The sequence below is a fragment of the Nicotiana tabacum genome, chromosome 17, assembly GCF_000715075.1.
Source record: "Nicotiana tabacum cultivar K326 chromosome 17, ASM71507v2, whole genome shotgun sequence".
NCBI lineage: Eukaryota > Viridiplantae > Streptophyta > Magnoliopsida > Solanales > Solanaceae > Nicotiana > Nicotiana tabacum.
Window position 1 is genome coordinate 129,296,861 of NC_134096.1, and position 144,179 is coordinate 129,441,039.

General features: G+C 38.5%; 1 protein-coding gene and 1 pseudogene across 3 annotated transcripts; both read right to left on the reverse strand.

Moving 5' to 3' along the window:
* Nucleotides 1-50,096: 50,096 nt before the first annotated feature.
* Nucleotides 50,097-52,092, reverse strand: LOC107784362 (cationic amino acid transporter 1-like; annotated as a pseudogene).
* A 12,941-nt stretch (nt 52,093-65,033) lies between these two features.
* LOC107824178 (187-kDa microtubule-associated protein AIR9) lies at nt 65,034-97,311 on the reverse strand. Of its 3 annotated transcripts, none has more exons than XM_016650921.2 (38): nt 96,941-97,311; nt 95,363-96,319; nt 92,416-92,487; nt 91,515-91,580; nt 91,289-91,360; nt 91,102-91,167; nt 90,882-90,944; nt 90,736-90,801; nt 89,875-89,974; nt 89,569-89,670; nt 87,952-88,184; nt 87,750-87,864; nt 86,293-86,413; nt 85,997-86,172; nt 85,398-85,533; nt 83,911-84,011; nt 83,789-83,836; nt 82,730-82,914; nt 82,498-82,615; nt 82,280-82,407; nt 81,284-81,452; nt 80,459-80,577; nt 80,081-80,249; nt 79,769-79,853; nt 79,606-79,679; nt 79,413-79,532; nt 78,888-79,083; nt 78,649-78,770; nt 77,201-77,408; nt 76,868-76,941; nt 74,682-74,820; nt 74,055-74,236; nt 72,767-72,922; nt 71,696-71,827; nt 70,727-70,785; nt 66,895-66,927; nt 66,671-66,802; nt 65,034-65,486 (listed from the first exon to the last, which is right to left on the reverse strand). In XM_016650921.2, the coding sequence occupies exons 2-38, from the start codon at nt 96,275-96,277 to the stop codon at nt 65,310-65,312; spliced, it is 5,229 nt and encodes a 1,742-aa protein (XP_016506407.2). In that variant the 5' UTR covers nt 96,278-96,319; nt 96,941-97,311; the 3' UTR covers nt 65,034-65,309. The 3 variants fall into 3 exon arrangements, with proteins under 3 accessions (XP_016506407.2, XP_016506408.2, XP_075091165.1); XM_016650922.2 differs by having other exon boundaries at nt 96,613-96,952; XM_075235064.1 differs by lacking the exon at nt 65,034-65,486 and having other exon boundaries at nt 66,706-66,802; nt 70,636-70,785.
* Nucleotides 97,312-144,179: the final 46,868 nt, after the last annotated feature.

The window sequence follows — 144,179 nt, forward strand, 5'->3', positions numbered from 1 at the left end:
ATCCATTTACACATAACAGGCAATCATAATTAAATACCTCCAAATCAATCAAATACGGTGGTTGTCATGCCTGCACGTACAACCACAAATCATATGTAGCCTTAACACACCGAAGGAGCCGATCATTTCCACAACCATGTTGATTCAAACCAGTACGAACTAACTCAACTTCTCCCAACTCACTCTTGACTTTCCTTTGAACTAATAGTTCTATTCAAGCACATAACGGACCCCAAACTACACTCATCCTGAGTGACCCAAATCACAAGCCACATCGTCTCAATACCCATCAGCCATCTCACACAATCCTCATGCACTTAATAGTATCTCCAACTGATACACCCATTCTGAAAGACCTCCTGCGAATCCGACGTTGTTTCTCCCATTTCTCTAATACTGCACCGTAGACGCGATGGTAACATAGAAATTCCCCAAGTGTTCTTCACACTCTGCTACAAACTCAATCCTCATCCACATAGCAAACCCAAAATCTTTAAACACCGCACTTTAATTCTTGAACCCCCTAGAACCATTGTTGAGAGTTACCTACTCTGACCTGGTCCCGAATATATAACCCAACTATAGTGCTCTGCTAGCACAGGAACACTTCCAAAGAAGTAACCAGATGAATTCTCTCCCTTGTACATCACATCCACCAAAAGCTAAACTGAGTCATCCCAACGCCTGCTCATGAATCGATAGGCGAGATGTAGCACACATTCCTCAAATCTTTTGCACAAATTACCCATGATGTTCCCTTCCCTTAGTCACACCTGATTCACTAGTGTACCGATGATCAAAAATTACACCAGCACACAACCATATGACCCAATCGTAGATGGTGGGCTCCCTCACTTAGCTTTACACTATAATCACATAGACCCTGACCCTTCAACGAATTATTCTTCCCAGTTACCATGATCCCACATCGTTACTCGGCCAATTTATTGCGAGCTCTTGTTGCGCCAATCATAACACATCCTGAATTATTAGCCACCATCACACGCTCAACCTTCCAACAGTCGTACCATCTTCTTCAAGAAATCCAAGCTCACCTCACCATACATTCATCCCATGTTTTGCAGAAAGTAGACTCTTCGTAGGAACCTCATCAAAAAATCACGCAAGCGCTAACCTGCTCACAGGAGATAGCCCACATGTGTACCCTCATCTCGACTTCCTCTAACTTCATTGCTATAAAACACGTATTGATTTTAAATCATTAATATTTTAGATCAAACACCGCTAAAGTGTAGCAAATAATAGGTGCAAAGTAGCCAAAAACTTGCACTTCTATCCTACCATCACGTACTAAACCACTTATCAGTTTTCCTCAATAACTGCGTTAATACCATCAAGAGATAACCATGAGATGGCGACCCTAGGGATATGGATCCATATCCACACGCAAGTTTGGAAAATTCAATGTGCTACCAGCCCGGCGTGGTCACAGGCTCAATATCATAAACTGCCCGGTATGATCATAGGAATAACAGTATAATCCGTCCGGAGTGATCACATGCATAACAATATAACTCGCCCAGCGCGTGGTCACAGGCGCCCAGTTTAATCATATCACACATGAGCAAATAAACAAGAATACATGTATGTGATGAATAAATAACAAATCTCATACTCATGTACTAGTATAAATGACATGCTAAACTGTAGGCATGTGCAAAGTGTGCTATCATAATTCAAATCGGAAATTTCATCAATGAATAACATTTATCAATTTCATTCAGGGATTGAACCTCTATGTAGCCTCAAATATGGCTCAAATAGTTCACAACAATATTACAAATAAGCGAGGCATCATAACTTAAAGCTTAACAATCAATTTTAGGCTTATCATAGCCTAAGCACAACCCGAGCATGGATAATCACCCCCGGTGTTGGCACATGGGCTCAAAACCCCACGCATGTGCGCACCCATAGCATGTAGCTATCACAAGTAATTCAGCACCTAGTGCCTCAACCAAGTTTAGATAGGATACTTACCTCAAGCAAGCCAAATTACTCCCTTAACAAGCCCTTCTCGCGCGTATAAACCTCTGGAAAGCTCGAATCTAACCAAAATAACGTAATACTATCAATAAAAGCTATAGGAATTGATTATAAATGATAAAGTTAAGATCTTTAACCAAAATCAAAAAGTCAACCCAAAACGTCAACCCTAGACTCACACCTCGGAACACGATAAAATTCACAAATTTCGAATACCCATTGAATAACGAATCCAACCATAACAAAATCATCCAATTCCGACCTCAAATCAATTTTAAAACCTCCATTTTTCATTTTTATGCAAAGTTTCAACAAAATCCCCCATTTTTTCACTTTAATCCACTAATTAATGTTAAAACAAAGATGAATTTATGATATAAAAATAAATTCAAGTCAAAAATACTTACCTCGCTCCAAGACGTGAAAATCCCCTCCAAAATCACCCAAAACCGAGCTATACAACTCAAGATATGAAATAATACTCTAACCCATGATTTGGGATTTTAAAACTTTCTGCCCAGGTGCTCAATGCCTACGCGAAGGCTAAATGCCTGGTGCCCAAGTCAGCCTTATTATAATACTCCGTAAATTTAGACTAGGTGTGGACATGTTAAATGAGTATTAATGTGACATCTTAGACATATGAAGTCCTATCGGAATGAGTATGGGTGGAAATAGTTGTTTTGGAACCAAGACGGAGAGTGAGGTGCATAAGATTCGATAAAATCGATTAAGTCTATGGAAGGTCCATCTTCTATCAGGATTTGGTGCAATTTGTTGAGAATTCGGGAAAACATAAGATATAAAAGTTTTAGTCCTTTGAAATACCTTTTCAATGATATATTTTGGAGCCCGAACGGATCTTTGTGCTAATGGTTATGAGCGTTTTACTGGACAGTACGCAGTATGCACGCCCAGCTGGTCCCGTGCACTGTGGCAGTGCCACTGCCTTTGATGCACGTTCAGGTGCGCGGTTGGGCCTTCAGCTGCGTGGGGGAGCACCCGGGAAGTCGTTTTATAAGCCCTACCTCGTCCCCCGTACCCCAAAATACGAAAACTAACTCTAGAAAGGAAAGCTCTCAAGAACCTAACTTCCTCCAAGGTCCCTCCTCATCCAAGGTAAGTTCTAAATATGATTCAAAGTTGATTTCAATTCTCTAACGCCCTTATTAACTTGGATAAACCCTTCAAATCATTAGATATTGGATCGAGACATCATTGTTGAAAAAAGAAACCCTAGAACTCAAATTCAAAAGGACTGAATGTCAAAAAGGTAATATCTTCACCCTCTAATTGACTATACCATTGGATTAATGATTATAGACTTTAAGTTCATGAGATATGAGTTGATGGGTTTGATAGAGAAGCATGAACGGTTATAGGCTTGGATTGTTGATTATTGATTATTGATTATGGATATCGTTTTTCTTATGGGTGATAAAGAATGGTATTGATTATAGCAATTTGAGATTTTAGAATTTATCTAGGAGCAAGAGAATGGGTTGTTGGGTGTAGAAACACCATTAATAAGGGCTATGAAGCTTTATGCCCACCAAGTATTTGATAAAATGTCTGAGTGACCAAAACATGAGTATTATTGCTAATATGGAATCTCTTTGACTTGTATTGCTATATAGATTAAAGTTGAAAGGGTTGGAGAACGTTGTAGTATGCTCAAGAGCAGGAAGTTAAGGTATGTGAGGCTAAATCTCTATATTTGGGAATGCTAATGATTCTCCCTACACTACATTTCTTTTACAACGTTACTAATTGCCTCAAAAAGATAGTTAAACTTAGTTCCTTGAATAGGTACATAACTTTTATTCTCTAACTTCATAACTCGTTCATAACTTTCATTCTAAACATTGTGAGCTCTGTGCGTAATCAATATAGACTTGGTTTTGACGCCCATGAGTCTCACTCTAGATTTATCAGCATGTCATAAATAATTGAAGTTTTATTTTTCATAATCAGTTGAAGAATACATATCTCAGTCTAGTCCTATTCTAGTATCATGTAACTCAATATGATTCAGTATTTCAGCATCACATATTGCTGTATGATTCTCAGTTCCTGAATTTAATTCCCTGAATGTTGAACACTTGTATTTAGGCCTAAGGCCGTAGTTTATATGATTTATGCATATTTGGGCCTGAGGTCGTAGTTTATGCTTTATGCATTTTTGGGCCTGAGGACGTAGTTATGTATGCGTATATGTCATGACCCAAAATCCAACTAGTCGTTATGGAACCTAACCCAACCCGCTAGGTAAGCCAATTAACAACTATCCAATTTAATGAGATTTCTTGAGACAAATAAATGATAAAATAACTAAACCTTTATACATTTCCCAAGAACTGGTTGTACAAATCATGAGCTCCTAAGATTTAGAGTTTATAAAGCTGGTATAAAATAAATACATCATTTGTTTGAAATATATATGAGCTGATTATAATTCTAAAGTTATCAATATCAAGAGGCAGCTATGACCGGAATGCATTCACATCTTCAAATCTAGCTCTCGCCATACACATCAACATCATCATCCAATAATTGCACACAAGGTGCAGAAGTGTAGTATGAGTACAGCAGACCCTATGTACTCAATAAGTAATAAACCTAACCTTAGGCTGAAAGTAATGACGAGCTGAGACAAAGGTCAGAGTCCAACACCAATAGCCAACAACAGCTCTTAATAATATAATAAAAGTGTTACAAGAAGTAACTCAGAGATATAATACTCAACTAGTTAATAGTTACAGAAAATAGTCATGCTTTTCAGGTATTATATTAAAACCCAAATCCTTCACCGAAATCACCAAAATATAAATCAGAAACCTTAGATTTTTTCCAAAAACTTTCAACAACATATAAGATGATAAAATTTCAGATAGCATGAGGAAAGTACATCTCTATGACTACATGTCAATGTACATGTGAAGTCATAAATGTCACAAAAACCGTGTAACCTGAGGAAATGCACCTATATGCATATATGTCAAGTATGCATGTCAGATGCAATGTGTCACAGTTATGAACTCATGTACTCACACTCTCAGAGTACTCAACCTGTCTGTATCACACTCCCACTCATCATGCTCAATCACTCAACACACTCAGTCACTCAGCATTGTACAGGGCAGATCCGGCCCAAAAATCAATAGCAACTACGCTCACTGTGGGAGTGCAGATTTTGGAGGGGCAGATCTAGCCCAAGCGCTATAATAATCCAATCGTGACATGAATCAATAAAGCCCGTTGTGGCGTGCAGCCTGATCCCATCAATATCACTCACAATCCGGCCCTCAGACCCTAACTTAGTCATCAATCTCTCCAGTCTCTCTGCTCAAAATGTCATGAAAATCAGCCCAAAATGATGATATGATGTATCAATAAATAGCAACAGAGACTGGGATATGATATCCAAATGAATGAGTATGACTGAGTATATAACTGCAATTTAATCAAATAACCCAACATCAGATATGACCTCAGTGGATACCAACAGAATAAGCATATAGCCTAAACATGATTTCTAACATGGATCACAGCTCAATTACTCTAGCACGTAGAGATTTCATGGATAAAAATAAGATTAGTTAACTACACAGTATCACAGAATTAACTAAGTCATAATTCACACGGTGCACGCCCACACGCCCGTCACCAAGCATGTGTTACCTCAATGCCAATACATAACATGTATATTCAGGGATTCATACCCTCAACACCAAGTTTAGAAGTGTTACTTACCTCGAACAAGCCGAATCCAATACCGAGCAAGCCAAACAATACTCTAGAAACACCATCCCGTGCGTATCGACCTCCGAATGGCTCAAAACTATCCAAAAGCAACTCAAATACATCAAACAATGCCTAAGAAAACAATACCAAATGATAAAGGTGGAGTCTTAAATCAAAGTCCCAAAGTCAACCAAAAAGTCAAACCCGGGCCCGCACTTTAGAACCCGACGAAACTCATAAAATCCGACAACTCATTCAATTACGAGTCCAACCATACTAGTTTCACTCAAATCCGACTCTGAATCGATGTTAAAAATTCAAAAATTCACTCAATGAAACTTTAGACAAAAAACCCCAATTTCTCTTTTGAATTCATCCACCAAATGCAAAAAATGAGAATAGATTCATGAAACATAATCAAAACCGAGTAGATAACACTTATCTCAATCCATATGATAAAAATTGCCTCAAATATTGCTTCAATCCGAGCTCTATAGCTCCAAATATGATAAAATGGTTGAAACCTCTGAAATAGAGTACTTTATATTCACTGTACGAATTAATGTATCGTGATCGCGGAAATACCATCACGATCGCGAAGAAGGAAAATGCACTGACCTAGAAATACTCTATGCGATCGCGTACAAACTTTTGCGATCATGAAGAAGAAAGGCCACTGCCACAAAACAATGCACTACATGTTTGCGAGACTCTCCACGCGTACACGATGACCACAAAAATCAAAGCTATGCGAACGCAACCTATATAACGTGTTCGTGTTGAAGGATTATCTAGCTCTCAGCTACCAAGTCTCTACACTATGCAAATGTAGCCTCCATTGTACGAACGCGTACAGTATCCACACCAATCTATGTGATCGCATCCATCAAATCGTGACCGCGATTAAGAAACTGCCCAGCTCAAATCTTTCCTCTACACGGTCACATCACCTGCTTCACGATCGCGTAGACCATTTGGTGCACCAGTCTTTAGCAGAAACCAGCAATGCAATATGAAGGAAAAATGGCTCGCAACCAATCTAAATCACGCCCGAGCCCCTCGGGACCCCGTCCGAATACTCCAACAAGTCCCATAACATAACATGGACTAACTCGAGGCCTCAAATGATGCATAACTATAAGGCCCCAAAAAATATTTCCTAAAAACCGGGGTTCCGTGATGCCGGGGTAGGAATAGAGTTTAATAATAGTAGAAATTCTTCGAACTTTTCTTAAAAATCGGGGTTCGGACTTTTTGGATTGAACAGTGCACTGGGGAGTTAAAGGAAAATATTTTGCAGAGTAGGCATTTCTGCAGCCCATTATGCGGCCGCATAATCACTCTGCGAGCTGCAGAATGGCCGCAGAGTGAAGCAGCTACTTAGGCCATTTTTTATGACAATTACGCGGCCAATTATGCGACCGCACAACCATTTCGCGGGCCGCACTTTTGTTGCACAATCAGCCTTAGAATTTTTGTGGAGGGAGGTTCTGCGGCGCATTATGCGACCGCAGAACAGGTTTGCGGGCTGCATAACGGCCGCAGAGTGAATTAGGCCAGCCCAGTTCCAAAGGCCATTTTTTGCGGTCATTTCGAGGACCGAAGAATTATTATGCGGTCACAAATGCGACCGCAGATCCTATCCCGGGTCTTTATTTTTGGGTTTTTACAACACGACCCTACTTCGATAAAACATATGCCATAGTCAAATTTGAGCAAAGTTTCTGATACTTTTAGAGTGAGAAAGAGTGCTTAGTGTGGGGGAGTAACCTTCAACCTATTATCCATCAATTATTGCTCAATCATTAAGGACTAACAAAGAAAGTCTTCATCATAAAGGTAAGAATCTATGTCCTAGCTCTCAATTTCAAAAATTTACAAAAAAGGGATAATTAGAAAGACAATTCTTGGGTGTGAGGGTTGTTATCTTGCATGCATGTGTTATCAAAGAGTGTGGGAAGGTTTTGAGCTAAAACTAGTAGAGAATGGGTTGGGGAATGATGGAATCTTTCACAAAAGGGCCTTAAAACATTAATGCACACCTAGTGTTTGATAATGTGCTCAAATGAGCTAGAATCATGACCATCTTCCTAATTTTGGTCCAACTTGTTATATTTCTAAAATAGATCAAAGCTGCTAAGAATTACGGAATGTTTTAAAGTTTAATGGAAGCTCAATTGAGGTATATTGGCTAAACCCCCTTCTTCTTAGAATCGAATCTCACGGTGTTCATGTAATTGGTGTAAGTCCCAAATTGATCATAATAGAATTGGCTATTACGAATGTACTTGTGTTGAAGTATATATGCCCATTATGTATAGTAAATGCTTCATCATATCACCTTATCATTGAGGATGTGTTCAAAATATGGGATATGTGTTAAAAATGTTAAGACTTCAAGTCAAGATCGAAATAAAGGTTGTTATGCCAAATTGTAAGAAAAGCCTCTATGTGCCTAAGATTCCCAAATTGCTCATATGTGAATTTAATGTCTTGAATGGGAAGCCTTATTATTATTGATAATGATAATGATGTTTGAATGTGGAAAGGGGAACTGGAATTATGAAATACGGCCAAGTGCCAAGAATGACTTTATAATTGTGGCCACTAGTGCCAATGAATTGAAAGGATATGAAATAAGTATGATGTGAGATGATTGACTGAAAAAGGTAATGTCTTGGGTGAGACGGCCTAGCCGATCGGACCGTGATCGGACGCCATGCCGCATACATGGTGGTGACTGTACTGGAAATTATAATGAAATTGTGGTTATGGTTTATGTCTCAAATGAGACGACCTAGCCGATCGGGTCGTGATCGGACTCCGTGTAAGAATACGGTGGTATTATGAATTATGGTATATCAACACTAAATATCACTTAACCTAATAACATGAAAATTGACTTGAAAACTTATGTGATCCTTAACTTGATATTTTAGTATTATTTGAAGCTCTTATTGAATTCTTGACTGTTCCCCTTTATATTATTATTCATTCTATTGAGATGGTGTTTAGTTTTACATACTAGTACTATTCGACAGTACTAATGTCCCTTTAGCCGGGGCGCTGCATCTTTAAATGGATGCAAGTGGTTCCATAGCAGGCAGTGTTGATCAGTGATAATGGTACATCCTCTTCCCAGCAGACTTGATGGGCCCCACTTTATCCCGGGGTCATGTATTGTAACTTTTGTTCATATTATTATCACGTTTTGAGGTATAGCTGGGGCCTTGTTGCCGGCACTATCATAACACTCTTTTGTATCTTTTAGAGGCTCTGTAGACACTATGTGGGTTGTACATGGGTGCTACAAAAGTCAAACAAGTTATGTTGTGTTTTAATCACTTGTTCCATTCAAACTATAAGAATATGTGTATTTTGCAACTTAAAAGTGAAGTAACTAATGAAATGATTTAGTATTGTGTACATGATCTCCCTACTATCTAATTAACAAAATTATGTCTTCTCTTGATCATGGGTGCATTGGGTAGAAAGCGTCTAACGGGCTTGCTTGACCCGGTTCACTCGATTGGGGCACCGGTCGCGCTATCCGAGTTTGGGGAATGAAAAACTTGGTATCAAAGCCTAAGGTTTTAAAGTGTCCTAGTCGGAGCCGTGTCTAGTAGAGTCCTCCTTATCTGTGTGTTGTCGGCCACATCTATAAGTTGGAGGCTACTTTGAAATTTAGGAATAATACCCTTCTTTGATATTCTGGATCATGCGATGAAACTAATTGTGAAACTGTTCCTCCTCTAATTTGTGCATTCCTTTAACTTTCGGTACATGGCGCCTAAGAAGAGAGCAAGAACTGGCCAAGGAGCCAATGTTGCCTCAGGACTAGCTGTTGACCCTTTATTTGATGATGAGGGTGAATACCCAAGGGGTGGGGATAATCCCCAGACTGCTACACTGTCTGATTCCACTACACCTGACCAGGTCACACTAGTTCCTGTACCTACTAAGGGTATAACGGTTGCTCTAACTGATATTCCGGTTCCACCTCCAGCTCCAGCTTCCGGTTCTGGTATTTTTGACGGGGATCTTAGGGGAGCTATCCAGATGCTGACACAGATAGTGGCTTCTCAAGTCCAGAGATCAAATATTGCACCCACTTCTTCTAGCCAACAAGGGGATTCTAGTGGTTCCAGGGTGAACAGGTTTCTTCAGTTGGATCATCCAGTGTTCACAGGTTCTAATCCTGAGGAGGACCCACAGAACTTCATTGATGAGATGCATAAGACTCTCTGGGTTATGCGCGTACTGAGACGGAGAGACTGGAGTTGGAAACCTACCGCCTGAAAGGGGTGGCCTATTCTTGATTTGAGCTGTGGGAGGACTCTCGGGAGGAGGGGAGCCCTCCAGCGAAGTGGAGTGAGTTTGCTGACGCTTTCATGGACCATTTCTTTCCGGCCGAGACTAGGGCAGCCCGTGCCATAGAGTTTGAGAACCTTTAGCAAGGTAGTAATAGTGTGTGGGAGTATCACATGGAGTTCAAACGTCTGTCTAATTATGCCATTCTCATATTGCCTACTATGGACGCTAGAGTACGCCGGTTTGTGCAGGGCCTTAGCCCCTTGGTTATCAATGAGGTCGCTACAACTGCCTTGAATTCAGATATGAACTATGGGAAGATGGTAACATTTTCTCAAGCTACATAGAACCGTAAGTTGAAGGACATAATGGAGCGAGAGGGTACCAGCAAGGCCCGGTCCGGGGGCAACTTTGGGGAGTCATTTGGTGGGGGAAGATTAGCTTTTAGGGGAGGTTCATAAGGGCCATCCTAGTCTTTTGCTCAGTCTTCAGTCAGTGCACTGCCAGCAGGGCCCAGTCAGCAGCATGGGAGTCATTTTAGGCCCAATCAGGTCAGCAGGGGACCCCACCAGCAGGGTCGATCAGGAGGGAGATTCCAGCAGCAGCGGAGGCCCCCATGCCCCAGGTGTGGGAAGATTCACTTGGGGATCTGCTACATGGACCTACCTATATGTTACGGGTGCGGATTGAGGGGTCATATTCAGAGGGAGTGTCGTTCATCCCACCAGGGTGCGGGCAGGGGCACAACACAACCATCCAGTTCTGTAGATGCTACATCTTCAGCACCTCCTCCAGCTCGAGGCACTCCAGCACCAGCAAGGCGTGGTGCAACTAGGGGTGGTACGCAGAGTTCAGGAGGACCCAGCTGTTTCTATGCTATGAGTGGTCGCCAGAGTGCAGAGGCTTCTCCAGATGTTGTCACAAGTATATTGAGTGTCCAATCTCATGATGTATATGCTCTTATTGATCCTGGTTATACCTTGTCCTATGTTAACCCTTATGTTGCTATGGAATTTGGAATAGAATCGGAACATCTTCCTGAGCCGTTCTCTATATCTACTCCGGTTGGCGAGTCTATTATGACTGCATGGGTTTATAGGGGTTGTGTTGTCATGGTGCGTGGTCGGGACACCGTGGCCGATCTCATTGAATTGAGGATGGTCGATTTTGATGTAATTATGGGAATAGATTGGCTTTATTCATGTTTTGCCAAGCTCGATTGCCGAACTTGGACTGTGAAGTTTTGAATTTCCAAATGAGCCAGTTGTTGAGTGGAAGGGGATAATGTAATGCCAAAGGTAGGTTTATTTCTTATCTTAAGGCCACGAAGATGATTAATAAGGGGCGTATCTATCATTTGGTCGGGGTTACGGACACCAATGCTGAAGTGCCTACACTCGAGTTTGTGCCAGTTGTGAATGAATTTCCTGAGGTCTTTCCTGATGAGCTCCCTGGGATTCCGCCAGACAGGGAGATCGATTTTGGGGTTGATGTGATGCCAGGCACGCAGCCTATATCTATTCTTCCCTAAAAGATGGCACCAGCAGAATTGAAGGAGCTAAAGGAAAAATTGAAGGATTTGTTAGAGAAGGGTTTCATACGACCAAGTGTGTCACCATGGGGCGCATCGGTTCTCTTTGTGAGGAAGAAAGATGGATCAGTGAGGATGTGTATTGACTACCGGTAGCTCAACAAAGTCACAATCAACAACAAATACCCATTACCAAGAATAGATAATTTGTTTGATCAGTTACAGGGTACTAGGTACTTCTCCAAAATTGATTTACGGTCTGAATACCACCAATTGAAGATCAGGGAGCAGGATATTCCGAAAATAGCTTTCAAGACTCGGTATGGGCACTTTGAATTTCTGATATTGTCTTTTGGGCTAACAAATGCCCCGACAGCTTTCATGGATCTTATGAATCGGGTTTTCAAGCCTTTTCTCAATTCTTATGTGATATTATTCATTGATGATATTCTTGTGTATTCACGAGGTCGAGAGGACCATGCCGATCATCTCATGGCAGTTTTGCAGACTCTTCATTAGCACAAATTGTACGTGAAATTTTTAAAATGTGAATTTTGGCTCGAGTATGTCACATTCTTGGATCATGTTGTATCCATAGTAGGAATTAAGGTTGAACCTCAAACGATTACAAGGATGAAGAATTGGCCTAGACCTACAACGCCAACTGAGATTCGCAATTTCTTGGGATTAGCATGGTATTACAGGAGGTTTGTGGAGGGGTTCTCTACTCTTGCCTCTCAGTTGACTAAATTGATTCAGAAAGCGGTTAAGTTCCAATGGTCCGATGCTTGTGAAAGGAGCTTCCAGGAGTTGAAATCAAGATTGACTACGGCGCCGGTGTTGACCCTGCCAGAGGGTACAGATGGGTTTGTAGTGTATTGCGATGCTTCAAGGATCGTGCTTGGGTGTGTGTTAATGCAACATGGCAAGGTTATAGCTTATGCTTCTAAGCAACTCAAGAATCATGAGAAGAACTATACAACACATGACTTGGAACTTGCGGTGGTGGTTTTTGCATTGAAAATTTGGCGTCATTATTTGTATGGGGTCCATGTGGATGTATTCACGGACCACAAGAGTCTTCAATATATTTTCAAACAAAAGAAGCTGAATCTGAGGCAGAGAAGATTGCTTGAGTTACTCAAGGATTACGACATCGATATTCTATATCACTCGGGGAAAGCCAATATTGTGGAGAATGCTCTTAGCCGAAAATCTATGGGTAGTTTGGCTCACTTGGAGGCATGTCGAAGGCCGTTAGCCAGGGAGGTCTACCAGTTAGCTAGCTTGGGAGTTCGTCTTGCGGACTCTAGTGAAGAAGGGTAATTGCGCAAAATAGGGCTGAATCATTGCTTGTCGTTGATGTCAAAGAGAAGCAATACGACGATCCATTGTTGGTACAACTGAATAAGGGGGTTCAAAAACATAAAACTATGGCTTTTACTATTGGCATGGATGATGGTACACTAAGGTACCAAGTGCGGCTATAAATTCCAAATGTAGATGGTCTCCGGGAAAGAAGCATGATTGAGGCTCACACTTCTAGGTATTCTTTGCACCCAGGTTCTATGAAGATGTATCATGCTCTCAAGGAAGTCTATTAGTGGAGTAACATGAAAAGGAATGTGGCAGACTTTGTGGCAAGATGTCAGAATTGTCAGCAAGTGAAGGCCAAACACCAACGGCTTGGTAGGTTACCACAGAACATAGAAATTTCAATGTGGAAGTGGGAAATGATTAATATGGATTTTGTGGTAGGATTACCACACACTCCACGCAAGTTTGACTCAATTTGGGTGATTGTGGATCGGCTCACGAAACCAGCACACTTCTTGCCAGTTAAATCTACCGACACAACGGAATAGTATGCTCAGTTGTATATCAAGGAAATAGTCAGGCTGCATGGCACTCCAGTTTTTATCATTTCTGATCGAGGGGCTCAGTTCACGGCAAATTTGTGGAAGAAATTTCAGCAAGATTTGGGTACTCAGGTGAATCTTAGTACAACCTTCCATCCACAGACCGACGGGTAGGCAGAGCTGACTATTCAGACACTTGAGGACATGTTGCGTGCTTGTGTTCTTGATTTCAAGGGTAGCTGGGATGATCATTTGCCACTCATAGAGTTTTCTTATAGCAACAGCTTTCATGCTAGTATTCAGATGGCACCATTTGAGGCATTATATGGTAGGAGATGTAGATCTCCCATTGGGTGGTTTGAGATTGGGGAAGCTGAGTTGATTGGACTAGACCTCGTGCATCAGTCTATGGAAAAGGTTAAAATCATTAAGGAGCGGTTATAAAGTGCTCAGAGTCATCAAAAATCCTATTCGGATGTTCGTCGCAGAGACATAGAATTCAAGGAAGATGATTGGGTATTCTTAAAGGTTCCCCCCATGAAGGGGATAATGCGGTTTGGAAGGAAAGGGAAATTGAGTCTGAGGTCTGTCGGGCCGTACAAAATCATTCAGAGGATTAGTCAGGTGGCGTACAAGCTTGAGCTACCACCCGAGATGTCATTAGTGCACCCGGTATTCCATGTGTCTATGTTGAAGAAGGTAGTTGGAGATCCGTCAGCTATTATGCCGGTTGAGACCATTGAGGTTAATGAAGAACTGTCATATGAAGAAATTCCAGTTGCCATTCTTGATAGGCAAGTCTGAAAGTTGAGGAATAAAGAAATTGCCTCCGTGAAGGTGTTGTGGCGAAACCAGCATGTTGAAGAGGCTACTTGGGAGGCTGAGGAAGATATGAAAAAGATGTATCCTTACTTGTTTGTATAAGCTATGTAACCTTTCAATAAAACGGTCACCTTCGGATTCTTGTATCACTTGTTCAGTTAATGTAAAGGTGATTCTTTCAATATATATTGTATGTGAGGCCACGGTTGGTGTTGATATGAGTTATGTTATGTCATTGGATTATATATATGTTTTGAGGATGTGTTTCTGGGGCTCTCTGACAGGTGGATAGGCCCAGTTACAGGGGAAACTCTGGCAAAACTTTTGGAAATTCAGAGAGTTAGTCAAATTTGGGGCTGCTGGTGTGTGGTATGAAAACTAAGTTGCATAGGATGCTAATAGTGAGCCTTGATCCTCATTAGAGGATGAATGATCTTAACTGGGGGAGGATGTAAGGCCCCGTAAACTATTTCCTAAAAATTAGTGTTCTGTGATGCCGGGGTAGGCGTAAAGGTTATTAATAGTAGAAATTCTTCGGACTTTTCCAAAAAACCGGGGTTCGGACTTTTTGGATTGAACAGTGCTCTGGGGAGTTGAAGGAAAATATTTTGCAGAGATAGGCATTTTTGCGGCCCATTATGCGGCCGCATAATCACTCTGCTGGCCGCAGAATGGCTGCAGAGTGAAGAAGCTACTTGGGCTATTTTTTATGACAATTTTGCGGCCAGTTATGTGACCGAACAACTATTTCGCGGACCGTACTTTTTTCGCACAATCAGCCTTAGAATTCTTGCGGAAAAAGGTTCTGCGGTGCATTATGCGACCGGAGAATAGGTCTGTGGGCCACATAATGGCCGCAGAGTGAAGCAGGCTAGCTCAGTTCCAAAGGCCATTTTCACAATCATTTCGCGGACCGCAGAATCATTATGCGGTCGCATATGCGACCGCAGATCTTGTCCCAGGGCTTTATTTTTTGGGTTTTTATAACCCGACCCTACTTCGATAAGACATATGCCATAGTCAAATTTGAGCAAAATTTTTGATACTTTTAGAGTGAGAAAGAGTGCTTAGTGTGGGAGAGTAACCTTCAACCTACTATCCATCAATTATTGCTCAATCATTGAGGACTAACAATGAAAGTCTCCATCCTAAAGGTAAGAATCTATGTCCTAGCTCTCAATTTCAAAAATTAACAAAAAAGGGATAATTAGAAAGACAATTCTTGGGTGTGGGGTTGTTATCTTGCATGCATTTTGTTATCAAAGAATGTGGGAAGGGTGTGAGCTAAAAATGGTAGAGAATAGGTTGGGGAATGATAGAATCTTTCACAAAAGGGCCTTAAAAACATTAATGCACACATAGTGTTTGATAATGTGCTCAAATGAGCTAGAATCATGACCGTCTTCCTAATTTTGGTCCAACTTGTTATATTTCTAAAATAGATCGTAGTTTCTAAAATTTCGGAACGTATTAAAGTTTAAAGGAAGCTCAATTGAGGTATGTTGGCTAAACCCCCTTCTTCTTAGAATCAAATACGACGGTGTTCATGTAATTGGTGTAAGTCCTAAATGGACTAACAATGAAAGTCTCCATCCTAAAGGTAAGAATCTATGTCCTAGCTCTCAATTTCGAAAATTTACAAAAAAGGGATAATTAGAAAGACAATTCTTGGGTGTGGGGTTGTTATCTTGCATGCATGTGTTATCAAAGAATGTGGGAAGGTTGTGAGCTGAAAATGGTAGAGACTGGGTTGGGGAATGATAGAATCTTTCACAAAAGGGCCTTAAAAACATTAATGCACACCTAGTGTTTGATAATGTGCTCAAATGAGCTAGAATCATGACCGTCTTCCTAATTTTGGTCCAACTTGTTATATTTCTAAAATAGATCGAAGTTGCTAAGAATTTCGGAACGTATTAAAGTTTTAAGGTAGCTCAATTGAGGTATGTTGGCTAAACCCCCTTCTTCTTAGAATCAAATCCGACGGTTTTCATGTAATTGGTGTAAGTCCCAAATGGATCATAATAGAATTGGCTATTCCGAATCTACTTGTGTTGAAGGATATATGCTCAATATGTATTGTAAATGCTTCATCGTATTACCTTATCATTGAGGATGTGTTCAAAATATGGAATATGTGTTAAAATATTACGAATTTAAGTCAAGATCAAAATAAAGGTTGTTATGCCAAATTGTATGAAAAACCTCTATGTGCCTAAGATTCCCAAATTGCTCATATGTGAATTTAATGTCTTGAATGGGAAGCCTTATTGTTGTTGATAATGATAATGATATTTGAATGTGGAAAGGGGAACTAGAATTATGAAATACGGCCAAGTGCCAAGAATGACTTTATAATTATGGCCACTAGTGCCAATGAATTTAAAGGATGTGAAAGAAGTATGATGTGAGATGATTGACTGAAAAAGGTAATGTCTCGGGTGAGACGGCCTAGCCGATCGGGCCCTGATCGGATGCCATGTCGCACACATGGTGGTGACTGTACTGGAACTTATAATGAAATTATGGTTATGGTTGATGTCTCAAATGAGACGACCTTACCGATCGGGTCGTGATCGGAATCCGTGTAAGAATATGGTGGTATTGTGAATTATGGTATATCAACTCTAAAGATCACCCAACCTAATAACATGGAAATTGACTTGAAAACTTATGTGATCCTTAACTTGATGTTTTAGTATTATTTGAAGCTCTTATTGAATTTTTTACTGTTCCCCCTTGTATTATTATTCATTCTATTGAGATGGTGTTTAGTTTTACATAGTAGTACTATTCAACAGTACTAATGTCCCTTTGGTCAGGGCGTTGCATCTTTAAATGGATGCAAGTGGTTCCATAGCAGGCAGTGTTGATCAGCGATAGTGGTACATCCTCTTCCCAGCAGACTTGGTGAGCCCCACTTCATCCCGGGGTCATGTATTGTATCTTTTGTTCATATTATTATGAGGTTTTGAGGTATAGTCGGGGCCTTATTGCCGGCACTATCATAACACTCTTTTGTATCTTTTAAATGCTCCGTAGACACTATGTGAGTTGTACACGGGTGCTAGAAAAGTCAAACAAGTAATGTTGTGTTTTGATCACTTGTTCCACTCAAACTATAAGAATATGTGTATTTTGAGACTTAAAAGTGAAGTAACTAATGAAATGATTTAGTATTATGTACATGATCTCCCTACTGTCTAATTAACGAAATTATGTCTTCTCTTGATCATGGGTGCGTTGGGTAGAAAGCGTCTAACATGCTTGCTTGATCGGGTTCACTCGGTTGGACGTCGGTCGCGCTATCCGAGTTTGGGGCGTGATAATAACAACATCAAAACCACGAATCGCACCTCAAATCGAACTTAATGAACTTTCAACTTTCAAAACTCGTGCCGAAACATATCAAATCAACCCAGAATGAACTCAAATATTGCACACAAGTCCCAAATTATATAACGAAGCTATTCCAGTTCCCGGAACCACAATATGAATCTGATATCCTCAAAATCAACTCTCGGTCAAACTTATGAACTTTCCAAACCTTCAAATTTTCAACTTTTGCCAATTAGCACCGTAACCTTCTAGAAACATCCAATATATGAAATTCAAAATCCGAAAATATTTCCCTAATCCTATGTATCAGGCCAAATCCCTCGACAATATATATATATTGGATCTATATTGCCGAGGGATTCGGCCTGATCCATAGGAATAGGGAACTTTTTTTTGGATTTCGAATTTCATATCTACAACTCCGAGGTAAGCCCACGAAAGGATATAATTTCCATTAATAATTAAACATTTTCACCAAAACTCTAAGTAATGAAGCTTGATTTAATATAATATTTAACCAAGTTTTAGTTACTAATCCAAGCAATTAAACTAGTGCAAGTAATAGCATAATAAAGGCCTATGTGTACCCGGACATAACATGAATTCTAGCTACGCACGGACTCTCGTCAATTGGTGTAAGTCCTAAATGGACTAACAATGAAAGTCTCCATCCTAAAGGTAAGAATCTATGTCCTAGCTCTCAATTTCGAAAATTTACAAAAAAGGGATAATTAGAAAGACAATTCTTGGGTGTGGGGTTGTTATCTTGCATGCATGTGTTATCAAAGAATGTGGGAAGGTTGTGAGCTGAAAATGGTAGAGACTGGGTTGGGGAATGATAGAATCTTTCACAAAAGGGCCTTAAAACATTAATGCACACCTAGTGTTTGATAATGTGCTCAAATGAGCTAGAATCATGACCGTCTTCCTAATTTTGGTCCAACTTGTTATATTTCTAAAATAGATCGAAGTTGCTAAGAATTTCGGAACGTATTAAAGTTTTAAGGTAGCTCAATTGAGGTCACACCTAGTGTTTGATAATGTGCTCAAATGAGCTAGAATCATGACCGTCTTCCTAATTTTGGTCCAACTTGTTATATTTCTAAAATAGATCGAAGTTGCTAAGAATTTCGGAACGTATTAAAGTTTTAAGGTAGCTCTTTTGAGGTATGTTGGCTAAACCCCCTTCTTCTTAGAATCAAATCCGACGGTTTTCATGTAATTGGTGTAAGTCCCAAATGGATCATAATAGAATTGGCTATTCTGAATCTACTTGTGTTGAAGGATATATGCTCAATATGTATTGTAAATGCTTCATCGTATTACCTTATCATTGAGGATGTGTTCAAAATATGGAATATGTGTTAAAATATTACGACTTCAAGTCAAGATCAAAATAAAGGTTGTTATGCCAAATTGTATGAAAAACCTCTATGTGCCTAAGATTCCCAAATTGCTCATATGTGAATTTAATGTCTTGAATGGGAAGCCTTATTGTTGTTGATAATGATAATGATATTTGAATGTGGAAAGGGGAACTAGAATTATGAAATACGGCCAAGTGCCAAGAATGACTTTATAATTATGGCCACTAGTGCCAATGAATTTAAAGGATGTGAAAGAAGTATGATGTGAGATGATTGACTGAAAAAGGTAATGTCTCGGGTGAGACGGCCTAGCCGATCGGGCCCTGATCGGATGCCATGTCGCACACATGGTGGTGACTGTACTGGAACTTATAATGAAATTATGGTTATGGTTGATGTCTCAAATGAGACGACCTTACCGATCGGGTCGTGATCGGACTCCGTGTAATAATACGGTGGTATTGTGAATTATGGTATATCAACTCTAAAGATCACCCAACCTAATAACATGGAAATTGACTTGAAAACTTATGTGATCCTTAACTTGATGTTTTAGTATTATTTGAAGCTCTTATTGAATTTTTTACTGTTCCCCCTTGTATTATTATTCATTCTATTGAGATGGTGTTTAGTTTTACATAGTAGTACTATTCAACAGTACTAATGTCCCTTTGGTCAGGGCGTTGCATCTTTAAATGGATGCAAGTGGTTCCATAGCAGGCAGTGTTGATCAGCGATAGTGGTACATCCTCTTCCCAGCAGACTTGGTGAGCCCCACTTCATCCCGGGGTCATGTATTGTATCTTTTGTTCATATTATTATGAGGTTTTGAGGTATAGTCGGGGCCTTATTGCCGGCACTATCATAACACTCTTTTGTATCTTTTAAATGCTCCGTAGACACTATGTGAGTTGTACACGGGTGCTAGAAAAGTCAAACAAGTAATGTTGTGTTTTGATCACTTGTTCCACTCAAACTATATGTGTATTTTGAGACTTAAAAGTTAAGTAACTAATGAAATGATTTAGTATTGTGTACATGATCTCCCTACTGTCTAATTAACGAAATTATGTCTTCTCTTGATCATGGGTGCGTTGGGTAGAAAGCGTCTAACATGCTTGCTTGACTGGGTTCACTCGGTTGGACGTCGGTCGCGCTATCCGAATTTGGGGCGTGATAATAACAACCTCAAAACCACGAATTGCAGCTCAAATCGAACTTAATGAACTTTCAACTTTCAAAACTCGTGCCGAAACATATCAAATCAACCCGGAATAAACTCAAATATTGCACACAAGTCCCAAATGATATAACGAAGCTATTCCAGTTCCCGGAACCACAATCTGAATCTAATATCCTCAAAATCAACTCTCGGTCAAACTTATGAACTTTCCAAACCTTCAAATTTTCAACTTTCGCCAATTAGCGCTGAAACCTTCTAGAAACATCCAATATATGAAATTCAAAATCCGAAAATATTTCCCTAATCCTATGGATCAGGCCGAATCCCTCGGCAATATATATATTGGATCTATATTGCCGAGGGATTCGGCCTGATCCATAGGAATAGGGAACTTTTTTTTGGATTTCGAATTTCATATCTACAACTCCGAGGTAAGCCCACGAAAGGATATAATTTCCATTAATAATTAAACATTTTCACCAAAACTCTAAGTAATGAAGCTTGATTTAATATAATATTTAACCAAGTTTTAGTTACTAATCCAAGCAATTAAACTAGTGCAAGTAATAGCATAATAAAGGCCTATGTGTACCCGGACATAACATGAATTCTAGCTACGCACGGACTCTCGTCACTTCGTGCGTATGTAGCACCCACAAATAGTAGCAATTAGCAATTTAAATACCTATGGGGTAAATTCCCTCTTACAAGGTTAGGCAAGAGACTTACCTCGTTCCCAAGTTCACATTCCGGTCCACAAATCACTCTAAAAGCTTCAAGACGGTGCCGAACAATCCAAAACTAGCCAGATATTGTATAAATTAATCAATATATACTAAAAAGTTCATAATTTAGCTATTAGAGTAATTACCCAACCCAAATTGGAAGATTCCTGAAATTTACCCCCAGGCACACGTGGTCGGATTCTGGAAATTTTCAAAGATAAATGTTTCCCATAACCTCATGAATCAAAAAATATAATTTCTACTCAATTCCGTAATCATTTTCGTGGTCTAATCCCATTTTTGTCAAGACCTAGGTTTTTCAACAATCTCCTAAAATTTTCACAATTTCTATGTTGAAATCTACTCATAACGTATGTATTAAACTCATATTGTGTAGAAGATACTTACCTCAAGGTGCTAGGTGAAAAACCATCCTCAAAGAGCTCTAAACTCATCCAACAAGTGAGAGAAATGAATAAGAAAGCCAAAATCCCGAAAAGGCTCTACACAAGTCTGCCTTCATCATGATCGCGGACAAGCCTTCGCGATAGCGAAGGCAAAACTGAAGAACCCAGGAAAAATCTTCTACGCGATCATGAGAAGTCACTCACGAACGCGATCCATTGGGCTGTCTTATCTTCGCGAATGCGTGCCTCCAACCACTAACGCGAAAGGTAACTGAGTTGCCCAGGCCCAGGTCTTCTTCTTCGTGAACGCGACCAGTTGACAGCGAACGCGAAGTTTACTGGGTCCATGCCTCCGCGAATGCGACCCCTGCTTCACGAACGTGAAGGGAAACATCACTCAGCCCCAAATCCTTTTTCGCGATCGCGAGAGTCCTTCCGCGTTCGTGAAGAAGAAAACCAGAACAATACACCAGTAGATTTTTTACTTAGCTCCGAGCGGTCTGAAATGCACCCGAGCCCCCCGGCACCCCATCCAAATGCACCAACAAGTCTATAACCATATTACGGACTTGCTCGAACTCTCAAAACACATAAAACAACATCAAAACTAAGAATCGCACCCCAAAACCAAATTGAATCAAATTATGAACTTCGAGTTTTTCAACATACTCCGAACGCGCCGAATCATACTTAGACTACTCAGAATGACACCTAATTTTGCGTACAAGTCATAAATCACCATACGGAACTATTCCCAGGCTCAAAATCCCAAACGGACCTCGATAACACCAAAGTCTACTCCAAACCAAATTTAAAGAACTTGAAAACCTTCAATGCACCTACTTTCAACATTAAGCACTGAAACGTTCCTGGGTATCCGAAACTAGATCCGAACACACGACCAAGTCCAAAATCATCATAAAAACCTATTGGAACTATCAAGTCCCAGTTTTGAGGTCGTTTACTCAAAATGTTGACTCAAGTCAAACTTGGCCATTATAGGCCACTATTAAGGAACTAAGTGTTCCAGTTTCAACTGAACCTCTCCAAACCCATGTCAACCATCCCCTCAAGTCATAAAACAGTAAAGACACATACGGAGAGTCTTAATTAGGGAAACGGTGACCTAGAAAGCAAAATAATTGGTCGGGTCATTACATTCTCCACCTCTTAAACAAATGTTCGTCCTTAAACGGGTCTAGAATCATACCTGGAGTGCTGAATAGGTGTGGATATTTGTTCCGCATGTCCTCCTCGGTCTCCCAAGTTGCCTCTTTGATTGGTTGACCCCTCCACTGGAACTTTATCGCAGTAATATTCTTAGACATCAACTAGCGAACATGCCTATCAACAATAGCTACTGGCTCCTCCTCGTAACCCAAGATCTCATCTAGCTGAACCGTGTTGTAATCTAACGCATGCGACATGTCAGCATGGTACATCCACAGAATAGACACATGGAAGACCGACTAAAATCCCGATAGACTGGGAGGCAAAGCAAGCTCATAAGCAATCTCCCCAACTCGTCTCAACGCCTCAAATGTGCCAATAAACCTTGAGATCAAACCATTCTGATGGTCCTTTAGTAACTCAAGCCACCTGCGTTACCTCAAATTGAGATCCCTATAATTGAACAAATGTTACAAGCTGCGATGATCGATGTAAACATCATAGGACACCCCATAAAGATAATGCCTCCAGATCTTAAGAGCATGAATTATCACGGCCAACTCCAAATCATGTACGGGGTAATTCTTCTCGTGGGGATTTAGCTGATATGAAGCATATGCAATAACGCGCCCCTCCTGCATCAATATACAGCCCAGGCCAACGTGTGAAACATCAAAATACATAGTATAGATCCCTGAACCGGAAGGCAACACCAAAATCGAGTGTTGTAGTCAATGCGGTCTTGAGCTTCTGGAAGCTCGCCTCGCAATCATCGGAACATCGTAATGGAGCACCCTTCTAGGTCAATCTAGTAAAAAGTGCTGCAATAGATGAGAAGCCCTCCACAAATCGGCGATAATAACTTGCTAACCCCAAGAAGCTCATAATCTCGGTCGTTGTGGTAGGACGAGTCCAACTCTGGACTGCCTCAATCTTCCTGGGATCCGCCTTAATACCCTCACTTGATACAACATGCTCCAAGAATGCCATAGAATCTAACCAGAACTCGGACTTGGAGAACTTAGCAAATAGCTATTATTCCCGCAAGGTCTAAAGTACAACTCTCAAATGATGCTCGTGCTCCTCCATACTATGCGGGTAGATTAATATGTCATCAGTGAAGACAATGACGAAGGAGTCAAGTTATGGCTTGAACACGCGGTTCATCAAATCCATAAACGCCGCCAGAGAATTAATCAAGCCGGAAGACATAACTAGAAACTCATAGTGGCCATATCTGGTCCGGAAAGCCTTCTTCAGAACATCCGAACCATGAATCTTCAGTTGATAATACACATATCTCAAATCAATCTTAGAGAACACCTTGGCACCCTGTAACTGGTCGAACAAATCATTAATATGTGGAAATGAGTGCATGTTCTTAATGGTAACTTTGTTCAACTGGCGGTAATCAATGCACATCTGTATACTCCCATCCTTCTTTTTTACAAATAACACTAGTGCACCCCAATAGCAACTGGCTCCTCCTCGTAACCCAAGCTCTCATCTAGCTGAACCGTGTTGTAATCTAACACATGCGACCTGTTGTCGTGGTACTATCAGAGCATAGACACATGGAAGACCGGATGAACTCCCGATAGACTTAGAGGCAAAGAAAGCTCATAAGCAACCTCCCCAACTCGTCTCAACACCTAAAATGGGCCAATAAACCTTGGGATCAGCTTTTCCTTCTTCCCGAATCTCACTATACCCTTCATTGGTGAGACTTTTAAGAGAACCTTCTTGCCCTCCATAAATGATAAATCACGTGCCTTCTGATCTGCATAACTTTTCTGTCTGGACTGTGTTGTGCAAAGTCGCTCCTGAATTAACTTTACCTTCTCCAAGCCATCATTCACTAAATCAGTGCCATATAACCTAACCTCACCAGGCTTAAACCATCTGATGGGTGAACGACATCGTCGACCATATAAAGACTCAAATGGGGCCATCTTAATGTTGGACTGATAACTGTTGTTATAAGCAAAGTCAGCCAAAGGCAAGAATCGATCCCACTACCCTCCGAAGTCAATCACACATTCTCTGAGCATATCCTCCAAAATCTGAATTGCCCACTCCGACTGCCGGTCGATCTATGGATGAAAGGCTGTGCTGAGCTCTACCCGGGTGCCTAACTCACTCTATACTACTCTCCAAAAATGCAAAGTGAACTGAGGACCTCTATCTAATGTGATGGAAACATGCACACCATGCAACCGGACAATATCCTGAATGTAAATCTGATCCAATCTCTCTAAAGAGTACGTAGTCATTACTGGAATAAAGTGTGTTGACTTTGTCAGCTTGTCGACAATGACCCAAAAGGGATCAAACTTCCTCAACGTCCGCAACAACCCAACTACAAAGTCCATAGTGATCAGCTCCCATTTCAACTCTGGTATAACCATCTGCTGGAGTAGGCTACCAGGCCTCTGGTGCTTATACTTAATTAGACACCTCGCTACATACTCAACTATGTCATTCTTCATCCGCCGCCACCAATAATGTTGCCTCTAGTAGTGATACATATTCGTAGCACCGGGATGAATAGAATACCAAGAACTGTGGGCCTCCTCTAGAATCTTCTCCCTCAATCCATCAACATTAGGAACACATAAGCAACCTTGGAGTAGCAGAACACCATCCTCGCCGATAGAAACCTCCTTGGCATCACCCTGTAGTACCGTTGTAATGATCCGACCGGTCATTTTGAGCTCTAGCATATCGTTTGGCGGTTTGAGGCAATGAGCAGCTTCACTTCAGGTATTATGACTTGTGCACGTGGTCAGAATTGAATTTCAGGAAGTTCGGAGTTGATTTGGAAAGAAAATTCTAATTTCGAAAGCCTTAAGTTAGAAGAATTGACTAAGATTGGATTTTAGAGTAAACAGCCTCGGAATCAGGATTTAAAGGTTCCAGCATGTTCGTATGATGACTTCGGACTTGGGCGTATATTCGGATCGAGTTTTGGATGACCCGGGAGCGTTTCAGCACCTATTGTGGAAGTTAGCATTTTGGAAGAATTTCATAAATTTGGGTTGAAGTGCATTTTAATGTTATCGATGTCCCTTTGGAATTCTGAGTCTAAGAATAACTCTGTGTGGTGATTCCGGTATTGGGAGCGCATCCGAAAGTGGATTTGGAGGTCTGTAGGTCATTTTGGAGTCATTTGGCGAAAGTTAGAAATTTGAAGGTTTTGAGAAGTTTAACCGGAAGAGGACTTTTTGATATAGGGGTCAGAATCCAATTTCGAAAGTTGGAGTAGGTCCGTAATGTCAAACGTGACTTGTGTGCAAAATTTGAGGTCAAACGAACGTGATTTGATAGGTTACGGCATCGAATGTAGAAGTTTAAAATTCTAAAGTTCATTAAGCTTAGAATGGGGTGCAATTCATGAATTTGACGTTGTTTGATATGATTTGAAGGCTCGACTAAGTTTGTAATGTGTTTTGGGATGTGTTGGTATAATTAGTTAAGGTCTCGAGGGTTCGGGGTGGATTTCGGGTGGTTAACGGATCGAATTTGGAATTTGAAGAAGGGCTGAAGCAGCTAAACATCTGGTGTAACTACACCTGCATGAAGAGGGCCGCAGGTGCGGGAAAATGGGTCGCAGAAGCGGAAGGGGACAGGATGCTGAGAATCGTAGGAGTGGAAGGATTTGCGCACCTGCGAAGGCGCAGGTGCGAAGAGAGCAACGCAGGAGTGGACGCGCAGATGTGCCTCATGGAACGCAGGTGCGAAAATGTTGGACCGGGCTGGAGCCGCACCTGCGATGGTATTTTCGCAGGTGCGGGACCGCAGATGCGGCCAAGGCACCGCAGGTGCGGAAGTCGGGGTTGGGCAGTGTGTTCTTTAAAAATGAGGGGTTGGCTCATTTTCACCTCATTTCCCCCATGAGAGCTGGTCTTGGAGAGAGTTTGGAGCTCATTCTTCGTCATCAATGTCAAGGTAAGTGATTTCCACTTGTTGTAAACTAAATACATGATCATATATGGATTTGAACATGGAAATTAGTAGAAATTGTGGGGGTTTTAGTAGAAAACCTAGAATTTGGTATTTTGGATTTTGACCACAAATTTGGGCATGGAATTGGGAATAAATCATATATTTGAGTTCATAAGGTTATGGGTAATGATTATCTTCAAAACTTTTCGAAATCCGGGAACGTGGGCCCGAGGGTACTTTTATCGACTTTTCAAGCGGAGTTGGGAATTGTTGTAAATAGGATTATAATGAGTAATTGAGTATAGTAATGGGTTTGCATAATTATTGACTAGTTTTGGAGCGTTGGGCATAAATTTGAGTTGATGGAATGGCTTGGGAGCCGGTTATGGAGTTTCGGAGCGAGGTAAGTCTCCTTTCTAACCTTGTAAGAGGGAATTAACCCCATAGGTGAATTAAATAAATGTTTGTACCTAATTGTGGGGGCTATGTATGTACGAGGTGACGAGAGTCCGTGCGTAACTACTATTATGCTTATGTTCGGGTAGTCTAGGACCCAAATCACGTTATACTTGCGATACTTGCATCCTACTTGTTAATTTAACTGTTTAAAACATATTGGAACTTGATAAAGGAATTTCAAAAAAGGGTTTAGACTTCACCTACTTGGGTTTTGGACGGATCACTTGACCGTTAATGAGAATTGATGTTTCTTTAAACATCAAACCTAAATAAATCCTTAATTTGGTTGTCTAAATGTGTTTATCTTTTGTGGAACGGGTCGAACGCCTCGGCAGATTAAATAGATGCATCTATGATTTGCGCCATTCGACCCTCTGGCAGTGCACAGTTTAAATATTTGTTGGATCGGGCCGTACGACCTCGGCATGAATTGCGCATGACTTAATTGATTGTTTTGGGAATTATTGATAATTGATATGGCCTCATTGGCCGTAGATTTAAATTGTTAAAAGATGAAGATAAATTTGGAAATCCCTATTAACAAGAGAATTATTTACCTGCCTCATGTTATTTTGTTTACCGTTGCCTCATCAAATCCATAATTCATCATATCATAGTAAGTATCTGAGTCGATCCCTCGTCACTACTTCTTCGAGGTTAGGATGGATACTTACTGGGTATGTGTTGATTTACGTACTCATGCTACACTTGCTGCACATTTTTGTGCAGGTACACATATGATTAGTGGCATTGTGGGCGCAGAGGCACGATTATGGCGGGGACATAGGTGAGCTGCATTCTATACGATGCTCCGCAGCCAGCAGAGTCTCCTTTAGAGTGCTTACATTTTTCCTGTCCAATTTGTATTCCAGACAGCTGTTGTATTTTATTTTACATTCTTAGTAAATGCTCATGCACTTGTAACACCGGGTTTTGGGATGATTACGGGTTGCATAGTATTGGAATTTTTTTTTTAGGATATTATTACGTATTTTGTAAACTTCATCTTCTGCTATTTAATTGAGGGGAATAACTATGATTTCAAAAATATTAAAATGAGAATTTACTAATTATTGGTGTTGGCTTTCCTGACAGTGGTGTGCGGCGCCATCACGACCTTGTAAGGATTTTGGGTCGTGACAACCGTCTCTCTAAGAACCAGAAGGTGTGTATCATCGTACTGACGAGCCTTGATACACTCAAATAATGAAGACTGAGCCACAACACATGCAAGAACTTGACTGGGCTCTGAAATATCCAACCTCACAAGTTTATTGGCCAAGTACTGAATGTCCAAAGCCAATGGCCTCTCCTCCGCTGAAATCAATGCCAAGCTACGCATGCTCTTGGCCTTTCTGCTCAAGGCATCCGCAACCACATTCGCCTTGCCCGGATGATAAAGGATGGTAATATCATTGTCCTTCAGTAACTCTAGCCACCTACGCTGCCTAAAATTGAGATCCCTCTGCTTGAACAAATGTTGCAAGCTACGATGATCGGTGTAAACCTCACAGGACACCCCATAAAGATAATGCCTCCAGATCTTGAGAGCATGAACTATCACAGCCAACTCCAAATCATGTACGGGGTAAATCTTCTCATGGGGCTTCAACTGATGTGAAGCATATGCAATAATTCCCCCCCTCCTGCATCAATGGAAGATCTCTTCGCAATCATCGGACCATAGGAATATAGCACACTTCTGGGTCAATCTAGTCAAAGGTGCTGCAATGGATGGGAAGCCCTCCACCAAATCGGCGATAATAACCTACTAACCCCAAGAAGCTCCTAATTCCAGTCGGTGTGGTACGACGAGGCCATCTCTGAACTACCTCGATCTTCTTGGGATCCACCTTAACACCCTCACCTGATACAACATGCTCCAAGAATGCCACAGAATCTAACCAAAACTCGCACTTGGAGAAATTAGCTAATAGCTTCTGTTTCCGCAGTCTGAAGTGCAACTCTCAAATGCTGCTTGTGCTCCTCCACACTATGCGAGTAGATCAATATGTCATTAGTGAAGACAATGATGAACGATTCAAGATATGGCCTAAACGCTCACTTCATCAAATCCATAAACGCCGCCAGAGCGTTGGTCAAGTCAAAAAACATAACTAGAAACTCATAGTGGCCATATTTTCTCCGGAAAGTTGTCTTCGGAACATCCGAAGCACGAATCTTTAGCTGAGATAACCAGATCTCAAATCGATCTTAGAGAACACCTTGGCACCTTGCAACTAGTCGAACAAATTATAAATACACGGCAATGGGTACTTGTTCTTAATGGTAACTTTGTTCAACTGGCGGTAATCAATGCACATCCGCATACTCCCATCCTTCTTTTTCACAAATAACACCGGTGCACCCCACGGTGACACACTCGGCCTAATGAACCCCTTTTCTAGCAACTCATCAAGTTATTCCTTCAACTCTTTCGGAGCCATGCGGTATGGTGGAATAGAGATAGGCTGGATACCTGATGCCAAATCAATACAGAAATCGATATCACGATTCGGTGGCATGCTTAGTAAATCATAAGGAAACACATCGGTGAACTCCTGTACCACAGGCACTGAATCAATCGTAGGAGTCTCTACAGCAATATCCCAAGCATAAGCTAGATAAGCCAAACAACACTTCTCAACCATGTGTCGAGCCTTCAGGAAAGAGATAACCCAATTAGATGCACTGATAGATGAGGCCCTCCACTCCAATCTAGGCAACTCTGATATCGCCAAGGTAACAGTCTTGGCATGGCAATCAAGGATGGCATGATACGGAGACAACCAGTTGTTGATACCCAATTTTGCTCTCATATATTTTTCAAACAATATATATACTTTTAAAATATTATTTTGCATTATTATATAATTTATAAGATTTACACAAGCACTCCTTATAATTTTCCATAATTTTAGAGCTGTTAAATTAATTGTCTCGCATTAATTTACATAACAAATTCAGTAATTACCCTTTTAAATTATTTGTCATGACTTAATCACTTCAAATTATTATTTGAATCCCTAATACATTTTTGAAATATTTTTACTTCATTTTTATATAATTACAATTGTATTTTTAGGCTATTCGCATAAATCTGCAATAATAACCTATATTTTGCATTCTTATTGCAATTGACATTTCATTTAGTGTCAAAATAATACTTTACATTTTTTATAGTCGTCTATTATAGTTTAAAGTATTAATTTGTATAAGTAGCATTTTTATATATTTATTTATCTATTTTATTAAATTATTTCGCTTTTAATTTCTATTTAAAAGAGCTGGCCCAATTGTTTTAACTAATTTTCGGACCAAAGAGCCCAATACCCTAACCCAATAACCCCTAGCCCAACACCAGCAACCCACCACCCATACCCATTTAATTAACCCACCACAATCCCTCTTTAAAATCCTCGTCGTTGATCTCTAAAATCAACAGCCCACAATCAACCTACCCTTTTAAATTACCCAACCCCAAACCCTAATACCATTTCCCTCTAACCAGCCGCCCTAAAACCCTCCCCCTTCTCTAAAGAACCCTAATCGCTGCCTTCCTAAAACTCTCTGAATCCATCTCAAACATGGATTCTTTCCACGATCTGCTTACCTTATTTGTATTATCTCGTTACCATTCACCCGTTCGTGGTGTTACTTAGTACTTGCCTGATTTTGGCAAGTATTACCTCTCTGAATCAAGTGTAAGCATCCTCAACCTACAAGATTCAGACGAAAATTCGTCTATATACACTCTCAACAGGATCATGTGGGTTCGATTCACCGAGATTCTTGGCTAATTGTTTGACTATTTGCTAACTAGGGTTGGTCCGATTTTATTTTTACCTATTTCTACTCGAAATAGGCTATGCATGTGACTTTCCTTGTTCCTACTTAAATTTGACTGATTTTATTTCCCTATTTGTGTTTAATTGATTGTTTTCCATATTTGTTCTTCCAATTTCTGTCACTATATAAACCCCTCCCAAGTCCCCTTTAAGACAGACTTTGAAATCGATCTTCTTCACTAAAAATTGGGGTTTTGCTACTCTCTTGCTCTGTATTCTATATTGGCTGGCTGAAAGCCAAGGCCATTGACACCTTGTTACTTAACATGTTCTTGGTGCGAGCATTGCCCTGAGTTCATCGAAGCTTTTGGGAACTTTGACGCATTGGCATTCTGGGTTTTCTGTGGAAGTTCACTCTTTACTGTTCTTCGCTTAACTGGTGAGTTACTAGACTTTGTAATTTTATTCATATATATCTATGATTTGCATATGTTTTTACTCCTGAAGTTCGTCAGTTTAATATATTTTTGTGGGTTGTTTTGTGTGCAATTCTGTTTGCTTTCATTAATGTTTTAGGTCTTTAACTTTTAGCTTCAAGCATGCCTAAACCTGGTTCTATTAAGTAGATATTTTCCAAATCTGACTAGTCCATATGTTAAGAATTACTACTGTTTGAGACCTTTACACTTGTTAGCATCTCTTGGTGTTTAATTTTGCCTTAGGCCATCAATCTTGTTATTCGAATATGCTTTGACTACATAATTTGTGCTCTCTTTTGTTAGCTAGTCTATTGTGTTCAAAACCTGAGTATGTACACTCACTATATGGCACAAATTTGTTTCCTATCCTATTCTGAATTGTTGTGATGATATCCTGCCTATATAGCATGTTTGATCCTGTTAATATGCCTTTTAGCATGTTCAACCCCCCTGATTCACCAGTAGTTGTAATCAGCTTTTCTCAAGTCTAAATGTTGTCCCATTGCCAAATCAGCATGACTGTTTCATAACAGCAGGACCTATACTTAGCATAATTTGGACCTCTTCCTTTATTATGAATTTTGTGTATGCTACTGTCACCAATCCTGCAAACTTGTTCTGCTAATGTATGACCACTTATGCACTAGGTGTTGAACTTGCTCTTCTGAATCCTTGCTAAGTCTGTTCTAAAGCCCCCTAAGGCCTGTTTGATAATTTGCTCTATATGCTCAACTTGACTATATTTGTATCCCTTCATCTTTGTCTCTCAACCTTGGTTTACTATCCTTCGCTTGTCATCTATGCTCTCTCTTGAGTTCTCATTCTTAGCCAACTGAAAGCCAAGGCTACCTAGGTTCTATTATTGATCACCCTAGTGTGAGCACTGCTCGAGGTCCAATTGAGACCCTTGTGAACTCTGACACACTAGGGCTTGGTCCTTAGTCATTCCCTAAATCTCAAACTACTCATATTCATCCTATTCCATCCTGTTATTTGTTATGTACCTGAATTGGCTGATTTAAATGGCGCAACACTTGGTGCTATGGTTGAATATATTGACTTTGGGCTTCTTTATGGATTCTGGGGTTGTGTGTTGGATATGGCCCATATTAGAGATCTGGGTACGTTGTGTGAGAGCTGTTGAAGGCCCAGACAATGTTGGGTATTTCATGTTGAGCCTACTGTGGGCTTATTGTCACTGTTGTGTAACATTTGTATTTTTACTCATTATTGGGCCTGTAATAACTTTTGTATAAATAATTGGGGTGTTAGTAAAAAGGGAAATGAGTAGAATTTAATATTTACATGCAAAATGGGTAGATAACATGCCTATAGGACTTGGTAATTTATTTGCTATATGTGTTGTTCGATTACGTATACATTGTAGAAATCACAACATTAGAAGAAGCGCACACACTGTCTGCTCGCAAACCCCAAATGTTATAATTATATTTATTGTTATGTGTTATTAGAGAACCTGCCTATAGGAATTAGTTTCCCATCGATGTTTCTGTCAATCCTCATCGCCTACTAGAAATCATGCCAATAGGATTGCAATTATTCTACTTGGTGCTGCTCACCTAGAAATTATGCCTATAGGATTAAGATATGACGATAAAATAAGCTTTAAAGTGTTGTGCGTTAGAGATCCTGCCTATAGGAAATAATTGCTCGTTAATTGATTAATACTAGACTACTCAAACACTGTTTCCTGAGTGTCACTGTTAGGAAAACCTAGATAATTCTAGGACTTTTCCCAACAGATTTTTTATACTCAACTGTGTAGTTCACCTAGGCATAACACATATAGGATTGGTACTAAAACTTTCAATAATCAGCTTGTAATACCTGAATAATTATGTCTATAAGCAATATCCTGCATCTGAAATTGCCCGCATACTTTGACTCAAAAATCGCCTAGAAATCATGTCTATAGGTTTAAGATTCTTGATTCTGCAGCTTCCTAATTGACATCTGTGTTTGCGTGCATTCACTGCTTAAGTGTGGAGGTCAATGTGAGCCCTCAATTGCTTTTATGTGAAGTTTTTATTTGTTTTGTTTGTCGCCTAGTTTTGCATTTTTGAGCAGCCTAGATAAGGTCTAGAACCATCCAAATAGAGGTCCAAAACCTCCTGGACCATAGGTATGGGACGGGTAGTGCACCGTAGGGCACGGCTTAGAATTAAATTAGAGCGCTCTTAGGTAAACAACTTTAACATAGTAATCGGGTAGCAGGAGATGATAGTCTGTGCCCGCTGGATAATATAAGTAACACCCTATCTCAAGGGAATTATGAAATATTATTTATGTTGCACGGGGTGATCCTTTAGGCTAAAAAACATAGGACCCCCCCCCCCCCTTCTTTTCTATTAGAATGAAAAAATAGTTGTACCTCTCTATTCAAGATCTCTTTGTAATAAAATTCTTAGATTCTGTACTCTCTTTTGCTTACTTGATCACGTAGACTAATCCATATATTTTAAATTCGGCTGGGACCCACAGTTGTGGACCTCGAGGAGTACCTAACACCTTCTCTTTGAGATAACTTGAGCCCTTACCCAATCTTTGGTGGCGTTGACCAGTTAAACCGGAGTCATTTGAAAATAGGTGCCCTAATACACCTTAAAATTGTTAGGTGGCGACTCTCCTCTTTTAATACCTCCTTTAAAAGAGTTGTCACACGTCGAGGCCCGCTTTCGCGAGAAAATGAGGCGCGACACCAGTCCATGCCCAGGATGACCTCAAAGTTGGTCATGTCGAGCAACATAAGATCCGCTCTGGTCTCATAACCATAGAAAGTCATAATACAGGACTAGTAGACTCTACCAACAACCACAGAATCACTCGCGGACGTGGACACATAAACAAGACCACTCAAGGACTCATGAGGGACATCCAGATAATAAGCAAATAGATATGAAACATATGAATATGTAGACCCTAGATAAAATAATATTGAAGCATCCCTACCGCAGACATAAATAATACCTGTGATCACGACATCTGAGGCTACTACATCTGGTCTGGTTGGAAAAGCATAGAACCTATCTAGAACGCCATCTTTCTGGCCTCCACCTCTAGGGTAACCCCTACCCATCTGCCCTCTGCCTCTGGCAGGTCGGATGGCCGATGTGGTAACTGGTGCGGTAATCATGGGTTGATGGCCCTACTAGCCCTATTGCACTGCCTTGCCCCGAAACCTTGGGCAAGATCTCCTCATGTGACCAAGTTCCCCGCACCCATAGTAATCTCTCAGTGCAGAAGATGACTGACCTTGAGTCTAGCCTTGGGGAACTGAATACCTGCTAGAAGGTCTTCAAATTGTCGGTGGACGATAGGAGCTCTCTGGAATGGCACTGAAATAGGGCCGCATTGGTGCACCCCAAGAAGGCGGTGGTGCTGAATAAGTGGGTCTACTGGACTGACCCCTCACGAACTGACCTCTGCCCCCAGACGAGGCGCCGTTGAATCCTCCAAAATATCGAGGCCTCTTCTCCCTCGTCGTATACAATCAGCCCTCGGTGCGGATACCCTCAATCTATCGAGCTATATCCACAACCTGCTTGTAAAGAATCCTCATCTCCACTTCTCGGGCCATAGCAACCTGAATATCATAATGCAAGACCGTAATAAATCTCCGCACTTTCTCTGCATCGTTGGGGAGTATCATAATCTCATGGTAGGACAACTCAGAGAATCTCGCCTCAAAATTGGTCACAGAAATCTGACCCTATTGGAGTCGCTCGAACTGACCCCGTAGCACTTCCCTTTGAAATAATGGTATGTATCTCTCTAGAAAGAGACGTGTGAACTGATACTAAGCAAAGGGAGGCGAACCCGCTGGCCTGCTAAGAAGATAGGAATGCCACCATCTACGGGCCTTGCCCTCCAACTGAAATGTGGTGAAGTCCACCTCGTTGGACTCCAATACCCTCATGTTGTGCAGTCTGTCCCTGCAACGGTCAATTAAATCCTAGAGGTCCTTATGTCGCTCACGGCCAAAGGTAGGAGGATGCAATGTGGTCCATCTATCCAACAGCTTATGAGGCTCGGTGGTCATAACTTGTATGGGCTCTAGTACAACCGCTGCAACTGGCTGGGCCCCGCCCACAGGTAATGCACCCGGGGTATGATATACGGCAGTAGCGTGCCCTGGAGCCTGAGTGGTAGGGGTCTGTACTCCCCCCTCCCACCTGAGATTTGGTTGGGTCTACTGGAAATAAACTATCCTGCGTCATAAAATCCATGAATCGGAGCATACGGCCCATGACCTCCTGAAATCCTTGTGTAGACGTGAAATTCGCTGGGGCCGGCTCAGTTGCAGGAACCTCACCCTACTCCTCAATGATAGGATCCTCCACTGGACCCGCTGGTGGTACGATGAGAGCCACTCTAGGATGCCATCGTCCTCTAGCAGGAGCTGGAGCTCTCCTCCGGTCTCTGTCTTGGCCACTAGCAACATGGGGAAAGCTCCTTCATCGCCGGGTACGTCGGTTGAACTCATTCTCACCATCTGTGAGAGAATAAGAAAAATATACTTAGCACAACATCAACTGCATGATAGGATATGAAGAAATAAAAGTTACCTAACACCCTATAGACTCTCGAAGATAAGTACTGATGTCTTCGCACTGATCCGCAAGACTCTATTAGGATCGCTCATGACTTGTGAAACCTACATGAACCTAGAGCTCTATACCAAGCTGTCACGACCCAATTTCCACTATAGGTCGTGATGACGCCCAACGTTGCCGCTACGCAAGCCAACAGTGAACTACTAGTAATCAAAACCCATTAATGTCTACTAAAATTCATAAAATCCGATGTCACAAGTGCACGAGCATCTAGTAGAATATACAAAACTCCCTAAGAACTACTAGCTAAAATAAGATAAACAGGAATGATAAACAAAAGTGAAAAGAGAAGGCCTCGGATGCTGCATAACGGAGCATGGGAAAGCAGCTCACCACTAAGCCTCCGGATACTGCGGGTACGTGCCCGGATGAACTCCATATGCACCTGCCTCATAACCTGCACAAAATATGCAGAAGCGTAGTGTGAGTACATAAACAATATGTACCCAGTAAGTATCTAGTCTAACCTCGAAGAAGTAGTAACGAGGGGTCGACTTTGACACTTACTAATGGGCAATATACATAATGTACAAGATTTATTTGATAGGCATGAAATACAACAACAATAATAGAATAAATGGCAATAATTAAATGACCATTTATCAAAATAACAATTAAAAGTCTCCAAATATCAAATATTAATCTCAACAAGTAAGGGCTTAACATGTATTATAAATCCTTAAGTCATGACAGGCATATCAAGTGAAATCGGACTCCGAGTGACAACACGCACGAGTTATGCCGAGGTCGTACGGCCTGATCCATGATATTCGTGTACATACACTATCGAGATCGTACGGTCTGATATATATTGCCTAGGCGTTCGACCCGATTCACAAGAATAGGGAAACGTTTTTGGATTTCGAATTTCATATTTACAACTCCGAGGTATACCCATGAAAGGATATAATTTCCATTAACAATTAAACATTATCGCCAACTCTCTAAGTAATGAAGCTCGATTTAACATAATATTTACTAATATAAGCAATTAAACAAACAAGTTGAATCCAACTAGTGTAAGTAATAGCATAATAAAGGCCTATGTCTACCCGGACATAACATGAATTCTAGCTACGCATGGAATCTCATCACTTCGTGCGTACGTAGCACCTACAAATAGTAGCAATTAGCAATTTAAACAGATATGGGTAAATTCTCTCTTACAAGGTTAAGCAAGAAACTTACCTCGTTCCCAAATTCACTTTTTGGTCCAGAAATCACTCTAAAAGTCTCAAGTCGGTGTCGATCAATTCGAAACTATCCAAATATTATATAAATTAATCAATATATACTCAAAAGTTCATAATTTAGCTATTAAATTAATTACCCAACCCAAATTGGAAGATTCCTGAAATTCGCCCACAGGCCCGGATTCTAGAAATTTTTGAAGATAAATGTTACCCATAACCTCATGAACCCAAATATATAATTTCTACTTAATTTCATAATTATTTTCGTGGTCTAATCCTATTTTTGTCAAGACCTAGGTTTTTCAACAATCTCCTAAAATGTCCACAACTTTGATGTTAAAACCTACCCATAACGTATGTATTAACTCATATTGTGTAACGATCCAGCCGGTCATTTTGAGCAATTGCATTCCGTTCAACTATTTTGAAGTGTTGAGCAGCATCGTATGATGTATTATGACTTGTGTGAATCCTTGGTTTTGGTTTTCAGGTGATCCAAAATTTGATTTGGAAGAATGAATTTCATGTTTGAAGCTTTAAGTTGGAAGAATTGACGAAGTTTGACTTTTATGTATTTGACCCAAGAATGGAGTTTTGATGGTCCTGTTAGGTCCGGATGGTGATTTTGGACTCAGTCGTATGCTCGGATTTATATTTGGATATTTCTAGAAGGTTTCGACACTAATTGGCGAAAGTTAAAAATTTGAAGGTTTGGAAAGTTCATAAGTTTGATTGGGAGTTGACTTTGATGAAATCGGGTTCAGATTGTGGTTCCGGGAATTGAAATGGTTTCTTTATGTTATTTTGGACTTGTGTGCAAAATTTGGGTTCATTCCGGGTTGATTTGGTATATTTCGGCACGGGTTTTGGAAGTTGGAAGTTCAAAAGTTCATCAAGTTTGAATTTAGGTGTGATTCATCGCTTCGATGTTGTTATGCGTGATTTGAGGCCTCGAGTAAGTTCATGTTATGTTATGGGACTTGTTAGTATACTCGGACGGGGTCCCGAATGGCTCGGGTGTGATGCGGACGTGTTTCGGATCATTTTCCATTCATGTAAGATGGCTGGTTTTGCTGGACCTGATGTGGTCGCACCTACAGGGTAATGGGCGCAGGTGCGATGGTTGCAGATGCGGTCACATGGACGCAGAAGCAAAGAATGGCTAGATGAGGGAAGACCGCAGAAGCAGAATGCTAGGCGCATCTGCGCGTTCGCAGGAGCGAAAATTTGACCACAAAAGCGATGGTAGCTTGTTTGGGAGATTTCGCAGAAGCGGGGTTAGCCTCGCACCTGTGATTGCATAGAAGCGGGACAAGGTTAGCAGGGCGAGATTTCAGCTAGCTATTGAAGTCTGCAAAAGTGGAGCTTTTGTCGTAGAAGCGACGATGTAGAAGGGACTCAATTGTTCGCAAAAGCGAAAATGGTTGGGCAGAACCTATCTTTCGAGGGTTGGTCATTTTATTCACATTTTTGGGGTTTGGAACTCGGTTTTGGGTGACTTTGGTGAGGAATTTCACCACATGAATTGGGCTAATCATTCTTAACTTGGTTGTGATTATATTTCGTGAATCTATCTTCATTCTTGGTAATTGGACTATGATTTTGAAAGAGAAATTGGAGGTTTTTGTCTATAATTTCATAAAGTGAATTTTTGAGTTTTGAGTATCGATTCGGAGTCGGATTTGAGTGAAACAAGTATTGGACTCGTAATTAAATGGATTGTCATATTTTATAAGTTTTGTTGGGTTCTGAGGTACTGGCCCGGGTTTGACTTTTTGGTTGACTTTGGGCTTTTGATTAAAGATTCGACCTTTATCATTTGGAATTTGTTTCCTTAGGCATTATTTGATATATTTGAGTTGCTTTTGGCTAGTTTTGAGTCATTCGGAGGTTGGTACGCATGGGATGGCATTTATTGAGTATTGTTTGGTTGCTTGGTGTTGGATTCGGCTTGTTCGAGGTAAGTAACACTTCAAAACTTGGTGTTGAGGGTATGAAACCCTGAATATACGTGTTATATGTTTGGTGTTGAGGTGACGCACATGCTAGGTGACGGGCGAGTGGGCGTGCACCGTGTGCATTGTGACTCGATTAATTTTGTGGTATTGTGTTGTTACCTAATCTTGTATTTATCCATGAAATTTCTACGTGATAGAGTAACAAAGCTGTGATCCATGTTAGAAACTATGTTTAGGCTATATGCTTATTCTATTGAGACCCGCTGAGGTCATTTCGGCTGTCGAGTTATTTGTTTAAATCGCAGTTACACACTCAGTCATAGTCATTCATTTGCATATCATATCTCAATCTTTGTTATCATTTGTTGACACATCATGTTATCATTGTTGGGCTAATTGCCATGAGATTTGTTAGTCCGAGAGACTGGAGAGATTAATGACTGAGTTGTGGCCTGAGAGTTGTGTTGTGAGTGAGATATGTGGATCGGGTTGCATGTCGCAACATGCCTTATGGCTATATGTGGATCGGGTTTCACTCCGCAACAGGCCTTATGGCTATATGTGGATCGGGTTGCACGCCACAACAGGCCTTATGGCTATATGTGGATCGGGTTGCATGTCGCAACAGGCCTTATGGCTATATGTGGATCGGGTTGCACACCGAAACACGCCTTATGGCTATATGTGGATCGAGCTGCATGCCGCAGTAGGTTTTATTGATTCATGATGAGATCGGGCTGCACGCCGCAGCAGGAACCGTACAGTGCTGAGAGACTAAGTGTGTTGAGTGATTGAGCGTGATGAGTGGGAGTGTGAGATAGTGATATTGAGTACTCTGAGAGTGTAAGAACATGAATTCATCACTATGATGCATTGTATTGACATGTATATTTGACATACAGGCAGAGAGATGCATTTCCTCATGCTACACGGTATTGTAACATTCATGACTTCACATGCACATTGACATGTAGGCATAGAGATGTACTTTTCTCATGTTATCTGAGAATTGAATATTTTATCTGTTGTTGAAAGTCTTTGGGAAAATCACAGTTTTCTGATATAATCATATTTTGCTGATTTCGGTGAAAGATTTGGGCTTTACTATTCTTCTTGAAAAGCATGCCTATTTTTCCGTAACTGTGATCGAGCAGAGCATCATATCTTTGAGTTGTTTCTTGTACTACTTTTATTATATTGTTATGAGTTGTCGTTGGCTATTGGTGTTGAACTCTGACCGTTGTCCAAGCTCGTCACTAATTTTAACTTAAGGTTAGGTTTGTTATTTATTGAGTACATGGGGTCAGTTGTACTCATACTACACTTCTGCACCTTTCGTGCAGTTTTGGATGTTGATGTTGCTGTGTATAGCGGGAGCTGGAATTTGAGGATGTACATGCGTTCCGATCGTAGTTGCCTCTTGTTCTTGGTAGCTTTAGAATTTTTAATCTGTTCATGTATGTTTCAAACAGACGATGTATTTATTTCATATCAGCTTTGTAAATTCTAAATCTTAGAAACTCGTGATTTGTACTACTAGTCCTTGGGAATTCTTTGTATAAAAGTTTTGTTATAATATCATTATTTCTTTCAGTAAATCTCATTTTAATTGGATTATTCTTAAATTGGCTTACCTAGCGGGTTGAGTTAGGTGCCATCACGACTAGTTGGATTTTGGGTCGTGACATATTGTGTAGAAGATACTTACCTCAAGGTGCTAGGTGAAAAACCCTCCTCAAAGAGCTCTAAAATCGCACGACAAGTGAAAGAAATGAATAAGATTGCCAAAATACCGACTTTTATAAAGTCTCTGCCCAAGTCTGCCTTCATCGCGATCTCAGACAAACCCTCGCGATCTCGAAGGCAAAACTAAAGAACCTAGGAAAAACATTTTATGTGATTGTGACAAGGCACTCGTGAACCGCAAACGCGAAAGGCAATTGAGTTGCCATGGCCCAAGCCTAGGTCTTCTTCTTCGCAAACGCGACCATTGGACAGCGAACGCGAAGGCCACTGGTCCCATGCCTCCACAAACACGACCCCTACTTTGCGAACATGAATGGCAACATCACCCAGCCCCAAATCCTTCTTTGTGATCGTGAGAGTCCTTCTGCATTCGCGAACAAGGAAACCAGAACAGTACACCAACAGATTTTTGACTTAGCTCCGAGCGGTCCGAAACGCACTCGACCCCCCCACCCTCCCCCGTCGAAATGCACCAACAAGTCTAAAACCATAATACGGACCTGCTCGAACTCTCGAAATACGGAAAATAAATCAAAACTAAGAAACGCACCCCAAAACCAAATTGAATCAAATTATGAACTTCGAGTTTTTCAACTTACTCCGAACGCGCTGAATCATACTTAGACTACTCGAAATGACACCAAATTTTGCGTACAAGTCATAAATCACATACAGAACTATTCCCAGGATGTGAATCCCAAACAGACCTCGAGAATACCAAAGTATACTCCAAACCAAATTTAAAGAACTTGAAAACCTTCAATGCGCCAACATTCAACATTAGGCACTGAAACGCTCCCGGGTCATCCGAAACCCGGTCCGAACACACGCCCAACTCCAAAATCATCATACAAAGCTATTGGAACCATCAAATCCCAGTTCTGAGGTCGTTTACTCAAAATGTTGACTCAAGTCAAACTTGGCTATTATAGGCCACTATTAAAGAACTAAGTGTTCCAGTTTCAACTCGAACCTTTCCAAACCCGAGTCAACCATCCCTGTAAGTCATAAAATAGTAAAGTCACATACAGGGAGTATTAATTAGGATAACGGGGATCTAGAAAGAAAAATGACCAATCGGTTCATTACAAGAAAGTTTGGGGTTAGATATTCCAATTTCGTTTAAGACGGATGAAATTTTCCTAAGTGAGATCCATGTACATAGTTAAAAAACGTTTGCAATCGTAAATGGGGTCGTATGGTGAGGAAAGTTAGGAACAACCTTATGCTTCACTTTAGTTATTCAAAGCAGAACTAGAAAACATGATGCTAGCATATGGTTAGTAAAAGAAAGTTTTGAGTAGATACAGTGAATTAGCAATTTCAGCAAAACTAGTAGATGTACGATTTGATTTACTTAGCTAGGTTAACACTAGTCAGTGGGTAACTATTTGAAACACAGAATGTGCGTTAGAACCCAAAGATTTTAAGTTAAACCTAAAGTATAGTGACAGTGAAAGAATAAAAAAATTAGCTAGGCAGTAAAAGAGCAAACTACAGAAGAATAACCTTTAAGAGTTATCGAAAAGGGGTTTTCCCAAGATTGACACTGTGAGCAGAGTTAAATCATTAAGATTGTGCATGATAGCTGTGTATACAATAGCTTTCCATTTATGTAAGTAATTCAGTTTTTCCTAGTAAGGAAGATTGCTCAGAAGTAAGTCGGGAGATGAATCGTCATTGACATAAAGTGCAAAGAATTGCAGAAGATAAGGAAATTTGTTTGGATCCCAACATAAGAGAAGGATCCGCAACTACAAGACCTTAATCTTTGGTCTAAGGAGAGATGTGAAAATCGCCATTAAGTCCAGTTGGAGATTTGAAACCCGCATAGTTAGCATGGGATATAAAATTTATAAAATCATGCCCAGTTATGTATCACGAGGGTAGTGCCATTGCATGAGACTCCAATCTTCAGAGTACTGGTCAAAGACTTAGCTCACAACAATACTATAAGTGTTTTCTCAGTAGTATCTTAAAAAGATAATCAAGTATGGTAAGTATAGCTCATGATTGAGGCAGACAAGAGAACTATGGTGAAAGAAGTTCACCACTTAGCCAAGCTAGGAGTTCGACTTTCGGACTCCGGAGATGGTGGAGTTGTTGTCTAGAACAGGACTTGTTCCTCCTTAGTAGCCGAAGTGAAGGAGAAACAATTTGATGATCCCTGCTTGTTGCAGTTGAAAGAGGGGATTCACAAGGATAAGACGATGGCTTTTGTACAAGGTGGGAGATGATGGTACTTTGAGGTACCAAGATGGACTGTGTGTTCCAGACATAGGTGGACTTAGAAAGGAGGATCAAGTTAGAAACCCATAATTCCAGGTATTTTATCCACCCAGGTTCTCCAAATATGTAACATGATCTCAAGGAGATTTATTGGTGGAACGGCATGAAAAAGAACGTCGCAAAATTTGTGGCCACGTGTCCGAATTATCAACAAGTGAAAGTCGAGCAGCAGAAAGCCCAGTGTTTTACCACAAAATACACATATTCTTGAGTGGAGATAGTAAATATAGAATTTATAACAAGATTATCTCACTCATTTTGACAACATGATTTGATTGGGTGATTGTAGACCAACTTACCAACTCGGCGCACTTTTTACCAGTAAAGACCATTGATTCAGCAGAAGATTATGAAAAGTTGTACATTCAGGAAATCATTCGATTGCATGTGACTCTGTTTTCCATCATTTCAGATCGTGTGCTCAGTTTACAACAAACTTGTAGAAGACCTTTAAGAAAGAATTAAGCACAAGAGTAAATAGCATCATAGTTTTTCATCCTCAGAAAAATGGCCAGGCAGCGCACACTATTCAGATACTTGAGGATATGTCCTTGATTTTAAAGGTAATTGGGATAATCATATACCTCTCACTGAGGTTGCTTATAATAACAATTACCATTCTAGTATTGAGATGGCACCGTACGAAGCCCTGTATGGGCAAAGGTATAGATCGTCAATTGGTTGGTTCAAAGTTAGCGAAGCAGATCTATTTGGACCAGATTTAGTTTGTCAGTCTTTGGAGAAAGTCAAGTTGATTCAAGAGCATTTGAAGACGGCTCAGGGTCGGCTCAGGGTCGCCAAAAGTCTTATTCGGACGTGCGACATAGAGACCTGGAGTTTCAAGTTGATGATTGGGCATTTCTAGAAGTTTTGCCTATAAAAGGTGTTATAACATTTGGGAAGAAAGGAAAGCTCTGTCCCATAAACATCGGGCCATATATAGGATCCTACAAGGATCATGAAAGTAGTTTATGAGTTAGAATTCCCACAAGAATTGGCAGTTGTACACCCAGTATCTCATGTGTCATGTTATAACCTTCAAGTTTCCAGTATTCAGATATTCAAGTCAGTTTAGTACTCAAATATTCATGTCAGTTCAGAACCCAGATACTCATGTCAGTTCAGCACTCAGATATCATGCCAATTCAATACTCAAATATTCATGTCAGTTCAGTATTCAGTCAGCTCGATATTCTGTCAGTTTAGTAGTCATCCAGTTCAGCACCTATTCAAATCAGTATCTCATCAGTTCAGTAATCATATATTCATTCAGTTTAGTATGCAAGTGTTCATAAAAGTTCTGTGTTCACATATTTCCACCAGACATGTTTAAGGTCCAGAGTTAGTTGTACTTGCGGTCAGGACAATCATTCGAGGAAGAATGATCCCAAAGGTGAGATAATGTAACACTCTGTAAACTCATACTAGGTGTAGACATGTTAAATGAGTATTAATGTGACATCTTAAACATATGAAGTCCTACTGGGATGAGTATGGGTGGAAATAGTTATTTTGGAATCAAGACGGAGAGTGAGGTACATAAGATTCGATAAAATCGACTAATTTTATGGAAGGTCTGTCTTCTATCAGAATTTGGTGAACATATATTGAGCATTTAGGAAAACATAAAAGTTGTAGACCATTGACATAACTTTTTAATGATATATTGAAGACCAGGTAATTCAACATGAGGCAGCCTCAAGAAACAGTACAATGCTGCAGTTTTCCAGCCCTCGCGTGGAAAAAATTATCAAGGATGCTCATCTGATGCCAAAAACTGAAAGTACTTCGACTGGAAAACTAAAGTGCAAGCTTAATTTGGATGCTCCAAATTTCATTCCTAGAAAGTCTCCTGGTGCTACATGCATTCACAATGCAGTAACCCCACCAACTGCTGGGCAAGAACATATTGGAACAAGCAAAGCAGGTGCTATCTGGATGAAAAATGCAGCAACAAAAAGGAATGGGCAGCAGCAGATTTTTGCAAACACTCCAGCTGATACTTTTGTGTCTGGTCAATATGCAACAACACCAACAGTTGCTGGACAGCAGAAGCAAATTGCAAGCACTCCACAAGCAGTAATATCAACTCCAAATACTAGACAGCAGCAGTAGCATTTACAACTATGTATTGCAGTAACGACTACACAAGCTGGACAGCAGCAATTGGTTACAACCACTCCAGCTATTTCTATGAATGACGAAGTAAATGTTAGGCGATTCCCAATGAGAGTTGCCAAACAAAAACAGGCAGCCCCAACTACATCTACAAGGTCCAAACATTCAATAAAAAAGTCATGAATTTTGAAGACATTCTGAAGAGGTTTGATGAAGATGATCAAGAACTACAAATTGAAGAAGTTACAAGTTTGGGCAACAAGGGACAAGAATCAAATTCCTACTACATCTTATTTTACCATTTTATTGGTATAGTCATTTGTAATATCATCACGAAGTATGTTATAAACTTTGTGATGATCATAGAATATTTAGTGCTCTCTAGCTCTTTCTTTTTACATGCTTGTTAGTAGGCAAGGATATTTATGCCTCAATAGGATTAGTAAGGTAAGGTTAGGCCCAGTATGTGGTTGCTCATGTCCTATGCCTTTGGAAAGACATCCAAATGGCTATGAGATTATATGCCCTCGTGAGACTTTGCCGGCAGATCCATGATCCTCTACATGAGGCTGCCATCATAAGGCAATGTGAGGCGCAGAGGAGTGATTATATAGCCAAGGCATACAGGCAACACTACTGGTGCTATTGTCCCCCTTAGTTGTAAAAAAAAAAAAAAGTTGCACCTTTTTTTTCTATTATTAATAAAATAACTATTGGGCACACCTAGTAGTATAATTTGCCAAAAAAAGAGTACACTACAACGTTACCCAGTAAGTGTCAAGCCAAACCTCGGTAGAGTAGTGACGAGGTCAGGTCAAGGCTCTACTGGAAAGAAATAAGAAAACATGTACAAGTGTATGGCAGTGTAGAAATTGTAGCAATGAAATAGAAACAACAATTAACATATTAAGGTTAGCTACACAAAACTAAAGCAAATAATGCAACACGGAGAAAAACAAGGAATGATATGCTAAGGAAAGCAAATAACCAAAGACAAGTGGAGCAATAGAGAAATACCAACAAGAGTCATCACCGAGGTACCACCTTGTAGTCTTAAATCACAAGAATAAATCACAATATTTCCATATATCACCATGGGAGCCTTGCATTTAGTTTTGAAAATTATTTTCCCGAAATAGCATCCCACGTTTATCCACACCTTATCACATTGCATGACTCCTAGTAGTTCCCCTACTAGCCACGCGCATCAAGCCCACCTTATCTCACCGCATGCGTTTCAACCCCAAAACTTTATACCACAGCATGTGTATCAATATCACAACGTATCACAAGTCGCACCTCTAAGTGCCCAATATCACAACTTGCCAAAGAAATAAACAATAACATTGTTTTCACAATAAAGAGCTCATGGCTCTACCCCAATATACACAATAGTCTCAACAATAACAACCGAAAGTAAATAACTCAACAGAATAGTATTTCACAACTTAACACTTTGCTTCAATGTGGATCACTGCCCTTATAACTCGATGCCAATTTCAACAACAAGATATTCCAAGAATGACAATTTCAAGTAAAGCGTTCAACAGTTAAATAATGAATATAGAATAAAGGAAACAAGAACTTCAACTAAACATGTAGAGCAATTAGCAAGTACGAGATAAGACAAGTAGAACATGTGAAAATAGACTAGTGATGACGAATATGACATGATATGATAGCTCAATTAAGGCATGAAAGGAATCTACATAGCTAAAATTAGTAACTTCAATATTTAGCCCGTATACACACTCGTCACCTTGCGTACACGGCTTTCACACATCACAGTTATCACAAACAACACCAATCCTATGGGAAAATTCCCCCACACAAAGTTAGACAAGACACTTACCTCAAAACACGCTAACTCAATCCACTAGTAGGCCTTTTCCTCGATTATCCAACTCCGAACGGCTCGAATCTAGCCAAAACAACTTCATACCACAAATATAAACTATAGGAACATAATTCGAATAATAAAGTTACGATCTTTGCAAAGAAATAAAAAGTCAACTCAAAAAGTCAACCCGGGTTTGCGTCACGGAACCCGACCAAAATTACAAAATTGAACACATATTCGATAATGAGTCCAACCATATAAAAATTACTCAAACTCGGCCCAAATTCGCCTTTCAAAACTCAAAACTTTAGTCTAGGAAGTTTTCATAATTTTTTTCCCAAATTTTCAACTCAAATCCCTAATTAGATAATGAAAATAGTAATAGATTCATGAAACATAGTCCAATCCGGGTTAGAACCACTCACCCCAACGATTTCTTCGAAAATCCCCCAAAATGTCGCCTCACACCGAGCTCTCTAGGTCCAAAATATAAAATATGAGATGAACCCTCGATTTTGAAACTTAAATTTTGCTGCACAGGTGCTCATCTTCGCGAACGCAGAATGTGCCCCGCGTTCGAAGCACAAAAATACTTAGCTGCCTAATTCCTCTTCGCGAACGCGAGATCCCCCATGCGAACGGAATGAACACTGAGCCTAGGCCTACGTGAACATGACCTTTCATATGCGAATGCGGTGAACAACTCCTTATACCTTCACGAATGTGTGGCCATATTCGCGAATGCGAAGAACAAACCTCACTTGCCTCACAGATACCCTACGCGAAAACGAGGCCTCTCGCGAACGCGAAGAAGGAAACCAGACATCAGAAAATTCAGCAGCTTCAGCAATTCTTCAAGGTTTCGAAATGCGCCGAATATGGTCTGAATTACATCCGAGGCCCCCAGTACCTCAACCAAACGTACCAACAGGTCCTAAAACATCATACGAAGACGCTCGAAATGTCAAATGACATCAAACAACACTAGAACCATGAATCGCATATCGATTCAAACCTAATGAACTTATGAACTTCCGAATTTCAAAACTAATGTTGATTCATACCAAAACAACTTCGATTGACTTCAAATTTCGCACATGAGTCATAAGTGACATAACGGACCTATTTCAACTTTCGGAACAGAAATCCGACATCAATAAAGTCAACTCCCGATTAAACTTCCCAACCTTCCAAACCTTCAAATTTCCAACTTTCGCCAATTCACGCCGAAATGACCTACGGACCTCCAAATCAACATCTGGATACGCTCCTAAGTCCAAAATTACCATACGGAGCTATTGGAACCGTCAAAACTCCATTTCTGAGTCGTCTACACAAAAGTCAAACTACGGTCAACTCTTTCAACTTAAACCTCTAACTTACGGATTATATATCTCATTCCACTCTGAAACTTGCCCGAAACCAAATCAAATACCCCCAGCAAAGCACATAATCATAGTACAACATATAGGAGGCAATAAATAGGGGATCGGGACTAAAATATTCAAAACAACAGGCCGGGTCGTTACACTCCCGGGGCCCCGTCCGAACATACCAACAGGTTATAAAACACGATACGAACTTAGTCGAAACCTCAAATCATATCAAACAACATTGAACTCACGAATCGCACCCTAATTCAAGCCTAATGAATTGTTAAACTTCCAACTTCTAAAATCGATGCGGAAACTATCAAACGAACTTCGATTGACCTTAAATTTTGCACACAAGTCATAAATGATACACCATACCTACTCCGACTTTCGGAACCAAAATCCGAGCCCAGTATCTATAAAGTCAACTCTTGGTCAAACTTCACAACCTCCAAACTTTCAACTTTTGCCAATTTAAACCAAAATGACCAATGGACCTCCAAATCAATATCTGGACATACTCATAAGTCCAAAATCACCATACGAAACTATCGGGACTATCAAAACTCTATTCCGAAGTCGTCTATACAAAAGTCCAACTCCGGTCAACTCTTTCAGGTTAAGCTTCCAACCTTGGGACTAAAAGTCCCAATTCAGTCTGAAACATCGTAGGAACCAAACCAAATACCCTGCCAAGTCACACTAGCACAAATGACTATAGGATGAGCAATAAACAGGGGAACAGGGCTACAATACACAAGACGACAGGTTGGGTCATCATAATAGCATAAAGAATTAAGAGTTTCTCCCTTTCCACCTCATTTTTGGGAGTAATTAAATCAGAATTATGGAGTTAAATATGTCTTGCTTTATACTAGGATACTATTAAGATTATATTTCAACATGTATTTCCTGTAACTCTGACGTAAAGATATATAGAGCAAAAGTGATGGGGGTTAAGAAAAAGGTCATTATCCCATCTATCTGGGGTGAAGTTATGTATGGCCAAGGTGGTCAACTGAACACTTTTCGCCGAAAAATTATACTACGTATAAGGTAAAATATTACTTGTTCTTAATTTAAAAAATAAACTTTGAATACCCTTGCATAGTCTACTCACAAAGGGTGTTCAAATTTTGAACAGTCTTATTGAGTTTTCTGGCTTCGCTACTACATCTATCTACTCAACTATGTGGAAGAGAGACTAGCACAAGTACAAAATAACAGACAACAAAAATTGACAAGACTCTATAATCATGGACAAGGAAACTCTGGTCCAAAGAATCCAATTATGTACTACCTCCGTTTCAGTTTATGTGAACCTATTTTCTTTTTGGTCTATTCCAAAAAGAATGATCCTTTCTAAATTTGGAAATAATTTTGCTTAAACTTACAATTCTACCCTTAATGAGAAGCTTTTATAACCACACAAATACTCTGGCCCCTTTTTGAATTGTCTAGGACCACAAATTCCAAAAGTCTTTATTTTTTCTTAAACTTCATACCCAGTCAAACAGATTCACATAAATTGGAACGGAGGGAAGGGAGTACTTAATTTGGTTCCAGACATATAGAAGCAATCCAGGAATAACTCCTACCACACATTATAGACTGCCCACAATAGTATTTCATCAATTAAACACTGATGTACATTTATTATTTCATGAAGGAAATCGCATCTCTTGAAATAGATCTAATAAAGAAGAAAAGAAGAGGAAATTAATGAGATCAAGATGTCTACTGGAAAAAAAACACTAATATATCCAAAGTGTATGTCTAGATATAAACCATTGAATCTCATTTAAATGCCTAGTTATTAGCTACTCCAGTTTCACTGGTCCTTGCTGCATTTGCTTCAACATCAGTTATATGAGAAGCACTACTACCAATTTCCTTGGCTGCATCATAGGTAGCATGCAATCCTACAAGCAAGTAGTAAACAAGCAAGATCGCGGTCCAAACTGAAAATCTCATAAATGATGCACCATCAATGGAGCTCATGATGAACACATTAATAGCTACACTAGCAGATGGAATCCATGGCATCAATGGTAATCCCCACACGTTAGGCTTTCGCGCTTCCTTTAGCATTAAATTTAGCCCCAATGTGGCGAAAAACCAAACTCCAACAGTAATTTGCACCCAAACCAAGCATTTTCGCTGATTGCCCAACAAACACCTGATCCAATCGAGGACAGTGTGATCACAACCAAGAACAGAATGAGTTTTTTCCTATCAGCGTCTGATGTTTCCCCTGACACGTAGTAACGTCTCACTAGAAGTGCTAGGGGAACTAGTGAGAACACAAACAATGTGGCGATTGAAACAAGGTTTGCCAATATGTCAAGACTTGTGAAGAAGGCCATAATGCAATTCGCGGAGGTCATTATAACTGTAGCAGTAACAGGTGTCCCGGTCTTTACACTAATTGCAGCAAGAAATGGAGGGGCCATATGGGTTCTTGCAATGTGTGTAAAATACCTAGCTTGACTAATTATGTTGGCCAGCAAAACTGTTGTCATCCCTTTCAAAGCCCCAAATGCAACTATGTACTTTGCCCAATTCATCCCTACTGCTTGGAAGGCAATGGTAAATGGGGCATCAACATCTACTTGATTAAAAGGTTGCATTACGCACAACGTCGCTGCTAGGAGGCAATATATTGCGATAATAACCACCATCGAACCTATTAGACCCAAAGGGATATCCCTACCTGCAGTGGCATAGCCAGAAATTTCAGTAAGGAGATTCAAAAACCTATAAAAGTATCACACTTAGAATATGAACTAATGTTAAGGGGATTACACAGTAATTTTCAGCGACAGGTATTCAATTGAACCCCTTCACAAAAAGTAACTACGCCCTTGCCTACCTGGATTCTTAATCTCTTCCCCAAGAGTTGCGACGCCATCAAATCCAACATAAGCAAAGAAGAGCATAGCTGTTGCTTTCAGGACGCCACGAGCACCATAAGGTGCAAAGCTTTAATAATTAGCCACATTCGCCTTAGATAGGCCAGCAACAAGTATAAAAACCATGACAATAATATGTACTATGGTCACAAATGAATTAAAATGCGAGGACCCTTTCATGCTCAAGGATGCACCTACACAAATGACCATTGAGACAACAATTGCTATGGGATCTAAGTGGTTGTAACCCTCAGCAAGACTCGAGACATTGATACGGAAATCATCAGGCTTGTGATTGCATAAAGTCGCGAAATAGGAAGTCCAAGATCGCGCAACACTAGCACCACTCACAATGTACTCAAACAGAATGTTCCCTGCAGCAATGAAAGCGATGAAATCGCCGAGCTCCACTCTCAGATATGCAAATGAGCCACCAGCTACAGGGAGTTCAACTGAGAATTCAGTATAGCACAACACTGAAAGCAGAGCAGACATGCCTGATATAACATAGGACAGTAAAACAGCTGGGCCAGCAATGTTTTTAGTAGCTTCACCAGTAAGTACAAAAACTCCAGCACCCATTACTGCACCAATACCAAACCAAATCAAATCAAACCTATTCAACAATTTCTTCATCTGATGTTGGCTACGATCACGCACTTCATAGAGCTCTAATTGGTCCGAAGATCGAGACAATATGCGGTCTTTAAGCCGTGTTTTTGTTTCACGTAATGCTTGTGCATAACTTCCCCTGCTCGTGAACGATTCCTCTGGCAAAAAATCATCTTTGCTGCATCCACAGCCTCTTTTCTTCAGTGTATTATGCCTTTGATCTACATTTTCATTAATGCTATTAACCATTTTGTCCTGCAAATTATGAATAAAAATAATCATGTGCTAGGCATAATATTTTAAGTACCAATATTTAATTTCCATTGAACTTTATTTTAAACTCAATTTAACTCTAAATTCTGTTAAAAGATATAGTTACATTTTCATAGAAACCTATTGAGTGATCATATGGATGTATAATTGATAGATAGTCATTCTCCATTTAAAATGTATGTAATATAAAAATTAATCATGCGCTTAATGGGTTATCAATGTTAACTATACTTAAGACCTATTTATCTATATATTTCAAAATTCACTGATTAATTAATACATTCAATCAAGTAGAATTTATGGGGAAGAGATCGCAATCAACAAAACCTGGTTTAATATTTGAAAAGATAGTGAAATGTGGTGTTCCTCTGATCTTCCGCCAGCTTCTGCTTGTCACTCAGATGCTTGCACTACATTCTTCTTCACCTTTTCATTCATGAAAATATTTAGTGTTTAAAGATTTTCTGTTAAAGAAATTATGGTGAGAGTCAGAAAAATAGAAAATACCAAAAGGATGAATCTTTCAAACTTGCATGCTTATCCAAATCAGAGTTAATTAGTTAAGGATTCACCGAATATAGTTTTATCATTACGTGGAAAATATATTGTCCATATGTTATTATCCAGTTGATGCACTAAGATTCACTAAAATAAAAAATTGTTGCTCTACGAAAAAAAGTATTTATGTTATAAATAGAATTTTATTTAAGGTAAATGCCTCTATTTGAGAGAGATTTTAGAGATTTTACTTGGTGGCTAAGTCACTATTTCCCTATAAATAGAGGGGTCGTATTCAATTGTAATTGATCCCAAAATTCAATAACAATTCCCTCTCTCTTTCTCTAGAATATTGTTCTTCTTCTTTTATTGTTTTATAACACGTTATCAGCACGAGACTCTAACCAATTGAGTAGAGGAATCTGCTTTGAACACCAGGTTTTGGGATACGTGCATGGTACTCAATTTGTACATAATATTTAGCATAGTGATTGTCAATTGTTCCATAAAATTCCTCAGGAATAAATTCTGGATTTAAGGTAAGTATTTTACCTTATTTTTCTCTTTTAAATTCTTGAATTTTATAATTTAATTTAAATACAAGCAAAGACAATAAATTTTGATTATAACTCTAATAGAGTTTGTAAGAAATTATAACTACCCAAAGTGGTAAAATTTCTATGTATTGCCATGATCAAAGTCATGTATGATCGTGAGCACAAGAAGTGGAAACCCGTCCCATTGAATTTGCTTCATTCTCATTCCCTTAAAAGAATGTGGTAGCAATATGTAATAAGTCTGAAAGAAGATAAAATTATTACCGTGAAGGTACCAATGGATGTGGACGTGGCAATAGACGAAATTATAATCGTCATCATTGCGGTAATGAGAACAATAAGGATTCTCAAACTAATCCTTCACTCTGTGAAAGTAATGTTTATCATCGATTTGACATGAGTTTGTAAACACATATAGATGATTATGGTCCATTCATAATAAGAATGTGACAACATGACATTTATGAATACATTTCATTCTTGGAAGAATATGAACGTGCTAGTGGTAGTAAATATACCACACTAACCTCTAGAAAGAGGTTTGAGATGAAATAAGAAAATAATTTCAATATTATGCCATGAATGGTCATTGATCATGTACCTATAGTGATTATACCAAAATATTAAGGCAACGTGATTATTATAGGGCAAAAGTAATAGAAGCAATGTATCTTGCCTATAATGATTTTGACCATGACCATAATGGTATAACTTTCTCCTTAAAAGTTTATTCACCATATAGATGTTGATGAATAAATGGTAGTACAAAATTAATTGAGAGCTCTGGAAGAGCCAATTATATTATTTTGTGTCGTGGTAAGTCTCAAAGAAACTTATTGAGTTTCTAAAGTATTCGCGAAAGCTGTTGGTTATATTGAGACTAAAAATAATGAAGATTTAATATCTTTATATTACTACAACTGTAGTGGGGTAATAGGTATATATGAATACTACCCGCTTTATTGCCTGATTTGTATTACACAAATAAAAATATGACGAAATTACATGACACAGTAAACTAGATGTTTATTGATATAAAACCCATGTCGCAGTAAATTGAAAGTTTAATTAACAATTGCGCATGTCATGATATAAACCTGAAGTTTACTAATACAGATAATTTTATCAAGCATGGACTATTGAGCAATCTTGATTTAGATGCACAAAATAAATGAGAATTAACATGGGTAAGTGTTGAAGAAGATTCTTTATGAATTCTCTTGTTTTACTTGTTCTCGCGATTATTATACCAACTAAAATTGGGATAGAATCCCTTGAATTTTGAAATTTATCAAAGGTGAATATGGGCCCATTCACCTGCCATGTATACCATATAAGATGCATCTATGAGATTGTTACATGTGCGATTACTATTAACCTGCAACCTGGTGTTTGTGAGGTAACTTGCTCAATAATTTAATTTAGAGCATAATTTCTAGATTTTCTATTCAAGACAGTTCATCTTGATAAGTTAGTTTATATCACAGCTGGTTTAGCAAAATGATTTATTGAGTGTCTCCACTTAATAGTTAAACTATTGCTTATGAGAACAAATTTATCTATATTAGTTTGATATACGTTATACACGAAAGTATATTACATTCTCCCCTCACAAGTGGTTCAGGGTCAGGAACCAAATAATTTCATCTTATTATTATTGATGTGCGGTGTATATTTTGATTAACACCATAATGCACAAAGATGAGTGTCCAAAGTTGAGGAAGCAAGTTAGTTTTTCTAACATGAGGGGGAGACAGGATAAACAGTTGAGAAAAAGTTACATGGAATGAATTATCATTTCTACATCTAGATCCTCGAATAAGATAATATGAACTTGAAGTTCATAAAAAGATAATTCATCTGCAATATATTGCAAAGCATGCAAGACGCAATTGCTAGCCCAAAGAAAGTAACTATATTCTCACTGAAATTCTCATATTAGAATAAGTCCTAGAAGGACAAAGTCTATGGTAGGTTTAAAGCGTATAGACAAATCGATTTCAAATAAATTTCTTGATAAAGAAGATGTGCAAATGATCAAAATGATCATATTAAGGAGGCAAGTGATCTAGAAGATCATATGACATAATATTTCATAAAATCTCAGGAGAGGTTTAGGTACTTGAAAATATGAATGAAGAGATCGTTATATTTTTATGAAAAATGCAGGTTGGAACCGATATAAAATATTCGTCGACTACAACTATGATAATGCTAAAATATATATATATATATATATATATATATATATATAGGATCTTAAGTTGGAGAAACAATTCAAGTAGAATTGATTTCATATGGAAGATATGTAGTTTTTGACACTCAATTCAAACACTTGAAAGTATAAAGTCAATGGTGTGTGCAATCACATTTATCTATCTTAGATGTCTAGCATGACATGAAAACTTGATATGCATCTAAAGTCTATTTATATGGCTTATATTACTTAACTTATATGACAATCTCTAAAGGATTTAAATTGCTTAAAGCATATAGAATTCTTGGTCATGAAGTACTACATCCTAAGTGCAATTTGTGCACATTTGTATCTCGCTATAACTATAAGTATGATAATATGATAGCGAGAATCTTAATGGAGATATTGAAAAAGTCATTCCACGACATTATATGAAGATATTATATATCTATCAAGAATGATGATTTCAAGGTGCAATATATTCATTCAAGTTAATATGGCTGATTTGTTTATCAAATCTCTACCAACGATATTTTGAAGATGGTGCACAAGATTGGAATGCGAAGGCTCAAGGATGTGAATTGATGCTCTCATCAGGGGGAGTTAATATGCGTTGTACTCTTTTTTCCTTATAAATTTTTGTCCCACTGGGTTTTCCTTGCAAGGTTTTTAACGAGGCAACCAAAAGGCGCATTTCTAAATACGTGTACTCTTTTTCCTTTTCTAGAATTTTTTTCCCACTGAATTTTATTTTAGTTAAGGTTTTAACCTCTGTTTTAAAAGGCAGAATTGGGACTCGCCCCGGGACGGACCACTCGTAAAACGCCCCTGGGCTTATGTGTGGGGCTTAGTTTCGTGAGACTTACGCCTCGTCCGTTGGGGCTTACGCCCCGAACACGCCCAACGCTCAGCGTACTGGACTCGCCTAATAAAACTTTATGCAATTGTGTGTAACTAACCTTGTAAATCCTCAAAGTTTCTTAATAAATCGTTGACTATTCACAATTACTTTTTTCTTAATTATTAATCATTAAGTTGAGAGTATTTTATGTCATAATTAAAATAAAAATTATTGCATGTTATCCACCAAGACTGCTATGATAGTAAATTTTAAATAAATCTTTCATTTAAAAGTATTTATTTATTAACTTTTGTTATGTCTTTATTATATAATAGTCCATAATATTTTTTATAATTATTTTCCTAAATATTATTTTTCATGTTTACGAGATACGATACTTATTAATTTAATAGCCCAACATTAGCTAGTAACTATTTACAAATAATTAGTTATCATGGTATAGTATGGTGAATTATGTTTCACTTTATTAACTTGTTGAAACTTAAAAATAAACGATGCTAGAAAATTATATTTAAATTGTGAATTATATTTTTATATAAAATCTTTTTCAAATAGCATATTAAATAAAAGGAGTATTTAAAAAAATATCAAATTATAATATCGAAATTCTTTCAAGATTCATTACTCCTTAAGAGATACATATAAGATTTCGCATCGAATACCTTACTTTTGATGTTTGAGTTGTAACGACGTTGTAGCTAATTTGCATATTATGATATATGTCATACTTTTCGTATTATTCATAGTTGAATTATAATTTATAAATATTTTAAATAGATTATTTATTATAATTTTGTGATTTTAATGTAATTTTTATAATTATTTTTTATTTTATACTATTTTAAAATTCTTGAAATTAGTAAAATTTAAAGATCTGTGGGACTTACGCCCCATGTCTCAGGGCTTACGCCTCGACTCATGCCCACGCCTTTTAAAATATTAGTTTTAACAAGGCACATTATCTGTTGAATAGACATTCAAGGGAGAGTGTTATAAATAGAGTTTTATTTAAGGTGAATGTCTATATTTTAAAGAGATTTTAAGGATTTTACTTGGTAGCTAAGTCACTCTTTTTCTATAAATAGAGGGGTCTTATTCCATTGTAATTGGTCCCAAAATTCAATAAGAATTCCATCTCCCTCTTTCTCTGCAGTATTGTTTTTCTTCTATTATTGTTTCATAACAATTTAGAAATTGTTGGCTTTAACTTTACTCTGTGTCATCACGGTGAAGGTATTTTTGGTTTCACTTTAACTGCCCTCGCATAATAGTGAATTCCTTATCCTTCTTTTATAGAAAAAGGGGCAAATGTGTCCATGTAGTGTCGAAAATTAAGCATCTTCACCCTATTTAGATTATCTCCGTCTAATATTATACTATCGTTAGGGAAAAGTCGCATTTAAGGATTATGTATATTACTTAGTATTTTGAATCACCTTTGTGTCAATCAAATTGAAAAAAAGGGAAAAGGGCCAAATATACCTCTCTATTTTCATATATTGTCTATATTTAACCTTTGTTATACTATCGAGCTAAATTTACCCCTAGCGTTATACTATCGGGCCAAATTTATCCCTACCGTTATACTATCGGGCCAAATTTATCCCTACAATCAGCAAACTTTTAAAAATACCCCTTGATCTGTTAAGTAATCTAAAATCTCCCAAATTTCTTTTATGTAAATCACTTGTTGTTGTTCTTGGTCCATTATTTTTTAAATAATTGGCATTTACCTGCTTTCTGAATTAGAAAAAAATAAGAGAAAAAAATATTAAATAATACAACCGAATAAATAAAGTATAGTAAATTGAAAAATCTAAATTAGGTAGCTTTTCTAAATTCCAAAAGTATTAACAACATCCCAATTTTAATGAATTTGTTGTACCAAATATATGGAGACTTTGCAAATATTAGTGATTGAAGTTGAAATTTCTCGGAGACTTTACTTGTCTAATTCAACTTTGCTTTAATTAAATACCTACACATTGTGCACTCTTAAGTTAGTCGATCGAACTCTATACTAACCATGCAATGACAAAATATATTTGAATATACATGTACATACATGATGATCAGCTGCATATAATACACAATAAATAGATCCACTAAATTCTACGGTGTGTATATGATTGAAAAATAAATAAAATTCTAAACCAAATTTATTTATTACAAGAAGAGAAATGAGTGCATTGGTAATAAAAAAATTATGAATAATTTGTATAGTCTAGTAACTTTAACATTCACATCAATAGTAAATTTTGAAAATAATGGAGCAAGAAGAACAACAAGTGATTTAAATAAAAAGAATTTGGAAGATTTTGGATTACTTAATAGATCAAGGGGTATTTTAAAAAGTTTGCTAATTGTAGGAGTAAATTTGGCCCGATAGTATAACGATAGGGGTAAATTTGACCCGATAGTATAACGGAGTTAAATGTAGACAATATATGAAAATAAAGAGGTATATTTGGTCCTTTTCCCTTGAAAAAAAGTCAAGATTGCATTTTATACTTGAATCTACCTTTGCTTGTAGTACAATTGATTCAAAATGTCGCTAATAAAATTTAATGCACTTACTTCTATATCCTTTAACCTTAATTGTATTTAACTTCGCAAGCGAAAAATGGTTGGAGAATGAGGAGGAAATAATTTTTATAGCAAAAAGAATAAACCTACAAATTAGGAAATGTGAAACCTCAATCAAAAGTTAGCTTAATAGGTTGAAGTGAACTAATATATTTTCTCTTTCAATTTAGAAAAGTAATGACGATAACGCAACTTTAGAAAAATATACTTGTAAGAATCCGGAATCGCATTGGCATTCATGTGACTAAAGAGGGAATAACGCATAGTGCCTATAAAGGTCAAAATAATTATCCGATGTTGCCCACTTGAAAATTAATTATAATTCTTACCTATACAGCACAAACTGACTATTCAGTTTCCTATTTTCCCTTTAATTTGCTTTACCCCACATGAGGGGCATGTGAAAAATGCAAATCTATTCCCTTTTTTGTTCTATTTTATAACTTGAATCACATTACTTTTGACTATCTTTCCATCTATGATATGTACTTTGACTGTAGAAACATATATTAATAATTATTTAAAAAATAAAAATGAAATAGGGTATTCACAGTAAAAAAAAAATAGACAAGAGGAATAAGTTGATCGGAGAAACTCCCGATTGTCGTGCATACCACAATTTCAAAAGGATTGTCCTAAAATTTTGTCCAATTATTGTCCACATTTTTAATAAATAAATAATAATATTTGTTAACATTAATAATATTTATTAATATTAATGGAATTCCATGGAGGTATTATTCATTGCATATGCTCCCATTGAGTTAATTAGATTATGTGACAACTGATATTATTTCAATTTAATAATTAAATTTTAAAAAAAAAACTCTTTGCGTACAATTGTATATCTTGTTGGTATAGCTATATACTATACTGATATCATATGTTAGTTGGAATATTTTTTGATTGTATTAGCTACATTTAATTGGTACACTATTTGATTTTACTCTAGTAATAGTAGAATAGAATAGTATCTTGAATTTTTTTAATTTTCCTTTATGCATGTGTATTATGTAATCATTTTGATTTTTTCTTTATGCGTTTGTTTTATATAATAGTATTATAGTACAATATCTTGAAATACATTTGTCACGACTCCAAACTCCCTCCGTAGGAGGTCGTGATGGCACCTAGTCTCTAAAACTAGGTAAGCCTGTCAATGCGGAATAATCATAAATATCTGAAATAAATAAACTACAATTCAAATAATTACAACTCCCAAAACCCGGTAGAAATAAGTCACAAGCTTCTAAAAATTTATTCTCAATGTTTCTATGTATCAAGGTCTAAAGAAAATAAAGAAGTAACATAAAATGATAGAAGGGGACTCCAGAGTTTGCGGACGCTGGCAGATATACCTCGAAATCTTTGTGTGCGGGTAAGTCACTGACATCTAGACTGGTAAGATGTACCTGAACCTGCATAAAAAGATGTGCAGAAGTTTAGTATGAGTACACCACAGCGGTACCCAGTAAGTGCCAAGCCTAACCTCGGTAGAGTAGTGACGAGGTCAGGTCAGGCCCTACTGGAGAATAGATAATGACATGAAAAAATGTTTAAACAATTTAATAAGATAAAATGATTATGGAAATGAATCAAATAGTATGTCACATTTAATGACACCAAATAATTGCAAATAATATCTCGTGGAATCAAAACATAATTTCTTCAACTTTATGAAAATCACAACAATTAATCGAAGGCAACTATGGCCATAAATTAATATCAACAAGGGCACTACCGAGGTACCTCCTCGTAGTCCCAAATCATAAATAAATTCACAATATCTCATTTCCTTATCTCACCGCGGGGACCTTCACTATTTATTTTAAAGAAAATATTTTTTTTCAAAATAGCATCCCGCGTTTTAGCTATCCTTATCACACTGCATGACTTCTAGTAGTTCCCCCTACTAGCCACGTGTATCAAGCCACCCTTATCTCATCGCATGCATTTCAATACCTAGACCTTATACCACCGCATGCGTATCAATATCACAATATATCATAATTTGCACTTCAAGTGCCCAAATATTTTAATTTGCCAAAATAAATCAACGATATTTTTCACAATAAAGAGCTCACGGCTCATGCCAACATAAATCATCAATAATATTTTTTCAGAATAAAGAGCCCGCGGCTCCATCACAATGAGTACAAAAATCTTACAAAATATTCAAGAATAAATAATTTAGCAAAATAATATTTCAAAATCTTTAATACGTTGCTTCAATACCAAATTTAAAATGTCAAATACTTCATATTAATAATATTTAATTTAAAAAAAATCAATTTCAAATAATGCACAGAATAAAAGAAACCAAGTTTCAACCAAACAGGTAAAACAATTAGCAGGAAAAGGTCAAGCAAATTTAAAGTATACAAATCAAATCAATGATGGAGAATATAACAAGATTTAATAAATTAATTAATATGCAACAGTGATCTTCACAATTTAAAAACATAACCCTTCACATTTAGTCTGTGTACACACTCGTCACCTCGTGTACACGACTTTCATCACGTTACAATTAATGCCAATCCTAGAAAAAAAATTTCCCACACAAGGTTAGACAAGTCACTTACCTCGACTTGCTCCAATTTAAGCAAGTAGTATACTTTTTCCTCGATTTTTCGATTCCGGTCGACTCGTATCTAGTCATAATTAATTCGATACAGTCAACAAAAATTATAGAATTAATTCTGTAAGAAAATACTATATTTTTCAATAAAAATCCGAAATTAACTCAAAAATGGCCTGTGGGGCCCACGTCTCGGAACTCGACAAAAGTTACAAAATCCGAAAGCCCATTCAACCACGAGTCTAACCATACTAAATTTATCAAAATCCGACCCCAACTCGACCCTCAAAGCTTCAAATCTTATTTTCAAATCCCTAAGTTCCAACCCCCGATTTACACCTCAAAAACATGTAATCTAGTCGAATTATTTGATGATAATTCAATATTATGGAGTAGAAATGATCACAAGGGACTTACCTCAAGTTTTCACGTGAAAACCTTGCTCAGAATCGTCCAACCTGAGCTTGAAATGCCCAAAAAATGGCAAAAGCTCGGAACTCCTCTGTTTTTGTATTGTCCAGGGATTTTCGCATCTGGGCAACTTGGCCGCTTCTGCGCCAACCGCATGTGCGGAAAATATCCCGCATCTGCGCCTTTGCCCGCATTGGCGCGCCTGTTTGTGCTCCTGCGCAGGCCGCTTCTGCGCGCGTCCCTCCGCATCTGCGCTCACGCAGGTGCGAAATTTCCCTCGCACCTGCGACCATTGCCCCATTGTCTATTTGCGCATCTGCGCTTGCCAGGCTTGCTTCTGCGAGCTCGCACCTGCGATAGAATTTCCGCGGGTACGAATGCAGCACAAGGCAGAAACTTCAACTATTTCTTCTAAGTCCGAATTTGATCTGTTAACCATCCGAAACTCACCCGAGGCCCCCCCGAGTCCCCCGGGACCTCAACCAAATGTACCAACAAGTCCTAAAATATCATACGAACTTAGTCGAGCCTTCAAATCACATCCAACAACACTAAAACAAGAATCACTCATAGATTCAAGCCTAATGAACTTTGAAATTTCTAATTTCTACAAATGACTCCGGAACCTATCAAATCACATCTGATTTACCTCGAATTTTGCGCACAAGTCATAAATGACATAACGGAGGTACTCAAATTTTCAGAATCGAATTTCGACCCCGATATCAAAAAGTCAACCCCTCGGTCAAACTTCCCAAAAATTCAAATTTCGGCATTTCATGCCTAATTCCACTACGGACTTTCAAATAAAATTCCGATCACGCTCCTAAGTCTAAAATTACCATACGGAGCTGTTGGAATCATCAAAATTCTATTCCGGGGTCGTTTTTACATAATTCGATATCCGGTCACTATTTAAACTTAAACTTTTAATTTTTCATCAAAATTCCATATCTCGGGGTAGGGACCTCGAAATTTGATTCCGGGCATACGCCCAAGTCCCAATTCACGATACGGACCTATCGAAACTGTCAAAACACTGATCCGAGTCTGTTTGCTCAAAATGTTGACCAAAATCAACTCAGTTGAGTTTTAAAACTCTAATTCATATTTTAATCCATTTTTCACATAAAAACTTTCCAGAAAATTTTACGGATTGCGCACGCAAGTCGAGAAATTATAAATGGTGCTTTTCGAGGTCTTACAACATAGAATTAATTATTAAATTTAAAGATGATATTTTGGGTCATCACAACATTTTTATATGAATATGCGGTACACTATTTTTTGATTTTTCTCTTTATGCATGTGTATTATGTAATAGTAGTATAGTCATATATAGTTGCTTGCGAAATTTATGGGGCTTTACACTGAAATACCTCAAAAATTTTCGAGGTGTTACACATATTGTAGTTGGAATATTTTTTGATTATTTTGGCTGCATTTTTAAGTGAAGTTTATATGATCATATTTTGCTGTGTTGGATTTTCTTGTACCTATGGACATAGATTTTGTGTATTATGTAATAGTTTTTATAGTTATATGCAGTTGTTGGAACGACCCCGTACAACTATATACCCTATTAGTATAGTTATATACTATATTGGTATCATATGCTAGTTGAATCATTTTTTGGTTGTATTAGCTGCATTTAATTGGTACACTATTTGATTTTCTTTTAATAATAGTAATATAGTACAATATCTTAAAATACTTTATTATATTAATGTAACGACCCGACTTGTCGTTTTAAGAATTAACGCCCCGTTCAGCGACTTAAGGTCTCGAACAACTTCGCCGGAAATTAACTAGTAAAGTTGTATACCATATTGGTATAGTTATATGTCATATTGGTATCATATGGTAGTTTGAACATTTTTTTGGTTGTTTTAGCTGTATTTTTAAGTGATTACTATTCTGAAATTATTTATATGAACATGATTTGCAGTGCTAGAATTTTTTTGTGCCGATGGACATAGATTATGTGTATTATTCAATAATTTTTATAGTTATAAGCAATTGTTGAAACGACCCCATACAACTATATACCATGTTAGTATATGAGCAAGTTGCTTTGCGAATATTTAGCTTGCAATGCGAGCATGTAATATTCTCATACTTTTATTGCAACATTTAATGTTTTGGTACAATAGTATAGTCGCAGATAGTTGTAGCAATATTCTAGAGTAATCATATACTCTGTTGGTATACATGTATACCATATTGGTATCATATGGTACTAGAAGTCTTTTTTGCTACTTATACTTTTATTGCATTTTTTAATATTTTATTATCATTTCTATTCTAACTATATATGGAGATTTGGTGGCCGTAGAATATGTTTTCATGCTTCATAACTAGTTGTGTTACTACTAATGATAGAGTGTGTACTGATATTTATAGGGAAGGAGATCAAGGTTTGCATGGCAATCACGTGTTGATTCTTAGAATCTGATTATGTAATTTATGGTGCTCAGCAGTAGTCAATGTGATATTCAAGAAATTAGATCAAGTGACAACTGATATTATTTCAGTTTAATAATTGAATTTAAAAAGTGAGAAAAAAGACAAGGTATATTATACTAGTTATATTTTTTTTTAAAAGTGAACAAATATTTAATATATCAGTTATTTTTTCTTATTGTATAAAAAGAGAATAATAAAAAATAGTGAAAACTTTAAATGAAATTAGATTATGAAGACAAAAAGAATATTAAAAAAATAAGTTAAATGAAATTAGAAAAGGATAAAAGAAAAAAATAAGAAGAAAACGAGAAAAAAGAAAAGGAGAAAAGAAAGAAAAAAGGAAAAAAAAGAAAAGCATAGAAATACAAAAGTATTGGAGAAAAATGAGAAAATTCTCCACAAAAACTACTGTGGATAAAAAATATAACTAGTTTGATGGGTAGAAAAATAAATAGGTATGCAAGGATAAATAATTTTATTTTTATGTGTAACTGTGTCATTCTCCTCAAAAAAGTATGACTGCTTTGTAAGCTAACTTTTAAGCTGTCCCAAAATTTTAGTCTATTGTTTTTCAAGGATCAGTTTGACTGGATTTTAATTCATTCATCATATCAAAAGGAATTATTAGCATTTAATATTTTTCTTATTGATGAGAGCTCATCTGAAAAAGTTTACCCACGAGAGCAGAAATAGAATTTTGGGACTGAGTTCAGCCCCCTATTGCACGTTGCATAACGAACTAAATTGCACACAACACACGTTTTGCTGCACTGCTGAAGTGGAAAGCGACATACAAATAAAGAACACTAAAATAAATAGTAAATATCATACATACACAAATCGAGGTTTTTTTTTGTATTTTCATGCACAAGGGGTATTTACTAGACAACACCAGACTATTCACTAACTACATAACAATGCAAAAGAAAAAAATGAAATAAGCACAGGCAGAGCTGAAGTAAAAACCTCACCAAAAACAAAATTAGAAATAATATTAAAAACCAACACCAAAATAATGGGGCTAGATAACACAAAAATGTACAAAAAACATAATACTGTGACGGACGCTAGGTCTCTATCTTGAGAAGGGAATTGAGTGATGTACTGTTAAATCTCTGTGCAAGACCTCGGATGACAAGGACTACAATGTCACGGAGGTGCCGCGTTTGTACCAACAGATCCACTTCATTATCACTGTCCACCACAATCCTCAGCCGGTGTTGATCATTTCGGAATAGTTCCACCTGTACATTGGCATGGAAACAAACTTAACCGTAGTATATGGACCTTTACTTTCTCTTTTTGGCATCGATGGTCTTAGTGCCCAGCTTTACCTAAACTATTTCACCAGGCACCTGCTACCTCCTACCAGCCCACCAGCACAAGTACCGGACAACTCTGTCCACTAAGGTTTAGGCAGATAAGAAATAACCTAGTATGTTTTGTCTCTACCAGAATTTGAACCCTAGTCTCTAAGGTCTGCACCCACTTCATTGACCACTAGGTCACACCCTTGAGTGTTATCTAAACCTTTACTTCTGAATCACTTATGGGTTATATTCTTTTTAATGAAAACAAGTTATCTTAGGTCTTTTGAATGCAGAAATGTAGGCAAGCCACTATTTTCATATTACCACACCATTCCGAGGGAAAGGAGAAAAAACATGAACCTCTTTCACAGTAATGTTTGAGTCCAGTTAGATAAATCCGGGCTATATACCCCTTAGTTCTCTGATGTTTTTTGTAGGAGAATTATGCAATGTCTGTTGCATAATAAGATTCTCATAAAATAGAATGGATAGCATCTGAAAGAGTAAATGTTCGATAGTGAAAAAAAGAAAAAACTTTTACAAGTGCATTTGTTCTCAATCCACTAGGCTTTCACAAGCTTACTGCCAGAGGAACACCTGGAGGCACCTCAAACATTCTAAATCTGCCCAAACCTTGCCAGCCGACTTACAGGCCAACTGACTTTGGCACTCTTGAATGGACCTTAAGGACCCTATAATAGGGTACCGCCTCATGCCCATGACCAAAGTAAGCACAAGTCTGAGTGAACAACAGTGAAGGTTTATTGTCACAAGAGAGTATCCTAGTGTGGTCCAGTTAGTTTGTAGTGTGCCTTGTACGTCCAACATTGTGTGGAAACATACATCAACACAAAATTGTTTTTCCAAACTTCCAAGTCTTCTCTACTAGCTTCATTGCCTTCTTCACATAATCATAGTGTGCTTATGATCAAGCCACATTTCGGGATAAGGTTGAACCTAGCGTCTATCAAGAGGACAGTCGGGCTGGGTGGCGTACTTGGTGCTAGAACGAGTATATGCCCATGATAAAGTGGAAGAATAAAAAGGATTGCAGAGGTATATGGCCAAAACCAATATTTAGTACAGAAGACGGGAGTCTCAGAGATAGATTTACGTACGTGGAATGGAGGGGCATATGTTCCCCGAACCTCAGTTGTGGGAAAAGAAGTCTTAGAACCAGGCTTCACCACCTTTACCCTCTTTCTGTTGACTTCCAGAATTCTTCTTTCAAGATTCCCCATTCCTGGAACCTGAAAAGTTGAAACCATAAGAAGTTAATCCCGTATCTTTCTTACAATATGTTTGGAAACTGAAACAGAATAATGAATTAAAAGGAACTAACTTTCTTCGTAGATTGATCCTTGTCACACAAGGCCTGCAATAATAACATCAAGTAATTTATGTTAACATGCTGAAAATAACAGCACAGTGAAATAATATTATGCTAGGGCTGGGAGAAGATGTAAACAGGATGATTAATATTCTTTTATTAATAAGGTAGTTTTATTAATGAAGCACACTACTGAGATAGTAGTGTGCAGATACAAAAACCAGAATAACTGGCCAGGGATCCTATTATATCTGCAAGAACCCAAAATACACAAACATGATGATTAATATATTGCTGCAGAAAATTAAATATTGCAGCAAGCATAAACAACTGATCATGAAATGTGACACCAAACTAATTTAAACTTCAAAACCGCAGCTTGATGCAAGTTATGCACCAAGCTTATTTGACTTCAAAAAGTACTAAACAAACAGACAGGCTGCATTTCTCTGGAGACGATAACAACCCGGCCGGTCGTTTTGAGAGTTTTAGCCCCGTTCCCCCATTTACTGCTCATTCCCTGCTTAATTGTTGTTATGTGACTTGCCGGGGTAGTTGGTTGGGGCTGGAGAGGTTTCGTAATGAGTTGAGACACTTATTTGACTTCAAAAAGTGCTAAACAAACAGACAGACTGCAGTTCTCTGGAGACAATAACAACCCGGCCGGTCGTTTTGAGAGTTTTAGCCTCGTTCCCCCACTTACTGCTCATTCCCTGCTTAATTGTTGTTATGTGACTTGTCGGGGTAGTTGGTTGGGGCTGGAGAGGTTTCGTAATGAGTTGAGACACTTAGTCTCCAGGGTTGAAAACTTAAGTTAAAAAGGTTGACCGGATGTGAATTATGTGTAAATGGCTCCGAAATAGAATTTTGATGGTTCTGTTAGCTCCATTGGGTGATTTTGGACTTTAGGAGTGTGTCTAAATACTGATTTGGAGATCCGTAGTTGAATTAGGCTTGAAATGGTGAAAGTTGGAAAATTAGAAGCTTGGGAAATTTAGAAGTTTGACCGAGAGTTGACTTTGTGGTTATCGGGCTCGGATTTTGGTTCCAGGAGTTGGAGTAGGTCTGTTGTGTCATTTGTGACGTGTGTGCAAAATTTGAGGTCAATCGGACTTGATAGGTTTCGGCGTCGAATGTAGAAGTTGGAAGTTCATAAGTGCATTAGGCTTGAATCGATGCGCGATTTGTGGTTTTAGCGTTGTTTGATGTGATTTGAAGGCTCGACTAAGTTCGTATCGTGTTTTAGGACTTGTTGGTATATTTGGTTGAGGTCCCAAGGGCCTCGGGTGGAGTTCGGATGGTTAACGGATCAAGTTGGTAAGTTGAGAGGCTGCTGAAGCTCACCAGTTCTGGTGCAATTGCACCTGCGGAGTGATCGCATGTGCGGCTTGGAGGGGAGTGTGCAGGTGCGAGGGAATTTTCGCACATGTGTGGCCGCAGATGCGGCGATTGGAGCGCAGAAACGAAATTTGGACAGGGGGCTTTGGAGAGCAGATGCGAAGGAGACTCGCACATGCGCGTGTGTGATCGCAGAAACAGAGGCAGTGGAGTCTTGCAAAACGGAGAAACAGAAGATTTTTCGCACCTGTGGGACCTCAGGTGCGACTAAATGAGCCGCATGTGCAAAAGCACTGGGCAGTGCATTAAAATCAAGGGTTCCATGATTTTCATCATTTTGGACATTTCAAGCTCAAGCTTAGGCGATTTATGAGAGGGATTTCGAAGGGATTCTTGAGGTAAGTCACTAGTGGTTATTTTTATTCAATAATTATGTTTCCCCATTGAATTTCCCACCTAGTTGGTGTGTTTTTCAGGTGTAATTTTGGAAGTTGAGGCTAGGGATTTGGAGAGTTTAATTTGGGGATTTGAGTGACGATTTGGTGTTGAATTTTGGTAAATTTGATATGGTTAGACTCGTGGTTGAATGGGCTTCCGAATTTTGTGACTTTTATTGGATTCCGAGACGTGGGCTCGGGGTCGGCTTTTGAGTTGACTGTTTGACTTTTGACTAAGAACTTAGTATTTTCTTATGGAATTGATTTCTTTAGCTCGTGTTGATTGTATCGAACTGTTTATGGCTAGATTCAAGGCATTTGGAGGCCGTTTCGCGAGGCAAGGGCTTGTCGGAGTAGGGATTTGCATAGTTTGAGGTAAGTAACACTTCTAAATTTGGTTCTGAGGGTATGAAACGCCGAAATTACGTGTTATGTGATTGTTGTTGAGATGACGCACATGGTAGGTGACGGGCGTGTGGGCGTGCACCGTAAGAATTATGACTTGGTCGATTCCGTGGAACTATATAATTGAATAATCTTGTTGTTACCCGTATTTCCACCATGTGTTTGAGTATTGAGCTGCCAGTCATGTTAGAAATCCTGCTTAGGCTACGTTTTGGTATTGTTGGGACCCACAAAGGTCGTGTTACATGTTGAACTATTTTCTTAACTTGCCATTTTATACTCAGTCACAGCTATTATTTTCATAATATGTCTCAGTCTCTATTGTCTTTTATTTGATACGTCATATCATCATTATTTGGGTTGATTATCATGATTCTGGTGAGCCCGAGAGACTGGAAAGATTAATGACTGAGTGAGACTGGGGGTCTATTATGAGTGATATTCAAGGGTTCGGGTCGCACGCCGCAGCAAGTTTTATTGATTCATGCTAGGATTTGGCTTATTATAGCGCTTGGGCTGAATCGGCCCCTTCGGAGTCTGCACATCCACAGTGGGCGCAATGCTAGCAAATATTTACATTTGGGTTGGATTTGCACTGGTTTATTTACAATTGGGCTGGATTTACCCTGTTCTGTGTTGAGTTTTATTGAAAACCTGAAAGCATGTCTAGATTCTTGTACCTTTACTTGTAGATTATAAATTTCTAAAATATCACTGTCATATTTGTTGTAAGTTTCCGTACTGTTAATATTGCATGTGGATTGTATTACTCAAACTCGTCACTACTTTCAGTCCAATAGTTAGTCTTGTTACATACTGAGTTGGTTGTACTCACGCTACACCCTGCACTTCGTGTGCAGATCCAGGTGTTTCCGAACACGGTGGGTGCTGATTATCTGAGCAGCTTAGTCATCCGGAGATTTCGAGGTAGCTGTCCGGCATCCGCAAACCTTGACTCTCCTTCCCTATCTTTTAGCTTTATGTATTTAGTTTCAGTTTTTTATAGACACTGTTTCAGACTTGTGTTGTATAGACGCTCATGTACTCAGTGACACTCTAGTTTTGGAAATGAGTTTGATCATCTAATTCAGTTTATGAGAGTTTTAGTTCATTTTTCATTTAAGTGTTGGAAATGTTTTGAGGTGTCGGCTTGCCTAGTACCATGTTAGGCGCCATCACGGTAGGCTAAGTTTTGGGTCGTGACAGAGACTCTCCACTTCAACGCCTTACTGAAAAGTTAGATATGCACAGCAAATTACAAAATTTTAATCAGAACATATCATTGCTTTGAAGCGCTTTGCATGCAAGCAAACGTTGGATGATAACATTCATCTTAAGAAACTTTGGAGCAGATATATATATATTTTACTATACCAATATATAAAATAAGCTTGACGCAATATTTAAATTCACCCTATCTTAAGGCTTAAGCTATTTCCAAGGAGACATTTATTTACTTTTATAGAATGTTTAACACCTATTCAAGACTTTAAGTATGGCGTAATAGCTAGTGGACCACAAGCAACTTTAATTCGACAAAATCCCAAACTTTCAAACATTCTTATAGACTTACATTAAAACAGTGTGTTGTAGGGAAGTTCACAAGGTGAAAATGGATCATCACACAGCAAGGTTTGGGAAATAATTTTAAGAGATAAAATCACCTCGAACTTCACGGATCCAATCTCAAGTTTCTGCTTTACTTCTTTAAGAACATCAGGCTCTGCAATGAGGAAAAGAAAAGGAGAAAAAAGTCAAGCATGAACAGTTGAATAAGAAGAAACAAAGCCACACTGCTCTGGAGGAAAAAAGATCTTAGTATCAAACTTTGCTAAGATAATAACCAACCACTAGCGAACTACCTTACATACGCATATTGAGTTAGCCCAAAATCATAAAGATAATAACGAAAAGAGCAAACAAATGAATGCATTTGCCATTGACATATTTTTCTTCCCTCCATTGTTCTATAGGTTGTGAATTTACCAAATGTCCACCCAGACACTGGAGTCAAACTCCATGAGAATGACCAAGGTTATGTTGGAGTACTGCCTAGAAACTTAAATTACAAATGATAGACTACTTAATATCAAGATGACTTTTATGGAGCAAAAGGTGAAAGGAAAAGTCAGTGTCCTAGTTTACATATGCTAAAACTACGAAGGGTCCAATGATTTACTTATCTAGAAAGATTGGAACACCAATACAAAATAGACATTTGGATGACTTTTTCCACTTCTTGGAGAACTAAGTGGATCCTTAAAGAGTCAAAGTTGCTTGCTTAACATTGTAATCCTACCTGTTTCACCAATAATTATTTTTACAGCTAAAGATCATGTTCAGTATACTAAATTGAATGGGCCGACAGAACAAAGAGAATCTCATGTACTTCAATAGAAAAAAGTATTTGATTAACAAGCCATGCACAGGTTCACACCCATCATCAACAACTTACACTAATTAGAATTATATTCAAGAACTAGAGATAGATGGAAAGATACAGGAAATGATAACTACACTCCTAAAAGGCAACAAAAAAGAACTCAACTAATAAAAAGATTCTTCATAAAATTAACAAAAGAAAAAGGAATTCATTATAAAATTACTGTATGGAGGTTGTCACGATGATTTACCAATTGAAATTGGATCTGTAGAAGCAGAAACAGGATGCCCCTCAACTCCATCTTCTCTTACTGGTGTATATATCACAACCAGCCTATAGCCGACATCATCAACATTAGCTTCATACATTCTTCCTGTCTCCCCTGCAACAAAACCATTTTCTATCAGAAAATCCGTATCAACTTCTCACGGTGCTATGCATAGATGAGATTTCCAAATGTGAAGGACCAAATATAAAAAAATTTAAACACGGTTTCCCCCTTTATTTGGTATTGGAACAACTTGTTCCTACACCAAAGGTTAATCGCTTAAAAGAGACAAGGAAATAGTCTTATAGACTGATAGTTTGACTTGTCTAATAGATATGAGCCATTATGCTTGTCTCCCTATTTCGATGCAAGTAAAACAGATGCAGTGAAACCTCATAAATTATCAGCAAAACACTAATTTGATTTACCCGGTTATCAACCCAATTCTTTATGCTTTTTTTGTTCTCTTTTTGAGCTTTTCTTGTTCTTATTGGGTGATTAATGGGGATTTATAGTTAAAAAACAAGTAGATGCAAAAGATGAATCACCAGAGAATACCTTAAAGAGTTATAAAAACCTCAAATTTACACAGCTCGTGCAACACGTATAATATTGGAAAGGTCTAGACCTTTAGTTCCCTTAACTCCTCACACAAAGTAAGATCAGAGGAACCTTGCTGTCAAAGATATTTGCACCTGAACAACTTGCTTCTTGCCTCTTCCTTTACGCTTAAGACAGTAATTTATGTTTGGACACAACCAGGTGGAAGATATGTTGTAAAACATTCTGAACCATGGAAAAACTACTTGTTCATACTATCTATCATGAGAGTATAGTTACCGCAAAATGAGAAAATGGAAGACAGTGCTACAAGAGGAGGTCACTTTTCAGAGGAAAAATTTATCAAATAGTACGCGAGGAGAAAAGATAGTAAAAACTAATTAGAACCGGACAGTTCAGCCAATCTAATCATTTTGGATATGTTAAGTTGAGCAACTCTTAATTCAATAAACAGATCTAAGAAACCAAAATCAATGGAACAATTTAGCATACCAGGAATCGAAATGAGGTCAGGACTTCCAACCATAGATCTAAGCCACTGAATTCTACTTTTGCCCTCCTTTCCGCCACTATAAACACCACGAAAAGCATACAGATTGGTGTGAAAACCTCTACCTTCAATTTCCAGCTTATCCATCCTAGGGATGCCTGAGATGAAGCAGATTCATAAATCAACTACTAAACAATTCAATTATATGAAACTCTTAAAATTACCCAATGACCACATGGTAGAGATGCCAGGGAACAAGAACGATTTCATGATACATTAAAGCTAAGATGTCAATAACAAGGAAGAACAGGGGGGTGATTCCTTCACATGAAGAGGTGCAAGACATACAAGGATGGGCCTCAAGAGAACTCTGAAACAGCCCGTCACAAAGGGAGGGCAAAAAAGGGCATCAAGCAAAGGACAATAGCAAATTTATATTGGCCAGGTTACAGGCTAAATTTTACTTATCTGGAAATATATGAGTAAAAGGAATGGAAGAAATTCAATGTGCTAAAACTACGTTTAAGTATCTGTCTGGAAATAATTAAATAGACCCCAGCAGAGGTCAGCAGTAATGATAGTATTTATAGTGACATACAAGAAATCTGCAGAAAGAATTTCAGGCTCTGCTATACGAAGTAGTAAATTTACACTAACAGAGTGAAACAAAGAAAAGATCGGTCATAAGCTGCTGATTTTCTAGGAGGATCTTCCCAAGCATACTGAATTAACTGTGAGAAGCACTCAGCTCTTGTAGCAAATGGAATGCTGGAAAGAAAGGTAACCAATCTGAAACCCAACATAATTCTTCGCTTCCACGAAAAGGGGTGAAGGGTAAACAATAGAGCAACTCATTGATTTCCGTACATCCTTTCGATAAAAGTATAAATCATTTGTTTTTTTGTTCGGAATGGAAAGTTAAAGAAAAAGATATACTTTGTCCTTTCTGTCTAAATCACTGGGGGCTAGAAAAGCTGACCTTCCACTTTTACCTGCCCAGTTTTCCTCTTCTCAAACTAACCAAAGACAATACATGGTGACACAGTGAGTGATTGCACTTCTTTGAGCATACACCTCATACAAACACGGATCACAACCAAATTTAAAAATAAAAGGAATTCCGAACATAGAGCATCAAAATACAATCTGCAACAAATTCATGTCAAGTGAGGTAGGTCAGTAGAGGACCATTCCACATGTGGCAATAATCAAGTACATTTTACCATCCAGCATTTACTGTCTTCAAGTATCAATAAGTGGAAACTAGATTAGAATTTAAAGCTAGAAGACCTGGTGAAACTGAAGGAGTTTCGGCATACACAGGATCACTTGACCTTCCAAAAACATCAGACACGACGCATTCACATCTTAGAGCGTGACCTATGTCCTCAAATCGTAACCTGTAGGAGCAAGAACGGTGTGATTGTAATGGCTCAAAGGACTCATTATTTCCTGTTTCAGTCGAAATAAACCTGCAGCAGCCAATAAAATATCAGAAGCTTCTCAATGTTCTCAATGCACTGCAACCTTTGGATTATGCTAGACAACTTAATAGCAGTTTGCATTCTTGGATGCAGTAAATTATACATAGAGTGTAGAAGTAAATCGTATCAAGATAACACCGACTATCTGAGCTTTCGTATATCTCAGTTTTGAAGCTAGATATTTAACCAGCTTACCCAACATTATTTCCTGAGATCCAGATATTGAACCGATATCCATCACAAAATAAGAGGAGCAGCTTTTGGTTCCTTTTTTTTCGAGTATAAGAAAAGTAGCAAGTGAGGTAACAGAAATCATCTCTATATTATAGCTGTTGTTCTAACTTCACATAAAATAACATCAGTAAAGAATAATCAGCCATTAACGAAAACGGTTGATTGCCAGCATATCCAGATGATGAAAACAGAGAAGTACCATGTATATTTGATGTCCTTCTTATACTTTAACCATACACGCTCTTGACTTTCACTCTTTGGAATGACTTCAATAGCAGTTAGTATGTCCCCTTCAACAGCTTTCCCAGTTAGAGCCAGTGTCTCAATTCTTGGAATATCTGTGGACGTAGTGTGTTACTGTCAGGAGATTATATGGGTATATGTTTCACAAGCATTGAAAGGACAGTATTCTAGATAGTGCACGGAAACATTCTAGATGAAGCATGCTCTACAGACAAGCAGAACCACTTAGGAACATTTGCTGAGCTGATCATTTGACTGATTAGAAATAGTTGGACTATTGGAGTTGTAGAAGATTGAGAAACTCTTCTTTTCTGTTAGATTGTCACATTGGTTGAGGGAATTAGTTGTTGTCTCCTTATATGGTCTTGGCAATTATCACCCCATGAGCTAACTTTTGGAGTTGAGTTAGACTTGAAGGTCCATCTTTCTTAACATGTTATCAGAGCCAGACCCATTCCTATTGGTTTGCTAGCCTCCACGACAAATATCAGAAGTGTATTGTGTTTGGCAACTCTAGATGTGTGAGCTGGCTCACATTGTAGACCACAATAAAGACCCATTTTTATTTAGTTTAGGCTTTTCCTTTGTTTTGATGTGTTTTGGACTTGGGCTTTAGCCCATTAAGCTTAGCATCACTATAAATAGAAAGGCATTGCCACATAACCCATTTTTATTTAGTTTAGGCTTTTCCTTGTTTTGATGTATTTTGGAATTGGGCCTTATCCCGTTGAGCTTAGCATCACCATAAATAGAGAGTCTATTAGTTTATGATGGATTGTTGATAAAGAACTCTCTTGAGATCCCTTTGTGAGATTGTCCTAATCCTCTTCAATTGAACCTCTCTTGAATTCTTCTAGCAAGTATTCATGTATGAGTTTAGTTTCTCTTTCCCGTTGGTTTTATTCTTGTGATTGATGCTAATTAGTATGTTACAAGTCTATACTTGTGGTTGACTAGTTGCTTCCTTTACTAGAATCTATCCTTTCTTTCTAAATTCTATCTCTAATTTCTCATCGCCTTCTAGTTTTTCATTTCCTTGTGTCCATTTTTTCTTTTTGATAAGTAATCAAAGAATTTTTGATAAGTAATCAAAGATTTCATTCCTTGTGTTAATTCCATCGTCAATTGTGGAAGTAGAAGAGACAGTAGCAGACCATGAACTTTAAAGTTATAGATGCTCCATTGTTTTTAACATAAAGTTGCTATCAACCACATAGTATAAATGCACGGACAAAAACTTTACAAGCAAACTACAATTAATGTTATTACAAAAGAAGATCATTCTATTCACAGTTGTCTTCGAAGAGGATTTTATATTTCCTAAAACAAAAATATGACTAGCTTGTGCAAGTAAATGTGTTTGTTGTTTTACTGCTCTAGCCATTAGACATCCTCACTTGGTAGCTAATGTCTTTGTGTTTGTAAAAAGGGAAAATAAAAAGAAAAAAAGGAAAGAAGGAAAAGCAAAAAATAAGGGAAAGAAGGAAAAGCAAAAAAGGACAGAAAAGAAGAATCAGCCATGAATGAAGAAAAGGACAAAAAGAAGATCTAACCATGAAATTTTTTTATTCAAACAGGAATTGAACCCTGAAACCCAGAGGTAGTTGCACCTCATATTTCTGTCTGTTAACAGTTGCAACATTTGTCTATTGAAGATCATGGGTGCTCGCATGAGCACCGGCCGGTGACCATGTCAGTTCACCACTGAGAAGAGATTTGATTAACCAACAATGTACAAGAGGGCTCCTTATAGAAGAGTTTTATGCTACGTACATTATGATAGGTAAGACTTCTATTGCCTAATAAGATAGTAAATATACTATAACTAAATAGATAACATCCTAACATATCCCATAGACTACTATAATATTTTTCTTACTCAAATTCAATGAATCTAGACATGTGTGAACCTCAACACATGCTCTTTATCACCAGTACGTCATTCTCTTATATTTCTCAATTACTTCTAATCTCCGGTGTAATGCCCCACAGTGGCACCAGAACATTTCAATCATGTGAAGGTGAAGAGTGGCAGGGCTATCTCAAACTAGTACAACAAAAAAAACTCATTCATAAGGACCTAGGAATGATGGCATACAATAGACTTCTTTGTCATTTCAGATTCTATGATCAGGAAAATACCTGGGAGAATCACATGAGTTGGCTCGGATAACCTGAGTTCTCCAATGACTGAATCTGAACGAACTGGTGTATATCTGCAAATTTTGGGTAACATGTTTTAGAAAGAAAAAAAGACTACGCATGCACATCCCTTCCTTAAAGTTTTTAGTTTCCATTTGTCATTTGTTTGTTTTGATTTTTATTTTTATTTAACAAGATTATTCAAGAAACAGAAGAAACATACAGGCAGCGAACAAGGAATTAATCCGCATCTATAAGCATCAACTACTATGCGCCTGTATCTCACAACATAACACTTCAAAAGCAAAGCCAAAATCTTAGAGAAGCTGTTACCCAAAAAGCAAACGACAATCGTAATCTTCATCTACAACTTCATAAGTTTTAGAACATGCTCCATTGATGAGAGTGATTGTTCCCTCATCAGTTTCTCTATACCAGCTAAACAAGCTTGATCCTTCATGACCACCAAAATACTCTCCCTCCCCAAGGTAAATACTGGATGAGAGCTCCTTCACGCGAACATTAGAAACTACTGGAAAAGCTGCCACATATTTCACAAGACATGTTCAGTACAACTTTAAAATAAGCAAAGACACCCTACGTTTCATTTTATATGGCATTCTTTCCTTTTTAGTTTGTTCAGAAAAGGAGGGCACCTTTATATATTGGAAACTATTTAACTTTGAACTTCTTATTTTACCCTTGTTGACATGCTCTTATAGCCCTAGAAATGTATTGGCAAATTTAGGACGACAAGTTCTACGAGTAATTTTGGTATGTGCCAAAAGTCATTATTTCTTAAAATTCGAGACCAGTAAACCATCGCCATATAAAATGAAGTGGAGGGAGTATCAAGCATCATATAACCAATAGCAAGAATAATCCTACTTGAAAGGGAACATGCTATTAATTCAGAACTCAGCACATCTTGTCAGGAGCTACAATATAACTTTCATATAAACCTAGAGTATGCAGTTAAAGAAACAACAAATCCTAAAACTTCAATAGGAAGCTCCAAAATAGAATATACTATCTCATGCTATAGAGTTAACAATATCATTGCAAGATCATATGGTATTAAATCTTATTACAAGAGGTTATTAGTGAGAGGAACACATTTTCCCTCATTAGTCAATACTCTATTTGGATTCCCAGAGCACCAAGAAAGGTGTGTTTCTCTGTGTGGTTGACGGCGAGGGGAGTGATTTTGACAGTGGTAAATCTGAGAAAGAGAAGGATCACCTATGTTAGTTGGTGCTTCATGTGCAAAAGCTCGGGCGAAGATATAGATCATCTCCTATTGCATTTGTCAAGTGGCTAATCGTTTGTGGAGGGCGATCCTTAATTTGTTTGGGGTGCAATGGGTGATATGCCAGGTACAGTGAAGGAGGCATTGCGTGTTGGGCTCACATGAGCAGGAAGAGAAGTCCAAGGGCATGGAGTGTCGCTCCCTTAGCAATCATGTGCGTTATATGGAAAGAGAGAAATAGGAGGGCATTTGAAGGGGGTGGAACAAGATTTGTAAAAATTGCAAAGTAGTCTTTTGTTCCTAGTTTCTTTATGGTGTGTACTCATGAGGTCCCTATTAGTATAGAGGATTGGATCTCTTATGTTGAGAACCATATTTTGGTATAGGTTCTCTTTTTTTGGTATACGGCTTGAATTTAGTCCCCAATTGTTAATTAAAAATTATTTACCTCATCAACAAAAAAATTATACGGTGTTATCAGTAATGGGGAAGGGAGAGAAATATCTACTCAGAAGTACAAATCAAGGTCTACCTGGAGAGACAGGAGACTCGCAAACTGATGCTAATGGGTTCCCAGATTTGCCATCGATGCGAATTGGCAGCCAATATAATGCCAAATATGCTCCCACATCTTCAAGCAATGGCTTATATGTTCTGGAAAATACATATTCAAAAAGGATTACTAGCACCATAAAGAAACTTTTGATGTTTTTTTCAGTTTCTTTCAACAAGTAGGCAAAGTTATTAATTATTACTCGGAAGAAGACTTACAAAGTCCTTGCACAAACATGTACATCCTTTATAACGCAAGGCAAGTCCAGCAGAGCAGATTCAAGAAGCTTATTCTTACTTCTATACCAAACATATTCACCATCACCTTCTTGTCCTCCAAAGTATCTCCACTTGGGAACTATTGTCTCACCCTCGCAGCATTCAGGAATTGACAGTTCAACACCAATTGGGTCTCCTATCCCAATGCAAGGTCAATATCAGGTAGAAGTACTTCATATGAATGAATTCAACAGCAGAAGAAAAAGTGCAAAGTCAAACAATGTAATTATGGAGGTTAACTGCACGGAGCAACACAACAAAACAATGCAGGGTTAAGCTGTTAAAAGTTCGTGAAGATAAAAAGCTGTTAAAAGTTAAAACGTTTGAGAAAATTTCATATCCTAGCTAATCTGCTAATGTCATTCCGGTATCATGAATTACCAAAGATATGTTATTTGGCAAAAAAAGATTGGCAAGGAAAGTGCCTTATCTAATAAAAAGATTATGTAGGAGCAAACGACATACCAGGAGCTACTTGGCAAGATAATATGCTCCTAGAGCTTCCTTTTAATGCATCTTTGCGGATCGGCGTAAAAATAAGCTCTATGCATTTATCGACATCCTCAAGAGTCAAATCCAGAAACTCTGCCAGTAAAACTGAGTTGCTCACCACGTTTTTTGCACTCTTAAAATAAAATATAACAATATATGTCCCTACCACCACAGCTAATTTTGTCTTTGACACCATCAGGGTTCACTCTAAGCCATTCATGTAGGCACTCTCCCTTCTCCCTGCACATGAACACTTTAAACTTCGGACCAAACTAAAATGATTTCAGAAACTGAAGCTCTAGATGGATGATTTTACGCTATAACCATACCCTCCACTATAAGATGCAAGGAAGCTCACACGTTCTCCTTCAACCAAAGATCCTTGAAATTCAAGAGAATGGCAAGTCGGTGGCCCTGCAGTGAAGTGTTTTAGAAATAACTCATCTCTAAGTATAATTTTGAACTTAAAAAATAAGGTAATCAGCATGGTTGCATGTCTATTTTAAATAACTAGCAAACTGAAAGTAATCTCGTTCCATAGAAAAAGTAATCTTTTCATCAACCAATTTAGAAGTCGAGAAATTAATAATAGTTCATGTCAACCTATTCATATGCAGAGATTCATTTGGTGATAGTAATACCTGGAACAATGGGTCCAACTTGTTCCGAGATAACAATAGGACCACGAGCCCAATCATTTCGAACAGGTTCACAGGACACATATATTGAAAATCCAATATCACCTATAGAGAGCTTGTATGAGGAAGTTCTAGCATCATTGACTTCTAGGTTTGTGCCACTTGAACTAGTCTGCACAGTAACATGCATACTTAGTTACCTTGTGTCACCATTATAAATCTACACTTCTTCCCCTTGGTATAGAAAAATTCAAAATTTCAATCCATCACGTTATAAGACAACAGAAGTACTTGGGCTACTTTTGGGCCTTAGAGGAAACATAGAGATCTCAACTTATTTGCTTGTAAAGAGATTTAAGCATTTAAGGCACATTCAAATACCCGGAACCAGCGGTAAACTGAATCTCCCTCTTCACCACCCCAATATTTCTTCTCAACGTTTAGTGCGGTGCCTTCAACTGCAGTCCCGGCTATTCGTAGAGAAAGCAATCTTGGGGTTCCTACACCATGCAAGAACACAATAAGAAAACATTAGATGGCAAACAAATAAATGAAGTCAAAGTCCATGAAAAAGCAGCATAAGATTTCTGCAACCATATAGCTCTTGTGAACCTTGAACAATGTCAGGGTAATTAAATGTGCGCCGTGCTAGTTGGCAGAGAAAAAATGGAATAAGGCTTTGAAAAGAGGACACAGACTTTGATAAGGATATTAGGGACAGAAGCTTTCTAGCTCTCTTCCTAAAGCCAGGTGATAACAGGGGAACATAAATTTCATCAGATACCAGTTAAGTAACAAATGATCAATAAACCCCAAGAGCACAATAGATGGTCATGTCCATAGCATGTTTCAAGAGAAACTCCGGTCCCTCTTTTCCAAGAAGGTTAAAAGTAACCTCCATCACAATCTGAGATTGTTTTACATAAAACCTATAATATTAGAATGCTTTTTGCAAGAAACACAGCAAATTGAATTTTCTGGCACCCAGTAAGTGAAGTGCATTAGTTCTAGACAATAAAAAAATGTAGGGATCAAAGCAAGGGTTATGCTTTACTCGTGGAGTTTTGTGAACAAGAAAATATATTAAAATCCTGGACCGCAGCAAGCTCTGATACCATCTGTAAGCACTAAGAATATTCTATACAGAAGTCCAAAAATCATAACAATTCTTGCAATTGATCCCAACATGTGGAAATGCAGCATTACCTGGGCGAACACGCTCCTGTCCCATACAAGTTCTTGGCTCACCCACTGTCCCATCGTCACGAACTGGGGTACATTTGAAAGATATGAATTTACCAATTGCATCTTTGGTAATACGATATTGAAGAAGACCCGAAAACTCGGGAATTATAGCACCTGAGTCATTTTCAACCTGCAGTAAGAGGAACCAGTCATTGATAGCTAAAAACAATAATAAAAGATCATATTAAGTTAGAATAAAGTATCATGCAATCTAAGAACTGCTAGCCAGCCAGTTAAATTGATATCCCTATAACCACCTTAAAACTTGAGAAACTATGATAAGCATGGATAAGCTCACAGTATTCACGGTAATTAAGACTTAATGATAACCCACACAAAGAAATTATGTATTAAGAGTTCTTCAAAAAGAAAGAAAACAAAAATTGTTTGTTCTTCATAACAGTCGCTTCGTTGAAACATTAAGAGGTATATATTCATTACAGCAACATAAAATATAGAGTATATGGTTTCCTATAATACGACTCAAATAGATTTTAATCTCAGTTTGTAAGGAACAACACCAGAATCCATTTTGTTTTTACTTTACATCTCAGCATTCTGCATCCTTCATATGGTAAGACAGTGTTAATGTTTCTTGATTTTTTTCCTTTTGTTCTGTCCTCGTGGAAGTTGAGAATTTTAGCACATTTAGAAAAAGCGAATCGCTAACTCTCATATAAACAATCATCCAAGTATTAGTTTCCCATTCGTTACTTGAATTTGATGAAATTCTGAAGTTTCTATATTCGAAGTTCATTTGAACTGAGAACAGGATACTCTGCTTCAGAGAATATTCTCACTTATTCTCCATTCAGCACCATGCATAACATACCAGTCCGACAGAGTAGATATAAACATGATCTGCTCTTTTTCTCTCTGCAATCAGGCTAGGACTCTGAAAAAGAATCTAGAGAATACAGCCTACAGTCAAGCTGAGGCAAGAAGATGGCGCTCTACCTCGTGAAGATACCAACTGTAAATACTTTTTCCCTCATGACCCCCAATATAACCATAAGATGCGGTCATTATTCCACCTTCGGCATAATCACCAGTCAGAGATAAAAAGTTAAGGCTGGGTGGAAGTGCTGCAAGAAAACATCCATGCTTATTGATTATTCGAAGTTAAGAACAAATGCGCAAACGTAACAGGTGAAATTTTAATGCATTATACTTACTCTCAGCAGATCTTTCGGAAATGACATAGACTGATTCACCAGCTTCACCATCTGGAGCCATTGGAGTAAATTTTGCAACAATATAGTAGCCAACAGCTCCTAAAGGTATGCGGAATGCCTGAAGGAAACAGACATTTACTGATTTGACACATCATTTTTAATGATTAAGTATTGATTTCATGCATCACGTGTAGGAGCTGAAATTCAAAAGCTTAACCTAAACATCTATTACCTTTGCAATTTTGGATGTACTTAATGCATCAAGACAGCTCTCACCCTCGAATGTTGATGAACTTGTTTTAAACCACTGAACTCTGCTGGCACCTTCAGTTCCTCCGGTAACAATACCAGCTACCGTTATTTTACTGCCCTCCTTTAGTTCACCAATTATCTTTACATTTGTCACTTTAGGAGGAGCTGGAACAGCAATTTAAATTTTTTTTAAAAAACAATAAGACCCACAAACCGACATTGTTTCACTCTGTAGAATACTGATAACTTATACTCACTCCATTTCAATTTATGTGAACCTATTTGACTGGGCACGGAGTATAAGAAAAGAGAGAAAACTTTTGAACTTGTGGTGTAAAATGAGGCACATATATTTTATGTGGCTATAAATGATTGCATAAAGGTAAATTGTTCCCAAATAAGGAAAGGGGTCATTCTTTTTGGCACGGACTAAAACGGAAATAGGTTCACATAAATTGAAACCGAGGGAGTAGCTAAAACCATATCAAATTTTGAAGAAGTTACATAAAGATGCAGGCCATAACATGTGAAATTTGGTCTATTAAGTAGGCTTGTATAATTTGGCTTCAGCAAACCTATGCAGCATGCAGTGCTGTTGGGAGGTGATGGGAGCTGGAAAGACCTGAACAAGAAGAATGGAGGGAGCACGGGCCAGCGGACGTGGAGAGTAGAAAGAGAGTCAGTTTTCGTGTGAGGTGGACCCACAACGGGCCACTTGTCAAAAAAATAAGAGCATCTTACACAACTTATGTCAGTTGTCAGAGGTATAATATAAAATTTGTCCATATTATGTTGTATATTCTGTTAGTTTTGGTATACTTCTTGTATAGAGGAGATTTTCCCATTATTAATAAAATTATTTACCTTTTATAAAAAAAAATGATCAATACACCTAAACATCACATCCAAGATTGACCAATAGGCCAGAGTATCCTATTCTCAAAGTGAAAGATTATGTTGTATATTCCTTCCCTGACGAAAGATCGACTTCATGAAACAAACTCAGGATGCTAACTTATGAAACATTAGAAAAGCAAACCTTGCTTGACTTTCTGTGAAACTATCGATAGAGATTTCCCCTCCTGTCCTGCAAAGCACAGTCAGATGTTACAACGGTCATGGACTGTAAAGAAGATGGAATTAAATTACAAATTATCTGACCTTCAAAATTCACGGGTATATAAACAAAAGCCAAGCACCAGCCAACATCCTCTTTTGTCAAAGTATATTCATTTGTACCAGATGATACCAGCACGAATTCCCTGTAGCCACACCCCAGCCAAAGAAAAGAATATAAGGCAAGTTAAAAAGACTTGTCAAACAAGATCAACCAGGTAAAGAAGCGGACATCAACCTACACGGAATAGCAATATTTTTGAAAGTGTATGATCACCTCATCTAAAAGCTTAAATTGCTAGATAGAACATACTTTTATTTCCTAATTGATGTCTCCAACACACTCCCTAATGTGCAGGCCTTGATTCTTCTTCATGGGTCAAACACACAAAAAAAAAAAAAAAAAAAAAAAAAAATCAATGGTGGCAGTGGGATTTGAACTTCCACTTGCTTTGCCACCATGTTAAGAAAATGGACAATAAGCCTAACTCACCCCAAATGCTAGCTCAATTGGTAATATGTCCAAGGCGAAATATGGAGACTATAGTACATACACAATCATGTGGGATTCTAACAAAAATAGTACATAATACAAAAGGTATATTACATCAAAAACAAGCCAAAAGGTTTTTATAGGCTGAGCCAAAATTAGTGAAGCGTTCATTGTAGCCGCATCCGAAACTATACAAACAGCCTTAGGGTAATGCCTACTTGATTTTAAAAGACTGAATGGTTGCAATTGCTTTTTCAAGCTGAGTCACCTAAGAAGTTGTGATCACTTCCATTAAGTAGTCACAATTGAGTAAGCTAGAGCAAACTAAAAGATTGGTCCATGCAATTTTAAACTTTTCATTTTACCTATTTCACCCTTAATGAGAAGCTTTTATAGCCAGACAAATGTCATGGCCCCACAAACCTTTTATCCCTTAAGCTTTTAAGACCACATGTTTCAAAAGTCTTCTTTTTTATCTTAAACTGTGTGATGAATCAAACTACCTCATATAAATTGAAATGAAGGGAGTAATAATCTTTTGAAATATTTTGAATATCTAACTCAAAACCATAAGGAAATGGTTGGAGTAACACAAGACCTCTATAAACCCCTTTGGAAGCTCCTGTTAAAACGTATGATGGACATATAACAACCACCCTGCACGGGCAACCTGATTGTGGTTTACTTAATGAGAACTTGTGTGGGAATCTGAACATCCAACCCAAAACTTTAAGATAATGGGTGCCCAAAACCTTCTTAACTCTTTTGAAACCCTTTTAAAACCAATGCGGGAGACCTATATAACTCAACATGGGAAACCCGTTAAAGTTGGAAAGCCTTGCACAATCATGTGTGACCTATATAAAATCAATAATAAAGAAAGCAAGATAGTTATCTGCACCTATTTAAATAGACAAGTGGCATTAACAATCCAAAATATTCCAAATAATAGTAAATATGCAAGAACTAAAAACTGCTAAAATTGATTTTTAACCAATTGATACGCTCGTCGATCTGAGAAGAGAACAAGACAACTTACCTTGTATCCTTATCTTCACGCAACCACTCGAACTTGCTGGGTCCTTCTCTTCCTCCGAAATAGTTCCCAACTCCTCTTATGATATTGCCTTCGACAACATCTCCAGAAATTTGTACATCACTCACTGATGGAGGAGCTGTCAGCAGAAAATTCTAACTTAGTGACCATCCTACCATCAGGCAGTTACCAATGAAACTATTTCAGCCACCAAAAAAAAAATGAAGGTATAATCAAGAAAGACTGCTTAGAATGATTGACCAAAGTGAGCTAGAGAAAATAGGTAATGTCAATCCCTGAAGCCGCTGCCTAAGTTTTTCATAACTTAGAAGCTGCGCTGCTATGAACATCTCCATATTAAGAGGAGGTTAGTTTGCCCATCAAGCTACCATCTTAACATGCATAAACCCCCTATGTAGAATGTCATTGAGAAGCTAAAACATAAATGACATAAAAGCAAAGAAAATTCTGTATTTTATGGCTGAACTTCAATTTTTCCTTAGGAATGGACATGTTCTTCCATATTAAATCATTGGCAGTCAGTCATATTGCAACCTTCTTGAAGTTTAATGGCTCGATAACAAATGAATCCAACTCCAAACCTGCTTTCACATAATCTGTTATAGCATATTGAGGTTCTCCTTTGGCACCTTCCTCTGTCATAGGGGTATACATAAACACCAAACACGAATCAACATCATCAAGGGTCAACTGATATTCCTCTTCTTCAGCACCAACAATGACCACTGGGCTGTTGTTCCATCTTTTCCTTAACCAACTGAAATAGGTTATGCCAGAAAGTTAATACTTCATATTAATGGTGGACAAGTTTTGTCAAAAATTACGATCTTTAAAATCTGACTAGTACTATAGCTGCAACTTAAGATAATCATCTCACCTGGAAATGCTTTTGCCTGGGGTTCCACCGCACCATGCAATTTCTGCGTGGCCTCGAATTATGTTTCCTTCTAATAAATCCCCACATACTTCAATCTTCAATACTTTCGGGTCTCCAGTTCCTTTACCAAAAGAAAATGGAAAAAAAAAAAAGAACGAAAGATGATATAACTGATAGCCCATAGAAAAGCAAGAGACAGTTAACTAACAACAAGACACGCAAATACTTCAGCAAAAACACCAGCCATTGAAGATAATAGAAACAATAGATAATGCCTCTAGCTAATTTAAAATTTCAGCTTTTTTTGTTGAACTTGTAGTTATACTTGTCAAAAAAAAAAATCAAAACTTTATCCCTTTGCATTGAGAGACTTGACTTGGTATTTTTTTTTTCTGAGAAAGGTAACATGTGTATTCATGCCTCTAGCTAATTTAAAATTTAAAATTTTTTGTTGAACTTGTAGTTATATACTTGTCAAAAAAAATCAGAACTTATCCCTTTGCATTGAGAGACTTGACTTGGTATTTTTTTTTTCTGAGAAAGGTAACATGTGTATTCATCAGCACCAAGGTGGTGCTAGCAACCATATTTACAGTTACAAAAAACCTTGTTCATCGTACAAGGATGAGACTTGACTTGGTTCTTAATGAGATGAATAAGCACATTTTCTTTTGACAAGTACTAGAAGTTAACAAGTGTTTTAAAATCTGTCAAATGGATGTTTCTATTGTTTTCTTCCTCTTTTTCCTGTTCTGAGGGGTCAACTACACAGACACATACAAAATGTAGCACCTTAGCAGCCCCCAGTCGTGTTAGTTGGACCAGAATAGATAAAAAGCATAATTGCCTAGCAGGATTCTCGATAATAGGTCTAGCAGAATTCACAATAATCCCTGTTTGATTATCGTTAACATTGCCCAAGCACTTAACAGTCTACCTAGATGAGATTGGACATAGCATAAATTAGCAAGCGAATACATTTGCAAATTTAAAAATTGAAATACAATTCCTCAAACATATATTTTCGATTATTCCCACTGTCTCAAAAAGAATAACGGAGCTCAGATCTGAGGAGGGTCAAATTATCTAATTTTCTAAGTGAATTTGACAATTGACATCAATTTCTTTTCTTTTTTATTAAATTACACTTTTGCATATTTATCTAGTGGAACTACACAAAAGTATAATAAAATCACAATTTTCTATAGTTTAAAATATAAAAAGGAAAATGTTGTACCCAAAGATAAATCTGTTTTCTTTCCCAAATAATTATAGTGTTATTCTTGTTGGGACAGAAATTTTTTATGTAAAACACAAACTAGTTTTCAATCTTTTGAGGCGTAAATTTCAAATATCTTAGAGAAAGAGGGAGTACATGTCATTTCAACATTAACTTTTTTTCTGATAAGTCACTTCATCATTATTTTGTTATTTCAATAAACAAAAAAATAACATACCAGGCGAAACTGGAGAAGATATTGCAAAAATAGTGGGATATTCCGTCTCTCCCAGCTTCGGGGTACACACCACTTTCAAGATTCTACCAATGTCTTCATGCTTTGGCCAATAGGACTGATCATAGGAAGCTATAATTATATATTTGATGTCTCATGGATATAAAAACACAGAACCTCAAATGGAGGAGCTGAAAAGTATTACCTCCCTCGTTGCACCATGTATTTCTGTGAAGTTTGATGGAGTTCTCTCTCCTATAAACCATTGGTATTTCAGGTTTATGTCAGAATCAGTATTCTCAGCTTCATCCTTAACAAAATTGAAGTGGCAGTAGCAAGCATCTTCCTCAAATGGCTGGTCTATAAAAGCTTCTTTGAGCAGGTAACCTTGAGGAAGTTGTTCCTTCCATTGCTCAAGCAGAAAGCGAAAAGTTGAATCTGTGGAAGAGAGAAGTCTTTGAGATGAAGAATTAAAACTGAATGAAAGAAAATCAGCTGGCATACAAATTCTGTTATATCTGAGAGAAGACATCAATTTAAGCTCCATTATAAGAAATTATAAGATGATAACCTAATAAGGTACACAGATGAAATGCAACTAAGAAAGTATGTTTGAAACCAAACAAACATCAATTATCTTCACCTTTTTATTTGTATTTAGATTTTACAAATAAGTGGGAAATCCCCGGTATATAAGAACTAGATGGCAAGAACTAAACAAAAAAGTTACATGCCAGGAATCCCACCCAATCATCAATGCAACAAGTGATTGCCATTATGCTCCAAGAGTATACAACATTAACATTGTGCTTGATATGTGCCAGCAAATTCCTTAAAGCACTTTTCTATTATGTTATATATAAAAAAGTATCTAGAAGGCAGCATGTGAGAAAACCTAATACTATAATTGTGTCAGTGAACTAATATCCATCAAGCTACGTGCAGCAGCACAAACATATATTTTCTTCAAGCTCCAAGCAGCTATCTGCATAGATAAAACAAGAAACCACAAAAAGCAACTTTTTTTCTGGAGAATGTAGATTGTTAGGAAATACCATTCTGATTTCTGGCACAGAGAAGAGGGCGCAGCAAGCATCGAAGAGCGGATATATAATAGCGGGAATGCCCCAAACATTAGGAGCATAAGAAATCTAAATTGTCCAAACAGCTCGATGGAGGCCAAGGCAGTCATATGAATCCTTTTACACAATAGTGTTATGGTAAAATCTTACAGCTAAATTCACCGATCAAAAACTCTTACAGCTAAATTCCCTGCATATGTTGGAATTTCTTACAGCACTTTGGTAAAATCCTCCAATGTCACAGGTGATCACTCTGAGTTATTGTTGAAGAGAGAAGCTGGATTCTCTCTCCTATAGCCTCTAACTTATGTTTATAGATGTCGAGACTGTTCTACACCTTTATCTTGCCTCTTACCAGCAGAAGTTTGATAAAATGATGTAAACAAAAGAAGTAGTAGAAACCAGAGAACCAATTCCATGCCCACTTGATTAAACATCTATGTGTGTCTTTGCATGAATTAAGTCATTGGACCCCACAGAAAGACTAGCTCCTAATGGCGACGGATGCTAATCCAATTTCAATAGACTAGTCAAAGTTTAGCTCAAGCATGGATACGTACCAAGGCTATGTTGGTACATAGAGTACAGCATATCACCCAGTTCAACAAACAAATCTTACACACCTGGTTTCAACTGACGCCACTTAAGGATATAAGGAGACTTCTTGTGCGTAAAATTATGCAAAGAGAGATTATCACTGAATCAGCCAATTTAATAATAGAAGATCCTTGAGAACTCACCAACAGCTTGTTCTGGACGACAAAATTCCCAACCGCCTCTGATGCACAAGGGAGTGTGAGAGGGATAACGTTTAGCTAGTGCTACCTCCTCACGAGAGAGATCTAAAAACAAATTTTGCATCAGAAACTTACAAGTTACATGAGAGGAATTTGTAGTATCAGAATGTAAAATAGTAAATAAATCCCCATATAATTTCCTTTAGAAGGAAATAACAAGCAGTACTATGAAATGAGAAATCATATTCAACAAAAATCAAAGGATGCAGATTACCATAAGAAAAGCAAGAATTAACCAAAGTACTGTACCTTTATCATTGAACTTTTTTAATGTAGGGCCCACAAGCAAAATGGAAGCTGCCTCTAGGTGACGCATCTTAAGGATAGGATTCTCCTCCACACGTAAATGCTGCAGCTCGTCATGGAAAAAAAGAATAACTCAGGCAACTCAAAAGACATCCTTAAGCATACTAAATTACCCGGCATTCAACATTAAAAAGTCAAAATATGGAAAAGTATGTGCATATTAATATAGAACAACTTCTAATTCAAATGTGCACTCAAATAGAGAGAGCTCTCAGTGTCTATCATTATAAGAGTTATCAGATATTACAGAATCAAGTCAAGAACCAGCAAAAGCATTTTTTTTAATTAAGAAATGACAAGAGAAGATTTCCTATTCAGCTATTCCATGTAAAAAAACAAGTAATATTACTGTTAGCTTTTTTCAGATTAATGTTACTGTCTGCTTAGTTTAACACTTCTAATGAGAACATCTTTTTGATAGTACTTCCAATGAGAACACCTAGATACGGTGCGCACTATAGCTATCAGGATCTCTCTTTAGTTTGTCGTCTGACCAGTCCAACACGAAAGAATTAAGCAAACAGTATGCATACTTGTAGTGTCATTGTATCCAGTGCCCATCAACACTACATAACTTGTTTTCAGAAATATTTTGAGGCATCTGAGAGACTCAGACCACTTAAGTAAACTAATTGAGGATGGAAAGGGATACACTAATTCATATGTCAATAGTTCACTGCACTATCTTTCCATGTTTTATGAACCGCTATCACTCCTTTTACCAAATAGCAATATGATGTTCATCATTTAAACACATAAGACATCTAACAATAATCGGAAGTTGACTAGATGTTTATTACTAACCTCAAGAGAAGGTAAATACGGGAATCCTTTCAGTGTAGAGATTTTATTCTTGCTCGCAGCTAAGACCTGCAAAATAAATATATGTGATGTAGGTTCTAATCATACAAGCAGCAAGAAGTAACAAAAGATAAAAATCAGAGATTAACCTGTAACCGAGGCTGACTGGCCATTGAAAGAGATTTTAACTTATTCTGAGCAACAGATAGGAACTGAAATTTAACAGCCAAAGGAAAAACCAATAAGCTACTGTTTCATTCTCTTTTCGATAGTTAAGAAAACAACATAAGCTAGAGTAGGTATTGAACATGCACAGTGAATACTGCTGTGATTCTGAACAAGCAGTGGTGCAGATGTTCAAAGACTTACTTCTAAATTGGGAAGCTCTGGAAGGCTTATGAGTGATGTAATTTGATTTCCAGCAAGATAGAGTTGCTAAAAGGTCAAAAGGTTAATCAAGAATGACAAATTATTTCAGAGCCTTTCCACTGAAAGAGTAACCGCCATCAGTCATGTAAATCTTTGAAATAGAAAATATATTAAGAAAAGTGCTGACCTGAAGAGCTTTGCAATTCTCAAGTGGTTCAAATCCAGGACCTTTGAAATCATTGAAGCTCAAATCTAGAACCTAAAGAGTAAAATATCAATTTATCAGATTTCTATGAGTGAAAATAACAAGAGAATTACATGATTACATCATCCTCCCTAGTAGTGTCGAAGCGCAAAATCTGAAGAAATATACTTTTTAACTGTACATAAATATACAAAAAAAAAAAACTGACCTTCACCCTAGTCAGTATTTCAATACCATCCAACACCGATAAGAGATTGTCCCTGAGGTAAACAAACTGCAAAATAAAATATATTGGTAAAATAATAACTTTGTTCGGTGTACTCGAAATAATAACTGAGTCTTCCTATATCAGAAAAGATACACACCAACCACTTCAAACTTCTTTAATTACCATACTAGAGTTACCATTAGGCATAAAAGAACAGCTTCAGACTTGAATATAAAGAAACCTATAAAGATTGCACCTTCTTGGGAAGAGCAAGAGTGCACGTTCATAGGAATATGTTCAAATTGGAAAGAAAGAAAAACCACACTATAAGTAGAATATTAGTGAGCAAAGTTTTAGTCTCTCTAGGTCACATGTTTATACAGAGAGCTTTCTGTTCATGCCAGTGATCTCCTTCTTGAAGACTATATATGTTTTTTTTGGAAGTGTAAATATCATGCTAACGAGTCAAAAGCCATACTTCAAAACTCAAAATATCATAGCAAACTAAATTTTCCAATCAAATTGATTAGAGGCAGCATTGCATTTTTATACCCACAAAATACTGTAAAATCTCAATTTTGTAGTTAAACCTTGTCAGAGATAGCATTGTTGGAGCCCAGATGGGATTTGTAGTCCAATCTGGTTACATCTGGCAAACGTGAATCACACTGTCAGGGGCAACTTCTTTACAGGGCATTGGCAAGACGAATGTAAAGAATACTTTTAGAGATTTTTTTTTTTTGATGAAGAATGCTTTCAGAGAATCTTATCTGCTGAACTAAATGGTAACATGTCCAACAGAGTCCTTTATGATTGTTCACTCCTCTCTCATCAGCAAGGAACATGTTGTAAACAGGGAAACCTCTGAAAAGTAAAATAAGATAGAATCACTGTTAGTTACCTCTAAATTTGGCAACAAGTTCAGCCCACCATTGTTGAGACTGCGTATTCTATGGCCCCTCAGATCCAAGCGCTTGAAGAAAAATGAAGGGATGAAGCTTCAATAGTTAGTAAGATCACCAAAGAACCTTTTTCTTCCTAATGAACAGAGGGAATATATCATATGAACTTACCAAGAGAGTTTCAACTGAAGCAAAATGGAGAAAAAAATATTTCATAGACAAACAAAATGGAGAACATTTAAGGAAATCACAGAACAAAACAGCTGTAAAAGCTTAGCATTGAATTATTGAAGTTGGTTAATCTGCAAAATATGCTCGTGTATTATTAAGACTAACCAACCTAAAATCTTGCCAGGATAGCTAGCTTGGCACAAAAAAAAAAATACCAACCAAAGACCCAAACTATCTCTTTGAACGTACTAAATGCTCCTACCAATATATTGTTTTCCAATAGAGTCTATATTCTTGCATGAATATAGTGTTTACTTAAGGTCTTAACCTATATACTGTGACAGTAATTTTGACTTTGTATTGGGAGGTATTTTGATAGGAAGAGAAATACAGCAAATAGATAACCTAAGCAGGCATTTTTCCATCCACAAGATGAAATACATCACATTTGAGACCATCTAACTACAATTAGAAAACCTAACTTAAAATATAGTCCATATTTTGAGATGATTAACAAAGCTGATCAAGCACTGCTTGTCATTAGAACAGAGCCCCACAATCATGATAGTCCACAGAAAACAATCAAAAAAAAAAACTTCTCTCCTCTAAAAAGATGGTATCAAATGAATCTAATGTATGTTGTAGAAGATTTTAGGTAAAGAAGTATAGTTCAAAGCAAAAGAAATTTACTGTATAACTCCTTTAAAGAAACAATTGAAATTAGGGGGTACTTCAAAAGCTTTTAAGTTAAAAGGTATAATTCAAAAGGCGCCCCCAGGGCCTAGCTCAAGTGGCAAAGGGTGGTGGATTTGTGTCTTAGGTCACAGGTTCAAGCCCCCACACCATGCAAAGCAAAGCCTGGTATTTAAGTGGAGAAGGGTAGAGGGGCGGGTCCATTATCCACGAGTTTCGAAGGCTGCGGTTGGTCCAAAGGATCGACCCCAGACGGATTTCTCGGTCATCAAAAAAAAAATTCAAAAAGCATAATTAGCCTGAAAAATCATGTTTTTTGTTCTGATAGGTAGAAGAACCAATCACTATGGAAAAGTGGAAATTTGTGAGACAGTATCTGCAATAGCTAAAATTATATGAAGGTTTAACATTAAAAAAGGGGAACCCACAATAAATGGCTACTAATGAAGTGGCTTTGGAGATATGGCACGGGAGAATCAAGCCTATGGAAGGAAGTGATCACTGCCAAGCATGGGAAAAGAGATAACTGGAGCACTAAAAGTTCTAATGCACCCTATGGTGTGGGTCCTTGGAAGTACATCAGTAAATTGGGGAATGAATTTTTCCAGTACATCCACTTCAAACCAGGCAATGGGGTTCACATAAGATTCTGGAAAGATAAATGGCTAAACAACACTTCACTCATGGTTTAGTATCCTAGCCTATATCAGATTGTTGTCCACCAGAATTCCTCTATAGCTCAAAACAGAAATGGTAGCAAAAGAATGCTACAGGCAGATTGGTTCCCAGAACCAGATGATAGATGCATGGCCCTGGAAGTTAATATGGAAGACCAAACTACCTATCAAAGTCATTTGCCACAACCGGATCGCCCTCAATGAGGCCTGCTTAACTCAAAACAACCTCAACAGAAGAGGTTTCCAGTTGATTAACAGGTGTTATCTATGTCTGGGAGATGCAGAAACTGTCAACCACCTGTTTTTGCACTGCCCTGTGGCTTTTGACCTTTGGAATATGTTCCTTTGCATTTTTGACTTGCATTGGGTCATGCCACAGAATATGAAAGAGGCTCAATTGAGCTGGAGTTTATGGAGAGTTGACAAGACCATCAAGAAAATCTGGTTGATGATCCCTGGTGCTATTTTCTGGTGTTTATGGAATGAGAGGAATAGAAGATGATTTGATGGAATCTCAACTCCAAATCACACTCTCAAAGCTATTTGCCTGCTCAATCTTTTTTGTTGGACTAAGTTAGCTTCGGTAATGAGCACTGACCAATTTTTGGACTTTGTTAGCTCCCTGGTCTTAGATTGACACTGTAAAGGGAGCTACAATTCTTATTTTTTTTCTTTCTCCATTTCGTTACTTTTGCAATTCGCATCTACTTGATGCCTTTTGGTAATGGAACACCTTATTTCATCAAAAAAAAAATTAGAAAAAGGGGAAACTAAATGGATTTTATGATATTCTTTTTTTTTAAGAGGTAAGTATTTGAGATGTCAAAAAATCAGCACAAAGAGAGTGTTGTATTTACATCCAGAAAAGACAAAGAGAGAAAACAAAACAGAAATTCCCTGACTGTCTATACAATGCTTCTATAAGTTATAACAGTGATTCTACATCACTAACCAACTCCAAATGCGACATCTATAATATAGACACGTGTTCTGTCTACTAACAGTGTTTTATGGTATTCTTTAAATATAGCATTCCATGCGAGGATTAGGTAAAGTGCCGCAGCACAAGGATCTAAAAACAGGAATACGACGTATGTCTCACGCTCACCATCAGCACTAAAACCAACAGTTTGATGCTTGAGAACCGAGTAGCTCCCATTTTAAGCCTTCTAAATAATATTGCTTTGTCCGTGTCATAACCCTTACTTTATTTCTTGAACCTATGAGCATTATTATTAAAGATCACCCTTAGAAGAAAAAGGGTACTAGTGGAGCAGCTGTTATGAAAAGGTAATTTATCCACCTTAGGAAGAGGTATAATGAAAAAATGTTTTCATTCATGTTTAATTTAGCGTTAACTAGAATTTATATTTGCAAAAAGAAGGATAGAGGGACATGTTATTACCACATCATCACCAGCTTTGGTCTCCACTTTAGGAAGCATAATAAGGCGTGAATCACGACTTTCAAGAGTCCCCCCTTTCTTCCTACTGGATGAACTAGTACTTCTGTCCAGCGATGTTGACAATGAACCAGCCTTGGATCCAGTAGAAACAGAAGGTGACCGTGCAGCTGAAGAAGACAATTTCGTAGTGAACTTCCTAGTTGAGACACTACTAACAGTGCTGTCCAACGACGAAGAGGCACTCCTCCTTGCAGAGGAAAGTGATGGTGATGATAATTTAGCTGAGGTTTTCTTAACAGATTCTTGGTTGCTTGCATCAGAACTAACCGATGCTCTTGGAGTCTTCGTAAGGGGCGAAATTGGAACTGATCTTCTAGTCTCTGATGTACTTGATCGAGTTGTAGTTCTAGCATTGGTGGAAGGCAATGTGCTCTTTCGAATTTCAGGAAGAGATCGCCTCATAGGATCTGTGGCCAAAGAGCTACTCTTTTTAGCTGTACCTGAACCAACACTAGTAGCACTAGGTCGTTTAGTTACTGTTGTTGGCTGTTTTTCAGGCAAACCACCAGTGCTATTCCTTCTTGGGCCTGGAGGTGTTCCTGAAATTCGTGAAGTGCTACTAAAGGTTGATTTTGTCAGAGTTGATTTAACACCTCTGGAACTAGAATCAGTACCATCTGTTATTCCAGTTTTCCTCTTCGCTGTCCCAACATTTGTTGCCCCATTTTGGGTTGTTGAACTCGGTCTCACTCTCCTAGAAGATGTTTTCACACTCTCTGCTAATGATTGCTTCAGTAACTCTGACCTTTGTGGCTGTTCAACAAAATCCTGTGGCAGAGATGGCTTCTCTATTATCTCTGAAGTTTGGCTCTCTTCCACCGAGTCTTCAGTGGATATGAAAACTTGGTCGCCCATTCGCAACAAGTTCTTCAAGAACAATTACCTGTCTAACTAAAACTGTCTCAAAACAAACAAACAAAGCAGGAATTAGCACAAAAGACATCTTCTTTGTGTGTGTGTGTGTGTGGGGGGGGGGGGGGGGGGGGGTTTGTAGTACTGATATAGAGAACTAACAGAGCATCACCGGCATTCAGTGTAAGCACGGTGACAATTATACAAAAAAATCTTCGTCCCAGATCTAACACAAAAGTGCAACTTCTTTAGCAGAAATTCAAGCATTTGTCACATTCCCTCAGAACCCTACTATAATCACCACCCCAAATGTAAACAAAGAAAGAGCAAGAATGCACCTTTTCTGGCTAAAATTCAAGCACTTCTTTTCCAATTTCCAGTAAAACCCCACCACGCAAAATGAACAAAGTAGCAAAAAAGCAGCTTCTTTGTAGCTAAAAATTCCAAACAACCCTAGTAACATCACATTCCAAAAAAGGAAGGCAAGAACGCATCTTCTTTTAACCAAAACTATAGCACCTTTTACACTAAACAAGAAAACCAAGAAAGCAGCTTCTTTAGAGCTAAAAATCAGGGATATTTTTCCTACATTGGAGCACCACTTCAGTAAAGATCAAGAAGCGAAAAAACAAAAAAGCAAGAAAGCAGTTGGGTTTTGGTACATACCTAGATAGAGTATAGATCTGGTGAAAGAGGTGGTTCAACAAACACCTAGACCATTTCCGCTTCTTTTTCTTTAGGGTTTTGGGGCAAGAAAAAAGAAGAAAAGCAGTGTAGTAGAGACTAGTAAAGTAGAGAATCCATATGGGAGTTTTCGAAGCGTGGGAAAGAAAAGTGGGAGAGAGAGTGAGTGAATGTAACTGAAGCTGATAATAAGGAAAGAGAGAGATATTTGGTGAAAGCCAATAGGAAAGGTGAGAGTGAGAAAAACACGGGACAATGACATTACATTATTGCTTTCATCCTGAACTGCGCAACCGTTGTCTGCACGCGGGTGACTATGTTGTGCCCGGGGAACATTTATATTCAAATTTTCATTATCCGTTTTCTAGAAGGAATAGGTTTATGTATATGTAACTAAAATATTGGAGTAAATTCTACGGAGTAATTAATCTTCTATACGGAGTCGGTTTGATTACCGAGATTACAAAGATTTTTGTATAAGATTCGATATAAATTTACATTATACTATATTTAGTTGGCATTTCATTTTCGATATAAATAATATAACTATAGTTGTATATTGCAATTTTGATAGTATTAATTTGTGGTGTTAAGCCTATTTTCAATTAGGTTTTCAATTAGGTTTTCAATGGTATACGGAAAAATATGACGTGACACGTGACCGCTTAAAGGAGGACACGTGGAACATCTAAGATGGGATAGCCACCGAACATAGTTATTCTGCTTGTCATCGAAAAAATAACGATCATAAAAAGAGTATTAAATGCTTTGCGCCCGATAACATTTAATACAGAATATAATGATGATTCGTTACAAGGAATTTGGCATTTATGTCTGACATTACATCTTCATCAATGGCCCTCGTAATTGACATTAAAGAAGGGCATAATCCTAAAACCTCATTTCCTAGACGTAGCTATAAGTAGTGAGCTATGCTATCATTGTAAGGACAGAAAAATTCTCGCTAACTTACACTACATTCTATACAGCATTTTAATATAATTTTATTCTCTCGCTTTTGATCTCATTATTGTTATGCCCGAAAACCTTGTTCCCAGATTCATCAGCTCTTTCATTCCATCTACATTTTAAGGCTAAGCATTTTATATTTCATCGGTTATTTCATTATCTTTTGGATCAAATTAATTCACTTGTCTAGAAAGTAGAAACCACGAACAAATTCAATTATACGGTTTTACGGATAAACAGTTTGGCGTCCAACGTGGGGCTAGACAGTCATGCGATTAAATTAATCCTTGCCTTTTTTTACTAACGTGTTTTAATATTTTGTCTTAGCAAAATCACAAAAGAAATGGCAGATAACACTGTTAACGGTATACGCAACCCTGAAATTCAATGGGAACAACCTCATTTCGAGGATTCAATCAGTGATACTCACAATAAGGGGAATGACGCAACGCTGGTACATGACAGGTGCTACCCTCAACAGGTTCGGGAGACAACTACTGATGATGCTGATGAGGGGCATGTGGCGGATAAAGTAAGGGTCTTGCAGGAGCAACATGCAATCATTATAGGCCATCCCACGTGGCAGGATCAGGTTATGACGGAACTAAAGCATGCATTATCGGGTGCCTCAAATAATGCAAACAAGCGAGATCCAGTTCCTCCTGATGTTCCCACGAACCAGGCGACGCAAAGAGTTGATAATAACACTCCTAGGGGCGAAGTTGGCTCCGACGGGGTTGGGGGAGTAGATCCGGCCTCAACAACGAGAACGATTCGTTCAATGATGAACTTTTGCGGTTCATGAAGGAAGTAAACGCTCGCATGAATCAAATCTTGGGCGCACCACCAGCGCTAAAAGGCCCAAACTCGAAAAAATATATTCAATTACCATATAAACCGAGCGCAGCCCCGGAATTAATCCTGAAGAGGTTCAAAATGCCCGAAGTGCCAAAGTGTGACGGAACTTCAGATCCATATGAGCACATTACCACCTACACAATAGCAGTGAAAGAAAATGATTTGGCTCCTCGCGAAATTAAGTTCGTGTTGCTGAAAATAATTGGTGAGACTCTCACAAGGGGAGCTTTAACGTTGTATTCATTATTGCCTGAGCATTCCATAGGTTCCTTTGTGATGCTCGCGGATTCTTTCATCAAAACTGATGCAAGTGCAGAAAGGTACAAGCCCGAAAAGCTGACATATACAGGATCGAGCTGAGAGAATCCGAATTATTACGAGAGTTCGTTGCCCGATTCTAGAAGGAAAGGATGTTACTACCAACGGTACCGGATGAATGGGCGGCTCAAACGTTCAATAAAGGTTTAAATTCGAGAAGTTCGGCCGCTTCCCTGAAGTTGAAGGAAAGTTTGGTTGAGTTTCAAGTGACGACTTGGGCGGATGTCCACAACCGGTACAAGTCGAAAATAAGGGTCGAAGACGATTAGGTTAGCTTTCCATTGTCGACCAAAGGACGGGAGAATAATAGAGAAAAAATGAAAGTTGATATTGACATGGATATACAGACTTCGAGGGGCTGGTTTTTGCCCTACGAGCGGACAGAAGGTCGTGGCAGGAGCTTCCGGACAGTAGACAAGTTCACCATTGATAGAAGAACCGATCGTGGCTGGAATAACATATCACTAAAGGATAGAGAAATCTCAGGGCCGCGAGATTCTTCTTACCCAAGGTTGTTGGAGTATAACTTCAACGTCAGTGTGGTGGAGTTGGTATCGGCCATAAGAAATATCAAAGAGGAGCGATTCCTAAGACTTATGAAATATGATCCTAGTCAGAGGGATCCCAATTTATGGTGTGAATACCATAGCACTAACGGCCATCGGACTAGGGACTACCGACACCTCCGGGAAGAAGTGGCAATATTGTTAAAGAATGGTCACCTCAGAGATTTCTTCAGTGACCGAGCTAAAAACAATTAAGGTCGAAACATGGGCGACGCGAAAACCTCAAAAGCAAGAGAAGAACCCCCACACCAAACAATCATCATGATCTTTGGAGTAAATAAAATTAACGGGGTCACATATTCGGCAGCGAAGAAGACACAAGTATTAATAACTCATAATAAAAGGCTCCGGGAAGACGATATCGCATTTACGGACGAAGATGCAGACGAATTACTGCTACCGCACAATGAAGCACTGGTAATTCTTTAAATGTGTTAGATTTTAAAATTAAATGTGTTTTAGTGGATCTAGGAAGTTCAGCTAATATCATATAATTGAGAGTACTGAAGCAAGCTAAACTCGCCGGAAGCATTATCCCGGCAACGAAACTCCGCGCTGGATTCAATCTTACAAGAGTGACAACCCGGGGAGAAATTTTGTTGCTCACGAACGTTGAGGAAGTAATGAAGACAACTCTCTTCGAAGTGGTAGATGGAGACATGGAGTATAACATTATCTTGGGAAGACCATGATCGCATGAGATGAAAGTTGTGCCTTTAATATATCACCAATTGTTAAATTTTCCGACACCCGGGGGGATCAAACAAATAAGGGGTGATCAACCGGCATCAAGGCATATGAATGTAATTTCGATCTCCAGTAGCAAAGGAAAGGAACGTGCAGCATAGCAATTACCGGAACCGACACCTGCCCCCGAACCAGATGAAGTTAGCCCGGGGACAGAAGAGTCGGAACAATACTAGGTACCAAGGTATTTTCAAGTACTATAAGAAACGGACGTGATGAAGTCCACGGCAAAAGAACTGGAGCAAGTTGCGTTGTTCGAAGAATTCATAGAAATGAAATTCCATTTGGGAGCAAGACTGCACCCGGAGCTCAGGTCTGCTTTTATCGAATTCCTTAAAATTAACGCTGATTGTTTTGCATGGTCGCACGAGGATATGACAAGAATTCCAACAGAGGTAGCCGTACACAAGTTAAGCTTGGATCCCAACATACCTCCGGTAAGGCAAAAGAAACGCCATATTACTGAAGCAACGAATAAATTCGTCAAAGAAGATGTAACCTGTTTACTTAATATTGGTTCAATACGAGAGGTAAGATATCTGGACTAGTTAGCCAATATAGTAGTAGTTCCTAAGAAAAATAATAAATTTCACATGTGCGTAGATTATAAGGATCTTAATAAGGCGTACCCGAAAGACTCGTTCCCATTGCCAAATATCGATCAAATGATTGATGTCACAGACGAGTTAGTGAGTTTTCTCGATGCTTGTTATGGGAATAATCAATTGTTAGAAAACTTCAAAGGGAGTTATAGTAATTCCTACCAAAAAAGGTATTTTCTACCAACTCCCGGTAACTCAAGATAGTGTCACCAGAAAGTAGGGGGCTATATGTAGAGGGAAAAATACGACATAACACGTGGTCACTTAAAGGAAGGACACGTGGAACGGAAGATGGGGATGGCCACCGAACATAGCTATTCCGCTTGTCACTGAAAAGAATAACGATCATAAAAAGAGTATTAAATGCTTTGTGCTTGATAACATTTAATTCAAAAATATTTTGCAGCATTAAGGATGATTGCTCATTATAAGGAATTTGGCATTTATGTCTAACGTTACATCTTCATCAATGGCCCTCATAATTGATGTTAAAGAAGGGCATGATCCTAAGACATCATTTCCTAGACGTAGCTATAAATAGTAAGCTTTTTTATCATTGTAAGGACAAGGATTTTATGGCTATCAACCACACATTCTATACAATATTTTAATATAATTTTATTCTCTTGCTTTTGATCTCATTATTGTTGTGCCCGTAAACCCTGTTCCCGGACTCATTAGTTCTGTCATTTCATCTACATTCTAAGGCTAAGTATTTTATATTTTATCGGTTATTTCATTATCTTTTTTATCAAATTAATTCACTTGTCTAGAAATCACGAATAAATTCAACTCTACCGTTTTACGAGTAAACATCAATATGATTAATCCCTTTCAAGAATGTTGTTTCTCGATAATATATACAGGAGTAACTTCTCTTTTGGCAGCTCGTAAATTATAAAGAAAGCAACTCTCAATTTGATTATGCATATAAAAATGGACAATTAAAGTGTGGTAACAAAGATATTAAAATGAAGATCGCAAAACACAATATTGTTATAATATTGTTCTGTAGACTAAAATAATAATAAATAAATTTCTAGAAAATGTGTACAAATATCATTCTACCCTTATAATTATGAATTGTTTACCCGTAAAACGGTACAGTTGAATTTATACGTGGTTTCTAGATAAGTAAATTAATTTAATCCTAAAATAATAAAATAATTAAAGAAATACGCAATACTTGGCCTTGAAATAAAGATAAAATCACGAAAAACAGTAATTCAGGGGGCAGAGCTTCCGGGCACAACAATGATGAAACTAAGGAACAAGAATGTAAAATTGTATAAATCTTTTGATTGATTATATCGTAAGTTTGCGAGAAAAGTCGTGTCATTTACAATAATAACATAGCTCACTATTTATAGCTGCACCTAAGGAACAAGGTCCTAGGACCATGCCCTTCTTTAATGTCAATTATGAGGGCCATTGAATAAGGTGTAACGACGAGCATAATTGACAAATTCTCTATAACGGGCAGCGCACTAAATATTGTGGAATATTGTCCATTAAATGCTACTAGGTGGAAGGTATTTATTGTATCTTTATGTGTGTCACTCTTTCCGGTGGCAAACGGGACAATTGCCTTCGGTTTTAACTATCCCCCGCCTTAGGTTCCACATGTCCCTCTTTTAGACAACCACGTAGCATAACATATTTTATCCTATACAAATAGTACCCACTCTTTCCGGTGACATAACTTTGTGTCACCGGAAAGTTTGTAGAACCACTATTTTTGGAGAGAATTATTATGATTCTTTCTGAAAAGCTTCAAACGGTTAATTAGACGCACGTCTCTCCGCATTTAATGTCCCGAACACGCGTCATCCCATAATTCAGCATAACTTTTCCCGATTATCGAGGTAATTATGACCACGAATTTGGCCGCCTAAACCTTTACTTATACGCATCAACCTCCTTCATTCATACTCCATAACTCTCCAAACTTTCTAAAACTTTCTTTATTCAACTTGCATCATGTTCTTCAACCTTTCTTCAACTCTCTTCAAACGAAAAAGCTTTTCCTTCTTCCATATAATGGCTTCTTCTTCAAAGAATACCAGTTCCTCAAAGAACAAGAACAAAGGTGAGGACTCTGCTCCTCCAGCAGCGGTCACCATCATCCCTAAAAGTCTTGTTACAACAAAAGCCTTCGAAGAGAAATTTCCTTCTATTAGCCCTCGTATGGGCCGTTAACAGGTATCCTTATTCCATTTATCCTTTTAGCATTCCTATTATGAAGGAAGACTGACGTTGCTATGACTTAGACATTATCGCTCCCGAACTGGGGGAGCGGTTAACCTTTCCCAAGAAGGGTTTCCTGCCTCGACGGCTCGGTGGGTTCCCCCTAGGGTTGAGGGCCTGAACCGATGGGTTCAGAAGATTTTGGACGTTACCACGCCTGAAACACGCTCATGGAAAGAGCTATCCTTGAAATACAGGTGGAAGGCCAAAAATCATGGTAAGTTTAACTCGTTATATCCTTACCTTTTCTTATGAAAACATTATCTGACTCATTCATTTTGTGAAATATAGGTCTACCCCAAGGCAGAGTTGTTGTCCCCGATAAAGACATTTTGGCTGATCTTGCTGATGTGGTGAGGCTACTACAAAAAGCTTTTTCACAGACATGCACCTCCGAGCCTGCTTCTGGTGTAAGTGCTTATTCTCGGAGTCCCCCGCCGGAGAACAAGCAACCAAGAAGAAGACATTCCTCTGCGGCTGGAGGAAAAAATAAGAGGGCAAAGAATTATGCCTCCGAGTCGTATCCGGAAGTCGTGGTAACGAGCCCTCCGCCCGGGTCGGCCATTGATACCGTGATGATTGACAACGATGGAGAGGCCAATGATGAAGGAGTTTCTCTACATATAAGATGATGACCTTCCTCAACTCAATGAACCGCTCAATCCGTTGAGTTAGTTACACCAGCCAAGGACGATGTCTCGGCGCTCTAGGGGGAATATGAAATGGTAGAAAATGCCAACTCTCGCTTTTGTGTCCCAGTCGTTGCGCTCGGTATTTTGAGGCTTATTATCGGGTCCCTTCCGTCCTCGGCTAACGAGCAACCAACACCAGCACTACGTTTGTCACAGCTGTTTCTCACCCATCAACACCATCAGTTCATCTCCAGATTTACTAACACCAGCAATTGCCACATCATTTCCACCTTTATCAACTCTTCCACCAGCAAATATTACATCATCTCCACCAGGCGCATCTGCCCGAGAAGAGGGTGTCCTTCTCCCCTAGTCCTTAGTTCATGGGAATCTGGAGCAAAACTATATTCCACCCCCTCTAAAGATCCACAAAGGAGGAGGAGCGTTACTCTCTCGATCTCCACCGGATGTAATTTGCTATCCCGGCTGGTGGAACTTGCTAACTATCTGAAGCCTTTAGCTTTGGAGAAAGATTGGGAAAAGATACATGCTTTATCGGGAGAGTGTTTGTTGAACAATGCCATGCACAATGCCGTAGCGGTACATTCTTTATTTCCTTTGTTATTCCTTTTGATTTTGCCTAAAAATATCCTAAGTTTGCCTTTCTTACTTCATAGGCCAACTTTATCGCTTCTGAGGGCCTTCAAATGTTGATTCGGGAAAAGGAAGAACTTACCTCTGCAAGGGATCGACTTTTGGCCGAGCGAGAGCAAACTGTCGCTCGCCTCTCATAATTGGAAGCCAAAAATGCTGAGATCGTTGTATTGGAGACTCGTTTGCAACAAAGCGAGTAAGAAGTGGTAACCATTAGCCAATAGATTGGCCCGCTGAGGGTTAAATTTGACTAAGCTAGGGCCAAATGGGCTGAAGTCCATAATACCTTTCTTGCTGCAACCGACCGTGAGGCTGCCTCCGCTAAAAGATTGGCCAACTTAGAGGCAACCTTGAACTCCAAAACTGAAGAGCTTGCTACTGCGGGGGTGAAACATGCCTAGTTAGAGGAGAAATATAGGAAAACGATCGAGCATATTAATCTCGTCCAATTTCACTTCTCTATTTGAGGATATGAAAACGGTCGATGCAATAGTAATACCCAACAAGGAGTCGGGGTCGATTTTCCACATGGAGCTATGAATGGGTATTAGGGATATATATTATAGTGTATGAACTTGAATTATCTCAAATTGCACTTCCACAAAATTTGGTGAGTATTCCCGCTGTCACGCGGGAATTTTAAAATTTTAAACTAAGATTACAAACTAAGAATTTAAACTAGGAAATTATTTTTGGTTGTTTTTCAAATGATATAAAAGGACTAGGGCTATGACCTTCACCTAGGTGTTCGCTTAATGCGTTGTAAGCCTTAAAGCTTGTTTTATTGGTCGGGGTGCATTATAGCCATCAACACTCAAATACCCACTCAATACCTCTCGGTGAGAGAGTGATTTTGCCCAATTTGGCATTCTCAAGTCCAGATGGGTATTGAACAAAGCAGTTGATAATAAGCTCAAGTCGGGTTTTACTATCTCTAGATTCAACCCTTTAATTGGTTTATCAATCTCTCGATTGACCCAATTCTGAGCTAGCCAAGTTTTACTAGACTAAGTCTCTATTTCTCAAGTAGAGACCCAGTCAATTAGGCATGAAATAATGTTTGCAACCATTAAATCTTCAATTAAAAGCAAGAACAAGGCTAGATAATCAACACTCAACCATAAACAAACAATAAGTCAAACACACATCAAGTTCACACACTAGGGTTGGGTGACAACCCTAGTGAAACCCTAGCTACTCATACTTAAATTAGAAGATAAAGAAGAGAAAATGTGTCACGCCCCAAACCTGAAGGGATGTGGCCGACACCCGGTACCATACTCGGCCCGAGCGAACCACTCTGTAACTGTGAACTCTAGATGAATAACCCTCAACCTAGGCCGATGAGGCCATATTCTGAATTATCTAATTTGTCTCATCTAAGGGGTAAACATACCCAATATATATATATATATATATATATATATATATATATATATATATATATATATATATGCAGATCTGACGAGGCCGCCGTGAACATCTACTGTTATACAAACTATACAGGACTTGTCTACAAGCCTCTAGAGATAGTTGAATTGTAACATGGTCGGGACAGGGCCTCGACCTACCTATCAAACCTGTATATATAAAACGGACTCCAAGGTCTAGACCTGGTAACTCCGGGGAAGTGGAGCTTACCAACCAAGCTGATATTTGGCTCTGTCTACTGGGAAGGTTTATCCAGCTGTCTATCAGGCCCTACATACATGAAATGCAGCGTCCCCAGCAAAGAGATGTCAGTACAAATAATGTACTGAGTATGTAAGGCAACAAAATAACTGAAAGCCGAAACTGAATTGATGATATAATAACGGAATGTAACTGGGAGTCAAAAATAATCTAAAGATATGCTTACCTGCTGATACTGACTCAACTCTCTCCATATGGTATGTAAAATAGTTGTCCGGCCCTATAAGGCTCGGTATGTGTAACTGCCCTGCCGTAGTAGGCTCGCTCATAGGCGCTCGGCCATACTAGGCTCTGTATCTCGGCCATTCTTAGGCTCGCTCATAGGCGCTCGGCCACAGTAGGCTCGGTATATAACTTACCATCTGATCAGAGGTTGCCCAATAGGGGCCTGCCCACCGATTATAGCTCGATGGTGGTGAAAATACTGTAATACTGTATATATATATATATATACACACACACACACACACACACACACACACACACACATATATATATACTCTCTGCTCTCTTAGCTCAAATAAGACAATACTAAACTGAATATGAAGTCCCGATAAGGGAGAATACTGTAACTTCTGAGACTAGGATAATGTGAATAAATTCAGGAATACGAACTTCTCTTTATGCCTCGTTATCAAACTCATGTAGTTACAAGATCATGCCAAAATGAAGAAAGGTTTAGCCTTAACACACCTTATCACAATCTTTCCAATCACCAACTTGAACTCGCCTCTTCTCACCTTAATCTACAACAATGATAATAATACTATCATTAAGTTACGAAAGGTACAACTAACGCACAACGAACGACAAACTTATTTTGTATTAAAACAGACAGCATCTCCCCTATAATCCTTTACTTCCTCCAAATTCAAGATAACATCACAACACCAAAAACAACAATAACAACATATATACATTAGTTTCCAACCTCATGCATACCACACAATACTACAAAACAGCCCAACACACCCCAATCTCTTCATACACAAAACGACAATCGTAGTAGTGTCAACAACCCGAAATTGTTACGGTGAACGACCAGCCCGACATCCTGCATTTATGTGGTGTTTCTCCACACCCTTCCTCCTCCAAAACTCCACAAAACAGTAGTAAAACACGCTGCCCAACAGCAACACAAAACAGTCCATAAAACAGTCCACAAAACAGTCCGCTACAAGTGAATAACTCAAACTCACGGCTTCCGATCACCGTCTCGTGAGTTCTTACAAATATAGAATGACTTACTATGCATATACAGCAGAAAAAAAAAATGGATGAAAGAGAGCAGTAAACTTACCTTATTTGTTGGATAACTCGGCTTCTATCTTGGTTCTTCAAACTCTAGGCTTTACCTCCAATTAGAACTTGAAAGGGAGAGAAAATCAATTGGGGTTTGGGGGAAATTTTTGGGATGAGTTTTGCAGAGATTAAGTCTGGTTATTTTTCCCTATTATCAACCTAATATATGAAGGGGATAAGCCTTTAAAACTTCCTCTTTGAATGACCCGAACTGGCCCATTTTTGGACGACTCGAAGAGGCCCATTTTTGGATTTTCGTTTAAGCAAGTAGATGACAGTCTGCGCAGTCTCGGAAAAACTCCCATATCTCTCTACTCCGATGTCGTATTGACAAACGGTTTAATGTGTTTGAAAATAGACTCATAGATATTTAATTTGATGGGTGAAACACCCCATAACTCTACGTATATTGGGAGAAAATGTCAGTTACATTGGACCCATAGTTTAAGTAAAACTTATGAACGTAACTTGTGATGACTTTCATCGACTTTTGTTCCACCACTCGCTTGACTTCAAAATATAACACACGAATATCATACGACTAAAATAACTCATAACATAACCTCCTTATCATGTTAAACACCCTGGTCTCACTCCAAAAGTACATGCTATAACATTCCCAATTTGTCGATTTTCGACGAAACATTATGTTTTTCAATTCCTTTAGCTTTTGAACCTTCTAACCATCTTTGTACTTGTTGTTCATGATCTTTAATATTTGTAACCTCCGAGGTAATATGATTAACTTACTTTGTAAATTTTTCAAATATGATTTCATTTCTGAGCTTACATCAATTGACTTATGACGTACTCGTACGTACGAAAACATGGGTTGTAACATCATTCCCCCCTCTGGAACATTCGTCCTCGAATGTTGTCTGGTGCACTTATCAGTCTCATAACCTATAGCTCTCATAAATACTTTATTGCTGGCCTTTCCATCTAGGCAACTGTTCTATGAATAAATTCATAGGCCAGTGCATTCCCCCCTTTAGGCCTCTTTCTCACAGCACGACTTGTGGTCGGAATCCTTCCAATCTCGTAATTATTGTGACCTTCTGTCATGCAGTATGTAAGACTTTGTCCTTGTATGTGCGCCTATGCGACTCTTCTGTTCCTTTTCCTCCAGCTTTTAGCCCATTTCTAGGCCTCACTTTGGGAACATATACAGAACTATGACAAGTTGTTCCTCCCGGTGTATATAGGTGTGGTGAAGTTCTTCGCTCGATACTTTGTCAAACTTATGACTGTTGCGATATCTTGTTTCGTAGCCTTGTAAATATATCCTTATGGCTTTACTACATCTAGGTAGGTTATACTACACTATCACACTTACTTCAGTTTATTGTTGCCGAGATTTGCTATCCAACTCCAGGTTACCTCTCGTTGCTTATCCTATATGTATAAATCTAAGTCCTTTAGTTCTTCCTCATTACTGTTCATCTTAAAAATGACGCCCTGATATCATCTCATACTTTGGAACTTTTATCTGCCTATTGTTGGTTCACCTTAATGTTGATCTATAATCTACCATTGATAACTTGAAACCTCTTACGTAATACATTGTCCTTAGGGATCACGTCTCATCAGGAAACATCTGAAGTTATTTGCTTGATCCATCTAGGGACGATACTATACTTCAATAACTGTATTTCATCGCATCCCAACGTGATTCATCTTATGAGGGGTATTCTAATCTCATGCAATTCATGAGATATATTCTCTTTGAATCATTAACCAATCAATGGCCTTAGCGTCATCCTCTTATATATATCACAATTACACCATTATTCTACTACCAGGGCAACATTTTATCTCTTCAAATTGCTCATAGTCTTAGACTCTTCTGAGTTCATTCAGGCTATACTGAGTTTTTTTTTTATAACTTATGGAAACCATCAGCTCTCTTATTTTGATGGGCTTAATTCTGTGGCCTTACCTATTCTCGTCACCTTCTCAATAACCTTGTTGCTCTACCATACTTTAGCTTGCGACCTACACATATCTATTTATAGTACTCACAACCTTCCTTTAACTTTCTAGCACCATATATTTCCTTATGTTATTCAGGAACTTCAAGCGAGACATCAGATCGTCTCTAACTCTTCTTTACTCTCTTCACTAGACCTCTCGGTACTTGGAAACTATAGGCTAGAAGATATTTCCCTGACAACACCACTATCATTTGTGGATACTGAATCATAGCGCTTCTAGCCCGCTATCTGATGTATGGACTATTCACAACCTTCTACATTTGAGCATTTCGTACCTTCTTAACCTTTACCTTACTTAGCTTTTAATATCGCATTGTATCTTCTGTCTCTTTCATAACCCCCCTTCCACATAGGTAGAATTCACTTCCACCTCTTGAAGCTCTACTATAAACTTGCATCTTTAGTGCGTACACAATCCGATGGGTGCTTCATACTTACTCCTTATGAGACTAGTACTTTTTTTTCTAGCTTTATTGTAGAGTCGTTATAGAATATGGCTGTTGTACTATCTTTCTTGTACCTCTAATGTTAAGAGTGATTTTGCAATGTTCAAACTCCTAATTCACCTACCTGATGTAACTCGTTAGTTTCCTCTTCTCTCCCAGCCTTTAAGTAGGCTTAAGCTATCTTTCGATCTGTTGCTCAGGGTATTATTACTTTCTCCTTTGGTGGACGCCATGGAACATCCATAATATAATCTTCTAACAATTCAAGTCTTTGTCTGTGAGGTGGACTCAATTCTTTTTGTTTTAACTTTATACCGGCGTCTCCTATAGCTGTAGGAATGTCAACATATATGCTGCATGGATAATACTCTGAAATGTTAAGTGCGGTCATAACATAACTAACTCTGGGTCATTGATTTAATAATTCCTTTCGTGCCTTCTCAGTTTTCTTTAAAAGTGCGCAATTACTTCTCCTGGTCGTTCTGCCACTTATTGCATGAATACTTGGCTTATCCTAGTGCCAACACCTATTGGAATTTCGTGCAACTCACATGATATCAAATATTTCTTTTGATTTTTACTTCCCGTTCATTAGCCACAATAGGTGCCACTTTCTTATGGAGTGTATACAATATTGTAGTGAGACTGTTGTTACAAGATCATTTTTTCTTTAGGTCACTATGCTTATGTTGAAGCCTTCTTCCTTATCTCCTCAGGTAGTTTTTCGTTGTAGCACTTAGGGAAGACCCTCTGACTCTTGTAGAGCTGGGAGCTTTTTACATCGTATACCCGACGAAAGATTTGATGAACTGACTCGCCAATAATTATCCTTAGTTACTTATCTCTGCGCCCTTATGCTCGTAGGGTTACTTCTGCACTCGAATTTTTATTATCTCCTCAGTGGTACTCTCTCTTTCATTTCCATAACACTTATACGGTACCTTTTACTGCCCAACTCCTATCAGAATATTCCTCAAGGATTACAATGTCGTATCTACGAGGCCGAATTTCCTATGCTGGGTTTCACTTCATTTATCTTGCATGATCTACTGATTTATCTAAGACCTCTTGTCTAGTCATGACTAGGCTCTTCCTGAATTCCTGAATGAACTAATAACTACTCATCAGTCCATGCTCATATTTACCTTCTGGGTAACCACTCTTTGGTTATGTCTTCTACCTTAACTTAACTTTTGCACTGGCTCCTAATGTATCAAGTTTTCATTCGCTCTTATTTATCAATAACATTTGGTGTGGGAACCCTTACTACTTCCCCTCGTCGTCGTGCTTGCATAATGTTCTGGACTCGTATCATGTCTATAGGATCTGAATAAATGCAATATCATTCCTTTCACTAAGTGGTCCATAGTTACCTGGACCACTTAGCTCTGACTTAATACCATATTACACCATCTTCCCCCCTTTAGGGGAGTATTAACATGTAATGCTATGAAGACTTACTTATAAATATTTTACCTCTTTATCTTCGACGTATTTTCACGTCTTTATTGACTCTTACTTGTTACACCCTATATTTTCGTAAATAAAACTGCATCGTGAGCAAACTAATGTAGGACCCAAAGAAATGAGATCATCTTTGAAAATATATAAAACAAGTTAATCATGTTACCTTGGAAGTTACAAATATTGAAGATCATGAACAACAAGTACAAAGAGGGATGGAAGGTTTAGAAGCTAAAGGAATTGAAAAAAATAATATTTCGTCGAAAGCCGACAAATTGGGAATGTTATAGCATGTACTTTTGGGATGAGACCAGGGTGTTTTACATGATAAAGAGGTTATGTTACGAGTTATGTTATTCGTATGATAGTCGTGTGTTATGTTTTGAAGTCAAGCGAGTGGTGGAACAAAAGTCGATGAAAGTCATCACAAGTTACGTTCATAAGTTTTACTGAAACTTTAGGTTAAATGTAACTGCCATTTTCTCCCAATATACTTAGAGTTATGGGGTGTTCCACCCATCAAATTAAAGATCTATGAGTCTACTTTCCAAAGCATTAAACCGTTTGTCAATACGATATCTGAGTAGAGAGATATGGGCATTTTTGCGAGACTGCGCAGACTGTCACCTATTTGCTTAAACGAGAATCCAAAACTGGGCCTGTTCGGGTCGTCCAAAAATGGGCCTGTTCGGGTCGTTCAAAGAGGCCTTTTTAAAGTCCTATCCCCTTCATATATTATTCTGATAATAGGGCAAAATAACCAGACTCATTTTCTGCAAAACTCCTCCCAAATATTTCCACCAAACCCCAATTGATTTTCTCCCCTTTCAAGTTCTAATCGGAGGTAAAGCCTAGAGTTTGAAGAACCAAGATAGGAGTTGTAGATGTATAGTAAATCGTTCTATATTTGTAAGAACTCACGGGACGGTGATCGGAAGCCGTGAGTTCGAGTTATTCACTTGTAGCGGACTGTTTTGTGGTGCTATTGGGCTGCATGTTTTACTACTGTTTTGTGGAGTTTTAGAGGAGGAAGGGTGTGGATAAACACCACATAAATGCAGGATGTTGGGCTGGTCGTTCGTCGTAACATTTTCGGGTTGTTGACACTACTACGATAGTCATTTTGTGTATGAAGAGATTGGGGTGTGTTGGGCTGTTTTATAGTATTGTGTGGTGTGGATAAAGTTGGAAAACAATTTATATATGTTGTTATTGTTGTTTTTGGTGTTGTTGGTGTTATCTTGAATTTGGAGGAAGTAAGGATTATAGGGGAAATGCTGTCCGTTTTAATACAAAATAAGCATGTCATTCGTTGTGCGATAGTTATACGTTTCATAACTTAATGATAGTATTATTATCGTTGTTGTAGATTAAGGTGAGAAGAGGCGAGTTCAACTTGGTGATTGAAAAGATTGTGATAAGGTATGTTAAGGCTAAGCCTTCCTTCATTTTGGCATGATCTCGTAGCTACATGTGTTAGTAATGAGACAAAAAAGAGAAGTTCATATTCATGAATTTATTCACACTATTCTAGTCTCATAAGTTACAATATTATTCCTTATCGAGATTCTATATTCAATTTAGTATTGTCTTCTTCCAGTCAAGAGAGCAACAAGCCTATATATACAGTATTACAGTATTTTCATTACCATCGAGCTATAATCGATGGGCAGGCCCCTATTGGGCAACCTCTGATCAGATGGAAAGTTATATACCGAGCCTACTGTGGCCGGGCGCCTATGAGCGAGCCCAGCATGGTCGAGATACATAGCCTAGTATGGCCGAGCGCCTATGAGCGAGCCTACTACGGCAGAGCAGTTATATATACCGAGTCTTATAAGGCCGGACAATTATTTTACTTACTATATTGAAGGAGTTGAGTCAGTATCAACAGGTAAGTATATCTCCAGATCATCTTTGACTCCCAATTACTTTCAGTTATTATATTATCAGTTCAGTTTCAACTTTTAGTTATGTTATCGCCTTATATACTCGGTACATTATTTTGTACTGACGTCCCTTTTCTGGGGACGCTACATTTCATGCATGCAGGTTCAGATAGACAGACGGGTATACCTCCTCAGTAGGTGTTTTCAGAGTTCAGCCTGATCGGTAAGCTCCATATCCTTCGGAGTTATCGGGTTTAGGTTTTCGTGTACATCTTCTGTATGTATGTATATATATTATGGGTAGGTCGGGGCCCTGTTCCGATCACAATATATCTATAAGTAGAGGCTTGTAGACATATCGTGTCAGTTAGTGCATTATGTTGGGCTTGTAGGCCTGGTATGTATATTTTGGTGGTTTGTCAGTTGTAGTAGTTATGACGGCCTTGTCGGCCCAACTTTATATTGATGTTTAGTCAGCTCTAGTTTCCATTCAGTTTTATATTTTGCTTCGCAAATTGTCTTGCAAGGTGGCCCCTTGGCCAGATTATGACATTATATGTTCAGAGTCCCTTAGTTGCAATTTGGTACACTAGGTTAGTTGAGGCACCGGGTGCCAGTCTCGCTTCCAGGTCCGGGCGTGACAAACTTGGTATCAGAGCAGTTCTATCCTAGGGAGTCTACAAGCCATATCTAGTAGGATCTTGTTTATAGATGTGTTGTGCACCACATTATATAAGGAGGGAGTTACAAGGCATTTAGGAGTTGGTTACCCTTCTTTCAAATCTAAATCGTGTTGTAGAACAGAGTTATAGGAAATTTGAGTTAAACTTACGTGTTCGTGTTTTCATACACAGATGACGGTGACTAGGAAGACTACGGCTAGCCAGAGGGGAGATACAACAACAGGTGAGGGGACCAGCAGGGTACCCCCAGTAGATGGGTCCTAGTCTGAGGCCCAAGGCGAGACCCATACTCAGCCATTACCGGCTCCTCCACCACCTGAGGAGATTCCTAGGGATATCACACATCCAGTTCCCCCTCCACTTCCACCAGATCAGGACTTGAGGAGTGCGCTGTATTTGTTGACACAATTGGTAGCTACCCAGCAACAAGCTAGGGCATCAGCTAGTGCAGGATCTTCTGAGGGGTCTAGGAGTTCAAGGGTCCGAGAGTTTATTGCTTTGAGCCCCCCAGAGTTTACGGGGTCAGATCAGAGGGAGGACCCGCAGGATTTCATAGATAAGCTTCACAGGATCTTTCGATTTATGCATGCCACAGAGAAAGAAACAGTTGAGCTAGCAACTTTTCGACTCCGAGATATAGCCATCCTTTGGTACGAGGGATGGGGGAGGTCCAGGGCACGTGATGCACCTCCAGCTAGTTGGGAGAATTTTTCAGATGCTTTCCTTGTCCAGTACTTACCGCAGGAGATCTGACAGGCTCGGGTCGATCAGTTTCTAGCCCTTAAGTAAGGCAATATGAGTGTTCGAGAGTATAGTCTCCGTTTTGACTCATTAGCCAGATATGCACCATCCATAGTTGCTACTATACATGACAGGATCCACAGGTTTATAGCAGGGTTAGACCCAGAGTTGACCGAGGCATGTACCACCGCTGCATTGCATGATAATATGGATATCTCCCGGATTCAGGCATTCGCTTAAAATATAGAAAGGGGTAGGCGTCAACAGTAGGGTACAGAGAGTACTGAGCAAGGGTAGCGTAAGATGATGCGATTTCCTAGGTTTCAGGAGCAGTCTCAGGGTAGTTATAGGCCCCAGTACTTCGGACGGCCACCTAGGCCTCCGCCACCTCAGTTGCAGGGTTACAGGTATGACCGCTATACTCAGTCAGGACCAGGTGAGAGCTCACGGGTGTCAATTTTGCAACGACAACGAGGTTCAAGGCAGACATGGTCATTTCCGCCGCGGTGTGACATCTGTGGTAGAGGACACTTGGGCCAATGCCAAGCAGGTTCTGATGCTTGTTATACATGTGGGCGTCCGGGGCATATAATGCGAGATTTCCCAAACAGAGATTCTGGGGATATGGCACAACCAGCAAGTTCAGCGATAGGATCATCTATGTCTGTGCATCCTTCTAGGCGCGAGTCTCAATCTTCGGCTGGTAGAGGTCGAGGCAGAGGTAGAGGTTCCAGTTCAGGTGTTAATTAGAACCGTATTTATGCTTTAGCGGGTCGACATGACCAGGAGTCTTCACCAGACGTTGTGACAGGTATATTGACCATTTGCTCTCACGATGCTTATGCCTTGATAGACCCAGGATCTACTTTATCATATATTACCCCATTTGTCGCGAAGAAATTTGGTATAGTGCCTGAAATACTAAGTGATCCTTTTGCGGTATCTACACCGGTCGGAGAATCGATTATTGCTAGACGGGTTTACCAAGGTTGTACGGAGACAGTTTGTAGTCGTCAGACCTCAGCCGACCTAGTTGAGTTAGAGATGATGGATTTTGATGCTATCATGGGCATGGACTGGTTGTCAGCTTGCTATGCTACAGTTGATTGCCGAGCAAAGGCAGCTAGATTTCATTTTCTAGGTGAGGCAGTCCTTGAATGGGTAGGTAATACAGCGGCACCCAGAGGTAGGTTTATTTCCTATATGAAGGCGAGAAAAATGATTGCAAAAGGGTGCATTTATCATATTGTGCGAGTTAAAGATGCAGATGCTGAGATATTTACACTTCAGTCTATTCCCGTAGTCAACGAGTACGCAGATGTGTTTCCAGATGAACTTCCAGGTATTCCTCCAAAGCGAGAGATTTATTTTAGCATCGATTTGCTTCCAGGAACTCAACCAATATCCATCCCTCCATATAGAATGGCACCTGCCGAATTAAAGGAGTTGAAGGAGCAGTTAAAAGTTTTGCTAGAGAAAGGTTTTATCAGGCCCAGTACCTCACCTTGGGGTGTACCGGTACTATTTGTGCGGAAGAAAGACGGCTCACTGAGGATGTGTATCGATTATAGGCAGCTGAACAAGGTAATTATTAAGAATAAGTATCCACTTCCAAGGATCGATGACTTGTTTGATCAGTTGTAGGGGGCTAGATTCTTTTCAAAGATAGATTTGAGATCGGGATACCACCAGGTCAGAGTTCGGGAGAAAGATATTCCGAAGATAGCCTTCAGGACCCGATATGGCCACTTCGAGTTCCTTGTCATGTCCTTCGGGTTGACGAATGCTCCCGCCGTATTTATGGACTTGATGAATAGCCTATTCCGTCCATTTTTAGATCTGTTCGTGATAGTATTTATTGATGATATTCTAGTCTATTCAAGTTCAGAGGATGAGCATGTGGACCACTTGCGAGCGGTACTCCAAACCCTCCGTGATCGTAAGTTGTATGCTAAGTTTTCTAAATGTGAGTTCTGGTTGAAGTCTGTAGCATTCTTGGGGCATATTGTATCCGATGAAGGTATAAAGGTAGACACTCAAAAGATTGAGGCCGTGAAATCTTGGCCTAGACCTACCACTCCGACAGAGGTTCGTAGCTTTCTAGGCTCAGAAAGATACTACCGGAGATTCGTAGAGGGTTTTTCTTCCCTTTCGGCACCATTGACGAAGTTGACACAGAAATCAACTAAGTTTCAATGAACGGAGGCTTGCGAGCGGAGTTTCCAAGAGCTTAAGAACAGGTTGACCTCAGCGCCAATTCTAACACTTCCAGAGGGTCCAGAGGGTTATGTCGTGTATTGTGATGCCTCAGGTGTTGGTTTAGGATGTGTCCTGATGCAACATGGGAAGGTAATTGCTTATGCTTCAAGGCAGTTAAGGAAGCACGAGAAGAATTATCCAACCCATGATCTCGACTTAGCTGCGGTTGTCCATGCACTTAAGATATGGCGGCATTATTTATATGGTGTTCATGTTGATGTATTTACCGATCATAAAAGTCTGCAATATATATTCAAGCAAAAAGAGTTGAATTTGCGACAGAGGCGATGGCTTGAGTTATTGAAAGATTATGATGTTAATATTCTCTACCATCCAGGGAAAGCTAATGTTGTAGCAGACGCCTTAAGTCGCCGATCTATGGGTAGCTTAGCACATGTAAAGGCCGAGAAAAGACAATTAACTAGAGAGATTCATCAATTGGCTTGTTTGGGGGTTCGGTTAGTAGATTTCGACGATGGTGGAGTTGTACTCCAAAACACTGCAAAATCATCTCTCATAGTTGAAGTCAAGGAAATGCAGTACGATGACCCAGAGTTGGTCGAGTTGAGAGAGCGAGTTCCGCAGCAGAAGACTCTATTATTAGAGCTCAAGGGAGATGGAGTTCTCAGATATAGGGGTCGTTTGTGTGTTCCAGATGTAGCAGGGCTACAAGACAGGATTATGTCAGAGGCACATTATTCGTGGTACTCCATTCATCCTGGGCCGACGAAGATGTATCATTACATTAAGGATGTGTATTGGTGGAACGATACAAAGAAGAACATTGCTGAGTTTGTCGCCCAGTGTCCTAGTTGCTAGCAGGTGAAAATAGAGCATCAGAAGCCCGGAGGGCTAATGCAGACTATAGAGATCCCGACATGGAAATGGGAGGCGATAAACATGGACTTTGTTACGGGTTTACCTCATTCTCATCGTAAGTTCGATTCTATATGGGTGATAGTCTATAGGCTCATTAAATCAGCTCATTTTCTACCTTTCAGATCTACATATACAACAGAAGATTGTGCAAAGTTATATATTAAGGAGATAGTGCGGCTACACGGAGTACCGGTATCTATTATATCTGACCGTGGGGCTCAATTTACAGCACATTTTTGGAGGTCATTTCAGAGAGGTCTAGGGACTCAGGTGAATCTCAGCATAACTTTTCATCCACAGACTGATGGGCAAGCCGAGCGCACAATTCAGACGCTCGAGGATATGTTACGAGCATGTGTGTTGGATTTTAAAAGAAGTTGGGATGAACATCTACCTCTTATCGAGTTTGCATATAATAACAGTTACCACTCCAGTATTCGGATGGCTCCGTACGAGGCTTTGTATGGGAGTAAGTGCAGATCTCCTATAGGGTGGTTTGATGTTGGAGAATCTGGGTTATATGGGCCAGACCTAGTTCAGCAGGCCGTAGAGAAAGTAAAGCTCATCCGGGAGCGACTGTTGACAGCTCAGAGTCGCCAGAAGTCATATTCTGACATGCGGCGATGAGACTTAGAGTTTGAGATTAATGACTGGGTATTCTTAAAGATATCCCCTATGAAGGGCGTGATGAGGTTTGGCAAGAAAGGCAAGCTTAGCCCACGGTATATTGGGCCTTACAGGATTATTCGGAGAGTGGGCCAAGTAGCTTATGAGTTAGAATTGCCCTCAGAATTGGAGTTAGTCCATCCGGTTTTTCACGTATCTATGCTACGGAAGTGCATTGGAGATCCTACCAGAGTGGTATCCACAAATGATGTACAAATTACGGAGGACTTTTCATACAAGGAAATTCCAGTTGCCATCTTAGACCGACAAATTCGCAAGCTACGAAATAAGGAGGTAGCCTCCGTGAAGGTTTTATGGAGAAGCAATAATGTGAAGAGATGACATGGGAAGCGGAGGAAGAAATGAAGTATAAATACCCCCATATATTTCAAACTGAAGATATGGCTCAAGATGGGATGCTACAGCACAATTCTATTCAGGCTAGTAGGTCATCAGGTAAGCTCTTATTTTCTGACTGTCAGTATTTATGATTTACGACTCTTTGAGGCAAAGTGTTGTTATTTATAGACATTGGCCATGTGTGGCATGCATAGTATGTTTTCTGGATACATACAAGTTGGTTATAGTCTAGTGTACGGAGGAAACTCTGGCAAAAGTTTTTCGAAGTCTCTAGAAGTAAACATTCGAGGACGAATGTTCCCAAGGGGGGAATGATGTTATACCCTATATTTTCGTAAATAAAACTGCATTGTGAGCAAACTAATATAGGACCTAAAGATATGAGATCATCTTTGAAAATATATAAAACAAGTTAATCATGTTACCTTGGAAGTTACAAATATTGAAGATCATGAACAACAAGTACAAAGAGGGTTGGAAGGTTTAGAAGCTAAAGGAATTGAAAAAAATAATGTTTCGTCGAAAGCCGACAAATTGGGAATGTTATAACATGTACTTTTGGGATGAGACCAGGGTGTTTTACATTATAAGGAGGTTATGTTACGAGTTATGTTATTCGTATGATAGTCGTGTGTTATGTTTTGAAGTCAAGCGAGTGGTGGAACAAAAGTCGATGAAAGTCATCACAAGTTACGTTCATAAGTTTTACTGAAACTTTGGTTCAAATATAACTGAAATTTTATCCCAATATACTTAGAGTTATGGGGTGTTCCACCTATCAAATTAAAGATCTATGAATTTACTTTCCAACTCATTAAACCGTTTGTCAATACGATATCTGAGTAGAGAGATATGGGCATTTTTGCGAGACTGCGCAGACTGTCACCTACTTGTTTAAACGAAAATCCAAAAATGGGCCTCTTCGGTCGTCCAAAAATGGGCCAGTTTGGGTCGTTCAAAGAGGCCTTTTTAAAGTCCTATCCCCTTCATATATTAGTCTGATAATAGGGCAAAATAACCAGACTCATTCTCTCCAAAACTCATCCCAAATATTTCCCCCAAACCCCAATTGATTTTCTCCCCCTTTCAAGTTCTAATCGGAGGTAAAGCCTAGAGTTTGAAGAACCAAGATAGGAGTCGAGTTATCCAAATAATAAGGTAAGTTTACTGCTCTATTTAATCCATTTTTTTCCGTTGTAGATGTATAGTAAGTCGTTCTATATTTGTAAGAACTCATGGGACGGTGATCGGAAGCCGTGAGTTCGAGTTATTCACTTGTAGCGGACTATTTTGTGGTGTGTTGGGCTGCGTGTTTTACTACTATTTTGTGGAGTTTTGGAGGAGTAAGGGTGTGGATAAACACCACATAAATGTAGGATGTTGCGCTGGTCGTTCGTCGTAACATTTTCGGGTTGTTGACACTACTACGGTGGTCGTTTTGTGTATGAAGAGATTGGGGTGTGTTGGGCTGTTTTATAGTATTGTGTGATGTGCATAAGATTGTAAAATAATGTATATATGTTGTTATTATTGTTTTTGGTGTTGTTGGTGTTATCTTGAATTTGGAGGAAGTAAGGATTATAGGGAAAATGCTGTCCGTTTTAATACAGAATAAGCATGTCGTTCGTTGTGCGATAGTTATACGTTTCATAACTTAATGATAGTATTATTATCGTTGTTGTAGATTAAGGTGAGAAGAGGCGAGTTCAACTTGGTAATTGAAAAAGTATGATAAGGTATGTTAAGGCTAAGCCTTCCTTCATTTTGGCATGATCTCGTAACTACATGTGTTAGTAATGAGACATAAAGAGAAGTTCGTATTCATGAATTTATTCACATTATTCTAGTCTCATAAGTTATAATATTATTCCTTATCGAGACTCTATATTCAATTTATTATTGTTTTCTTCCAGTTAAGAGAGCAACAAGCCTATATATACAGTATTACAGTATTTTCATTACCATCGAGCTATAATCGATGGGCAGGCCCCTATTGGGCAACCTCTGATCAGATGGAAAGTTATATACCGATCCTACTGTGGCCGATCACCTATGAGCGAGCCCAGCATGGTCGAGATACATAGCCTAGTATGGCCGAGCACCTATGAGCGAGCCTACTATGGCAGAGCAGTTATATATACCGAGCCTTATAAGGCTGGACAATTATTTTACTTACTATATTGAAGGAGTTGAGTCAGTATCAACAAGTAAGTATATCTCCAGATCATCTTTGACTCTCAATTACTTTCAGTTATTATATTATCAGTTCAGTTTCAACTTTCAGTTATGTTATCGCCTTATATACTCGGTACATTATTTTGTACTGACGTCCCTTTTTTGGGGACGCTGCATTTCATGCATGCAGGTTCAGATAGATAGACGGGTATATGACAGTCTCGGAAAAACTCCCATATCTCTCTACTCCGATGTCGTATTGACAAACGGTTTAATGTGTTGGAAAATAGACTCATAGATATTTAATTTGATGGGTGAAACACCCCATAACTCTATGTATATTGGGAGAAAATGTCAGTTACATTGGACCCAAAGTTTCAATAAAACTTATGAACGTAACTTGTGATGACTTTCATCGACTTTTGTTCCACCACTCGCTTGACTTCAAAATATAACACACGAATATCATACGACTAAAATAACTCATAACATAACCTCCTTATCATGTTAAACACCATGGTCTCACTCCAAAAGTACATGCTATAACATTCCCAATTTGTCGATTTTCGACGAAACATTATGTTTTTCAATTCCTTTAGCTTTTGAACCTTCCAACCATCTTTGTACTTGTTGTTCATGATCTTTAATATTTGTAACCTCCGAGGTAATATGATTAACTTACTTTATAAATTTTTCAAATATGATTTCATTTCTGAGCTTACATCAATTGACTTACGACGTACTCGTACGTACGAAAATATGGGTTGTAACAAAATGATAATTAAAACCATATTAATGACTAAAATGATAAAAATAATATTCAAAAAGCTCAAAATAGCTAAAAGAAGCAAAGTAAACGTTTGCTGATGTCAAAATTTCTAGAAGTTACCCTAAAAAGTGAAATTATTCTATTTATACAGTGCTGGAATGTTCTGACAAAATTGCCATTTCGGAGGTTATGCGGCCGCACAATTCCATGTGCGGTCCGCACTTAGCTCTAGCTTGGCAGGATTGGACTTTTGCGGCCGCACAATTCTAAACCGCGACCGCATCTCTTTCTTTCTGCAGTCCGCACATTTCTGAATACGACTTTCACATGACTCTTTTGCGGACCGCACAAATGCAGTTGCGGCCGCACATTTGATCTTTTGCGGCCGCACAATGATTTTGCGGTCCGGACTTCCTGTTAGCTTGAAATGAGAACTCTCTAAACTTCTGATCTTTCTTAGATTCTGTGGCCGCACTTTGCACTTGTCTATGATAAGCTGGCCTTCACAATCTGCGGCCACAGATAATATTCTGCGGTCCGCACTTTGAGCTTTTGTGCATGTTTTTGTTCATGAGTTCAGACCACTCCTTCATGAGTTGAATTTTATCTTAGTGGCTCATTTTCCAATACTCCTGCAATTAAGCATATTGTATCAGTTTTCGGGAACACAATTAAACACTTTTGGGCTAAAACGAAAGCTAAAAGGCGCTAATACGTAGTCAAAATCCCTATTTATCACATAATAGGCTCTTTAGTTCAACTGTCTGTGACCTTGATATTAGCCTCAGATCCGTTAGATTCGCCCGGGAAAACCTTTCTGCCGAGGTGACATAACTCAAAGAAGAACTTAAGCGGTGAGCGGCTTCCCTCGTTGTTGAGAAAACTTACGTTATGTACAACTCGAGGAGAAAAACCCTGGAAGAGGCCAAAGCTGGTATCATTGACTTTGATGCTGAAATTGCTAAGGCACGTGAGCTTGAGTTAGCCGCTAAAAGTGGTCTCCCGATAGATCCCGATGCTTCCAGTTCTGAAACTTCGGGAACTGAAGAGGAAACGGAAGGTGAAGATGTTCAAGGCCAAACTGACGAGGGCCAAAATGTTGAGCCATCAACGAATTTACCCACTTCCTCTGAGAGCGCGGACACTTCTCTTCCTCCGGGTTCAAAGATGCAGTAGTTTAGCTTTTCTTATCTTTTTTCAACTTTTGTATCTGTGCCGCTTTGGCACGTTATTGTAAATAAAGACCTCTTTTTGCTCAATTATTGTTTGAGTCTTTCTTTCGTTTGAACATTTACGCATGTTTTAATCTTTGCATTCTCTTCTTCTTTTTGCTTAAGAGTTTTGCACAAGTTTTATTGTTTGTGTCTTATTACGTGAAGCCTTGGGTGTATTTTTCCCCGAAATCATTTGGATTTCGAGCACAAATCCTTCCGAAATCAACCCTTTATCGTGAGGATTTTTATAAGAGAGGGCCCTTTTATATTTACGGTGCTCTTGAAGAGGACGTCTCCTGTTCATTATGCCACTATCAATTGCAGTACTTGCTTAAGTTTTAAATGATAAAATCAATTCATCGATCAGACAAGAAATGAGATGGAAAATAAAATGACTTTACTTTATTCCTTTAGTTTTCAAAAAGTACATAAGCATTTGTTATGCTAAAAAGAAATTACCATTTCTTGTGGCTAATTCATACAACTTGTTTCTACAGGGTTGGTCGCGCAGTCCCCGTCCCAATAACATAATTATGTTCCCGGTTTTCGTACTCTGGTCGACTTGGCAGTAATTGTTGCTGCATTCTCATATCATTCCCCCCAGTGTTCAAATACGAATTGAAACACTGGGAATCTTGCACCTTCGAGGATCCCACTAATGTATTGCTAGACAATCTTCCGCTCGGTAACAAACTTCGCTTCCCCTTAAGAATTTATGCTATCGAGCAAAAGACTATCTAACAATCCTATATTGGTTTGCACTTGTGAATGGTCGAGTAACCTTTTCTTGATAGAAAACTTATTTTTCCAGTGGGAATTTTGCTATCGAGCTAAAGATTATCTAACCGCCCCGGAGTGGCTCTTCGCTTGTGCCCCTTACTATTAAAGGTCTTATTGCTGCCGTTGAAACTTTTTTCGTAGTATGATTTTCGTCGCTTCCTCTTTAAAAATCTTGCCAGGAAAATCTAGTTGGGACAAAATTGGATGAAGGGAAAAAGAGTGCAACACATACTTTCAGTACAAACGATATTTGTCAGCAATAATATCTCTTGAGGTATGCCAAATTCCAATTGCTTGGCAACTTTTCTCCATTCTGATTCTCTAACTTGTATGAACCTTCCTCGGTGATAGCTCAAACCCGGTAGGGGCCTTCCCAGTTTGGACCTAGCTTCCATGCGTTGTTCCTGGGTGTTTTGAGTTACTTTCCTTAAAACCAAATCTCCCACTAATTTTTGATTGTAATACTTTTCATTTTCTACCTTTGTGTCGCTATCCTTATATATGCCAAGTCCTTGTGCTTATCGAGTAATTCCAAGTTGACCAATATCGCTTCATTGTTCGTTCCTTCGCTTGCCTGAAAATACCTTAAGGTAGGCTCTCCTACTTCCATCGGAATTATGGCTTATGCTCCGTACACAAGGGAAAATAGAGTTTCCCCCGTGCTCGATTTGGCCGTCATTCGGTATGCCCATAAAACTCCGGGTAGTTCTTCAGGCCATTTACCTTTAGCCACTTCCAACCTTTTCTCAAGGTTTTATATAATCACTTTGTTCGCTGACTCTGCTTGACCATTTGCGCTCGGATGATAGGGTGAAGATGTGATCCTCTTTATTTTCAAATCTTCATGGAACTTTGTGATCTTTGTGCCGATAAATTATGGCCTATTATCCCATGCTATCTCTTTTGGTATTCTGAACCTGCAGATTATGTTTTCCCACAAGAAATCCACCACTTCGCGTTTGCCGATCTTATGATAAGGACCTGCTTCAACCCACTTAGAAAACTAATCCGTTAAAATCAAAAGAAATCTTACCTTAACCGGAGCCGGAGACCGCGATCCGACATGTCCATCCCCACTTCATGAACTGCCACGGAGACAGAACTGAATGTAGTGGTTCCTCTAGTTGATGTACTAGCGGTGCATAGCGTTGACACTTATCGCATTTTTATACGAAAGCTGTAGCATCTTGTTTCATGTGGGGCCAATAATATCCCGCCCTTACTAGTATTAGCACTAAGGAATCTACGCCCGAATGGTTTCTGCATATCTCTTCGTGGACTTCTCGCATAACATAATTAGCCTCGGAGGCTCCCAAGCATCGGGCCATCGGGCCTTGGACAGATTTTTTGTACAATTGGCCTCCTTTAAAGCTATATTGTGCTACTTTGGCACGCAATGCCCGAGATTCCTTGGAATATTCGGGTAATTTCTCGTGATCGAGATAATCAATTATCTCATTCCTCCAGTCCCAAACCAAATTAGTAGTATTTACCTTATAATAGCTATTTACTTCCAGGATCGAGTACATCAGTTGTACTACAACCCCAAACTCTGATCTTTTTTTTTTTCCATTGACGAGCCGAGGTTAGCCAGTGCATCCGCTTCTGTATTTTCTTCCCTCGGGATATGAGCAACCGACCACTCCCGAAATCGAGCCAACAAAGCATGGACCTTCACCACGTATTGTTGCATGCGCTCCTTTTCGATTTCAAAGATCTCGTAGACCTGATTTACTACAAGCTGTGAATCGCACTTGATTTCTATGACCTCGAAATCTAGTCCCTGTGCCAGATCGACTCGTGTAATCAAAGCCTTATAATTTGCTTCATTGTTAGTTAAAGGGACCGTTCTGATCGTTTGCCTTAGGGTTTCTCCCGAAGGCGTGATTAATACTATGCCAACCCGGACCCTTTTACGTTGGAGGCTTCATCCGTAAATAAGGTCCAAACTCCTGATGTCGATTATGACACCATGACTGCCTCTTCCGTAAATAAGACTTGTGACTTAATCGGAGTTTTGGTTTATATTCTATGTCAAATTCACTCATTTCAACGACCCATTTAGCCAACCTACCCGAGAGTTCGGGGTTATGAAGTATGTTCCGTAGGGTAAATGTGGTCACCATATCTATCGGGTGATATTGGAAGTAGGGCCTCAGCTTCCGAGAGTGGACTACGAGAGCTAAGGCCAACTTCTCCAAGTGTGGTTAACGAGTTTCTGCTTCTGTTAAAATTTTACTAACGTAATAAATGAGAGATTGCGTACCTTCGTCCTCACGGACTAAAACTGCATTTACCACTTCTTCCGAGACTGCAAGGTAGACCAACAGTGTTTTACCTTACTTTGGTTTCGAAAGTAACGGAGGGCTTGACAAGTACCTTTTCAAATGTCTCAAAGCTTGTTGGCATTCCGGGGTCCATTCGAAGTTGTTTTTCTTTTTGGGATGTGAAAAGAAACGGTGGCATTTCTTTGATGACTGGTAAATGAACCTGCTCAAAGCGACCAATCTCCCCGTGAGCCTTTGGACTTCTTTCATGTTTGACAGCTGGTCCGGGATGTCTTCGATAGCCTTGATCTTATCGGGGTTTACCTCAATCCCCCTTTGTGATACCAGAAATCCTATGAACTTACCGAAGCTGATGCTGAACGCGCACTTCTCGGGGTTAAGTTTCATGTTATGCTTCCTTAGGATGTCAAACGTTTCTTGCAGATGCTTAAGATGATCACCTGCATTCAAATACTTAACGAGCATATAGTCTATATAAACTTCCATAGTTTTCCCTAATTGTTTTTCGAACATTTTATTTACGAGCAGTGGGAACGAGTCTTTCGGTCACGCCTTATTCAAGTCCTTATAATATACACACATGCGAAATTTATTGTTCATTTTAGGAACTACTACTACATTAGTTAGCGAGTCTGGATACTTTTCCTCTCGGATCGAACCGATATCAAGTAAGCGAGTTACCTCTTCTTTGATGAATTTATTCTTGGCCTCCACAATAGGGCATTTCTTTTGTCTTACCGGAGAGATGTTGGGATCCAAACTTAGCTTGTGTACGGCCACCTCCGTTGGGTGTCATGTCCGCATGTGACCATGCAAAACAATCGGCATTAAATTTAAGAAATTCAATAAAGCAAGGTTTGAGCTCGGGGTGCAGTCTTGTCCCCAAGTGGAATTTCCCTTCTAAGAACTTTTCAAACAATGCAACTTTCTCAAGCTCTTCCACCATGGATTTTATTGCATCCGTTTCTTCTGGTACCTGGAAATACCTAGGCACCTGATAAGATTCCGACGCTTCTACCCTGGGGCTAACTTCATTCGATTCGGGGAGCGGGGCACTGGTTCCTATAGTTGCTATGTCGTGTGCTCCTTCTCTTTGCTAATGGAGACCGAAATTGCATTCATCTCCCTTACCACCGATTGGTTGTTTAATTAATTCGGGAGTTGGAAATTTCTGCAATTGATGGTATGCTGATCGTACAACTCTCATCAAGTACAACCATGGTCTTCCCAGGATAATATTATATCCCATATCACCAAAAAGAGTCATTTTCATCACCCTTTCAACATTCGTGGGCAACAAAATCTCTCATCAGGTTGTCACACTCGCGAGACTGAATCCGGTGAGGAGTTTTGTGGTCAAAATGATGCTTCCGGTGAGTATAGGTCACTCTAATACTCTCCATTGTATGATATTGGCCGAACTTCCTATATCCACTAGAACACGTCTGATTTTAAAGTCTAGCACATTTAAAGAAATTACCAAATGCATCATTGAGCGGTAGCAATAATCCGTTTGCGTCTTCCTCTGTGAAAGTAATGCCGTCTTCAGCCTCTTCGCGGAGTCTCTTACTATGGGTTATCGATACATTCGTCTTTTGTTTTTTATGCCGAGAAGATGACCCCATTGATTTCATCCCCCCATCATCCGAATATCATGTTAATAGTCTGGCGAGGAGGATCTTCTCCCGCTTTTGAGGGTTTTGCGTTATCCCACTTGTGACCATAGTTGTTCTTGGCCCGATCACTTAAGAATTCTTTGAGATGCCCATTATTCAACAATGTCGCCACTTTTTCCCGGAGATGTCAACATTCCCCAGTCTGGTGGCCATTCGTCCTGTGGTATTCACACCACAAGTTGGGATGCCTCTAGCTAAGATCGGATCTCATCGGTTTTGAGAACCGTGCTTCTTTGATGTTTCTCATAGCTGATACCAACTCTACTACACTGACGTTGAAATTGTATTCTGATAGTCGGGTAGAAAGGATCCCGCGTACCTAATGCTTCTTTATCGTGCAATGATCTATTGTTCCAACCGCGACCAGTCCTTCTGTCGGTGGTGAACCTGTCTGTTAATCAGAAGTCTTTGTCGTGGCCTTTGGTCCGTTAGTAAGGCAAAAATCGGCCCCTCGAAGACCGTATGTCCATGTCAAAATCGTCTTTTAATTTTTCTCTATTCTTCTCTTGTCCATTTGCCAACGACGGAAGCCAACCTGATCATCTTCGATCCTTATCTTTGATTCGTACCAGTTGTGTACATCCGCCCAAGTCATTGCTTGGAACTCAAGCTAGCTTTCCTTCAGTTTTCGGGAAGCATCTGAACTTTTCGGATTCAGACCCTTGGTGAATGCTTCAGTCACTCATTCATCCGGAACAGCCGGAAGCAACATCCTCTCATTTGGGAATCGGGTAACGAACTATCGCAGCAACTCGGATTCTTCTTGTGCAATTATGAATATGTCAGCCTTTCGGGCCTGCACTTTTCTGGCCCCCGCCATGTGCCTTAGTAAAAGAATTCGCGTATCTCAAAAGAATCTATGGAATACTTGGGTAATAGCGAATACCACGTCGAGGCTCGCCTCGTGAGAGTCTCTCCAAATTTCTTAAGCAAAATAAATTTAATCTCGTGAGGCGCTAAATCATTCCCTTCACCGCCGTTGTATAGGTTTATATGCTCATGAGGGTTCGAAGTTCCATCATACTTTGTCACGTTGGGCATTTCAAATCGCTTTGGGATTAATTCTGGTGTCACGCTTGGTTTGTACGGCAACTGAGTGTACTTCTTTGAGTCCGGACCTTTCAACACCAGTGGTGCGTCAAGAATTTGGTCCATGCGGGAGTTTACTACTCTCACAAACCATAAAAGTTCATTCTTGAAGTGTTCGTTTTCATTATTGGGGCCGGATCCATTCCCCCAGCTCTATCGGAATCTACCTCGCCCCTCGGGGTGTTATTGTTGACCCTCTATGATTTTTGATTTGCGGGAGCACCAGGAGGAACTAGACCTCGTCTATTCGCGTTACTGGAAGCCCCCGATAACGCCTGATTCAACTCCGACATAACCTTATCCTGTCGTGTGAGGTGGACTAGAATGATCGCATGTTGCTCTTGTAGGACCCTTACCGCATCAACAATATGATCCTCTTCAGCATCATCGGGCGTTGCCTCCCGAACATGTCGTTGGTACCGCATGTCGTAAACCGGCGTGGCATCGTTCCCCTCATTGTGGGTGTCACTGATTGAATCCTCGATATGAGGCTCGTCTCCTTGAACCTCAAGATTGCGTGTGTTGTTAACACCATTATCTATCATTTCTTATGATTTCTTGGTAAGATAAATAATCAAAACACGTTAGTAAAAGAGACAAGGATCAACTTAATTACACGGTTGTCTAGGCCCAATTATGGGCGCCAAACAGTTTACCCGTAAAATGATACAGTTGAATCTATACGCAGTTTCTAGACAAGTGAATTAATTTGATCCTGAAATAATTAAAGAAATGCGCAATACTTAGCCTTGAAATGAAGATAAAATCACGAAAAAGTAATTCCGGAGGCAGAGCTTCCGGGCACAACAGTGATGAAACAAAGGAACAGAAAAGTAAAATTGTATAAAGCTTTTTGATTGATTATAGCGTAAGTTTGCCAGAAAAGTTGTGTCATTTACAATGATAACAGAGCCCATTGTTTATAGTTGCACCTAGGGAACAACGTTCTAGGATCATGCTATTCTTTAATGTCAATTATGAGGGCCAATGAATAAGGTGTAACGGTGAGCATAAATGACAAATTCTCTGTAACGGGCATCGCACTAAATATTGTGGAATATACTCCATTAAATGCTACCGAGCGGAGGGTATTTATTGCATCTTTATTAGTATCATTCTTTCTGGTGACAGACGGGATAATTGTCGTCAGTTTTTACTATCCCCTACCTTAGGTTTCACATGTCCCTCTTTTAGACGGCCGCGTAGCATAACATATTTTATCATATACAAGAATATGCATCGGAAGAACGAAAGTTTGATAATACTTAACTTAAAAGTAATTTTAAATTTTAAAAAGACATTAGGAAGAAATGATTAATTTGAGCGTTTCCTTGGTTGCCATTCATGAATGACGATAATAATATTACTCAAACTTGGATTCAAATGGAGAAACTTAAGTTATATTAAGTAGCACAACATAAGTAAAAAATTAAATATTATTTGTCGAAAAGAAAGGGATTATTGGGTTGGTACATTACACACATAATTCGGCTTGTGTGTGTGTGTGTGTGTGTTTTGATGGGGGTATTCGACTTTTGCACATGAACTTCGTGTACCATATCCATAATATATGCTATTCTCTACCTCCTTTATCACTAGAGATCATTTAGGGGCCTTAGCTGGTGATCCGAGTTGTTTCCCTCTCGACGAACGAGCCGACTTTATAGCACGAAATGCAACTTTAGTAAAGGCTCAAGAACATGAAGTTGGAATCGCTATTAATCGCGGATCAGCATGCCGCGGTGAATATGTACATGGTACAGTCAAGTCGTTGTTCTTTTATTCTTAAATATGGGTGCTAACCAGATTCCCCATGTTGTATGCGATATGTCCCTCGCTGCAAAATATATTTTCGCTAGATGAAAAGCCCCTCATTGACTTTGATATAGAACACATTCTTTTTAACATCTCTTTCTATTCTTATAATGTAATGCTATCAGTCACCCCGTACTACTCTTATTGCACATCCTGTGTAACATCAAGGAGCTCCTTCTTGTTGTGCTCGATCCCCAAAGCATTGAAAAAGATAAAGGGGAACTTCACCTTTTACTTTCATAGAAAAAATAATTTAGGAGATGAAATCCCGATTACATTACTGCATGCCAAAAATTGAGCTGCTTCAGATTCCAATTCAAGTAAGGTGTCATGGGTGATCATTGGTCCGATGCTTCGGGCGAAACCAATTCACATGGTGTGACCTAAAGAGCTACCACATCCTCATGAATTTATCTTGAATCGAGATCTTTTGTCTCTACTTTATCCAGTTTGCCGAGGGAGAAACCCCATTTTTTACCTCCGAAAAATCATAAAATACTATGGGGCCATACAATATACTCTAAATTCTCGCTGTCGAGGGAAGTGAATCAACAAACGCCTAAAACCTCTCCTTATTCGGTTGAGTTAGCATCTGCTTCTTCTTTCTCTTCCTCGCTAAAAGAGAACCCATGGAAATACCCCTTATATCAAAGATAAATAGACCGTCAGAGAACAATGTCGGGGACATGGTGAGAACGTTACGTTGGTTACGCTCTTGTTGTGTCGGTTCTTCCACATTTAGATATGGAGATAGATTCATATAGAGATCTATATCTTTCTATCGATAAATAGATCTATTGAGAAATGGAGGCATTCGAGTGAGGAGGCCAACCCCCAAGTTTTTTCTAACGGATCTGCAATAACATTCTGCAGATCAAAGAGCGACATAATTCCCCATTCATCCGAAATAGTATTTTATAAAGAAACAAAACTGGGGAAAATATACAGAAAAGTTAGTTCTTTTCTATTATATTGCTCGCTACGCCCTTGTGCCTTTAGTTGAAGTATTAATTTGTATGGGTCTCGCTTCCCTCGAATTAATTTTTAATTAATTGATATGAATACATTATGATGTATCCTATCATTTTATAAATCTAAAAGCAAGTAAGCATTGAGGATATCAGTCATCATATTCTGAACTTTAAATCTTTCGTAGGCTCATCTGTTTATGCCTCTTCTTTATCGATAGGATTCCCATCATTTTCAGTCTACGGCGAAGGAGACAAGGGCGAGGCACCGAACATGTTATCTCCATGAATAGGATCAAACCTTATTCCATGGTATTTACATGAGGTTCCTCTTTAAAAAAGTCCCCGGATGATCCACTTGCCGCCACTGACGTGACCATCTCTGTTAAATCTGAAAAAATTAATAACAATTGAAAAAAAAAAAGTTGTAGTAAGTCGAACAATGGTGCTTGCGTTGCGGGAGATGCCCGCCCGTAGGGCCCGACCTAATTCAAAATCCGTCTCTTTCTTTCTATTCTAATTCCTCTCCCTTCATTCCTCGACCCGCTTGTAAATTCTTGGTATAATACTCACTCACCTATCTTCGAACTCTTTCTTGATAGGGAAAACACTATTTCTTTGTGAATGTTCCGCTTTGCTCTTTGTTGCGCTACTTAAGGAAAAATAAGAAATATACTACTTTACGTCTACAAACTTTTCCTGTCTCATGTCACATGTTAAGATCCTTAGTTAGTTCCATTTCATGGGAAATGCTTCCTTTACTTCCGCAGGTAATGGAAATGTTGAATTTTGAGCTTGTGTTTTCCTGTCTTCTCTCTTATTTTCCCTTTTCACTAGGTTATAGGGCAAGACCCCTTATCTATTGGATGTGGGAACCTTATACAAAAACTTGGTAGCGCATTTGTTTTGGGTACAAAATGTCACAGGTCAAGAGGTGGAAAGTTTTATTAGAAATTCTGCCTTATAGGAAAAATTAGGTAAGCAAAAGTGACTAAAGGCTACCGGTCCAAGATAAAAAGAACGAGGGGAAGAATCGATGAGGCGAGTGTTCTCGAAGAGAAAATCGTAATGGAAAAAGTGTGAGGAGAATTCTTTCCTTCAATAATGCCTTCGCTTTCCTTAAAAAAAAAACTTTTTTTATCTTAAGGCTGCGTCGAGACGGCGAACAAGAGAACTACATTTTGGCTTTTCCCCTCCATGAGATGAGCCCAGTGCATTGGACCAGCTTTTAGATGAACGAAATGAGGCATTTCCTTCCACTAGCAAGAGAACTTCTGCTCGTAACATACCCCAAGGATACAATCTTACTTCTTGAAGCGAGGTACTTTAACTGCCAAAAGAGCGGGGCAACTCGAGTTAGACGGGTGTTTTCCCATCGATGCCTCAAACTTGAGATTTTACCAGCCCAAAGCTGACCAGTACAACCATGTGCCACCCACTGTGTATGTGATGCAAGTGAACGTCTACGAAAAAGTCTACTACATTTTATTTTAATAATAATTATATATAATTAGATAATAATAATAATAATAATAATAATAATAATAATAATAATAATAATAATAATAATAATAATAATAATAATAATAATAATTAAGTAGATTCAAGAGGAGAAAGGAAACTTTGAATAGAAGGATCAGTGCCCGTATCAGTCATGGAGTTAGGTTATTATGGTTTATTGTGGGGTCTGCGCAACAAGAACAAGAGCGCTTCCTCTTTCTTTTTCTTTGCCACCATGAGACCGATGCCTTCCAAGCCCTTCCACTGCCCGAACTACCAATCGCCCCGCTATCTGCTAGCGAGACTAACCGCAATTTTAGGAATAGGTTAACTTTCTTTCATTTTTGTTATGGAAAGTAAAAGTCGTTTCGTTTAGTACGAGAGATTTGACGAAGATTCCCATGTAGATCTATGAAACTACAGCCGAACCAAATGGGAGCTTTTCGTCTCCTTGATAGCTGGAAGTTCTCCCAAAGTATGAAAAACTGGACATGAATACTCGAAAACACATCTCGAAGAGTTTGGGGTAGGAATCCACAAAGAAACGATCCAATTAATCAAGCCCAACGATTCTTCTAGTTTAGAAACAAAGGAGAAGGACATGGGTCCCTAGGTTGGATCTTTGACTGGTTCAGTTTTACTCTGAATAATGTCCTTTTATCTTCCTATCCGGATGATTTATGGAAGAAACACCAAACATATCCCAAACTACTCGCTCCCACCGGCCGGCTGATGGAAATAGACTAATCCATCAGGGTTCAAAAATAGTATACTGTTACGATGCCCTTGATCATCGATCGTTCAACGGACCGAATAACTTAAATTCGGCAAGGATCTTACCCCCATTCTACTTAGGAATGATTCAAAGAGAAAGATCTCAAATATCTGTCCCAACAACCTCGAAAATCAAGGGATTACCTCCGCGAACCGGGTATGAATTCTTAAATCCATTTACCTCGTCCAGGATAAACTCCTTCTATGCCCCCGATGACTTTTCACAAGTAGGCGTGACGTCGAATTGAAAATCAAGCAAGATGCGAGAACCAATCCAGGTAATCAACTGTTTTTTTTTAATCTGCCTCAAGTAAGCCATCCCCAACCCTACCGCTAAAAAGCGCAATAGGACTTTAAGGGCACCTGAGCGCCTTTGCCCATAGAGAACCACGATGATTCAATAAAAACCTAACCTAAATCAAATCATTTCTAATATGAATTTGAATAGATTCTCTTTATTATTATAAATATATATTTTTTTATCTTCCACCTTATCTCCACAACTTTGGGTGAGCACCGTCAAGCACAAGATTTAAAGATGGAATCTTCCTACTCTTGTTAGTTGGGACAGAGCATCCTATCTTGTTGGCCAAGATAATGGTTTGAGTTATCCATTTAAGTGCGGAACAAGACCTGAATTGGGATGATATTAGAGTTTTCTCCCTTTCTCTCACTCAATAGATCTATCTTGTCTGATACAACACAGTACAATACGAGACGATGGAATGCAATGGGATATCCCACTCTAGTACTGGTAGGAAGCCTCCTTTCGAGTAGTCTCATAGGCCAGACCGGTTCCAACCATTCTTACTAAGGCTCCTAGCGAAAGATCAAACTTAATCGACAGTTCCCGACTTTCTCCGCTTTCCACAACCGTAACCACTTGCCATTCCGATTACTTCATCCATAAACCTTTTTTTATTTCAAAATAGCGATACACTCTATTTTCGACCCGAAAGGGATGGAAAATGAAAGAAGAATTTGTGTGCACTATCTATGGAGTAGAGTGACTATCCTTAATCTCCTCTTCCCTATAACTCCCTTTTTTGCATTCGGCTATTACCGGCTGGCAAGGCTTGGCCCAACATTGGATTTGTTTGAAACTACCAAGGTGGCATTCATTCAATCAAATCTTTTATGCCTATGTCAGCCCAAACTAATTGACTTTTTTTTGGAAAGGAAGTTGCTTGTTTCCACTCATTGAAGATTCTATCTACAAAAGAAGGTCAACAAGGGATACTCAAATTGCTCTCACTCTCAATATCCTTGTACGAGTCCACGATGACTACACGAGATGAATTCATACCTCCAATCCCTTTTCATTAGCTCTCTAATTCTCAGGATAATATTGAAATGTGGATCCTCAGGCCCAGCCATTATGCAGCTTCTGTATAGATTTTTTTTTCTTTTATCGCCTTATTTCATTCACTAATTTCTTTAATTCATTACTCTTTTATGACATATCCCATAATCAAAACGTTCTTGTTCTAAAGTCATGGCTCTCTCGCATCTTATTCTACTACTCTATGTTATAGCCTTCATGCCCTTGATCCGACGGTCCTCGTTCTCCCACTTGGCAAGCTGCTACTGTGAACAACAAAGTAAAAGATGCTTCCAGAAACCGTCTAGGTTATTCCTAACTGTATGATTAGTGGCTTAGCTGTTAGATGTCCAGAAAGCAAAACCCAAAGGTTAGCGTTGCATGAACTAGGGAAAGATATAGCTCGACTTCACACTGGTTAGCAAAACCCTAGAGCTTCCCTGCTTCGATAGATCCTTCTACTTTACCAAGTCAAATGGACCAACTTGTAAATCTTGGGTGGAAATTTCTTTTACCTATTTCTCTAGGTAATCTATTATTGACAACTTCGTCCTAACTTCTTTCATTGTAAAAGACGACAATATTCTAGATTCACGACTTGTCTTAAATAAGAGAAATAACTTCCAGCGCTAAGGTGATTGGTATGGTAAGGCAAGCAACTCCTATTTTCGAAAATTTCTATGTCCAAACATCATATGCCAGCAGATGTGGTCACCATCATAGGTACTCAAGAACGAATATCTTGGGGAAAGGCCTATACTCTACGAACCAAGTCTACGATCTTAATCTAATTATAGTAGACAACCGACTTTCTTAATAAAGCCGATGGTCCTCATTCTCCCACTTGGCAAGCTGCTATCCGCCCAACCTATACAAGGAGTTGCTCGCTTTCTCTCAGTCACGTTGACGATACCTTGAAAAAAGTCCTTTCATCGTTGGCATTATTGGAAATAAATCACCCAACTCTTATTCAAAGCCCATCTACACACTGAACCCTCTTCTTTCCAATTCTTATTTTCTTTGGGGTCGTCAGTTCCCCATAGTATGACACATGTTCGAAAAAGGTGACATGTCAAGAAAGGTGGAATCGTCGTGTAGAAGAAGTCTCTCTTTTTGTTTGGGGGGAGGGGAGGGGGAGAGGGGGAGCAGAGCAGTCAAAGAATGAACCAAACCAAATGATTGTTCTAGAATATTCCTCACAATTGTCAATAAATGATGAACTCCATTATACAGATGATAGGACAGGGATAAGGCAGTAATCTCGACGGAGATTAGGATGAGCTTTGATGAATAAATGTAGTAGCAACTGCAAACGGGGGTCGACATGAGACGTCTTTCCCTATTGAAAAACCAACCCTACTTATTTTGTTCTACAAAGGCTATGGGGGATCTGGATCTAGCCTTGCGATTAGGGCCGCCGAGCCCAACAAAAGAGGCTCTCGAAAGAGAGCTTTCGACCTTTCTTTGACATCAAAAAAGAAGGTTATAATAACGAAAGGGACACAGACCTAGCTGATTGATATCATAAGCAATCTTACTGGTCTAAGTCAATTCGTGCATAAATGTAGGGCTGGGCTCCCATTTTCTAATATGAATTTGAATAGATTCTCTTTATTATTATAAATTTCAATCCCTAGTTGTACAGGTACAACCCTAGAAGCTTCCTCTTTCATATTGATGAAAGTGCTAGGCACCTCTTAACAGTTCAAAGTCCCCCTTGGCTTACCCAACTTTTAAGGCAAGAACAACAGATTCAATATTAATAGGCAATTCCATTCTTACTGTCCTAGGAAGAAGGAAAGGATAAAAGATTTCACGTGCGAGAAGGTTTCCCATCACACGGCTCACCAGCTTGATCTTCCGCGGGAACCGTATGTCCGAACAGGCCTCGAAAACCCCATTCACTAGATTTTAGTGCGCTGAATAATTGTCCTTGCCCGGTTTAACCAAAATCATCCCGTTAGCTTTTAGAGTCATCACGGGATCTTTGGCTTATGCCATGTGCTCCAAACTTGAACTCAATATTTTCCTTATCTCGTGCAATTAAAGGGAACGAGACTAGAAAGCCCAATCAAACCATAGTACTATTATTTGATTAGATCATCGAATCTTTTATTTCTCTTGAGATTTATTCAATGTTCAATTCTACACACGTCTTTTTTTTTCCGGAGGTCTACAACCACCAAATTTTTATTCCTTATTGGACCAATAAGAGTCGGAGCCAGTATTTCAAGTTTATGGGTGGATTCTAATCCTTAAAAGTTACTGGATTCTAAATTAATCATTTATACACATTCAATGAATTTTGTAAGACAAACACTGGGTTCGAATCAAAGTTATTAGGTTCGGCCAACCCGATCCCGACACTCTACTTCCGCCACTTGGACCAATATAAAATAAATTAGTTCTTGGTAATGTTCACGTGATAATTTATTGTTAGAGAAATCTGTATAAACTGTGTCATATTATTGGCAATATTCAAATTATTGTTGGTTAGTATTTCCCCACGATTATTGGATTCTATTGCATTTTTTTATTCGTTTCTTGTAATAATTCAGAATAAATTTGACGTATGAAATGACAAGGTCAAATCACTTTCGGCACCAAATTCAAGATTTCCTTATGATTTGCCTCAATTGGAAAATCTATCTAAACTAATAAATTTAGGGAATTGGTCTATGTTGCTGTAGAAGTAGGACTGGTGATGTCATGCACAAACACATTATGCATTTCATTAAGCCATTTAGGACCATTATACATTTGACTGAATTCTTAAAGATGAGTTTTAAAAAAAAAAATTGAAGATGGATTTTAATTTGAAAAAGTGGATTTACCTTATTTTTCAAGTAAATAATATTTTTCTCTCACAAAATTATAATATTTTTGTAATTGAAATGTATGTTCAAACACAATTTTAATTTTTAAATTTTTATTAACTTAATTTTAATTGTTTTTTCTTTCAAATCTCAAATATTTTATGTCTAAATGCCTACTTAGACGGTTAGACTCCATTGTTCCTTTGGAGAAATTGCTCCACTATAAGACGTATAAGTAATTTAAGGAAGATGTGCACAAATTAGGATGATTTGAGACTACTCTTTTATGTTTTGTCCCCGTTTAAGAAAGTTTTGTAAAAATAGTTTTGACGTTGTACAATCGCAAAAATTATAAAATTACGTTTGTTTAATTGTTCACGAGTTTTGCGAACGACAAGTAATATTGAATTAGTCACAAGGTTAGCCTTGTGGGCAAATATTGCTTGTGATATTTAATTTCAAGTTTTGCCCGATGACCATAACTTGATTCTATTTTCATTCAATCTATCTCGTTAAATTAACGTAATTAAGCGTCTTTGATATTGCTTAATTTTACCTTTTTGTTAAACTTTTAGTCCAATATTAATTTTGCATTCAGGAAGTAATATATTTTCTATCCTTAATCTCCAATGGAGCTCAAATCCTAAAAGGTAATTTTAAAAACACAATTAAAGATTGATTAGGGGTGCGCATAATTTAGGCAAATCTGAAATTCGCACCCAATGAATTTTTAGTTTGAATTGTATGGTTATATATTGAATTTCAGATTTGACTTACTAAAATTTTGAATTTCAAATTTGAAACTTCGAAATTCAGAATACCCAAAACTCCGAAAGTATTATACATTATAGGACCTTAGCGCATATATTTAGTACTAATTATTAAGTCAAATATGTATGGACGTGCTAATATTCATGATGACTACTTTTAAGATTTATTTTTGTTGTCACTGTCAACATATTTTTTTATTTGGCATGATTTTATTAGGTTGGACTTGTTAATTAGTAAGGCCACGTTAACGATTCTATTATATTCCTTTGGTAATGGTTTCACTGCTTGTTTAGTTGCAAGAATACTTTATTTTGGATGGTGTAGTGGAAATGATGAACTAGTTAAGACAATTTGATATAAATACATTGTTTGGATGTTCATTTTTGTAACGAGAAGCAACTCAATATATAGGCTTAAAACCCAAAAATTTGAATTATTCAAACCAAACTCAAATAATCTGTCCCAATGCGAGTTTATTTGGATTGAATTCGGATTATATTTTATAAAATTTAAAAACCAAATATAAAATTGATAATTCTTAAATCCGATTCAATTCGACTCGTGGACAATCTTAAGTTAGATGTTATAGTTGAATATTTTTCTTTTGAATAATTTTAATGCGTAATGTCCATCAATTTAACAATTACAACTCCCTCGATTACAAGGAAAAATATGAGATGGTTTCACACAAGGTTGTTGGTTGAGAGGATAAGGGATAATAAATCGCAAATTAGATGGTGGATTATTTTATTTCGCATTAGGTTAAAATTTTTTAATCTGCAATTAGTTATTTTAGAATTAATTTGTACCACAATTGTGATACTCTATTATTCAACCTCATTAAGGATAGGATTTTTAGTCAAATGAATTAGATATTTACCAATAAAGATATATTTAACTATATAATAAGTGAAAGACATTATGTACGACGAAGGGTAAAATTGTCAATGAATTAGATATTTATCAATAAAGATATACTTTGCTGGCTCCGATATAATATACTGGAGTTCCAGTATACTTTGCTGGAGTTCCAGTATATTATATTGGAATTCCAGTATATTATGCTGGAGTATTTTCCGGATTTTGAACAGTGTTTTCGTTCAAATTTATCTTTACATAAAAAATGGCTAAATTTCAATGACTTTTAAAACTGTGATTATTTTTAAATGATAATTTGTAAATCTTGCTATTTTTGAATTTCTCCTCGGTTGTCTCTTATGAAGCCTTTTATTCTTAAACATTGGCATTGGACTATTGGAGCTTGTGGAAACGTGGCTAATATGTCAGGTTTCATGTATGGAACCATTAAAATACTCTTCTATATTTATTTCATCGAGAATATATTAACTGATAAAATTTTATAAATTTCATATTTCATTAGTTATTCTTATTTCTATTAAAAACTTTATTTAGGTAAAACAAAATAAAACAGTTTACATTACTAATATCAAATAAATTATTTAAACTGAATCAAATCCAAATTATGTTTTTATAACAGTATAGTAAAACTTCTATTTTACACAAACTTCTTATTTTCATTTTTATTTGAGGAAAACAATTATGTTTATACTATAGTAAAACTTTTTTATATCAACTTCGGTTGTTCCCATATATTTTGGCAGTTATAGTAAAGTGTTGTTATATAAAATATATATTATAACATAAAATAAAAATTTGATTCTCAAGAAAACTTGGCCATTATAATAAAGCATTGTTATAGCTGATAGTTGTTAGAGAAAGGTCTGACTATATTACAATACTTCAATAACTGTCACGATCCAAACTCCCTCCGTATGATGTCGTGATGACACATATTCTCTAAGACTAGGTAAGCATATCAATGCGGAATAATAATAAATATCTGAAATAAATAAACTACAATTCAAACAATTTTAACTCCCAAAACCCGGTAGAAATAAGTCACAAGCTTCTAAGAATTTGTTCTCTATGTCTCTATATATCAGAGTCTAAAACAAATAAGGAAGACAACATAGTAAGATAGAAAGGGATTCCGGAGTTTGTGGACGCTGGCAGATATACCTCGAAGTCTCCTCGTACAGCTAGTTTACCGATGCATGGTCTGATAAAATGTACCTGGATCTGCACAAAAAGATGTACAGAAATGTAGTATGAGTACACCATAGCGGTACCCAGTAAGTGCCAAGCCTAACCTCGGTAGAGTAGTGACGAGGTCAGGTCAGGCCCTACTGGAAAATATTAATATATGGCATGGTAAAATATTTTAAAATATAATAAAATAAAGTGACAATGGAAATTGAATCAAGTAGTAGGTCACCATTTAATTACATAAATAATGGCAAATAATACCTCGTGGAACAAAATAGAATTTCTTTTCAACTTTAAGAAAAAGCACAACAAAATCAGAGGCAACTACGGCCATAAATCAATATCAACAAGGGCACTCCCGAGTTACCGCCTCGTAGTCCCAAGTCATAATAAATTCACAATATTTCATTTCTCTTATCTCACCGCGGGAGCCTTCGCAATTTATTTTTAAGAAATTATTTTTTCCGAAACAGTATCCCGCGTTTTAGCCATCCTTATCACACCGCATGACTTCTAGTAGTTCCCATACTAGCCACGCGTATCAAGCCATCCTTATCTCACCGCATGCGTATCAATACTCAGGCCTTATACCACCGTATGCGTATCAATATCACAATATATCATAATTTGCACCTCAAGTGCTCAAATAATTTAACTTGTCAAGATAATTCAACAATAATATTTTTTCACAATAAAGAGCTCACGGCTCATGCCAAAATAAATCATCAATAATATTCAGGAATAAATAATTCAGCAAAATAATATTTCAAAATATTTAATACGTTACTTCAATACTAATTTTAAAAATGTCAAATACTTCATATTAATAATATTTAATTTAAAGAAAACTAACCTGCAAATAATGCACAGAATAAAAGAAATCAAGTTTCAATTAAACAAGTAAAACAATTAGCAGGAAAAAAGGTCAAGCAAATTTAAAGTATATAAATCAAATCAATGATGGAGACTATAACAAGATTTAATAATTTAATTAATATGCAACAGTGATCTACACAATTTAAAACATAATTCTTCACATTTAGCCCGTGTACACACTCGTCACCTCGTGTACACGACTTTCATCACATTACAATTAATACCAATCCTAGGGAAAATTTCTCACACACAATGTTAGACAAGTCATTTACCTCGATTTGCTCCAATTTAATCACGTAGTATACCTTTTCCTCGATTTTCGACTCCGATCAACTCATATCTAGTCATAATTAATTCGATACAGTCAACAAAAATTATAGAATCAATTTCATAAGAAAAATACTACATTTTCAAAAAAATTCGAAATTAACTCAAAAATGGCCCGTGGGGCCCACGTCTCGGAATCCGGTGAAAGTTACGAAATACGGACGCTCATTCAACCACGAGTCCAACCATACCATTTTTACTAAAATCCGACATCAACTTGACCTCCAAATCTCAAATTCTCATTTTGAAATACTTAGGCCCAAATCCTCTAATTTTACCCCAAAAATATGTAATCTATTCGAAATATTCAATGATAATCCAATATAATTGACTAACAATGATCACATGTGACTTACCTTAAGATTTTTCGCGATTTCTCGCTCAAAGATCGCCTCACCTGCTTTTGGAAATGTCAAAAATGACAAAGTTTTTCGGACCCTTTTGTTTTGTACACTGCCCAGTGCTTTCGTACATGCGGACAAAATTCTCGCACTTGCAGTCCCGCATCTGCGGTGAAATACCGTATCTACAGTAATTGCTCAGCCCAACTGCCTTCGCTTCTGCGAGCTTTGGACCGCATTTGCGCCTTCGCAGGTGCGGAAAATTCCATCGCACATGCTCGCCTGCCCGCACCTGTGCCCTTCCTCTCGCTTCTGCGCAACATGAACCGCATCATCGGCATCGCACCTGCGGCCAATTTCTCGCAGGTGCGATTATACTAGAAGACATAAATTTTTCCAGATTTCTTCTAAGTCTGAATTTGATCCGTTAACCATCCGAAACTCACCCGAGACCCTCGGAACCTTAACCAAATATACCAACATGTCCTAAAACATTATACGAACTTGCTCAAACTACCCAAATAACACCTAAAATTACGAATCGGACCCCAAATCAAAGAAAATTTTCAAGAAAACCTTAAAACTTATATTTTCACAACCGGATGTCCGAATCACGTCAAATCAACTCCGTTTCTCACCGAATTTGGAAGACAAGTCATAAATATTATAGTGGACCTATACCGGCTCCAGAACTAAAATACGGACCCGGTGTCCATAAATCCAACATCATTAATTTCTTAAAAATCATAAGCTTTCAAACTTTTAATTTTTCATCAAAATTCCATATCTCGGGCTAGGGACCTCGGAATTTGATTTCGGGTATACGCCCAACTCCCAAATCACGTTACGGACCTACTGGAACTGTTAAAACACTAATACGAGTCCATTTGTTCAAAATGTTGACCAAAGTCAACTCAGTTGAGTTTTAAAGCTTTAATTCACATTTTTAATCCATTTTTCACATAAAATAATTTAGAAAAATTTTACGAACTGCGCACACAAATCGAGGAATGATCAATAGTATTTTACGAGGTCTTAGAACACAGAATTAATTATTAAATTTAAAGATGATATTTTGGGTCATCACAACAACTAACAGCTGTGGATAACTGGGTAACTAGTAACAATGTTGCCTGACATGTACAATAACCAATATTCTATAAATACACAGTCTTCCCAAAACCCGAAACATCATAAGTCACAAGCTACAGAAGGAAACTAGTGTCTCTATACACCAGAATCTAACAAAAAAAGTATGGAAGGTAAATGACATAGGAGAGAATAGAGGGAGACTCCGAGGTCTGCGGACGCGACATATGTACCTTGAAGTCTCCGTACAACAGCAAGCACTCTCACCTAATAGCGGGGCTGATAAGAAGTACCTAGATCTGCAGTATCCAGTAAGTGCCAAGCCTAACCTCGGTCGAGTAGTAATGAGGTCAGGTCAGGCCCACCGGTAAATAATAAATAAGGCATGAGAATATACAGTATAATAAGAGACTGGAATTTAACAAAAGGAAATACAATAAGGAAACAATACAACACACATGGGTAAACAACAGGGGATCTCCCGAGATACAGTCTCGTAGTCCCAAAATAAATATGCAGGGAGAACTCCTGAGGTACCGCCTCGTAGTCTCAAAATTAAATATATAGGGAGACCTCCCGAGAAACCGCCTCGTAGTC

Bases quoted from the DNA above. Each gene is read 5' to 3' on its own strand.
- LOC107824178 (XM_016650921.2), bottom strand. From the start codon at position 96,277: ATGGGCGACCAAGTTTTCATATCCACTGAAGACTCGGTGGAAGAGAGC. The intron at 79,084-79,412 runs GTATGTCGTTTG...GCATTGGGATAG, and splicing joins ATCTTGCCAAGTAGCTCCTG to GAGACCCAATTGGTGTTGAA. The intron at 77,409-78,648 runs GTAGACCTTGAT...AATATGTGGCAG, and splicing joins CGAGTCTCCTGTCTCTCCAG to CTTTTCCAGTAGTTTCTAAT.